General features: G+C 37.6%; 10 protein-coding genes across 18 annotated transcripts; 6 read left to right on the top strand and 4 right to left on the bottom strand.

The window, feature by feature from the left end:
• Positions 1-3,415: 3,415 nt before the first annotated feature.
• On the top strand, positions 3,416-4,768 carry LOC116204126 (aspartic proteinase CDR1). The gene has a single exon (XM_031536205.1). The coding sequence runs from the start codon at positions 3,416-3,418 to the stop codon at positions 4,766-4,768; it is 1,353 nt and encodes a 450-aa protein (XP_031392065.1).
• A 12,303-nt stretch (positions 4,769-17,071) lies between these two features.
• On the top strand, positions 17,072-20,798 carry LOC116205962 (SH3 domain-containing protein 1). 2 transcript variants are annotated; one of them, XM_031538675.1, is made up of 10 exons: positions 17,072-17,444; positions 18,158-18,271; positions 18,400-18,469; positions 18,548-18,696; positions 18,767-18,868; positions 18,948-19,148; positions 19,329-19,391; positions 19,549-19,704; positions 19,901-19,975; positions 20,447-20,798. In XM_031538675.1, exons 1-10 carry the CDS (start codon positions 17,385-17,387, stop codon positions 20,588-20,590), a joined length of 1,134 nt encoding a protein of 377 aa, XP_031394535.1. In that variant the 5' UTR covers positions 17,072-17,384; the 3' UTR covers positions 20,591-20,798. The 2 variants fall into 2 exon arrangements, with proteins under 2 accessions (XP_031394535.1, XP_031394536.1); XM_031538676.1 differs by lacking the exon at positions 18,948-19,148 and having other exon boundaries at positions 17,076-17,444.
• Positions 20,799-22,067: 1,269 nt separating this feature from the next.
• On the top strand, positions 22,068-27,756 carry LOC116205961. Of its 3 annotated transcripts, none has more exons than XM_031538674.1 (9): positions 22,068-22,620; positions 22,829-23,025; positions 23,178-23,426; positions 23,694-23,828; positions 24,003-24,185; positions 24,356-24,517; positions 25,037-25,199; positions 25,489-26,835; positions 27,415-27,754. In XM_031538674.1, the coding sequence occupies exons 1-8, from the start codon at positions 22,251-22,253 to the stop codon at positions 25,530-25,532; spliced, it is 1,503 nt and encodes a 500-aa protein (XP_031394534.1). In that variant the 5' UTR covers positions 22,068-22,250; the 3' UTR covers positions 25,533-26,835; positions 27,415-27,754. The 3 variants fall into 3 exon arrangements, with proteins under 3 accessions (XP_031394534.1, XP_031394533.1, XP_031394532.1); XM_031538673.1 differs by adding an exon at positions 27,019-27,154 and having other exon boundaries at positions 22,070-22,620; positions 25,037-26,835; positions 27,415-27,756; XM_031538672.1 differs by having other exon boundaries at positions 22,070-22,620; positions 25,037-26,835.
• Positions 27,757-28,642: 886 nt separating this feature from the next.
• LOC116205963 (trihelix transcription factor GT-3b-like) lies at positions 28,643-30,289 on the bottom strand. The gene is made up of 2 exons (XM_031538677.1): positions 29,840-30,289; positions 28,643-29,609 (listed from the first exon to the last, which is right to left on the bottom strand). Exons 1-2 carry the CDS (start codon positions 30,146-30,148, stop codon positions 29,016-29,018), a joined length of 903 nt encoding a protein of 300 aa, XP_031394537.1. The 5' UTR covers positions 30,149-30,289; the 3' UTR covers positions 28,643-29,015.
• Positions 30,290-43,605: 13,316 nt separating this feature from the next.
• On the bottom strand, positions 43,606-50,241 carry LOC116202210 (F-box/kelch-repeat protein SKIP25). 2 transcript variants are annotated; one of them, XM_031533657.1, is made up of 5 exons: positions 48,648-50,241; positions 45,224-45,399; positions 44,846-44,961; positions 44,051-44,091; positions 43,606-43,883 (listed from the first exon to the last, which is right to left on the bottom strand). In XM_031533657.1, the coding sequence occupies exon 1, from the start codon at positions 50,084-50,086 to the stop codon at positions 48,872-48,874; it is 1,215 nt and encodes a 404-aa protein (XP_031389517.1). In that variant the 5' UTR covers positions 50,087-50,241; the 3' UTR covers positions 43,606-43,883; positions 44,051-44,091; positions 44,846-44,961; positions 45,224-45,399; positions 48,648-48,871. The 2 variants fall into 2 exon arrangements, with proteins under 2 accessions (XP_031389517.1, XP_031389516.1); XM_031533656.1 differs by having other exon boundaries at positions 45,235-45,399.
• A 33,244-nt stretch (positions 50,242-83,485) lies between these two features.
• LOC116204892 (mediator of RNA polymerase II transcription subunit 34) lies at positions 83,486-92,933 on the top strand. 3 transcript variants are annotated; one of them, XM_031537247.1, is made up of 20 exons: positions 83,486-83,777; positions 84,304-84,524; positions 84,981-85,127; positions 85,226-85,441; positions 86,275-86,379; positions 86,495-86,599; positions 86,685-86,807; positions 87,432-87,520; positions 87,917-87,953; positions 88,027-88,060; positions 88,154-88,157; positions 88,279-88,351; positions 88,430-88,495; positions 90,219-90,285; positions 90,369-90,422; positions 90,790-90,897; positions 91,405-91,469; positions 91,567-91,645; positions 91,753-91,973; positions 92,346-92,933. In XM_031537247.1, exons 1-20 carry the CDS (start codon positions 83,714-83,716, stop codon positions 92,547-92,549), a joined length of 2,082 nt encoding a protein of 693 aa, XP_031393107.1. In that variant the 5' UTR covers positions 83,486-83,713; the 3' UTR covers positions 92,550-92,933. The 3 variants fall into 3 exon arrangements, with proteins under 3 accessions (XP_031393107.1, XP_031393108.1, XP_031393106.1); XM_031537248.1 differs by having other exon boundaries at positions 83,487-83,777; positions 84,309-84,524; positions 88,154-88,206; positions 88,274-88,351; XM_031537246.1 differs by having other exon boundaries at positions 83,487-83,777; positions 88,154-88,206; positions 88,274-88,351.
• Positions 92,934-96,858: 3,925 nt separating this feature from the next.
• On the top strand, positions 96,859-100,701 carry LOC116205233 (protein MOS2). Its single transcript, XM_031537761.1, has 2 exons — positions 96,859-98,469; positions 99,764-100,701. The coding sequence occupies exon 1, from the start codon at positions 97,034-97,036 to the stop codon at positions 98,432-98,434; it is 1,401 nt and encodes a 466-aa protein (XP_031393621.1). The 5' UTR covers positions 96,859-97,033; the 3' UTR covers positions 98,435-98,469; positions 99,764-100,701.
• A 511-nt stretch (positions 100,702-101,212) lies between these two features.
• LOC116205232 (alpha-glucosidase 2) lies at positions 101,213-109,579 on the top strand. Of its 3 annotated transcripts, none has more exons than XM_031537758.1 (23): positions 101,213-101,440; positions 101,944-102,235; positions 102,327-102,395; positions 102,752-102,889; positions 103,029-103,146; positions 103,525-103,607; positions 103,738-103,833; positions 104,313-104,481; positions 104,588-104,730; positions 104,828-104,914; positions 105,235-105,420; positions 105,499-105,666; positions 105,985-106,105; positions 106,195-106,264; positions 106,529-106,616; positions 106,717-106,837; positions 107,373-107,566; positions 107,676-107,784; positions 107,870-108,025; positions 108,274-108,376; positions 108,479-108,652; positions 108,953-109,098; positions 109,194-109,579. In XM_031537758.1, exons 1-23 carry the CDS (start codon positions 101,241-101,243, stop codon positions 109,385-109,387), a joined length of 3,225 nt encoding a protein of 1,074 aa, XP_031393618.1. In that variant the 5' UTR covers positions 101,213-101,240; the 3' UTR covers positions 109,388-109,579. The 3 variants fall into 3 exon arrangements, with proteins under 3 accessions (XP_031393618.1, XP_031393619.1, XP_031393620.1); XM_031537759.1 differs by having other exon boundaries at positions 101,268-101,450; XM_031537760.1 differs by having other exon boundaries at positions 101,298-101,450; positions 101,941-102,235.
• A 403-nt stretch (positions 109,580-109,982) lies between these two features.
• Positions 109,983-112,309, bottom strand: LOC116205234 (ubiquinol oxidase 2, mitochondrial-like). Its single transcript, XM_031537762.1, has 4 exons — positions 111,853-112,309; positions 111,112-111,240; positions 110,334-110,822; positions 109,983-110,211 (listed from the first exon to the last, which is right to left on the bottom strand). The coding sequence occupies exons 1-4, from the start codon at positions 112,216-112,218 to the stop codon at positions 110,152-110,154; spliced, it is 1,044 nt and encodes a 347-aa protein (XP_031393622.1). The 5' UTR covers positions 112,219-112,309; the 3' UTR covers positions 109,983-110,151.
• A 4,608-nt stretch (positions 112,310-116,917) lies between these two features.
• On the bottom strand, positions 116,918-119,452 carry LOC116203202 (ubiquinol oxidase 2, mitochondrial-like). Its single transcript, XM_031534866.1, has 4 exons — positions 119,029-119,452; positions 118,295-118,423; positions 117,474-117,962; positions 116,918-117,361 (listed from the first exon to the last, which is right to left on the bottom strand). The coding sequence occupies exons 1-4, from the start codon at positions 119,392-119,394 to the stop codon at positions 117,302-117,304; spliced, it is 1,044 nt and encodes a 347-aa protein (XP_031390726.1). The 5' UTR covers positions 119,395-119,452; the 3' UTR covers positions 116,918-117,301.
• Between the last annotated feature and the right edge of the window lie 2,696 nt (positions 119,453-122,148).

Below are 122,148 nucleotides of genomic sequence, written 5' to 3'. Positions count from 1 at the left end.
TTGATAGTCGACTATTTTGATTGATTGTGTCGTGCAATTTAATCCCTTTATTATCAGCCACTGGCTTGAAGGAATGAAGGAACGACACGCAGTTTTGCAACGAAAATATTTATTTCTGATATACTTTTTATTTCTGTTACAATGTAGGCCGGTGAGCCTAGTGCAAAACTATATACTTTGACCATACGTGGTCAATCAAGTTCCTTTTGCTGCGATTATTCAGCAGATAGTATTGAAGCTGCCTGCTGGAGCCAACAAAGGACTTGAGCTTCTAATCTATGGTACAGTTTAAAAGAAATGATGGACACGATGACACTGCTCGAGATTATTAACCTGTCACTATGAAACAACTATACGCTTCGACTCTTGCCTCACAAATTGGTCCATGATCTCGGCGTTTCTCCTGGCTCGCTCCTCCTCCTCCTTAGCCTTCCTCAGCCTCCTCTCCTGTTCTTCCACCGAGAACGTGCTCAGGTCGGTCAGCATCCCATTGTTCTGGCCCCACCCGGGCTCCATGTCCTCCGTGCTCGTATCGCGGGAAGTTCTGGTCCCTGCTCGGGTCCTTCTACCCTTCTTCTTCGACGGGAACGCGAAACAACAGGGGATCATGTGAAGAGGATGGGATTCAAAGAGAGGAATGACTCGTTAGGGAGTGGATTGGTTGGGCAAGAAAAGGTGAAGGAGAAGTTCGTTTTGGACTTATGAAGATGAGGGACCCATTCACACGTAATGGATACCCCCAAACCAATGGGATTCCACGGCTTTGTGCTAGTAGGTGGAAAGTTCACGTCAAGGCTTGAGAACGCTTCTAGTTAAATTTAAATTTCTAGCCAAAATCAGACAAGTCGAAATGTACAGAGAGTGGTTAAGGGGAGCAGTAACTTCCGTAGAATTTTGATTTTCTAAGAAGATTTACATAATATTTTTCAATTTTGATGCAATACTTATTTTTTTCCTTTAATTCGGAAAATTTATTTTCTTCATATTCGCCCACCAAGAAACTCGCCCCCTCGATGCAAATTCTAATTTGTCAAATGACTGCTCCCTCTGCCCTTCCTGGAAAATTTCTTCCCTCCTTCCTTCCGATTAGAGGCGATCAAACCATAGCGTCCGGCCCAATTAAACTTCCAGGCTTGGGCCCGTCAGATTAGTCTGTGAACAGAGGCAAGGTAGTCCCAAATCCCGCTCGCTGGTAAGAGTTAAACCTAGAACCACTTGGTTTTTAGTCGAGGCATATATTACTGTATTACGTCCTCTTTCTTTATTGATTTTATTTTATGAAGAATTATGGGATCTATACTGTCCCGACCAGAGCAAACTCTACGTCCTCTTTCTTTATTGAACCCAGGTTGGAATTCATTAGCATCTTCATATGAGAAAATTTAATGACAGATTACATAATTGCCGCCAATATTTTCCATTCTTTGGAATACGTTGCAAGCTTCTTGTTGGTACTTCATGCCGGTAGGCATCCATTGGGATATCAACGATAGAGCTGATGGGTTGCTGGCTAATAAGAAACATTATACATGATGTACTTACCCATTTGGATTGGGTCATCCGCAGTCTAAAATGGTTATACAGCATTTTTTTTTTTTGGCCTGCTTTTACCGCATCATTTTTTATTCTGTAATTATCATTTTACATGCCGCGCAACGTGCAGGTGTTTTGGATTAATCGAGGGAAGTAGAATTGATATGATTTGCTGAGACAAGTTGAATGACCTGACGAAATATGGTCTTCATATAGATGATAAATAATGAGATGGACTACGTTGGGGAAAAAAAATGTATGGGATCATAGGTCCATAACTGGTCCTTATTATCGGTTCCATTTTGACATATCCAAGACAATAATCGGCAATATAAGAAAGAAAAAAATAATTGGTTTTATGTTAGATTCAGATTTTACCACAATAATTTCGGCTTTTAGGTAGAGATAAGTCAAAGTCTGTACAAGTCCAATGACAATTTAATAAGGTATTACAATGCCATGCCCCCACATCGAGAGTAGTCAAAAGTGCGGTCATGTTAGTTCCCCTCACTTAAGCACGGAAGAAGAAGCTCGGTTATAAAACTTGATAAGGTATTTGAAAATCATCACGCATATTAGTTTTCTTAGTCTATCGATATGCTAGTGGCATTTCAGCTATTTTATTGAGATTGTTACTGCATGATGTTCTGGCCAGGGAGGTGACGCAGCGTACACGCGAGTAATCTATCACAGACCCGTTAATTCTGCAGAATACCGGAACTACGACCTTCAATCCCTATTGATTTTTCGAATTCCTAAGAAATTGGCATCCAACTTGAACAAATTCGAGAATTGGACAAAGAGAGTAAAAGCTTCAATTTTTATTGATAATCCAAAAACAACTCCCTTAACCTTAGGGTTTTACAATGCTTAAATAGAATTAAAAATGCCTAAATTGCACGAAAGACATAAAATTTTTCTAAAATTGTAAAAACGCCCAAATAACATAAAAATGCCATTTTGAGGCCCTAAACGATGAAATTCGGCCTAAATCTCATCTTTTCACAGCCAAAAACTATAAATAAAGAACTTTTTCGAAAATTGAAAATTCCCTTTTATAACTTGAACAAGTTTCAAAAGATAGTAAAAGGAGTATACTAATTATTTTCTCTGATTTAATATAAAATAAATTTACTGTAAACAGAACAATAAAAAATACATTACTATGTTTTAGATTGAATGAATTTTAGATACTTGCGTGTGTGTACATAATTTCTGCAAAGGGAATATATAAGTGAAGTAAAAATTTCTGAAGATTATTGAATAAAAGACGTAAAATATGTTATCAAATTAAACATATAATAAATCTTCTAAAAACAGAAAATTAAAAATAAAAATAAATTACAGCATCCATTTTTTCTATTCTAAATTTTTCCTCCATTTTAACCCAACTCACTGTCTTTGATATTAGACATTTTATTCATGAATATACCGGATTAAGCCCTCATGCCCATTAGACTTCTAAGTTGACTGGCCTCAATAAATACAAATTTATCCCATTTTGACGTTACAAAACATTAGAGAAGAATATAAGAATCCTAAATGTTGCATTTATGTCAACTTTCCATAATATTCTCCATGCAATTCACCAACTGCCATGCGGAGTTGGATTTCTTCTTAGCCACATTTACACTCGCACATCTGTGAATGTAGCACCTTACCTCTTTTCATACGTAATGGATTTAATCAAATACTCTTAGGAGAAAATTTAAAAAGAATTATCAAATTTAGTAATTTGATAAAATATGAACAAAAAAAGGAAAATATTTTCACCTTCCCCAGAGTCCAGACAATATAAATACTGCCCGTCTATTTGCTTTTCTCAAATTAAATTAGTTAAATTTTACCAGAAATTAACCTGCTTCTCTTCGCCTTTGTGAAAATGGCCGAATTTCCATACTGTCTGATCTTATCCTCGTGCCTTGCTTGGTTCGTTTTTCTCGTGGCAATTGAATTGTCTCTAGCCGAATCCACTGGTTATGGTTTCATGATCGATCTGATCCACCGTGACTCGCCGAAATCGCCCTCCTACAATCCTTCTGCGAGGCTCGTTGATCGCCACCTCCATGCGTTACGCCGTTCACTTTCCCGTATCAAACACTTAAGGAGGAGAACAAATCGTCCCAGCTGGAGATCTTCCAAGAAAGACGTGCAGTCGGAACTCTCGCCTGCAGGCGGGGAGTACTATATGGAGATAGCGCTCGGGACACCTCCTCTCCCGACCCTGGGGATTGCAGACACTGGAAGCGACCTCACCTGGACCCAGTGCAAGCCCTGCCGCCCGTGTTACCCGCAGGATCCTCCCATCTTCGACCCAAAAAGGTCTTTGACATACAACCTCGTACCATGCCGATCAGACGCTTGCCATATGCTGGGTAACAACGGGTTTTGCAGTCAGGAACGAACGTGCCAGTACAATTATGGCTATGGAGACGGGTCCGTCAGCAAAGGCGATCTCGCGACTGAAAGCATAACCCTGGGGTTGAACTCAAGCCTTCCGGTCACGGTTCCTGGTGTACCTGTTGGGTGCGGGCACAATAATACCGGGATATTCGACTCTAAGGGCTCCGGGATTATCGGTCTAGGAGGGGGTCCCCTTTCTCTAATCTCCCATATGGATCACTTAATCCAAGGCAAGTTCTCCTATTGCCTCGTGCCATTCACGACCCCGAACGCCACCAGCAAGATCAACTTTGGCGAATGTGCTATCCTCTCGGGCGAGGGCGTCGCCTCAACCCCTCTCATCAGGAAGTCGCCTGGCACTTTCTACTACATAACCCTAGAGTCCATCAGCCTCGGGACGAAAAATTTGCCTCCCAAGATCAGTAATGCTAAGGATTTATCGTCCTTGGCCAATGAGGTTGGGAACATGATCGTCGACTCCGGCACGACTTACAACTTCATACCAACAGAACTCTATAAGCCATTCGAGTCAGCTCTTTTGAAGGTTATTCAAACTCCACAAGTCCAAGTCCCGGAGATGGGGCTTTGTTTCAACACCACAACGGATCTAGCTGCCCCACCTGTGATACTCCAGCTGACCGGTGCAAATCTGCTGCTCAAGTCGGCTAACATTTTCACTCGATTGTCAGACGATGCAGTGTGCCTCACGATCTTTCCTACTCGCGATGTGCCCATTCTTGGTAACTTTGGACAGGCGGATTTCGAGGTTGGATTTGATCTTGAGAAGAGGACGGTCTCGTTCAAGCCTACAGATTGCACCGGCTCCAGTTGATCGTTACAGTAATCAAGTTGTACCTTCGTTTGTTGGTGGAAAATTAATTTAGTAGTAGCTACACACGTCAATATGGTCATTAAATTAATTCACATCGCATTATTTTATTTTTTTGGTCAAATGACATCGCATTATTTGAAGGTTTTTTTTTCAATTCTCTGGGCTTATTTTCATTTCTGGGAAAATTATACATTTATCTCGCTACCTTTAAGCGTTTTTCTGTTTTAGCCCATCTTTTTATTCGTTTTCATCCAGCGACACTTAATTTTCTAATTTAGTCACTTTCCTTTATTTTTGTTCGTTTTTGTCATGTACCTTTGGTTGTTGTTCTGTTTCCATTCTTTAATCAAATTTTCGATTAGGAACAAGGCAAGTTTTGGTCCCAACTTTTGTACCTTTTCTTATTGTATCCTAATTCTCTCTTGTATTTTCCAATCTTGTCCTCGGTCTTAATTTTTTTTTATTAGTCTTATTGTGTTATGTAATATGACATTTTTTACAATAAAAAATATTTTTTAAAAAATAAAATTTTAAAAATTGGAGGAAGACCATAGAGAGAGAAAGTGGGCAATGGAGTGCAAATGCCTGTCACCAACGTGCAAATGTCGCACTAGGTGGTGGTCGAAGGTGTTGAGTTGTACTGCCTCTTCTCTCCAACTCCAGTATATTTGTTTTAAGTTTTCATTGTTTCATTTTAATTTTAAAGAGAGAGGGACATGACGAAAGGTTGCCATGACCTTGTCTGCTCGATGGCATCTTCAAATTGGACCTCGGTCGCCCCTCTTTCCTTCTATAGCTTCCATTATCTTTTTTTTTTCTCCTTTAAAAAATCAGCAATTTGCTTTTCTGAGAATTTTTTTTACTTTAGTGAATTTAAATGTGTGGCCTCACACTCAATTTCTAATCTCGTTATAGATTTTTTTTTCCCTAATTACAAGAGAGCTTATGAGCCTAGCTAGTACAATGAGATATAAATCTTAATAGCTAGTCTCATTATTGAGATTTTTTCATACTTATTTACTTGTCATTTTCCTGTTGGTATGATCACAATTGAACCTAGATTTAACCCTCTAAGCATTGTGCACTTTGCAAGTTTTTTGCCGCAAAGATCAATAATGTATCTCTTGAAACTGATGAATGAAAAGTATGTAATCTAATTTTATGGCAGGTGATAATTGTAATGTCCATGTTAACTCTTGCTACAATCATATGGATTTTTTTTATACCTATTAAAGAAAAAAAGACTCTTGCAACAATCATATGGGGATAATTAAGGGGTTATTTGGTTCATAGAGTTTTTCAAAAAATCCCAGAATTTGTCAAGATTTTTCATGCATTTTCGTCAAATTGCCACAATCCCAATTTGTCCTTCCCTTTTTCCTTATCATTCACTCGCTTGCTCCTCGCATGAGTCCCGGCTCCATCGCCGCACTTTGATATAACCATTACTATAACTAGCCATTTCACCCACCAATTGCACAAAAGTATTCTTCGTGGCAAAAACTTATATGATTTATTATGCATAATCTTTAAAAACATTGATTAGTTTATAATTATAGAATTAACTCTTTGATAATCATCAAAATAACGATGAACAAAGAATACTGAATTCATCGCATTAGATTTGCTCCACTAAATACTTTATTTACATAAAAAAACTATATTATTCACTTAAAACTTATTAATTTAATATTTTATAAATAAGATTAGTAAAACCACGTGAATAAAATTATTTTAATCAAAATTAAAGTAATTAACGAATAACTTTTAGTTTTTGAAAAAACTCTTAATTTTCAATATCGAAATTGTAAAAATTATTTGCATTTATATCCTTTATACAATAATAAATTACTCATAGAACTTAAATGTTTTAACTTTAACTAAATTTAATAAAAAGAGAGACTAGATTTATTCTTTCCATATAATGAACTTTTAAATAAATAAATTCTTTTAGCATCATCTTTAATTCTAAGTATATTTAATATTAGCATAGAACTTGCAATAGTTTTTGAATATTTCAGACCCCTTATAATTTCAATTATATAAGTAATTACTTGTGTGGAAAATTTTAGAAAAATATTTCCATATCCTTTTTAAACTTAAAGACCCTATTACAGTTTCAAGAATATAATAAAGCATTTGTAAAATTGAAAATTGGAAAAGAAAATACTTTTAATTAATCTAATTCCAAAAAATATATTTATTATTAAATTGTATGAATTCTTATATCAATGCACTTGTATTATTTTTCATTTTTAACTGTATTTAATATTTGCATAGGAACTTTAAAAGTTCCTTAGATGTTCTAATAAACATAATTTTACTTTTTCAATCAAGAATCATAAAATGAAAATAATTTTAGTAAATTGGATTAATATAAATATATTATCCCTATAAATCAATTTATTTACTTTTGCATTAATTACTAATGCATTAAATATGGGGGAATTTACCTAAAATGACCAATGATTTACCCGTTTTGTCAAATCTATCATATGTTTTTTTTGTCAAATCTATCACATGGTTTACTTTTTGCATCAAATATATCCCGACGTTATCTTTTCCGTCGACATCTAACGGTCATGCTGACGTGGCGCTCACGTGGCAAGTGTGGCCCGCTATCCCTCCACTTGTCACATCAGCACGACCGTTAGATATTGACGGAAAAGATAACGCCATGATAGATTTGATGCAAAAAGTAAACCATGGGATAAATTTGACCAAAAAAAAAAGAACATAAGATATATTTGACAAAATGAGTAAATCATGGGCCATTTGAGGTAAAAACCCCTTAAATATGGTAAAATAGATTAGTGAAAATTGTGTAAATAGAGAGTTGGGAGTCTTTCTCTCGCTATAATCATCCATCTGTTGGAGCGAAATCCTTATATTTACCTCCCGGCTCATCAGTACATTTCCCCACCTCAAACTCATTCACTATTCCCACCTCCCTCTTGCCTATTTCCTGCCTCTAAGTCACTCCTCTTCTCCTCCCCCAGCCATGGAACTGCAAGGACCCACTGATTTGGACTAACCTTTTTCAGCCATATTCTCGTCCCAATTGTCGATCGCAGCCCGTGCTGAAACTCTGGAGCTTAAAGCCATTAAAGAAGCCATATGAGAAAATACGACCTTGACACTGTTGGTTAAGACACTGGGATTCAAACCACCGCCCTTTCTACAAGTCATCCCCTATCTCTACAAGCCGTGGCACCTGAAGTAACCCTTCTCGATTTTTCCGGACTCATACCACAAGGATACGCTTAAGTGCTTCTTCGGCGATTTCCTACTATCTCGTATCGACCGAAAAAGTTGGAGCCTACTCTCATGGAGGTGCGCACTCGATGCTTGCCCATTGGGACATAAATCTCACAATTGAAGAAGTGGCTTTCGGCTTCATTAATTTCTGGATTCAAATCCGAGGTATCACCCCGAACTCGTCTCTCTATGGAACATCAAGAGTGCAACGGGGAAAAGTTCTTGAAGTTGACCAAAAGGACTCCTCACTTCCTAGACGGTACATGGTCCCTTGTGCTCGAGTCAAGATTGATTGCTGCTGACAAGCCACTTTGCCTCAGTCTTTTTCCTAGAAAGAAGCAACAACTCAAGATCTTGGGTCAACTTCAAATTTGAGAACCTCGCCACATTCGGCTATGATTGTGGACGACTTCCGCAAGATCCCTAAACCAGTACTACACTGTTGAGGAGTTTGATGACGGCGAGATACCTGATGAAAACCAAATGGCCAGGGAGGCAAGCCTAATCATGCCCCCCTTCGATGCCATGAGTCTCTTCGCTTGGAACTGTCGCGGTCTTGGAGGAGAACCGACAATTTGCGCCCCTTGACTTCTCCTGCAAATGAATAAACCAGGAATGCTCTTTCTCTCAGAAACTAAATCAGGTACTAGCAGATGTAAAGAGGCTGCTCATAGATGCAATTTCGATAGCCTTTACTGTGTGGAGCAGTTAGTGGACTATGTCTCATGTGGAATTCCGAACTTTCAGTAACTATCATAAAACATTCTCCTTATTACATTCATGCTAAGATTCAATACTCGGTTTTGCCTATCTCATAGTTGTTAACTTTTGTTTACGGCCCTCCATACAATTTTCTTGAAGAATGTCTTTTGGAATGAACTAAAAGATATGGCCGAGTCGATAAATTGTCCAATGGATGCTAATGGGTGACTTCAATGAAATTAGTTGTTCAGCTGATAAGAGAGGGGGTTGGAACATTGCTTCCTCCTCTAGGTCCTTGCTGGACAATTTCATGAGTTTCTCTGGTTGCATTGATTTTTGCCGGTAACCCTTTCACTTGGCGTAACAAAAGACTGGGGTAAGCTCATATCAAACAATGTTTAGATAGGACCATTGCAAATGGTGATTGGAGGCTCGATTATCCAAAGGCTGGGGTGCTTCATCTTTCATCGATTCAATCTGACCATAGGCCTATAGCCTTCTCAAACTTTGGATGGAATCTCCAAATACTCCTCCTAGGCCTTTTTGCTTCGAAGAAGCTTGGACTCGTGATTGTTCTAGTTTTGAGATTGTTAAGGATTGGCATGTTTCTTTTAGAGGTTCGAAGGCATTCCCACTTTCTGGTGAGAACAACAAAATTAAAAAAAGGAACTTTATTCCTTGAATAAAAATTGCTTTGGTATGTGTGACCTTGGAATTGTAAAAACACTAGAGAAATTAAAGGAGATCCATAGCCAAGATGAGACTGAAGAGAATAGAATAGAGGAGCAAATGCTAGAAAAAGAGCTTGATGAACTGCTAGTTAGGAAAGATTTGATATGGAGGCGAAAGTCCCGTGAATTATGGCTTAAGGATGGGGACCGCAATACTAGATTCTTCCACCTATCTACGATCATCAAACGCAGAATTGATCGCATCCATGCCATTAAAGTTGATAATAATGAGTTGATTCAAGACCTGATTGAAATTGGCGATTATTTTATTCTAAAATTTGAAGAGCTCTTTACGTACTCTAATCCTGCTTTCTCTATAGATTTGGAAGGTTTAGTTAGCTCGATTATTTCACACGATGAAAATCAGAGACTCATTGCGATTCCACATTAGAACAAATCCCACATGCTTTGCATTTTATTCCTAATCTTAAAGCCTAGGTATAGGCAGTCTTCCCGCACTCTTTTACAAAACTCATGTTTCAATTGTCAAGCCTCTATTGTCCAAAACTTTTTCATTCGGGTTTTCATCTAAAAGAGTGGAATAATACCTTTATCACTCTCATCCCAAAAAAGTGAGGAGCTTCAAATTTTAAAGACTTTCGTCGTATCAGCCTTTGCAACGTTGCCTATAAAGTCATCTCCAAAATTATTGTTGAGCGTCTTAAACCTTTTCTCCATATACTTGTCTCTCCAAATCAAACTGCTCTTATTGAAGGAAGATGGATTAACGAAATGGCCTCTTTGCCATGAAATTCTTCATTCTATGAAAAACTCTAGGGCTAGAAGAGAGTAGTCTGTATGAAAATCGATTTCATGAAAGCTTTTGATAAATTGGAATGGAAATTTATCATTCAAATCTGAAGAAATTTTGGATTCCATTCTAACTTTATATCTTGGATAGAACAATGTATTTCCACGACCTCCCTTTCGGTTCTCATCAATGGCTCCACTCATGGTCATTTCAAACCAAGTAGAGGTCTTAGACAAGGTGATCCCATATCACCATTTTTTTTGTCATCTCCATGGAAATCTTATTTAGGCTTCTTTACAGGTCTGAGGAGGAATCACAATATCCGAGGCATTCAGATCAGCAAAGGAGGTCCAACCATATCCCATCTCATGTTCGTCGATGATCTGCTCATTATGTCCCATGCAACCGACCAGGAGGTTGAACACAAAGAATATCCTAGCCAAATTTTGCTCTTGGTTTGGTCAAGAGATAAATCGTTCAAAATCCCGGGTCTTCTTCTCCAAGAACTTACAAGCCCCAAGGCGACACTCTATCAAGCATACCCTTGGAATGAGGAAGCCCAAGCCTGATGCTCAATATTTGGGTAACCCCCTCTTCATTCGGAAAAAAGAAAAAAAAAGATGAAGATAATCTTTTCAATTTCTTATTGATAAAATTAAAGGCAAATTGGTCTCTTGGAAATCAAAAAAATCCCTCATGGGCTGGTAGGGCTACCTTACTAAACTCAGTCATCACCAGTACCGGTATCTACTCCATGTCTCTCTTTAATCTATACAGACTCAACCAAATCGCGAAACATTTTTGTGGGGCGATAAGGAAGACTCTAGCAAATATTTTTCCCCCCATCAGCTGGGAAGTTATTTGCCATCCTAAATCTGTTGGGGCTTAGGCCTTCGGAGAGCAGAGGATGTGAACAAAGCCATGCTTTCCAAAACAGTTTGAGCTCTCAATTCCACTAAAAACAACCTTGCTATGAGCGCCTTGAAAGCCAAATACGGTAACTTCTTCTCCCCCTCTCGAAGATCCTCTACTAGTGCCTCCCTTGTATGGAAAGATCTGCAATGGTGTCAAGACACCCTCCAGGTAGGTGATTGTTATTCCATTGGAAACAGGGATAATATTTCTGTTTAGAAGGATCCATGGCTACCAGGTATGTCGAATTTTAAACCTTCCCCTGCATTTGACAGCCATATTGACCACGATATTAAGGTACGGTATCTCATGCTTTTCCATCCTAAACGATGGAAAATTCCTCTACTTAGAAACCTTTCTAATGATATTAGTGTGAGCCATCTCTTGAATCTACATTTTTCTATGAATGATTGTACCGATCAAATTATTTGGACCCCGAACTCTTCGTGGGAACTTTTTGTTAAGTCATTTTATTTGCTGGATTAATCACATAGATTTGCTAGTAATCCTTGGATCAAATGGAAGCTTGTACGGGGTCTGAAAATTCATGAACGTTTGAAAATCCATTTGTTAGAGATTGGCAAGTGAATGTCTCCCCTGATTTGCTTCGAGAGGGAACTCTTCCCCATTTGTCTTACTGGATTTGATAATTTTATACATCTTTCTAGTGATTATATATTTTATCGGGTGGCGTGGAGGGAATCAACGTGGAACTTATAGCTAATGTATTCCCGTCTAGTTCACGACTTGATATTGTGTCCTTTATTGCTCAGCCCCATTCCCAGCTTCTTAAAAACAACATTGACCAGCTTTCCTTTACCACTTATGGGTTTATTGTGCTTTACACATTATGGAACCTAAGGAATGAATGTTGCTTTGCAAGGGCCAGGGCAGATCTTACTCGGATGCTCCAACGCGTTAAATAATCATTTGCCGAGCAAAGGGGTTTATATGCTAGATAGACGCACCCACGAACCAACAACTCAGACCCCATTGGAATTCCTCAAAGCATACCCCAGCCCCCTTCCGCTTCTCTACCTCATGTCCAAGAACAAACAGATCACCGGTACTTGGATTGGTACAAAATCAACACCGACGCTGCTTGGAGAGGGCGCATGCCTACATTGCAGGAGTGGGCAGAATTCATACTGAAGACATCCTCTATTCATGGTGTTCTCCCATCTTTGCGGAATCTCCCCTCCAAGCTTAAGCGCATGCTATCCTTTTAGCTATCTCCATGGCTCTCGAAGTAGGCTGGTCGAAAGTATGGATCAAAAGCGATGCTCTCCTTTTAGTTCAAGCTTTAGCTGATCCCCGGAATGTACCGTGGGAAATTAGAAACATCGTAGTAGACATTATGATTCATTTTCTCTTTTATCGGAATGGCGTTGTACATGGGTCTCTTGACTGTCATGCCCATGATCTTAGAAAATACGGCTTTCGATCAAATTTTGCCTCTTTATATGTGTTTGAGGGCATACTCGTGTAACAATGCCGATATTTGTAACAATGCTGATATTAATAAACTGATCTTATTCATCCAAAAAAAAGAGTTGAGGGCTTGACACGTGGTGGCTAGCACCATATTGTCAAATCGAAAGTTTGTACATTTTTAGGTTAAGGAAAAAAGTTTGTGCTAGAATTGTTAAAATATAAAAAAATTATGCCTTTTGTGTTATTAACTCTTAAATTTATTTTTTTCGTTTAGCTAGTATATATTATATATAGATTTATGCTAAAAACAAATTGATGCATTTCTTATTTATAGATATGAATGTGATTCAACTAAGAACTAAACTCTCACTTTATAAGGCAACAAATTACACTATAAAGATTATTGTGATTATTAAATAGGGATATTATTGTAAAAGTGCATTCATTTCACCTCAATTTATTTTACATACCCGAGTTACAATATCACATTACCTTTTAGGAGGCGTTTGGTATGGGTTATCCAAGGAGAATTGCTAGCAATCGTTGATTAAATTACCTGAACCTACTGCATTACCTTGTTTGGTGACAACATTCAGGTGGCAATCCATCTTGTAGGGGTAATCCACATTGACTAGGGGGTTGTGCTATGTGGATTGCCTCCAAGATGGCCATCACAACAAAATAAAATTACAAAAATGCCCTCGTCTTCTTTCCCTCAGCCCTCTTCCAAAAATCCTAGCCGACTCCTCTGCCGCCGCCACCGCGTCCTCCGCCGCCTCCACCGTGGCCTTCGATCGAAGTACGATGGAGAAGGTGACGGTGGGAGGAGACGCCAAGGAGGAACAGAGGTAATGGTGTTGGGCGACAGAGGTGACAGTCAAAGGCCTCGACACCTCGATCGAAGCACAGAGGCCTCGATCCGAGGCTTCTGTGCTTTGTAGAAGCTTGAGAGGTGGGATGACTATGGAGGTCGCCATCATCTCGTCTTGTTCTCCAACCGTGAGCTCTCTTTTTTTTATAATATTTATATGCTCTTTTAAAAAATTAGGATTTTTAATGTTGATATTTTGAAAATATTTTTCCAAGGTAATTTGGACTTTGTAAGCTACATATCTAGCAATGTCAATTCGATATTTTTTTTCCTGCACCAAACACATCAATGTGGATAACCGGTTATCTATCTAGTGGTAATCCATCTTATGATAATGTACATTACCACTTGAAAGATTACAAACAATGCACCAAACCCCTTCTTACATTCCTAGGAATGGAATATATTTTTCCAAAAGCAACCTTTCATATTCTAACCTATATTAGAGCTAGTATTTTAATCCTACCGGAAAAAAAGAGTATTTTAAGAAATATGTAAATTTTCCCGTAATTTTTTCGGTAAATAAATTTTCTCGTTATTCATAATACATCAATATTTCATATTCTATATATAGTAATTTAAAGTACTTTTACGGGAGATTCTCATTCTTTTTATGAAAAGTTTCCACATAAATTTTTTTTCATCCACAACTCGTGGTTAAGCGTCTTTTTATGTCGCATGCATTGAGGAATTTAAATTTTCTAATATTTTTAGGTAAAATATGTTTATACTTTTTATTCATTCAGTCTCTTCCTTTGATAACTCTTTCTAATTTCCAACAATGAATTTTAAATTTTCTAAATTTTTTTTCCAAAGAATTTAAAATGAATGTATGTATCATTAACGCAGACTCCCACGAGCGAGAGCCCTTTTTAGGATCTACGATAGTCTTTCACATAGGCTTTTCAAGCATTTTCATTGACTAATTGTTTGAGTCTCTATTATTTAATATGGACATGAACTTTCACAATTATATCATTCATTTTAGTTTTGCATTTTTCCATAACAATTAATTTAATCAAACCTCCAAAGAACTCCAGTTATCTTCTCATTGTGGTTCCAGGAAAAAAGAAAAATATTTCTTATAAGAAATAGGAGCACCTAAAATTCTTGGGAAAATTAAATTAAGATAACAACTTAAAATTATTGATTGTAAATACAATATGCAGACGCTTGAACCAAACCCCACATGAAATATTATTCACCCATTTCTTACGCCGGGTGAAGAATGGATCAAAGATGAGCCGTTCGTTCAGCTGGACGCAAATTGGACTGAGGTCCAAGAAATCAGGACGGCCCAAAAGGGCAAACAAGGCCCAACTAGTAGGAGACAGCAGCCCGGCCTGAGACGAGAGGGACCATGCTCGTGGGCCTGGATGGCGCTTGGTTAATTACCTGTAATCGTGTAACCCAGTAATCCACATTAACACAAGATAAATTACATTTTAAATTATCAGGAATATGACATTACCGTGTTTAGAATATAAAATCAATATTATTGGTAATCTAATTTGTAAAGTTTGACTTCACATAAAGAAAGGGCAAATTTGAAATTTAAGAATGCCACTTAGTGGTAATCTACATAGATTCCCCCAAAGTAGCAATCTGATTGACACGGCAATCCGAATTACCAATATTTGTATCCAAACCAAACAAGTGAATGTGTAGGTTCAGAATATTTAAAAGTCGCATTCCTCTGGATATACATATACATGTATATATATTCTTGATGAGGATATGGCCTAAAATTTGAGTCATGAAGAGGTTAGCCAAGACGTATTGTCCGCTTTGGACTCGGTCCACACAATTTTGCCCTTAAGAGGTGCCTTCTGAGAGAAAAGGGTGTATCTTGCTCTTATAAAAATGCCAAGACCCTAGTCTCTCTCCAATGTGATATTGAAGTTCTTCATCACAACCCCAAGAGAGATGAGGGGTTTGAAAAGTTGAGCAACATGGTTACGTTCCCATAGATGGAGCCACTAATTTGGATATGGCCTAATATCCTTACTATGGAGAGCTCGCCAAAAGTATTGTCCGCTTTGGACAACTTGCACGGTTTTGCCTTTAAAAGGCGTCTAGTGGGAGAAGGAATGTATCTTGCTCTTATTATAAGAACAAGACCCTTGTATCTGTCAAATGTGAATTTAGGTTCCTCATCAATATTCATACCAAACGCCACCTATGAAGAAATCGGAGGCAATCTAATGGGACATCATCATTTCCTTGCTCATAGCTACGTGTTTGATTTCACAAACCGATTTTAACTAATGTGATTCATTGGTAAATTAATTTTGATTCTATGTTAACCAATTAACCAATAATGTGGAACCATATCCATTTGGTTAGTTTGATTCTTGTTCGAGCAGTGGAAGTGACAAATTAGTGGGTAGTTACTAATATTAAATTTACTATCATACCCTCAATTTAATGATTCTCATTAAGTAAAGAATATGTAGTACGGATAATTTTAGAAATAAAAAATAGACGAAATGAGATTCGGGCTTTATAATATTAGAGATTAGAGATATATTATTCTCTAGGATATTTTGTGAAAACCGATAAAATATTAGTTTATAATTCATTAAAGGACCCTTCGACAAATCAATGTAATTTAAACTTCAATATTATTTACTTTTCCCGCATGTACTCCCGTTCGAGAGCTTGGATTACATCCTCGCCCATCTAATATTGATTTTCCGATGGACGAACTTTCGAGTAACGTTTCAAGTTAAGAAAAGGAATCTTCAAAATAAAGTTCGGTAATTACATCTTTGATTTGAAATTATTAATGAGACTGAGCAATGCTACTGAACTGAAACGAAACACATGACACTAGAGATAGAGGAGTGATGGGAACAGCGTAACAGGAAAAATATAGACTGCAAAATCCGATCCAATTTATCGTAATAAATTAGTTAAAATGTTGATTAATTGTATTCTGAAAAACAAAAAAAAAATCATTGACTTATTAAATTATTTATCGAGCCATGAAAAAGGTAATTGAATGTTACTCATTTATTTTAAAAGAGCAATAATTAATCATACTGTTTATTCATTGTATGATCAGTTTTTTCGCTTTCAAGTATTTTGATTTGGTATTATATAGTCAAAGGGAAAAGATATATCCTCCGAAAATTTTCGGTGGAGCTGCCTAACCCACTATGTATGAAATTGCCACAAACATTCTCCAAAATTACGAAAGTGCTATACATGAGATATTTATATTACGTTTGATTTGTAAATAATATTTTAAAATTAAATTTTAATTTAAAAAAAAGTGATATAAATAATTATGTGTGAGACTCATTCTTTAATTTTGTATAAATTATATAATTTTAATTTTAAAAAAGAGCAATATAAATAAAATTCACCCTTTAACTTTGAATTATTTTATTTGAGTATAATTTTATTTTATTATAAATAAAATAATATTTTAAAATCTCATTTTGAATTCAAACAGTCCATTAGCTTTAACAGCACTCACTTTCAAATGACTGATGAGTGGAATATTTAGTTGGAACTCGGAAACAAATAAATACGCTTTTTCCCCGAAATTCTGCCGACTTTCCTCTCCCGTCCTTTCCTCTGTCTGTCTTCTGTCGGTTTTCACTTTTTCATCACTCTCTCTGTCTTTCTCTCACTCTGAGCTGAAACCCTTAAATGGTAAAAGCAGGAAAATTCTTTCTGGTCATGGACGCAGGCCCAGGCCGGCCAGCTTTTAACATATGCCTCTCTCTCTCTCTCTCTCTCTCTCTGTTCTGTCCTCATCTATCTTCTTCTTCTGTTACCTGTAAAGGTGAACCGAAAGGGAAGAAGCAGAAGAAGCATCTTCTCCTTCTGTTGGCGTCGCCGTCGCTTTCTCACCTGATTCCGATCTCTGATAATTGCTAGTCCCTTGCTCTACTCCCCGTGCGGCAGCTCTGGAGTTGGGGTCCCGTGGCTGCTTCGGTTCCCGATATGGAGGCGATCAAGAAGCAAGCCACCAAGCTCAGGGAGCAGGTCGCTAAGCAGCAGCAGGTGCGAATTTTTCTTCTTTTTTTGTTTTTATCAATCCTCCCTCGCTTCGATCCACTGTTGTTAACTGACAAAGTCTCGGCCGAAGAGCAGGCTCAATTTCCAATTTTAGAGAGGATTGTTTGAGTGAATTGGCTTTTATTTACGGAGTCGATCTCGATCAGTTGATGTTTGGAGGAGAGTCCCTGCAAAATGCTACTGCTGTGGCCTGGCCGAATCGTGCCTCGGAAGTGAATTACAGAGTCTGTGCTTGTTTGCGCAGTGATGAGCTGAGCATAGGATGGATTCTGTAATTATTGTCGGGAAGGGATCGTATTCTGATGACACGAGGCTCTGTCTGTGCTAACTTTTGAGTTGCTTGAAGATTTTCCCTGTATGCTGTTGATTTTTGCTTCGAGATTTGCTGTACGAAAGTTTTCTTCTTCGGCATTAGCGAAAATCATCCCTGCTACCTTTGAATCGTATAAAGTATCATTCATAATCGGGGATATAGTTTCTGCACCGACCCATTGTTATGGCTATCTTATGCTGATTGATCATCAATTCCAGTTGGGGGAATAAATGAGCAAATTATTCAGGAAAAGGGAAGGGCACTTGTTTTCTGCATTGTGCTTGAATGTGGAATGACATTTAACTACAGAGTGTATCGGGTAAACTCTTTAGTCGGAATTGGATTGGATCCCTTAGTGTGTTAACTAGTGGCTTTCATTTGACAGGCAGTACTTAAACAGTTGGGACACTTTAGTGGTGAAGCTTTTATGGTGGATGAAGCTGAGCTGCAATGTTACCGCCAGCTTCAAAGTCTGTACGAGTCTACCCGAGCGGCAAAGGTCTAGTTATCAAGTGCTTTACATGCCATATTTTTTTTATCTGCTCATACGGTGTGTTTATTGGATGAAGAACTCTTTAATCACAAATGTTTTAGGAACAAAGTCTTAAATAATGTTATGGTGCACAGCATCTTCAAAGGAATATCGTCCGCAATGTCGAAGCTTTCATATCATTAACCTCAAAGCAAATGGAAATAGGTGAATCCTGATACTTCTGCTTTTTGTGATTGCTTTCTTCGGAATTCTGATGGGGATATCTTGCTTCATGTCTTTTAGTAAGAAAGCTAGCCGACAATTGCTGCAAATACGGGGTTGAGAATCAAAATACCGGTTCCGCTCTTGCAAAAGCCGCGCTCCAGTTTGGCAGCTCACATAATTCTATGGAAGATGAGAGGGAAATCCTGCTTGGGATCCTCCATGATCAGGTAATTCTTGGGTTATATTAGACAATTTGCTGCAGGGTCCTTTATCATCTTATGTATTTAACTCCTTTAGGTTTCAGAGCCACTAAAGACAATGATAAATGGAGCTCCTTTGGAGGATGCTCGTCATTTGACTCGGCGTTATGACAAACTCCGGCAGGAGGTGGAAGCACAGGTACTCTTTGATATGATGCCCTGATAATAGAGCAGTTAGAATAAATGGTTGCAGATGGATGCTTTTATTATCTTATCAGGCGGCTGAAGTTATGAGGCGGCAATCAAAATCCAGGGATTCTGCTCTCTCTTCAGAAAGTGCTATGAAGCTTAAAAACGCCGAAGGTAGACTAGCTGAGCTTAAATCAGCTATGATGGCACTTGGTAGAGAGGCGACAGATGCCATGTTGTCTGTTGAAGATCAACAGCAGAAAATAACTTTCCAGCATATTTTTAAAATGGTATCATTGCTGTGTTAGTCTTTGAATCTCAACTTTCATGCACGGTTCCATTGTTCCATTTGACTCAGGTGGTGCATCTGCAATGCATAAGCTAGATATAACTTAGGGACGGTTTATTTTTGTTTCACTTGAATGCAGTCATTGACAAGTTAATGGATGCTGAAAGATATTATGTGACAGGTGGACGCCGAAAGGTCTTATCATCAAAGCATTCTTGGCATTCTAGAGAAGCTATATACTGAGGTCTGTGATAGTTTATCCTGTTTTCTATTGTCAAAATTATAAAATATAATAATTAAGTGAAAACCTTGCCGAGGGAGTCCAATGATTCCTTTTAGAAATGCGATTTCTATTGTAGAGTTATGCTAAGTATAATTTTGCCTTTTCTGTACTGAGATAGATGATGCTGGAGAAGCAACTAAGTGAACCTTCTTCACCAACTTCCATGACAACACAGACGGATGCGGATGCTCGCTCAGTACCAGGCGATTCAAAATTCGGTGACTCTGATTATCATGAGGAAAGTGATCAGCATGACACATACTACATCGCGCAAGTAAGACATTAGCTCTCTAAAAATTTTGTTCATTTGGTTTTTGAGATGAACTAATCTCGTATAATGAAGACAAACAGATTCCCCGCCCCCTCTTCATTTACAACCTCAGTACATGTTTGTTCCAAAGATTTCTTTTTTGTTGCTGCAATTTTTTCTTTCTTTCTGATAGATACCAACTTGGCCAATTCTTTTGCAGGTTATTCATCCATTTGATGCTCAAGCAGATGGGGAGCTAAGTCTCTCCGTCGGCGATTACGTAATTGTTTGCCAGGTGCATCACTGCAAATTATTGGAATGCCTATTTCAGGACTAATTTTTCTCTGCAATGCATTGGCATTTCTTCTTCTTGAAAACGAAGTAGATTGAGCATGCTATTTCACCGTAGCATTTATTTTAGACCGTTGACAAAGTAAATTTACTGCGTTTTCCACAACCGAATTGAGTCATTGATTGTCAGGGTAAAAAAGACAAAGGGCTAAGCTAAATGGTGCCCAGGAAAAGTGTCAAACTTAAAGTGGTGCCCATCTCATGTGTTATCTCAGGGTCATTTTTATGCTACCCCAGAAAAGATAGCGCGAATACAAAATCTTTATAGTCCCTTTTTGTCCTTAAAATTTTACATCTTTGCTAACATTTCGTTTACTATGATATACAGATTCTGCATTGCCGCGAGTGTTGAGTCCGTTCTGTTGTATCTTCTGTCCGGTGTTTCTAATCGATTTAGTTCGGATTCTGACAACAGGTGGCCCCAACTGGATGGTCGGAAGGCGAATGCAATGGAAAAGCTGGGTGGTTTCCTTCTGCTTATATTGAACGTCAGCAGAAAGCACCAGCGAGCAAGGTACTCGAGAACCCCTCACTCTCCGATCACAGTGATGCTTTGTGAATATCAAAAGGAATTGCCCGAGTCCTTTATCCTAAAACGTTGTCAGATATTTAGTGTAAAAACTTTTGCTCCACTCTCCCTCGGATATGTATGTATCTTTTGCTTCCAATTTTTGGTGCAATAAATGTGTTCGTGTAATCTCTAAAGAATAAACAAAAATAAACATCTGATTTGTCAGATTCAATAGTAAATCACCCAATGTGCAGTATTTCGGTATGTTTAAATGCATAGCAGTAGAAAGTTGGAACCATGCCAGATTTCGCCTTTAAATTTGTTTGTAGACACAGTGGAAGTGTTGTCATCCAACATAACATTCTTTGAAGAGCAAACGATGAAATGAACTGGCAGTAGTAAGCGCTCTTATTCCCCGCAAACCTTACCGGAGATTTCACTGGATCACATAAAGGTTCCAGTTTGTGTTAATTCTTATACATGAGCGCGATATTGAGGGCGCCAAACCGGGATTCGTAGTGATGGGAAATAATATGTTACTCTTATGCTAGTTCTCAAGCCATTTTAGGACTTATATGCTAGTTCTCAAGCCATTTGGTTGTTTTAAGAAAACTCGCATATTGTTAATCCGACTTTCTTCATAAAATTACTGCTATTTGCCCTTCCTTGACTCGGAGAATCTACGCCCCTAATTTGCCTCTGTAAGGACCTCGCTCCCCTCAATTCTGATCCTGCGTAATTCCTGGATACAGAGTACTAAAATGAGGTTCGAGATTCATTACTAATATTAGAGAAAGAAGTTCAGACAATAAAATCTCGATCATTACTTTTTAGAAAACTATGATAATCTCTCTTCCCATCCCTCCCTTCAAACAAGGAAAAACGCCATGTCTCATTCATTACTTTTTTAGAATCGACAAAGATAAACCCAAAAGTATATTCAGTTATGATGTCATATTATATTACCAGTGTCCGACGCCCGGCGATGCAGCTGGTCGGAAAAAATATTTAATCAATTTTATGGTTTATCATAGTAACTTGTGTAATAATCGATATCGAGTATAATTGAAACTAGTTATAATAAAATTCCTATTTGATAATAAATAATCAAAATTTTCAATAAATTATATTAATTAATACAATATAAAAGTTAATATTTCTCCATGTTAATCTTCATATGAATTTTTAATAATTCTAATTTGAACATCATGATTGTAATATAATATGTCTTAAGTGATCGCTAATTTTAAGTGTGTCAAATTTACTTGATTTGATACTCATTAAAAGCATTTCTTAATCAACAATCAAGGGATCGAGCAAAAAAAGAAAATGTCAATAGCCAAGCGAGAAGTAGTAGCAATCAACGAGCTGGCGTAATCTTGCATTCGATTGAAAAGTTAGGACATTTCAAATGTAAAAAATAAAAGAGACGACTTAAGTTGGTGATAAATTGAAAAAAGCTTTTTACCAACCTAGGCTTGGTTTTAGGTTATTTGATGCTTCCTCCTCAGGTAAGATCTCGGCTTGCAGTGATCACCTCCGGAGAGAGAGAGAGAGAGAGAGAGAGAGAGAGAGAGAGAGAGAGGGTGTACGAGGATGCTGACTGGTGGGATGAGCTCCTCCCGCTGGCTGACTGAAGTTTGACGTTCAGAGCTCAAACACCATAACTTGCTCTCTCTCCGTCTCTCTCTCTCTCTCTACAGGTTCAATGGCGTCGGCCTCCTCCTCGTACGCCTATCTCTCAGCTCCTCTGCCTCTTCCCTTTCCATCTCCAAAGCCTCACCCCGCCCTCTTCCCTCTCTCCACTCACCTCCGTGGATTCCTCAAACAACGCCGTTCCTCTATTTCTCTCTGCCTCCGCCGCCACCACGCTCCTCCTCATCTCCCCCCGGACCCTCCGGATGACAATCCACTGAATCCGCTCGCCCTCTCCGCCGTATTCTTCTCCCTCGCCCTCGGTTTTGCCTCTTCATCTCTCGTCTCCCGCCGCTCTGTTGCTCTAGCCTCCGATTCTCCCCCCGTCGCCGTACTTCAGCGGGAGCTGGACCAGCCCGAGGAGCCCCTCCGCAACAACCGAGGTCCGTCTCCGACCTTTATTTCGGTTTTTCGTGTTTAATTCTCTTTCTTCCTTCCATTGCTAGTCTTTGATTTATCCGTCTGCCCCTGCGGTTGAGAGCATTAGATGCCGACTGAGCTCGTAAATTCCAGTTGCGAGATTGATGATACTGTTTTCTACCTTGTGCTTCCTCTGAGAAGCTTCTGAGACCTGCCAAAATGCAAATGTAGGTGATGAAATCGGTAGGACTGATAATTATTATCGAAATGAGGAGAAGGGAGAAAAAGTGGAGGAAGGAGAAGAAGCCGAAGAAGAAGACAGAGAGTTGAAAGAGGCATTCGAGAAATGGAAATCAAAGTCGTTCGCGTTGACGGTACCCTTACGAGTTGTTGCTCTTCGGGGCTCTGTTCCTCCTTCCTGGGTTAAGGTCTCTTCGCTGTCCATTGTCTCTGTTCTTCTTCTCTTCAGTTACTTTCAGCTCACATTTTAATTGAAAGCAGAATCTCATGATCCTGACATTGGCGAAGTTTGAAGATTTTGGTTTTTTACATGAATTTCTTTTCTTCCTGGGTTGTGTAGGAGTTTATGCAGTCTCAAGGAAAGAGATCGAGTCTGCAGTTTAAGATGCGCGAGAATCTCGAAGGAATCTTCTCGGATATGTCGGCTGCCTTCACCAAAGGCAGTGTCAAGAGCTTATCTACTGCATCTGCAGATCTTGTTACTGTTGGAGACTCGTGGCTCAGTTTTGCTATCAAGCAGGGCTTGATTGAGCCCATAAATGGGGCGGAAGACCAGGACTGGTTTAAAATCTTGAGCAACAAATGGAAGGTAAAAAGGGCACGACTGCCCTCTTGTTCTATTGAATATCTTTATCTTTCATGGTTCGGGGGGAATAGTTTCTATCATGTAATATTTTCTGACATGGGTAGTTTGCTACTCATAATATGGTAACTTGTTGGGGAAATTTATATTGAAATGTTACTTTTATATTGCTGGGTTGGTGTAACCATCATTTGAACTGGGCCAATTCATCTTTTTGTTGTTCTAATGATTAACACTGGTAAGTGACTTCTATTTCCACTGAAAAGTTCTCAGGTATATTTACGCAGGAATTCTGAGGGGGACATAGATCCTGATGGTAAAATATGGGCAGCGCCTTATAGATGGGGTACCATGGTTATCGCATACAAGAAAAGTAAATTCAAGGAGCTTCATTTGGACCCAATTGAGGTGAGTTCATCTTTGGTATGCTATTCTCGTTGAAGATTTCCATAATGTAATAGCCATTAACTGCGGTCACTCCTATATAGACTGTAAATTTACATTGTAGCTATTTACTTTTCACCAAAAAAAAGAGCCTTGTTTAGAGGATTCAAGGATTCAATCATTTATAGTTGATTGCAGGATTGGGCAGATTTGTGGCGACCTGAGCTTTCTGGGAGAATTGCCATGGTCAATTGCCCCAGAGAGGTTGTCGGTGCTGTTTTGAAGCACATGGGGGCGTCGTACAATACAAAAAACATCGACTCAGAAGTAGTTGGTGGAAAGGATGTTGTTGAGCAAAACATGGCAATGTTAGCAGAACAGGTATAGAAGCTGGGTGAATTTAATAATCGGAAAATACAGGGAGCAGTATGACTTTTTCTTGTAATCAATAAACATAGGATCCTTTAGCTAATAAGATTATGTAGTACAGCGATGCGTATGAAGGTTAGAGCTTGTTCTGTAATTTTGACCAATCCTTTTTATTTTCACAGGTTCGACTATTTGATAGCTCCAATTATTTGAAAGCATTTGGAGTAGGAGATGTGTGGGTGGCTGTTGGATGGAGCAGCGATGTTCTTCCTGCTGTTAAGCGCTTGAGAAATGTTGCCATGGTTGTTCCCAAATCTGGATCGAGCTTATGGGCAGATCTCTGGGTATGTATTTACTTATCTTTTTCTCAAACTTGCTTTTGTTTCTTAATGAAATTTACATAGTTTAAAGCTAGCTGTCATGTAAATTGTGTGTTCCTGACTTCTCAATCTGCCTCCATTGAATATCAATTTACCGACTGAGCAAATTTTCTCCCAAAACTCTAAAATGAGTTGCCATTGTATGAGTTGCCCTGTAGATCACGTTGTAGATCAGATTTCACGGGGTAATGAAATTACTTGTTTAACCATATCCATTTTCCAGTGGAAAGATGGCTAAAGTATTGGTCTGTTCAACCATCTGTCTGGTTTCTGCATTATTCCAATATTCAATCTTTTGTCGATCTACCCTTAACTGTTTCCAAATGCCATTTTGCTAGCCCAACACTTTCTTACTTAAAATGACTAAAATTCTTTCCTTTACTTGTTCAGCGAGCTGGTTTGCTAAAACAATGTGCAGGAGGTATTTCGTACTTCGAGCGTTTCCATGACATTCCCTTATTATGTTGTATTCTTTTTCTATAGGCAATTCCTGCAGCTTCCAGGTTGAACACAACAAAGATCGGGGGCAGAGTCAGAGGCCCATCTCCTCTAATCCATCAATGGATTGAGTTCTGCATGCAAACTGCGAGAGCACTGCCTTTCACTCACAGCGTGATCCCGGGTGCCCTTCCTTCTTCAGTTGAAGGTACGGCCGTTCAAGCAACACAAGATTTCACTGGGGGAAAGAAGCCGAAGCTTGATACAAATCTTATCAGCGGTGTGCCTCCCCCAGAGATTCTTGCTAGATGCGAGTTTTTGGAACCATTACCTGAAGCCTCATTGGCCGATTATAACTGGCTGATCCTTAATTTGAAGAGACCAAATCAGGGTCTTATCCAGAATTTGCAGCGCATAATCTTGAGAGCCAAGCAAACACTTCATCTCAAGCGGCAGGAAAAGGTTAGCTCGCAATAAACTGCCTTCTTTTGCTGCAGTGTGCCAGTCAAGACCAGGTCTGAAGTTGTGCTGTCCCCAGTGACATGGGTTGAATGGGAAGATGGGTACTTCAGAGCTATGTGCGCAATAGATTGACATCCAATGGCAAGGAATGAGTTGACATATTTATGGTCTCCCTCATAGTTTTCTGTTGTAAAAAGTTTATTTGGAAGGTCTGGTCTTAGTAAATGCTCATCCTATTGGCTCTTATCACATCAGGGTGTATGAATTTGTTTTCATGTACGCCGTAAGCTCTCCGAGCACAGCTGATGGTTTCATCGTAAGCCTTCTTCACAATTCTTCACAAGGGAGCTGATAAGAACACTTTCTTTTGAGGTTTGCTTGATGCAGTGCCGAAGAGGTGCCTTACTATTTTTTAGGCCTGTCTCAGACTCCTCGTGGTTTCTGGTTCAGTCTGCGGATTTCCAGTGGTAAACTTTCATCGGGTGCATCGAGGGTGGCTTGTGCAGATGAGCTGAGCTGGTCGAAGGCCCTTGCAATCTTGGATTTCAGCGAAGGCAATGGCGGCTATGGTGGTGCTCGGAGGCTGCAGAGAGGCACCTTAAGGATGAACTATCCCGGGCCGCCTGGTGTTTGAAGTAAATCCAATCACGAAAAAAGAAACTATCTAGTAATTCACAATACGAAGCTCAAAGATATTTGGAGTGGCTCCCTTAAATATGAAAAGGTTAACTGTATAAAAGCACCTTAAGGACTCCCAGGCGGCCAGTCTAGTGCTTGAAGTAAATCCAAGACTCCTAGGGACCCCCTCGGGACGCTCGATTGATCCGTCAATTAAATTCGATCTAATAAGCTAAGTTCTGGAAGGGAATGCGACGTAATAATGGTGATCAAGACGGATTTAGCAGCTTGAAACTCGAGAAAACGACCTTCGTTAACAGGATTGCGAGCTTAATCATTTAGGCCGTACACAGTACAGATTTAATCTTCAACTTGTAAATCAGCCATTTTATGATACGTCGACAGAAGAAACATAAGTCGGCCAATTTATCGAGCAAAAATTTCAGAATATGTAACATAAAAACGTTATAACACTAGTGCACGAGATTAGGGGGCATGATATTATTACGGTTCATGGTATTAGGAACGGAATCAAACCAAGCCTGACGGGCGGTAGAAACCAATAACCCCTCCATCTCGTCCATAAAAAATTTCTCTCTCTAGCTGTTGCTCTTTGCTCACCAGCGACTAGAGAGAGAGAGATGACGAGGGGGAAGCAGAAGATCGAGGCTCAGAAAAGAAACGCCGAGAGGAATCAGAAGCCTAAGGCGTCTCAGCTCGAGGCTCGGGCTGTTGGTCTCAAAGTCATCTGCCCCATCTGCAAGGTCCTCCCCCTCTCTTTCTCATGTATATCCTCTGCCGTCTTGTGAATCGAACGGATGCTGATCGCTTGAAACTTCTGATAATCACTCATTTGAAACTCCGCCATTGATTTGTGCCCTGTATTTATGATTTCCCAGAATGCCTGCAATGTGTCAATTTGTTGAATTTCTCCTTCCTTGCTATAGGTTTGGTGGTTACTGTTCTTGGGTTTGGAGCAGCAAAATAGAATATAAACAAGAAGCAAAATTCGAGACTTTTGATATGCTTAGCTTAAGTTCAGTACCTGCAAGGTGAGGCTTAGTGATGATGAAGATGCCTAACGTAAGTGATTCGCGATCGAGTATTGGTTAGGACCTTGTTGCTGTTATTTCTCCATTTTCCCATAGCAACATTTTTTCTCCGTACATTCCTTGGTGACGGAATTATCATGTGAGTGGGAGGAAGCATTTCTCTCTTCTCACAGCTCTCTGTGGTCTTATAGCTAGATCTGCTAATGTGCTTCATTCTCGATATTGTATAAGCTACGGTTTATGAGATCGTGGACTATATCCAAGCTATTCTTTACTCGCTTTATTTTTCAGGTTCAACTGGCAAATCATAACCAGCTTGTGGATCATTATGGCTCGAAACATCCAAAGGAAAAGCCGCCTAGCGAGTCGGGTTGACTGCACCTTCATTCAGTAGAAAGATCCGAGGATAAGAGAAGGGGAGACGCCTCCCCCTATCGTGCTTTTTTAGTACTAAATCATATGATTGTTACATGAACAGAAACTTCCAAGCTAATGTTGTTTGCTGTTTCTGTTGGATCTCTGAACTGTGTTGGCCATGTAATGTCTGTTGCATCTTGTATCTAAGTTAAACTCGTTGTTGCAGAGGCTGCCTTATTCCTGGAAATCGAATAAAATGGTGAGTTTCAAGGAATACATAGCTGTTCTGTCAGGAAACTCTGGGCTAACATTTAGTTTGCTCTAGCCTTCAGGTACTGCTGTTTTAGGATCCAATTGCTGGCTGATAAAGCATCTTTAATCCTGTCCGATTTGCTGTGCTCCTCTGAGGCTTTCAACTTCTGTGTTTGCTAGGCCTCATTAGCATCTTGAAGTGAATAGGCTCTCATGCCTTTTGTGAATGAATGCTACCGTCTCAGATGCTAGCTTGAGTGGTTTTGGTCGCTTCCTACTGTCTGGACAAAGTCTAACGTTTACTGCACAGCTCATGTCTGTCCTGATTAGGTTGTATCTCGGAGATGAAGTTGACACTGGACCACCACCACTGTCCCACTTAGTCATATCCGGGTTTGTTTGGACATGACCCCTATTGCCATGTGAACCTCATTAGGGAGAGGAAATCCCGTAACTTTTCAATTAAACACAATACCCACCCTTCATTGATTTGGATCCTTCCAAAAGTCTTTACTTTCCTATGCTGGATACCTAATCTTGACCTTATCATCTCTTTACACTCGATCAACGCTCACCCCAGGAGGCACCAGAGACATTGTATTGACTTGTGATTCAACTTTGTGACATGAACAGATAGGTTTGGAGCTTCTCATTGCAAGATGTCGCCGGGCAGCCTCTGTTTGATTTGTAATGAAACGGGATTAGTCTGTTGAATCTGAATCAGGGAAGCTCCGAACACAGTTAAAGGTTCTTTCCTTACCATGCATGATATGCATAACGCAAAAAGGATACCATTTGCGCATGCATACCTCACAACTTACTCGGTTTGAAAGCATATCGGTGATCTTGCAGAACTCAGTTTTTTCTATCCCAGCTCAAAGAGAAGAATGACTGCTTACACAGTGAATCATTAGAAATAGTTGTCTCGATAATCACAGCTTGCTGAGAACTATACGATTAATCTCCCAAAAATTACAATATTCTCGAATTTAATCGATACATGTGTAGCAGAAACCATGAAAGACACTGAAGAACAGTATACCGGTATAAATACAACAAATCAAAAGCCTTTCCTTTACAGCAAATATGAACTAATCAAAGAAGAAGTATTCCTCTGTATATTTTTCTTCACCCCACATATCCTTTCTTTCTCAATGCTTACAGTATAAAATTGCTTTGACGATCCAGCAGCAGCAACAACCAGCAGACCCGCTACATTCAGAAGCATCTCATATGCTACAACAAGAACGGGATCGGGAACGAGTGGCCTTCCGCCTCGAAGGTTATTGTTCGTGTATAAGTTTATTCAGGAGGGTAGTTAGCAGTGCATCCCGCCTCTCAGCTCGGCTCTCTTCTCTCGATCTCCTCTGCTCCTCCCTCTCCCTCCAGGCCTGCTCGACCATCAGCCTCTCCCTCTCGAGCTTCTCCATTGTCTGTCTCCATTCCTGCTCAAACAAGAGCCGCTCTTGTGCCCGCCTCTCCATCATCTCCCTCATCTGCATCTCCATCTTCTGTTGCTGCTCAAAAAATTCTTTGAGCAGCTCGCATATGTCACCCCCACTAGCACTACGTTGTGCTCCACTTTGCGACTTACCGGGCTTGTCAATTGCCGGTTTCTCAGCCTTCCTCTTCCTAGAACTGTCCCTTACGGGCCTCTCCTCATCAGTTTCTTCCTCATCATCGTCTTCATCTTCCGAGGGCTCATCGGACGACCTATCCCCGCTCACTTTCTTGGATTTCTTCTTGGCATGAGCTGAAGCCCTCTCGGATTCGAGACGTAGCCTCTGCATGTTCTTTGCCCTCTCGGAGAACAACGCATGCAGCTCCTCAAAGAAAGGGCATTGCCTGCTGTTTTCCGGGTCAGAAGTTTCACTGCCCTGTTTCAAATACGATCTCGTCACATCAATCTAGTTAATGCAGCTGATTCGAGAAAATAACTTCAAAAATTCAACAAAAAACAACCCTTTCAGTAGAGAACAACCCAATCATCGATGAATTCAGTTATCGCAATCAGGCAATGGACATATCAGCATCTCCATCTCAATGTCGTCCATCTTCTCGATGAGTTTTAACGGGGAAAATTTGAATCAGAGAAGAAAGAGATGACCTTATAGCGATTGAGGAGATTCTTCCACTTGCATTTGCACTGATCGGGCGTCCTCCGGTAGCCTCTCTCCCTCATACGAGCGCTCACTACCTCCCACAGCGTCTTGTTCCGCTTCGCCACCGTGAAGTCCCTCTCCAGCTCCGCCCTTATCCTGATGAACTCTCTCGTCTCCTCTTGGCTCCACTGCGGCTGAGTCGTTGTCTGCTGATGCTGCTGCTGCTGCTGCTCAGGCGCCGCCAGCGTGTACTGCAGCGGCGACGCCATCATGCTTATTTGGCTCAGGGAATCGCTGTCGTCCCCCCCGAACATCGCCGGAAAATGATACCGCGGCGTCGCCGTCGTGGTGTACCGGGAAGAGTGAGAGTTTCAGTTTAGGGTTTTCAGACAACGGGAGCGTCCCACTTTTCGTCGAGGCCAAGCAAAGGGCAGAAGGACTGGAAGTGGAAGAAGGAAAAGTTCTAGTGAATTTATAGTTATGCCCCTAATATTTTATGTATCTTCCCTGTTAATTGATCATTATATTATTTAGATTTATTAAATCATCATAAAATTAGTTTTGAATTTCATAAATTCAAAAATAAAAAATAAAAAATAAAATAGATAAGGCATTATTCAAACATTTTATGAAACATTATAGCCCGTATTTTTTTTTCAAAAAGTAAATGTTAGGTGAAAAGTAATGAAATATTTTAATCTGGATTCATTTGTTACTTTTTACTTAGAATATATAAAATGCATCTTCAATGTTCTTCTTCTTACTCAGAGCACCAATCCCAGACCCCCTCACCACCTACCGATCGGAGAAGGGACCGACAAGGACGAGTTGGAGGCTGTTGTGTTGTAGTTTGCAGAATCCTTTTTCGAATTTCTTCCTTTTTCCTCGTCAAATATGACGATTCTCGGCTCAAATCAATTTTGATTTATCGTTTTTTTCTCTTTAGCTTCGAGATCGTATCTATAATTCTTGAAATTATTATGATGTTCCCAAGCATGATTATTACATTGATTTCTGCCTGACCTGTGGTGATCAAGTGCTGATCTTGATGTGCTTTGCGGCTTGAACTTTATAATTTATCAATATTTGTGGTTGGGTGGGGATTTAGAGCCGTTTCCTCGGGGGAAGTGGAGAGGAAGAAAAGTAAATATGCTTTTTTTTTTCAAGCATATTTCTTTTTACCCAATTCACCAAAAAAATATGTTTTTTCAAAATGGAAATTTGGAACAACCTGCTGACGTGGCACTGACACGTCAATATTTAATGGTGCCATGTCGAGGGATGGATTGCGACGAGATCTAAGGGAGGCAATAACTCCCCCTAAATTATCTATCTCTTATACGGTGTGTTTGGATTGAGAAAAAAAGTCCAACTCAACTCAACTTATTTCATAAAAGGACAAAATATGATTGAAATAAGCTCTAATGGTGGGCCCATACCAGTGTAATTCCTTCCAAGGAACCATTTTTCTTGTGTTGACCATGATCATGCTTTTTTCAATTTTTTTATTTGTTTTTTCAAAAGGCCACGGCAAACATAATTGCAGTGGCCTTTGAGGGATATTTTTTTTTTGTTTTTTTTTCCTTGCCTTTTTACCGGTGAAGGTGCCGCAACAATATTTTTCTATATTGTTCACTTTATTTTATAGCAAAATTTTCATATTTATCCCCCTAATTTCACTAATTATTTGACTACTTACTCTCTCGAAGATTTCGCCCCCTCTCACTCGAAATCCTAATTCATCTCTAGCCATATCAAATTCGAAGGAAAAATGTAGCAATATAATAGATATGAGATTCAAATGCAACTTCGTAAATGTACAATGTAAAAGGACGAAAGTTATCATAATTTTGAAATAAAACTAAAAAACTATGATCTTAAAGTTAAAGAGAAAAATCGTAATAGATTTAAGATAAAAGTTAAAGTTCATGATTTAAGGTTAAAAAAAACTGGCTATAGATTTAAAATAAAAGTAAAAGTTTGTACAATTACACATACCATATATCTTGCTAAACAGCAGTATTGAATGATGAAAAATATGACGTGATATTCGTCTCTCATGTTGTCGTCTTTCAATTTTTATTGGTTTTCAATTTCCCAGAAATTGAATTTCGAGTTGTATTTATAATTTGAAAAATGAAAAAATGGTAATTAGTGGGGAGGATTGAGGTGGATTTTATGGTTCAACAAATCAGACTTATTGTCCCAGCGAAGACTGGCATATATTCAATGCACATTTGACAAAATATATGAACCGGACCCATTTTGATTTTTTACTATGTTTGTTTGAGAAACGTTCAATTTTTTCATATGTTTTGGTTGGGCATTGATGACTTTGCCAAGTTCTTGATCATTTTGAATCATGATACTGTTCACTTCCCAACTACTCGATCATGCGAACTTTCAGATTGCTATCTACTTTTTTTTTTGGGCCCCCGTTTTCTTTTAATTTTCAACAATTTTCTTTTTTAAAAAATGAATGCATTAAAAAATGCGTGTACAGTGAAAAATTCTATGATATGTATACTTAAAATGCAGGTACAGTAAATGCATATAATACCCACGTCTCCGCTTAATATCCAAAAAGTTTCAAATTCAATACTCATTTTCAGATTACCCGTGCCCTTTATTAGCTATTATGATTTTTATTTCATCGTATTAGACTCATTGGCCTCCTTTGTAATTAGAAAAAAATGCACTTATATTAAATATGTATATTTACTTGAAAATTTTCAAATATTTGCTCCAAATTCAAATAAATTACATTTCAAGTACAAATAACTTACTTGTTTGTACCATGCATATATCTTCAATTTACTTGTTTGTACCATGCATATATCTTCAACCCCATGTATTGTAAATCAACCCATGTACAGGTAGTCTGCAAATTCAAGTACGAACTCACAATAAAAATAAAAATAAAAAACTTACACATCCAATGCTCAGATTGCTAAAGCTCTAGCAACAATTATCGGTTGAAAGGAGAACTTTCATTTAACTTTCGCTTTCCAAAAGAACCTATACTAAAATAAGTATAACTAGTCTTTTTCTACTCGTACGTTGCACGAGTTTTTTTTTTATACATCTCTACGTATGTTCTCATCATAATTATTTTAAGACACCAATCTTCATATTAAAAGTATTTTCAATTAGCAATTGTAATTTTTGAATAGTAATCTTCAATTTTTTTTGCTAAAAATTAGAGTAAGTTAATCATTATAATACTGAGGTCAAATAAGTTTTTATAATAAGAATATTTAAGTTAATTTTTAATATAGATTAGTCACTTACATTAATAAAGTTTAGTAATTAGAATAAAAATTTATTTGTCCTCTTTCTAAGATAGTAGTTTTTCACTTTTAATTTTACGTATTTTTATTTTATTTATGAGATTAAACTCATAGTGATATGTTACGAAATTTGCTTTTATAGGATTACAATTGTTTTAGAAATCAATATATGATCAGTTAAATTTTTTCATGGTGTTTATATTACTTGTGTTGTATACGTTTGTTTTAGCATATTTATATAACATTTTTATGATAATTTTTCTTATTCATTCTTAAAAGAATAAAATATTTTAAATGATTAATTTTAAGTTTTACACAAAAATCGATTAATAAAATTAGGTTAATTTTGAATGATTCAATAAATATGCAACTAAGTCTCTCAATTAGTGTGCAATTTTATATTTATTTAATCATTTGTATATTAGATAAATCTCCTATAAATATATATGTATGCACAAACTCAATTACACATTTTTAAATATAAAATTTTATGACATATTTATTTTCAAATATTTAATTTTTATTTTTATGTAATCATAAATTTATATATTAAAATGATTTTAATCTTGTCATAGAAATTAGTTTAATAGTTTTATCTTTTTAAAAAACAAAATTGATAATTTTGTTTCATTAAGATGGATCATTTATTATAACACGAGTCAATTTTACGTATATAAAATATGGATTAATGATGGTCACATAATAATTAAGAACATAATTACAATTGTATTTAAATGAGTACCTAAACTATCTATATTTATCTATTATGTAATTTAGAGTCTTCTGTGAGCTCTCCATTCAATTGATGACAAGCTTCCGTTCATAACCCTTAGGTCCTAAGCGATTGACTCTTTGCATCCCCTATGCATTGATATATGCCTAGATTTTTTCACATCTAATGTTTTTGTTAAATTTCCACAATGTATTTATATATTAGATATTTTTTAGGATATTATTTATTTCAAAATTTTGTTATTTTAAAATTTGTAAATACTATAATATCAACATAAAATAAAAACCGTAAAAAGTCTACCTAACATGCAGGTTAGATGACTAGTTATACCCTATTTTGTTTGCCCACTCTCCCTTCTCTTAGCATTCTCTCCTCCCCTCTCTCTCCCCTCTTTAACTTCCATCCATCCAATGTTCACCTCGAATGTGGTCAATTTTACGTTTTACTCACCTAATTTTGAATTATATTTAACACGTATAGCGCAGGTCCAAAATCAAGTTACCTATAAAGAGAGACATCCTCATGTGAATTACCAAGACTACTCCGAAATATTTTGCAAACAAATCGATTATAGGCAAAGGTCCATCGATATGTAAGTAAAGATAAAAGTTAAAATTAAAAGAAAAATCCATGCACTAACACGTGTATGTTAACTGTCCATTTTCCAAAAAAAAAAAAGCCTATATTTATACCCAAAGGAAAAGCCTATTTCCCCACTAAAAGGCAATCTATGCGGTTGTTCCCCCCTTCCCCCAAGTAGGGAATTAATGAAGTCATTCAATTAATGAATTAGTCGATCCACCAAATAGTTTTCTACAAATTTATATTTACTCGATTCTATGCCTAATTTGGTGGATAACCACATGTGAATTAGTCGTACAAATTAATGACTTAATTTCTAATTTTCTTTTACCATTCAGAATAGACTAGACAAATACTTACTTTACATGCAGGTTTTACATGAATTAGAGTTGCTAATAAATAAATTTGAATTGATAGAATAAGTTTAAGCAAAAGAAAATACTAAATAAGTTTAGTCTAGATTATTTTTTGAGTGAAACGGGGGAGGAGCCCAAATACTAGTCTAGATTATGTTAAATGTTGAAAATTAATTAATTAATAAATTTGATTAAAAAACACCCCAAAAAAAAAGAAGATGTTTGTGATCAGGCAGTAGGGAGAAAGAGAATGGGATATAGGAAGAGAGGAGAAAGTAGAAATGTGGCAGTGAGAAAATAAGGTAGTTAATAATATTTACAATTATAAGTCTAATTTAATTGTTACTATTAATCAGAAATATTCTGTTAAGGATATTTTGAAAAACTCAATGTTACAACACTATATTCCTTTTCAGTATAATAATAACATATGGACGAGCTCATCTCGACGTCTAATCTGTTTTCTTAGGAAGCAATAGGAAAACAAAAGGAAAAAAGAAAAAGAAAAAGGAAAGGGGGTAAAATACCAAGACCTCCCTTGAGATTGGAAAAATGGCACCAACCTCCAATTGTTTAAAAAGTATGCACTTAACCTCATCGATATATTTAACCAAATCTTTTTCTTTTTGGAAAAAAATAACAATTTAAGTCATAATTTTTCGTTTTCATTTTTTTCTTTCTAAAGGCTATACAATTATTCGTTTAGGTTAACACAGCCCCAGACAATATCGGTAAAGAACACCAGAGACTTTCACCTTGCCCAGGCCATCTTTCTCTTCAAGGGGAGAGGGGAATAGAGTAAAGAAGTTGGTAAAGGTTCATATCCAGCCATCACCACTCATAATGAGGTCGCTGACAGTCTTATGGGCCGTTTGGATTCCGAATTAAAGTTACTTTGATTTTGATTTTGATTTTGATTGTAGAAAAGGATAAATGAGATGTGATTATAAATTTGACTTGGGAAACGTGTGTTTTTGTTATATAGTGTGTTGAGTTAAAGTTAAAGTTAAAATTTTTGAATTGGAAAATGTGTATTTTTGTTGTGTAGTATGTTGAGTTAAAATTAAAGTTAAAGTTAAAATCAGTTAACTCTTAATCCAAACGGGGCCTTAGAAGCCAATGACTACCTTGTTTGGGGACTGATCGTCAACTGCGGGCCAATGTTGTCCATTCTCTCCCCCTGTGTGCCCCCTCTAGGAGATAAAAGGAAAAGGGAGTGTTGATGGCCCATCATCAGCCACCACCAGCTCTAGAAACATTGCCGAGGCTGTTCTTCTCACTCTTTTAGCATTTTTTAAAAAATATTTTTATTAGATTTTTCAATTTTTATTTCTCATAAATATTTTATAAATGTAAGAAAGGCCTTATACAAAAATTTTATGAGAAGTCCAGACTTTAAGAAGAATGAAACTAAAAAATTATGATATGAATTGTTATTTTTACAAAAAATAAAATAAAAATGGTGAAGCCTCTCAACTGGAATTAAATGCATATTTTTCAAACAAATGAGGCTAAATGCCATTTCCTTAAACTTTAAAAAGGTATTTGGTATGTGGTAATTTTAAACTACTTGAGGCTATCGGACTATCATATTTACGGAAATTATTCAATCACGTGGCTGGACCTCCAGCTCTATTTTGTCTTTTCTGAGCGTGTCATACTCATGTTGTACTCCAGTTTATTTATGTCATACTTAGAAAAACAGACTCTTCAGACAGTCAACAATATATGCATACTGTCCACTGCATCACGTCATTTTGTATGCAATATAGCCAGCAGTACGCACATGTAGTTGACTATCTGAAGATTATATTTTTTGAAGTACGATACAAATGAATTAGAGTGGGACACGCTCTAAAAACACAAAATACATCACTGTGCGTTACTTTTACAGATTATTTTTCTCTCCTCTTTATATGATTGGCGCCTGCAGGTAGCTCAAGCATGTCGCTCACCGGTTTATCTATTTTCCTCCCGAATAGCAGCTGAAGATACAACAATGATGTGATGGTTACCTGGAAAATTACTAAGATTAAATGTAATGACAGTTGTCTGACATGCACATAAACATTTTTTTTCCCCAAAAAACATTAAAGTACATGACAGATCTGAGAAAAAATAAATGAAAAATCAATGTTTTTTCTATGATGCGACCGAGAGGAAGAAGAAGAAAGGAATAATCGAGGAGGTTGGGCCTTTCCTTGGGCTGAAAGAAAGGGAAGGGTGTGGGTTGGGCCTTGAGTTGGAAAAATGATTTCGGCTTCAATTCGATTTCTATAGAGGCAGAATTGAAATGGGAGCAAACTTTTTATTTATTCTTTTTTTTTTCTCCAGAGTACACTACTTTATATATGGAACTTTAATGGGTCACGACTAATTCGAATTCGAGTCAAATCACCCATTCAAGAGTAAAAATTTCTCACAATCGTGAATTTTTTCATTCAAAAAACTCAAATTTAGAACCATATTTAGAAAAATAGGCGTCGTATCGCCTGAATCAGCCATCTTAATTATAACTTTTATAATTTTAAACTGAAGATCAAACACAAACAAGAAAACTTTTAAATCGGTTTAATTCTCGGTCGGGTTTAGTGTAAACCAATCAATGGACTCGCCTTAGCCTCTACGTGCAACTTTCAAGTCATTACGCTGGTTCAAAAATCTGAATTTCAACCACGAGGTTGTTTATTATTTTCAAATTAGATCATTAATTAAACATCACTTCAATTACGGTTAGTAAATTTAAAAAGTCATATATTGACTGATATGTGAGTTTCATATTTCTTCAACAAAAATTGAAAAATTGCTATAATTACAAACATTCCATATTATCCACAAATTGCAATGACATATTCTATTGGTCATGTTTAGAAACATCATATTCTTTAGTTAATGCAAAGCAGAAAGCACGGGTTTTATTAAAATTAGAAAGAAGAACAATTAAGAACTGTTGACTGTCTGACCGTCCTAGGAAGTCAAAGGCGGGGAGGCACAGAAATGAATACTATTTTTCCGATAGGAAGGCTCGTAAGCTTAATAGTGAAACCGAAAAGTGAAAACACAAAAAGGGAAACGACCGATTAGTATCGGATTTTCTCTTGGTTTCAGCAGAATGTAAAAGCCATTGTACAAAATCTATCTCTCGTCTTGTCACTGCTTTGATCCTTGTGTGTTATGTATATATAGTTTTCGGCAACTATGATGAACTTGTGACGGCATGAATTTTAAGTGCTTGTTTTGTTTTTGTTTTTTTTTGTTTTTTTATAAGTAAACATGAATTATATGTGGCTGTGCCTGTCCGTGTACCGTCTCTGCTTTTGTTTGTCTTAGGTGAGACGACATGGATTTTAAAAATGAAAAAGTCGGCCATTAATAGCAAGACGACGCAGATGTTATGTTTTTCCGGGGAGCAAGGCATGCTTTACGTTATTATATTATTATGCAGCTCTATTTTTTTTTTTCATAGATGACAAAAACGGGTACAAGAAAAAAATGTCCAAGAAGATACATTATAAAGCTACAAAAAATAGCAAATTCACTAAGGTGACCACAAAAGGATGTATAAGAGACTAAAACATATCAAATAGTCACGGATACAATTATAGAGGTCACTATGCAGCTCTATTGTTAATAATTAGATTACATTTACATTTTATTCTGACCAAGGTTAATAGTTGATATTTAATCTAGAGGATTTTACTGCTCTGCTTTAAGTCGGGCTGAACATACTATTGTTATTGTATCAGAAAATCACTTCTGTTGACATAAATAATTGGTTATCAATTTTAAATAGGGACCATAAAACCGTGAAATAATATCTCCCGACTTCTTAATTTATCTCCTAAAGCCTAAATCCGAGGTGTTCTATGCCGGCCCTTTCTAATTCTATGAAATTAAGTTATCATAAAAAGTAAAACTTTAATAAATAAAAGTAAGGATACTAGAAAATATAATTTTAAAAGAACATAAAATTACTTTTTTTATACTCGAACTCAATACTTGTAATGAATCTCGATACCGTTAACAATTAAATAAATATGAAATGCACTATAAATAAGAGAATTAGCAATAAAATTGTCACTAGACTATTCAAAATTCATATGATGCATTAGGATCACTATTCAAAACTATTAATTATTATTGAAAATTATTAATCTTAATAAGCATAATTTTTAAAAATTTGAAAACCTTACTATATGAAAATTGATCTGTATGCTGTAGGGATTAAAATACTAGTAAAAGTATAAATAAATTAAATGTTGAAATATCGACTCAATAATCAAAATCTCTTAAGATGTCAGCAATAGCATGCCCCTACATTCTTATCGGGACAGTTGGCTGCATTTATTAGACACTATTGAATTTACACACGCGTTACACTTGAAAACTTCTTTAATAAGATTAAAATACATAATACTTGAAATCAAGAAAACTCTTAATGGATACAAGAATTAATGGGTCACAAGATGTTCATGAGTTCAAAATCAAGAAAACTCTTTTAAAATAGAAATATATAAATTATAAGTAAATTAATAATATCTCATTTTAAATGGATTTAAGACACTTTCTAGTCAGAAATCTAGTATTACCTTAATTTATAAGTAAATAACATAATAAATAGTTAATAATATGTATGAGGGTTGATGATAAAAAAAAAAAGCAAAAATTTGCCCTTTCTATTATTTCTAGCACGAATTTTTTAAATTGCATGAAAAATTACAAATTATAAGTTTCGTATCACGTTTAGCATGCTATCACTTTTCTATCAATTTTAACGGATTTTTATAACATGACACTAATATTGCCGACTTGGCACATGAAAATTTGCCAAGTGGACCCGTGGGTATTTAAATATTAAATTTAAAATAAAAATGATCAAAAGTAACTAATAATATTCACAAAAAATATTTCATTTAAATCAATAAAAAATAAATAATATTAATTTCAATGGAAACATATATATGTATATATATTGGTAATAGTATTTACATATATGCAACATAAAAAAAGTATATACAAAATTAGCATACTAATGATGAATCACTACATCTAAGTATATGCGCATCAGTTTTTGTACAATTTTACAAAACTATCCCCATTATTTTTCACTCCGTTGAAGAAAAGTAAAACTGAATGTAAGAACAAAATTATAAAATTGCTCAAATTTTAAACTCATATATCTTATTTCGCTCCGTCATCAATTGACACATGGTCATCTTCTACTTGACTTTTTAATTATTTCTCTTTAACTTCCACTTTGTCTCTATCTCAACCTAAGTTATTTTTCTTTCCTTTCACTAAAAAATGAATTTTTTCAATTTTCATCACAATTTTATTTTTATTTTTTTTAATAATAGCTCAATTATATAGAATTGCAAATGGTATATAATTTTCACAAAAAAATGGTATATAAAGATGAAAATACAGAAGTAACATTTTAAACTATGTTTTTCTTTCACACTGTGCATAGTGCAGGTGCATAATTTAATGTATGAATAATAAAAATTTGATAAGTACGATTAAAATATTAGAAAATATCTAAAAAATGAAATTAATGCAACTAAAAATAATTTATTTCCAGAAAATATTTTCAATTGATATATTTTTCTGATTTGATCATTCATTTCAATAGAATATCCCAAAGAAAAAATAGAGAAAAATTTAAAATTTCAATCAAATTTTACAAGATAATTAATAGAATTGTTATTTCCAGGAATAGCCTTGTAATGACACCCATAACTCGAAAATTCAGAAAAACTAGACCCAAATCAATAAAAAAATTTGAAATTAAAGACCTTAAGGGTCGGGTTTAAGTTTTAAAGAAAGAAAATTGGAAGGAAGTTGATCGGACCCGATTTTATGTATATATAAATTTATTTTGGTAATTCATATTATATATCATAATTAATACTTGATAAACAAAATAAAATAAAAAGCAAACAATACATTTTTTCTCTATTCTAAGGCATAAGAGTAAATTTAATTTTAGTTGCAAACTGATAAGTTGTATTTGATAATCGATATTAGATTTTCTTTGGAAGCAACTTATCTCTCCATTGTTACCCACATACCCTTAGGAAACAAAAATGTACCTAAAGCTTGTGAAAGAAGGACATTGATAGCATGAGGGATCTAAGCTTGTGCAACATTATTAGCAGGTGGTGGTGGCAGGCACTACAATGACAATGGATAAAGCGGTAGCTGATGTATGTGAACAAAAGAAAAAGAAGAGACTAAGAATAGAAAGAAAAATAAACTTGAGATAAGGAAAAAAAATAATGATATGGTATCTTTTTTCTTTGAAACTCCTTTTCTCTTTCTTTCTTTTTTATTTTCCTAAATGTGTACTTTTATATCCATAGAGTCCCATAAAAAAATTGTTTAAGACTTTGAAAACAAATTACAGTTGGTATAATGTCTTAAATAATTTTTTAAATAAATTAATATAAATTTTGAAAAATTCATCGAAAAATTGTTTGAATTTTTCGTCAATACAAAATGTAAATAGAAAATGGGAGAGAAGAACTGTGAGCATTGAATGGAAGTTATTTCATATTTGATACGTTCATTAGAGTGAATAATTATGAAAAAGAACATGCTGGGTAGTTTTTATAGTGAAAAAGTATGAAATGATGCATTGAAATCGAATGGTCATGAGAAAAAATAGGTACAAGTTGGTTTTTGAAACTTGAAAAAAATAAAAAAGATTATGGTAGAAGAAAGAGAATGCAGGAATTTTTTTTCCAACGATTAGCAAAGTCAAATAATAAGATTAATTAAAAACCAAGAGAGAAAATAGAAAAGATACAAATGTAAATAGGAAAGAGGAGAGAGGAACCATGAGAGTTGAATCAAGAAGTTATTTCATGCTTGAGCATTTGTTAGAGTAAATAATTATGAGAAAGAACATGATAAGTAGTTTTTATAGTGAAGAAATATGAAATTGTGCCTTGAAATTGAAAGGCCGTGAGAAAGAATACACATAAGTTATTTTTTTTATTAAAACAAATGAAAAAATGCCATGCTATTGAAAAGATGTGATGTTTAGCAGCATTCGTATTATTTGACTAAAGGGTGGATAGTAATGTTATTAATTTACCAAGAGCAAAAAGAAAAAAAAGTTGGAGAAACACTTTGGAAATGGTCGTACTTTAGAAGAGATGTACAAAGTTTAACTTGACTGAGGCAATATATTATAAAACATGTGAAATAATGAATGTTGAGAATGAGCGATGAATAGAAAGTCAAAAGTGTTGTAAAAAGTCATACTAATAGAGCACACAAAAAATGTGAGAGTAAAATGTATGAAAAAAAATTAGAAATTCACGAAGGATACCAGTATTTTTTGAAATTAAAATTTAGGAAACAAGAACTTTTGAAAATCACCATGTGATTCATAGTGATGAGACAAAAATTGTAAGAATATGTTAGAACAACAAACGATGAAAACAAATATATGGTGTAATGAAATTTTGAAACCGTAAATCGTTATGAAATAATAATAGAACAAATATACATGTGATGAATGGCTAACTCGATTGAGAGAGATACAAGGTAATAAAACATCGAAAATGAGCAATGAATAGAAATAGTCGGTAAATATACGCTGAAAATGTGTGAGCAAAAGTCACGAGTCGAAAATGTTCAAAGAAAAGTCACGAGGATATATAGGTATTTTTGACATATTAAAAATTAAAAAAACTTATCATACTTTTATAAGAAGTATAGATTATCACATAAAGTTGTGTGACCTTATCAATCAAACCATATCCGTTCATTTTTGGTTTTCTCTTTTGCTATATATATATGTATGTATATGAGCATTGCAAAATGTGCCGAATTCGGAGGAATGAATCTGCCGATTCCACTCACTGTGGCACTATGGTAATTGTACAAAAGTTAGGGCAATTTATTGAGGTGAGACAGTAGAACTATTTCAACATATCACATTTCCGAGGAATAATCATTTTTGTATATATATATATATATATATATATATATAGGTTAATTGCACCGGTGGTCCAAAATATTTTTTGGTAACTTGTTGGTACAAAAAGTTTCAAAACCGTTTCAATATAGTACATTCCGTCAATTGCCCCTGACGCCATTAATATTTTACTGACGTAGCGCGTTTTATGTGTTACTTTTGTTATGTGAAACCAATCATAGTCCGCCATGTCATTAAAAATAAAATAAAATTTGAAAATGTCCAATAAAAATATAAAAATAAAAAGTAAAAATTTAGAAAAAAATATAAAAAAATTATTTTAAAAACTTTTAAAAATTGAAAAAACTTTTTAAAATAATATTAAACTTTTAAATATTAAATATTAAATATTAAATATTAAATATTAAATTAAAAATAATTTTTATTATTTAAAATTTAAAATTAAAGAATAATGTAAATATTAAATTATTTTTAAAAACATTTAAAAATAATAAAAATAATTTTAAAAATGATTTTTTTTTATTTTTTTTTAAATTTTAAATTTTTTTGTATTATTTTTTATATTTTTATTGGACTTTTTCAAATATTATTTTCTCTTAAATGACGTGGCGTACTGTGATTGGTTCCACATAACAAAAGTGACACATAGGACGAGTCACGTCAGCAAAATGTTAACGGCGTCAGGGGCAATTGACGGAATGTACTACATTGAAACGGTTTTGAAACTTTTTGTACCAACAAGTTATTAAAAAAACATTTTGGACCTACTTGAAACATTCATGAAACCTTTTGGACCACCAGTGCAATTTACCCATATATATATATATATAGATCATCTAATTCAAGGCAAAAGTCCTAAAAGAGATGAAAAATTACATTTACAGATATATATATATATATATATAAAGCAAATTACAATGTCACATGGCAATATAGGATCTACTTCTTCGTCTTTCAGCGTCAAATGAAGACTACGAATGCTTAACACGAGAGACGAAACGTCTTGCCGATGTTCATGTATGTTTGTCATACCATGGATAATTTGACATGCTAATAAAACTTGGAAGGGAAACTTAACTAGAACTAATGTAAATCCGTCTTTATCAAAACTAGGACAAAGCCCGCGTTTTGCTGCGGGACCTGAAAAGCAGAATCGAAAAGCACAATCAAGGAGAAGCAATTTCGATCCTAAAATATAAGAATAGCAAATGGCAATTCATATATATATATATATTTGGGATAAATAGTGAAACTGTCACAGAACTACTGTAGCAATTAAGACAAACTATATAAAGGGTGACATTTACCTTCTGTCTCAATGAACTTGCCTCTCTCAAAGTTGCAAGATCTGAAACATTTATGGAGTCAGAATTGCTAACATGTTCAGTCTAAAAGCTGAGATAATACAAAAATGTTGAGTGCCTCACGATAGATCCAATTCAGAATAGAGGTATTGTTTAGATATGTTGTCCCACATCGAAAAATTGAGAAAGAAACCACAAGCTTATATGAGACTTGGGTCCAGTAACCTATTAGCTTAAGCTTTTGTGTTGCAGATGGGCTCGAGTCCGTGTAGGCCCAAGTGGGTATTTTTACATGGTATCAGAGCGGGTTATACTTTCGCGCGCTCATGTGGGCTCACACCACGCCAGATTCGATTTCGAGGTAGCCAAGAGTGCGCCTCATGTTAATCAGGCTCAAGAGTGGTCCAGTCCAGTTTCGAGATAGCTAAAGTGCACCTCTAGTTAGGCCCGAGTGTGGAGCTCGAGGCTAGTTTGGTATTTGTCCCCCCTTACCCGAGCACGGAAGAGAATGCCCAGCTCGGATCAGTTGTTAAGGGCGGGTGTTTAAGGCACGTGGCACGTGTTGGACCACACGTTGCCACGTGAGGGTGGGTGTTGAGATATGTTGTCCCACATCGAAAAATTGAGAAAGAAACCACAAGCTTATATGAGACTTGGGTCCAGTAACCTATTAGCTTAAGCTTTTGGGCTGCAGATGGGCTCGAATCCGTGTAGGCCCAAGTGGGTATTTTTACAGGTATCAAATGTAACAAGAATCTCTTTCTCCCAATCATCTCATGATAAAGAAGATCTGCATACCTCTTTTTCTGAGTTTCCATTGCTTCAAGGGCATCTTTCTTCAGTTCCTCCAGTTGGGCTTTGTTAGTTCTAGCTAGTTGCTCTACATACTTTGGAAGATCTTCCGAATTGCAAGCCTAACAAATACACAGAAGAATAGCAGTTGAAAAACTGTCTTCCTGCTGAAAGATGAGAGACCAACTAAACCAATAAAACTTTAGCTAGAAGCATCGAGCCTATTCCCATAGCAAAGTATGATAATGCCTAAACTCATATGGACCTAATCAACATATAATGGCTCAGCAGCAGAATATGCATCACAAATATTGATTAGTACTTTATTTTGAAAAGAACACTTTCAAGAAGTGAAACTGCAAAAACAACTTGAGAAAATCTAACATGTTGACAACCATTCCGTAATTTTGCTTGTGAGGGCAAAGAGAAGGTCGGCTGCGAGGAGGCAAAGAGATTGGAGTTGCTCCCACTCCGCCAATGGAGATCACCGTAGTGGTCGGACCTTCCCGACAATGTCTTACGTGGGGGAGCTGAACGGAACGGAGATGGGACAGAGCGTTCTGGACAAGAGCAGATTGAAAGGCGTGAGGATTAAGAGAAATTGGGGGGAAAAAGTTCCCAAAAAAAAAAAGAGAGTACAATGGTGTGACCAGACAAAAGGGAAATAAGGGCCACCGCCAACCAACTAAGCAAACTGCCATTAATAATACTAGTTAAAGTTTTAAATGTAAGAAGGAAAAATGAAATTTATGCAAGTGGGAAAAATGTCAGTACTCATAACTTGGAGTCAGAATGAAACCTGTAATTGTTTCTTTATTAATTAATAATGATAATGATAATAATAATAATAATAATAATAATAATAATGGAGGAATTTGTATTGAAAATTTCATGTAGATCACCCCGTGTTCCTTCGGCTTTTAAAAGGGTAGCCCCGACATAAAAGGGGCAACAAATTATCGCACATTCGTCTTTTAAAAAGCTTTTGACAATACATCTTTATCCTGACCGAGTAATAAAAAAAGAAAAGAAAAAGTGATTTATGAGAAAAAGGTGAAAGGGTGGCAGTCATAAGGCATTTTAAATAATAAAAAAAGCTGCAATTGGCATCCACTTGTTCGTCTTTCTTTACCTCTACCATACTATTGTAGCAATAAAGCATATACATATGTAACCGTATGTGTTTCAGAAAAAAGAGAGTAACTACATACGAGTATATATAGGAAATATATTATATTATATTATATTATATTCATGCATATATCCTTTTAAGTTTCTATTTAACAATTCACAATAGCTTTCGATGGTGGTGGGAAATCATTTTTTTTTTCTGAATATTTAAGAGAAGAGATATTACAACATTTAGAAGATATATTTGTCGTATTATATATACATATATTGCATAATATTATGGGGTAAAGTGATTATAAATCGTGATTGACCGAGCAACTTAAAACCTCTAATGCTCAAGTCTCAATCCTTAAATCCTATAATTCTTCCACACGACAACGGTATCATTTATTAGTAGCAACGGATGCAATATTTGTGGCATACAAAACAATGCTCGGCCGTTAAGGAAAAAATGAGAGCATCGCCTAGATATGTATAATGAAAAGCACCTAGAAATGGTAGTTTGCGTGGCCCATCATTTTGTCTAACAGCTAACGATCCCTCTCCCCCGACTTCTAGCCACTAGTCAATGATTGCAACGGAGAGCTAAAATCGATTGACAGTATTTATTCTATGGATGCAGCATCAATATGTTTGCGTGAAGTGAAGAGAAATATGCAATATTATTTCTTCGAAATGTAATGTCCATTATTATTAATTTTTTTCTTTTTTTTCTGAATCCATTATTTTATTAATTAAAAAGGAGAAAAACAAGCGCCATTTTGAAAGGCGCCATAAAATCTGGACGTGATCAAAAAAGCTAAAATTTGTCTGGATCCTGACATTTAATGAGTCCCCGCTAGCCTTATCGGTTGGATGCATCCAAACCAAAGCCCACCACCACAGAAATTTCCCCCACAGAATTATTCCACACAACAGCACAGCCTCGACATTTCTATTCATACCGCGTTCGTGGACCCGAACAAGACAGCTAACTCTGCTGTCGCACGACACGGCTTTAAGTCGCATTATACCGAAAATATCCATCTCATGTCGTATTCTCCTGTTCGAACCACAACCGTATTCTACATGCGGTAGACCGTCAAGCTTAATTGATCTATTAATTGTTTATTTTTCGAAGAAGTTAATATTGACAAGTTCGATAGGATTAATTGGAATAAGGGTTACTTTAATTTAATCCAGATAAGGCAGATGTACATTCAATATTAAAATAAGGGAAAAGTACCGTTTCCTCCCCCCCCCCCAACAAAACTATGGGCTCGGGGCACTTTTGCCTCCCGAGCACATTCCTCAACTAAGATGGAAGGAAAATATCCCCCCGACCGTTACTTCCCCGGTTAATGTTGACGGAAATTGCATGTGCAACGCACATGACAATAATAAAATAATAAAAAATGAAATTTAATTGTAGAAAAAAGATTCTTCTTTTTCGCAGCCGCTCCGGCTCCTCTCCGACCACTCTACTCTTAGCCTCCGACGACCTTCTCTTCCCCTCCGACCTCTCCAGGGCAGCGGTCGCCGGCATGCCACTACTGCCGGCAATCTAGGAGAGAGAGAGTGGGAACATGAGAGAGATAATTCTGTGAGATGGGGGGGGGGGGGGGGGAGGAGGGAGAGAGAGAGAGAGAAGAGCATCAATGGCGTTTGCGGCAGCATCTCTCTCTCTATCTCTTTTTTTTCTCAGGCAATACTTGGAGCTTTTCACTTCTGAGGCAGAGTGGAGTTCTTGTTAATGAATGGTGGTGAATATAATAGTGCGTTTGATTTCAGAGTTAAAGTAACTTTGATTTGGATTGTGAAAAATGATAAATGATTATGTAGTGTGTTGAGTTAAAGTTAAAAGTTAAAATTTTTTATTTGGAAAATGTGTATTTTTGTTGTGTAATGTGTTGAGTTAAAGTTAAATTTAAAATTTTTGTAATTTTAACTGCGAATTCAAACGGAGCTATAGATTTCTTTGATTTTGTAACAATGTTTTTCCCTTTTCCTCTCGAGGAGGAAATTTTATCCTGTCAAATTTTCCCAATTTTCCAATTTTGGATTGTAATTTTCTTTTGTTGTCCAGAGTAGGGATATGATCGTTTCTTTACTGTAAAAATTCCCGATTGCGAGTGAAAGGTATCATGGGAAGTTGATTGGTCTTGAGATTTTTTGCTTGATTGGTTTTCCACAAGGACTGCCGGTGAGGTCTGAGCAGCCACCATGCCGGTGAGGTCTATAGCAACCCCCTGCCCCTACGTTGCTTGATTGATTTTTACGGGCGGTGGTGGTTCACCGGCCACCGCTGCCCTGGAGTGGTCGGAGGGGAAGAGAAGGTCGTCGGAGAGGAACCGGAGTGGCTGCTAAAATGAAGAAAGATGGCTTTTTTGTTCCCTTCTTTCTACAATTCAATTTCGTTTTTTAATTTTTTTTTATTGTCTTATGCGTTGCACATACAATTGCGTCAATATTAAATCCTAGTTGATGGGCCAAATGTGCCAAGAAATAAATAAATCTTTGCTCTGTACATTGCATGTAACTGTGATCGTCTCTCAAATTGAATGCGTAAAGTAAACACTAAACGACAAAAATTCACTTTCGGCTGCTTAACTAAAAGCTAATCATATAAAAAAATGCCCGAAAACTTGTGAATAAAAAAAATTTATAAAAAAGAAAAGAGTGTATAATCAGATCTCACCCTTGCTGCTGGAATCAATGGAACTCCCCGAATGAATTGAAAAATCTTCAATTGACCCACCCCGGAGCTATAGCTGATTCCGAATTTCGCAGTCCATTGATAACTCAAATTGCATTAAGATTGCATCCATGTCGGCCATCGTGTTCTCTATATTGGAATATATGTATTTGATTGCTCGTAATATTGGCTTCTGATCGCTTGATGGATCGATGAGAAATCATGTATCAGAGGTATGCGTCATCCTGCTGGCTCATCCTCGGCATGATGTGGACCGACACCGCTCGCGACCCCTTGGGGGTCTCCACTACCCAGGTCCTGGGCGGAGATGCTGCAGCGTCTACCACGACGATCTGGCAGCCGGCGTCACCACTGAGTGCGCACACGCGCCCACCCGCAGCAGCTATCTGCTGGGCACCCTTGAGTTCGGCGGATACGATCACATCATCCCACTCATCCCTCTCTGGGTCGTACCTCCGGAGTGACCCGTTAGCCTCATCCACCGCGTAGAGCTCAGCCTCGTCCATCGCGGCCGCTGGGCCCTTCCACCCGCCGATCATCCCCTTGGGCATCTCCTCCCATATGTCCTCCGCCACGTCGTAAACGATTCCTTCCCTGACAGCTCCCCCCTTCACGTTGACCATACAGAGCTTCCCCCTCCATCCGACGGCCTCTATCGCATCTCGGCTGAACCTTATGTCCTTCAACTCCCTCAGTTTCTGCCATTTCCAGGCGTGACCGGCCGAGCTGCGGAGGTCGTTCCCGTTGAGATCCCATTTCTCAAAGGACCTCGCGACGTCGGCGCTGAACTGGGATCCGACGCCGCTCCCAACGTAGACGGCACCACGGAAGACACCTGCGGTGCACCACCGGCGGGGGGAGGAGAGCGGCGGGCCGGCGGACCAGGCTCTGGTGGTGGGGTTGAACACGAGGGGGCAGGGGATGGCTGGGAAGAAGTTGTTGGCGGTGGCAGCGAGAAGGACGAGGTTGCCAGAGACCGCGACGGACTGGATCGGGAAGATCCGGGAGAGGAAGGAGCGGTGACGGAGGAGGATGCTGAGAGGCTGATCGGGAAGCGGCGGGGGGAGGGGCAGCCACCGTGAGGAGACCGGGTCGAAGGTCGCGAACTCGATCCTGCTGAGGCTGCTGCTATGGTCGGGCGCCGGCGAGGAGGGTTCGTCCAACTGGGAGAGGAGGGCATAGAGGGAGAGGAAGGGGGGGAAGGAGGAGGAGTAGATGAGGCGGCGCCAGGAGCGGCAGACGGAGTAGAGAGAGGCGGGATGGACTCTTGAGAGGCAGAGATGGGCAATGTGGTCGGGGAGGCCGGGGAGGAGGGACGGCTGAGGGTTGCGGTCGTTGTGGACTAGTTTTCGGCGTTTGGCGAGAGAGGCGGTGGCGGAGGAGGAGGAATCGGTGTTGGTGGGAGAGGTAGCGTTGGCCATAACATAGGCGGAGGGAGCGGCTGTTTGTTTGGGTGTGTATTCAGTCAGGATTGGGAATTACGGGCTTGTGGGGGGAGGGGAGAGAGCTATTGGAAGGTAGCCATATAAGTGGGAAACTCTCCCACTTGTTCATTACCTTCACGATTCCATTATTAGTTATTATACTCTCTCTCTTATTCCCCACTCTTTATTGGGAGCCTTTTCAATTTTATGATTTTTTTTTATAAAGGAGACTAACTGAATATAATAAAATAAAAATTTTAATTACTGATAAATGAGTATCGGTAGTCCAATAATAAGTATAAAACTTGAAATCTCTGAAATATCAACGAAAACGTGCACTAGTATACTGCATCCTCTTTTTAAAATCTCTATCTATTTTCACTTAATAAACATGAAAATGTCTACTATGCAATCAACAAAATTAGTTTGAATAGACTCTTTTTTATGCGTACCTAAAAAAATACTTTTTTTTCTTATGTGTTGGTTTGAATAGATTTATAGAACAAAAAACCAATTCGAAATTGTGAATTGTACTACACTAAATCATGTTATTTCGTTTTGAAAATAGAGTTAAATTTAACTTGATTTAATTTTCTTTATTTTTTCCTCAATTCAATAAAAACGTTACTTTTTTTATCTTTTTTTTCAATTTAATAATAAATTCTCTCACGTATTTTTTCTTATTTATTATTATAATTATTTTTTAATACTAAATTCTCCTTACTATTTATTATTTTTCCCTCAATTCAACAATCCAATCATTACTTTTTTTATCTTATTCTTCAATTTTAATAATAAAAATTCTCAACTATTTTTGTTTTCATTTCGTGAAATTAAATTAAACCAAATTGTACTTCGTTACCAAACGCAAAGTAAACCATTAAAATTATAAGTAAGAACTAAAATTAAGTGAACTTATTAAAAAATGTGTTCTTTTAATTTAGATTTTTGTAGTTTACTTCAAAATGTGTGTATGTGCAATTTACATAATCCGTTAGTAATATAATAAAAAAGAAAGTAACTTACTACAAATGAAATAACATTAATTGTATGGTGCAACAAGTTTAAAGTGATTGCACAGTAAACCTTCCCAATAAACATATGAAATCACTTCTCAAACATCATCAATGACGCATATGCAAATCTTATATAAAGAAAAAGAAAGAACCCGTCTTAAGAGAAATAATCGACAAGGAAGTTGAGAAGTAAGATGGGTAGGCTCAAGTAGAGTTTAAGACTTGAATTGTATTAGAACGGTTTAGAGATTACATGCCTTAAAGAAACAACCAAGTTTTTTTTTTGTACTTTAATATTCAACAATATTGACTATAATATTTCAAAACTTTCTTAATGTTGATAAAGGATCATTTAGTAAATATTAACTGTCACGCCTTAGTTTGCCCATATTCTATACAAACGATTACGTCCCTCAATCTCCTTTCATAAGTTAATTCGACTAATTCCTATTCACACGCATTTAATGCGAGAGAAGTCATATCCGCATGACACGAAGTCATGCTAGGAGAACCATTATTCTAAATCTAAAAGATGATTTTGACATCGTACAAAGTGCAAAAAGTGTTCTTTTCTTCAAAGGTAAGATGAAAATGATGACACATTCATAAATTATTATATGAAGCCGTTGATGCCAAGCAATTGCAAAGAAGTAACAAATGGGTCAACCTGAACCACTTCTCTTTTTTTTTTCCCAGTTAATGCGTACTTTTAAAAATTATAATAAATACTCATCTGTTCACCCTATTTTTCTCTTTTTTATAATCAAATTTTTTGGCCAACATCAGATCACCGAATTTATCTTGATGATATATGTCATTGCCACATGGCGGCCATGCACTTCATGTAGCACTTGCATGATGAAATACATATGTGCTGTTTTGTGAGCTTCCATAGAACTAATCGGACGGCCATATTGACTTTAAATTTTTAATTTTTAACTTTTAAATCCGGAATAGTCATTAGTCAATACTCTCTCACGGCTAGGTATTAAATTACGAATATCCTTTTTTCTTTTTTCAATAAAATACGAAGAATATCTGATTTAAATTAAATTTTTGTATTTTTTTAATCAAAGGAGGACAAGTTTCCTCTTTCCTCAATCTCGGGGCTTTATTCTATTTTAGCCAATTTCTTAATTTCTAATTATATTATCGATACTTCATCATCGATCTTTTCTCTTTATAGCAATTGCAACTGCAGAAAAAAATCATCTCGACTTGTCTCAATATTAGGGCTAGCTAGTGCAGAGCACTCGCAATTAATTTGATTCGAGATGATGGCAATGGGAGATAGGGTTAGGTGGACCTGTGCATAATATTGGGATCATGATGTAATGGTAAGTCCTTTGTGATGTTTGTTTCTCTCTTCGGGGAGAGATTGGTAAGCAGAAATCGACAATTCGATCCGGTACTTCCATGCATAGAAGGGAATTCTTGTACTGATTATCTTATAAAGTTTACAATATCTGACGATGCCGCCGAACATCGATCATCATGTGTTCATCTTCACCAGTTGGACCAGACTTGAAAAGCACACTTTACAAGTCTGGTCCAACTGGTGAAGATATATGATATGAGCGTGTCTTTTAGGAAGAAAATTAGCAGCATGCCATGGCATGGATATTATTAAAGTTAAGATTACGGGGGTGGGAAGCATGACGATGGTTTTATTATATACTAGATAACGGATCCACACGTATATGCGGGCTAGATTTTTGGGCCAAACAATTTTTTTTGTTTTGTTATTTTTAAATATGCCAATATATAATCTGTCAATATCATGAATTGAGAAATGCTTGTAAATGAGAAACGTTATAAATGAAGAGAAACCTTTATTATCTTTATTTATTATTTTTATTTAGAGAGTTTGCATTTTATTTCGAATGAGCTCTTTTTACAGCATACTCAACTTTAGTTTTTACAATTCGATATCGATAGAACAAAAGTGACGCGTGATTTGTAGTTCTAATTTCTCTACAATATTCATCCAATTCGTGTCCCAATGTCGATCTCCAAAGAGTGAGCACTTACGAATGAGCGGTAATTATTCTTTTGCATCATTCAATATCATGTGTCTGATATTTCCTCGACAACGTATGATTGGACCTCTTTTTGTCACGAAGTGACCGTAATGGTAGAAATTTTCTTACCTGCGACGATCATCATTTAAAAATAGTGCTATGGAATAATTGTAAAAGGCTAGCGTTTCCTTGGATGTTGTGGACTTAAGTAGTAATTGGAGTTCTTTCTTTCGGTCTTTATGGAAGAATATATAGGTCGATGCCAACCAGCATGCATGCATATAGGTTTCCAACTTCACGGAGGGCATGCAAAAGTTATTGCCCATAATTATCTAACGTGGCTAGTTCGACTTTTAGGTTGAACAGGTTCGATTGTCGGAGCACATTGTGATCGTTTGATAGTCTTGAGAAAAGCTTTCCATTGTCGGTGAAAGAAATTTTGTTAGGGTATGAAAATATTGAATCATAATATTTGCAGTATATAAGGAAATGCATGACTAACACAAGTGACAAGAGATGACTTTATTCTATTTCAAAAATTTAACTAGTGAAATAATTACTTTAATATATAATTTGTGTCATACCTTCCCAGTTAGATGTCCGGATAATGTTAGGAAGGATGGTTTTTGGTATGTTTGGTTAGGTACTTTTTAGGTAGATTTTGGTTAGGTACTTTATAGAACAGAAAATGCATCAAAGCGATTTTTCGTGTTAGTCTTAAATATTTGAGCCGACTAAAATGGTGAGATAGGAGTGTTCCGTCACCAGAGATGGCAATAACTGCTTTAACTCATACCCGGATTTCATTGGATCTCTACAAAATTGCATATAATACTAAAGCTTCAGTCCGCTACTCAAAAACCATAATTTAGCGGCGCAAATATTCCGCCTCTAATTCGCAGCTAATCCCCGCAAAATTTAAAAAAAGAAAAAAAAGAGAGACCTTTTTTCTCGCCCTGCCGGTGGCCGTTTCCCTCGAGGTCCCTGCCTCCCGCCTCTGCCTCGCCTCCCTCCCGTCCCCCATGCTGTGCTGATCAGTGATTCCCTACTAGTGAGACTCGACCTGGCCTGCTGGTGCTAACTTCCCCATCCTCGCGCTAGTGGCCGCCCCTTACCTTATCTCCCTCCCAACGCCCTCCTCCCTTGCCTATCTCAACTGATCTGCTTGGGTATAACTATATATGTATATAATATGTGTATTTTTATTTTGCTTTTAAGTTACATTAATTTATGCATAATTTCAAACACAAATATTGAACAGTTTATTAAACAAATTAAATTTATAATGTTGATGGTTCGTTGATCGCGTTTGAGAGTGTTCTGCCTCTTGTTTGATTACACATGACTGAGATACGCTCGAGTTTCAATATACTTTAAATGCACATCGATTATTGATTTTTCATTATCCTTTCTAGATTAGTCGCTTTTACTTAATAAATAATTATGGAAAAGGAGGATGAGCTTTGGGGAATATTTGTAGCCTCCCCATTATGCATTTGGTTATTCCTTAGTAATAAAGACATTATCTTAATAAATCTTTGAATTTAATTTTTCCTATTAATTTAAAAATATAAGCATTCAAATTATATATGTTGGTAATTTATTCTTTGTAGATTAATATTCCTCCACATCGCTTGTGATGTACGATATGACTCATCCTAATAGGTAGGGTCTTATGAGAACCTCCACAGATGGGGTTAAAGAATTTATTAAACATGTTGAGCAGTTTACTGCGGAAACAGGATAAGAAAAATCTCATGCCCATGTATAAAGTGCCAATTTAGAGGACGTTTCTTGATTGCTTAAGAAGTTCACATTCATCTGTATACGAACGGTTTCAAGCCGAATTATTGGTACTGAACTAATCATGGAGAGAGAGATCCTAATGCCGGGGAGTCATCTTTAGATGCATTCATACCAGATCCTTTAGCATTGGAGGACTTTAGGTATAGGGACATGGTAAATAATGCGATTGGACATGATTATGGGCATGACACACGTGTTGAAGGTTCAAATTCGGAGGCAATGAAATTTTACAACCTTCTGGATAATTATTAGAAGCGTATGTGGGTTGGCCAAAAGCGGCATTCTGCCTTTTCAATTGCCGCCATATATATGAGCGTGAATTATGACTTTAATATCCCGCGGGTTGGCATTGATTGCCTTCTCGGCATACTTTCAAGCGAGATCGTCTCGAAGATCTACAATGTCCTGAGGAATTTCTACGAGGTGAAGCAGTTATTGTCATCTCTTTGTCTGAGCTCAGTAAAAATCGATTGTTGTCCAAAGGGTTGCATGTTGTACTACAATGGTGATTCTGATTTAACATGTTGTAAATTCTGCGAGGAATCCAAATACAAGAAAGGGTACGACAAGTACGGTAATTCGAAGTTAGTGCACGGAAAAAAATGCACTACATGCCTTTGATTCCGAGAATGAAGAGGTTGTACGTTTCATTGAGGACTGCGTCCAAAATGAGATGACACTACGAGGATCGTCGACCAGCAAATGTTATGTGCCATCCGTATGATGGAAAAGCTTGGAAGGGCTTCGACGGAGTGCACGAGGATTTTGCGCGTGAGCCTCGTAATGTTCGACTCGGATTGTGCGCAAGCGGTTTGCTCCTTTTACCAGAGGGAAGGAGTCGTACTATTGTAGGCCTATTATTGTAACTATGTACAACCTACCCTCGGAGATGTGTATGATGACGAAATTTATGATGTTGACATATATCATCCTTAGGCCCAAAAATTCAAAGTCTATGATAGATATTTACTTACAACCATTGATCGATGAGCTCATGGAAATCTGGAGCGTCGCAGTGCTCACTTATGATGTTTTGACAAAGCAAAACTTCATCATGAAGGGGCTTTGATTTGGACCATAAAAGATTTTCCGACTTATGGGATGTTGTTTGGTTGGACTATCCAAGGGAATTTAGCGTGCCCTCGCTGCATGAGTTATAGCAAGGCGTTCTTCCTCAAGAATGGTCATAAGTGCAGTTGGTTTGACTGCAACAGGATGTTCTTACTGCTAGTTTCACGGGGCGCAACGGAAACGAAAAAGGAACAGAAATTCAAAATTTCCTACCCGTGAAACTAATTCCAAGACCTACTAGAAGAATAAGAGTAAATAAAAGCGTACCTGGAATATTTAAAATTGTCGACCAAGCGTCCCACGCGTGACGCCTCTACCGGTGTCCACACCGACTTTGTCGACGAGTCTTCGAGATCGGCGGTGCTAGCGACCAACACTCGAAAGAAACACCGATGCAACACCCGAAATTTTTAAGACTAATGGACCTAATTTGAGTTGAACAATTCAACCCAAATTATATATATTTTATATGCACACATATATGCACGTACATATATATATTAGCATATATATATATAATATGTGTGCGTTTTTATATATAAGCATATATATATATATAAAAGTAATCTGCCCCTTTTTTTTTATAAGCAACAGGGGAAGGAAGAAAACCAATTCTAGCCAATGTGGGACAAGGAAAATCAAGGCTCCAAGTGACATGTGTCCAAGTAAATGTCATTAAACCATTGGCCCATGTGTCACCGCATTAATCGTGCATCAATTTAGTCCATTTAATCTAATAAATCGGGTCTAATTAATCGACAAATTTAATCTCATTAAATATCCGATTAATTAGTCACATCCTAAATCATCTAATCTCTATTAGACGATTTTATTTGTTTCAAAATATCTCGTCAATTTAGTCGTAGTGTGTGACCCTGTAGGTTCCCAATTACGTTGATAGTAATATCAAAATCTCTATTTCAATATTACAAACAGTGAGCGGCATCTAGCAATGCATCACCGTTACTCAAGTAATCGGAAAGTCAATTTCTCGACGAACCTCGTGACCTATATTACCGTGTAATATAATCCATTGTCCCCTATATCTCTATTGAGCCCAAGGCATGGTCGATGACATCCTTGTATGGCTCAATATTTCTCTTTCTTGGTTTACCGGTTAAGTCTATCAGAACAAATGAGCTCGATATCGTTATATCGACTCATTTGGGTATGCATACACTTTTAGACTTAACCACCAAGTGGCCGTGAGATATCGCTCCCGTTTCGTAGGAGGGACAAATTCTATTTTGATCACTCACATTCCTCTCCATGCTCTGTGGTATACCCAATAACTGTCTTTATAACCATCCTGTTACAGTGGCGTTTGACAGTATCAAAGTATATGACATTACATGTAGGAATCTATGGTGACCTCAAGTCAAAGGACCATTACACTATAGTCACTTTGAGATATGCTAATGACAGTCACGTAACAACCCATGTAGCAATCTCATGGTGGGTCATTCCAATACACATTACTCTTAATGTATACATGTGGTGTGATTTGATATCTCCATATCCATGACCTATGAGACTTGGTCATCAATCAACACTCACACTAGTCTAACCGTATTATCGTTGTCCTAATTAACGATAATACTTTGACTATGGACATTTAGGAATAATGTTCATTAATTATAGGATCTCACAATCAAGTCACACTTGATGCCTATTGAACCTACTATTCCAAGGACATTATTGTGTAAAATCATATTTAGCGCAATCTACACAATAACAGATATGCCTCGTAATATAATGAAATAGATATCATATTACAGAACTGATTATAGATTGTCTCTAGGGCATACACCAATTCCCAACAATCTCCCACTTGCACTAGAGCCAATCTGGCATCTGTCTAATGCCAATAGATCTAGTGTGAGCCTCGTGCTTGCGCTGCACAAGAGGCTTCGTAAGTGGATCTGCGAGATTCTCATCTGTTGGTATTCTGCATATCTTCACATCTCCTTTGTCGATGATCTCGCGAATGAGATGGAAGCGTCTGAGTATATGTTTGGATCGCTGGTGAGACCTGGGTTCCTTAGCTTGCGCAATGGCTCCATTGTTGTCACAATAGAGATCCACTGGGTCTGCGATGCTAGGAACCACAACAAGTTCTGTCACGAACTTCTTGATCCAAACGGCCTCTTTTGCAGCGTTAGAGGCAGCAATATACTCGGCCTCTGTGGTAGAATCGGCTACTGTCTCCTGTTTGGAACTCTTCCAACTCACAGCACCTCCATTCAGGCAAAACACATACCCTGACTGCGATCTACTGTCGTCCTTATCGGTCTGGAAGCTAGCATCGGTGTAACCTCTTACAACGAGCTCTTCTTCGCTTCCATATACCAAAAACATCTCCTTAGTCCTTCGTAAGTACTTAAGGATGTTCTTTACTGCAATCCAGTGTCTTTCACCTGGATCTGATTGGTATCGACTCGTCATACTCAAAGCATACGAGACATCTGATCGAGTGCATAACATAGCATACATGATGGATCCAATAGCTGACGCATATGGAATCCTATTCATGCGGTCCCTCTCTTCTCGAGTAGAAGGACACTGAGCCTTCGAAAGGCTTATGCCATGTAACATAGGCAGCGACCCTTTCTTAGAATCCTGCATGCTAAATCGCCGAAGCACTTTATCTATGTATGCACTCTGACTTAAGCCAAGCAGTCTCCTGGATCTATCTCTATAGATCCTGATACCTAGCACGTAGGTAGCTTCGCCTAAGTCCTTCATAGAGAAACACCTTCCCAACCAAGTCTTCACAGACTGTAAGGAAGGAATGTCATTCCCGATCAGAAGTATGTCATCTACATATAAAACCAGGAAGATTACTATGCTCCCACTAACCTTCTTGTAAACACAGGGTTCATCTTCATTCTTGATGAAGCCAAACTCTTTGATTGCATCATCAAAACGAAGATTCCAGCTCCTAGAAGCTTGCTTCAGCCCATAAATAGACCGTTGTAGCTTACAAACTTTTCTGGCACTATGTGGATCGACAAAACCCTCAGGTTGCGTCATATACACATCCTCGAGGAGATTCCCGTTCAGGAAAGCAGTTTTGACATCCATTTGCCAGATCTCATAATCATAATAAGCTGCAATTGCAAGCAAGATCCTGATGGATTTAAGCATAGCTACCGGGGAAAAGGTTTCGTCATAGTCAACACCATGAACTTGTCTAAAACCTTTTGCCACAAGTCGGCCCTTAAAGGTAATCACATTACCGTCCATGTCAATCTTCTTCTTGAAGACCCACTTACACCCAATGGGTTTTGCCCCTTCAGGTGGATCAACCAAAGTCCATACTTGGTTAGTGTACATGGACTCCATCTCAGATCTCATGGCCACCAGCCATTTCTCAGAGTCAGAGCCTATTACGGCTTCCGCATAGGTTGTAGGCTCATCATTATCTATGAGCAATACGTCATTGTCTTGAGTCACGAGAAATCCATATCTCTCGGGCTCATGACGTATCCTACTAGACCTACGAGGCTCCTGTGTCACCTGTGTAGAAGATTGTGCCACAACAACTTGTGATACTTGTTCTGCAACATTGCCCGTCGATTGGTCAATGTCATTTTGTGGTAGAACTTCCCCAAGTTCTAATTTCCTCCCACTAGTTCCTTTGAAGAGAAACTCTTTCTCAAGGAATACCGCAGTTCGAGCGACAAACACTTTGCCCTCGATGGGATTATAGAAATAGTATCCTCGAGTTTCCTTAGGATACCCCACAAAGTAACATTTGTCCGATTTAGGGCCAAGCTTATCCGAAGATAATCTCTTCACATAAGCTTCGCAACCCCATATCTTTAGAAAAGACATCTTGGGACGCTTCCCATACCACATCTCATATGGTGTCCTTTCAACTGATTTCGACGGAGCATTGTTTAATATGAGAGCAGCTGTCTGTAGAGCATATCCCCAGAAGGAGTCAGGTAAGTTTGCATGACTCATCAAAATCGAACCATATCTAATAAAGTTCGATTCCTCCTCTCAGCTACACCATTCCATTGTGGTGTTCCAGGTGGAGTCAGTTGAGATAAAATCCCACACTGTTTAAGATAGTCAGCGAACTCATAGCTCAAATATTCACCTCCTCGATCTGATCGAAGAACTTTAATGCTCTTACCCAACTGATTCTCCACTTCATTCTTAAATTCTTTAAACTTTTCAAAGGATTCAGATTTGTGTTTCATCAAAAACACATATCCAAATCTACTGAAATCATCAGTAAATGTAATAAAGTAGAGATACCCACCTCTAGCAAGCTTGTTCACTGGTCCACATACATCGGTATGTATGAGAGCCAAAAGATCACTAGCTCGCTCACCTTTTCCGGTAAAAGGGGCCTTAGTCATTTTCCCCATTAAGCAAGGTTCGCATGTCTCGATCGATTCTAAATCAAACGAGTCCAGTAATCCATCCTTATGGAGTCTAGAGATGCGATTCTCGCTAATATGGCCTAAACGACAATGCCAGAGGTAAGTCGGGTTCGAATCATTAGATTTGAGCCGTTTGGTTTCCACATTATAAATAGGCGTATCTAGATCAAGAACATACAGACCATTACTTAAATGTGCACTGCCATAATATACATCATTCATGTACATAGAACAACACTTGTTCTTTATAGTGAAACAAAATCCCTTCTTGTCCAAACAAGAAACAGATATTATGTTTCTACTAATAGCAGGTACATAATAACAGTCGTTAAGATCTAATACAAGCCCAGTAGGTAAAACTAGGTGATAAGTCCCTACAGTTAATGTAGCAACTCTTGCTCCATTTCCAACTCGTAGGTCCACCTCGCCCTTTGTCAACGATCTACTGTCCTTTAGGTCCTGCATATTTCCACAAATATGAGCACCACATCCGGTATCTAATACCCAAGATGTAGAAGTAGTAGATACATTAATCTCTATAACATGGATACCTGAAGTGGAAGTCTCACTTCCCTTCTTCTTCTTCAACTCTTCCAGGTATATCTTACAATTCCGCTTCCAATGTCCAGTGTTGCCACAATGGAAGCAGTAATCATTCTTCGCCACCTTGGCTTTAGGCTTCAACGCACCCAAGTCAAAATTGGATGCACCTTTAGCCTTCTTGCCTTTGCTCTTGCTCTTGCCCTTTCTTTTGGTCCCTTGGACCATTAGAACGGACGTCCCCTTGCTGATATCATGCTCAGCTGTTCTCAACATGCTAAGCAGTTCAGGCAATGGTTTATTGTAGTCATTCATATTATAGCTCATAATGAACTGACTATAACTGCTGGGCAGCGACTGTAGGACTAAATCTGTGGCCAACTCTTGACCAAGAGGAAATCCCAGTCTTCCCAGAGTCTCAACGTACCCAATCATCTTGAGTACATGAAGACCCACCGGGCTACCCTCAGTCAACCTTGCTTGAAAAAGTGCTTTAGAGATCTCGAATCTCTCATGTCGGGCCTGCTCTTGATAGAGCTGCCTGAGATGCACGATCATATCGTACGCCTTCATGTTCTCGTGTTGCTTCTGAAGCTCCGAGTCCATGGTGACTAACATGAGACATCCGACGTTTACGGCATCATCATGATGCTTACTATAAGCATCTTTCTCAGCTTGGGGGGCATCGTCAGGCGGTGGCGCAAGAAGAGGTTGCTCTAAGACATATAGCTTCTTTTCTTGGGTGAGAACAATTCTCAAGTTTCGATACCAACCAAGGAAATTATTCCCTGACAGTTTGTCCTTATCAAGGACGGATCGCAAACAGAAAGTACTAGAAGTGCTCCCTGCCATGGTAACTACCATAGAAATATACAAAATAAGTATTATGACACAACAATATTTAATGAGGACTTTATAAATATTGCTCCCACTATTTATATCAAATCAATGACCCTCAACATTGATTCAGAGAATATCATTCTCATAGTAGCTCAAGATCCATATCTCACCAAGCTCTGAGTCAGCGAGGGCTGATTCACCCAGAACTGGCTATTTAGGTAGGGAACTCACTTTCCCAATTGCATCACATGCAACTCTTGATTAGTTGAGTGAATAACTCCTTATTCAAATCTATCTTATAGATCGATACCCAACTACATGCCTCTGAACTCCTAATCCTATTAGGCTTGCTCAGTTAAGTCCGACCCACTGGTAAACACAACGTCTTACTAGGATAGATAAGGGCATCCTGCGAAGGCAAGGTCTACACACTCATCGATCTTGGTCTTGACGAGCGTTACACGGTGGAAGGATATGGACTTAATATTTTGAGGGATTTGATTAACATTTAATCGATCTCACTATACACTATTATGTAACTATTACATAATAGTCCATACGTATAACTATTATACTAACACAACTAGGACATAGTCCATGTCTAACAGTCATGCACCGCAAATATCAAACATAATCATACCAGTACCAAGCATAAAATCATATTTTATGCTATTATCTACTCAGATTCTAACTAGCTAGTCTCTGATACCAATTGCTAGTTTCACGGGGCGCAACGGAAACGAAAAAGGAACAGAAATTCAAAATTTCCTACCCGTGAAACTAATTCCAAGACCTACTAGAAGAATAAGAGTAAATAAAAGCGTACCTGGAATATTTAAAATTGTCGACCAAGCGTCCCACGCGTGACGCCTCTACCGGTGTCCACACCGACTTTGTCGACGAGTCTTCGAGATCGGCGGTGCTAGCGACCAACACTCGAAAGAAACACCGATGCAACACCCGAAATTTTTAAGACTAATGGACCTAATTTGAGTTGAACAATTCAACCCAAATTATATATATTTTATATGCACACATATATGCACGTACATATATATATTAGCATATATATATATAATATGTGTGCGTTTTTATATATAAGCATATATATATATATATAAAAGTAATCTGCCCCTTTTTTTTTATAAGTAACAGGGGAAGGAAGAAAACCAATTCTAGCCGATGTGGGACAAGGAAAATCAAGGCTCCAAGTGACATGTGTCCAAGTAAATGTCATTAAACCATTGGCCCATGTGTCACCGCATTAATCGTGCATCAATTTAGTCCATTTAATCTAATAAATCGGGTCTAATTAATCGACAAATTTAATCTCATTAAATATCCGATTAATTAGTCACATCCTAAATCATCTAATCTCTATTAGACGATTTTATTTGTTTCAAAATATCTCGTCAATTTAGTCGTAGTGTGTGACCCTGTAGGTTCCCAATTACGTTGATAGTAATATCAAAATCTCTATTTCAATATTACAAACAGTGAGCGGCATCTAGCAATGCATCACCGTTACTCAAGTAATCGGAAAGTCAATTTCTCGACGAACCTCGTGACCTATATTACCGTGTAATATAATCCATTGTCCCCTATATCTCTATTGAGCCCAAGGCATGGTCGATGACATCCTTGTATGGCTCAATATTTCTCTTTCTTGGTTTACCGGTTAAGTCTATCAGAACAAATGAGCTCGATATCGTTATATCGACTCATTTGGGTATGCATACACTTTTAGACTTAACCACCAAGTGGCCGTGAGATATCGCTCCCGTTTCGTAGGAGGGACAAATTCTATTTTGATCACTCACATTCCTCTCCATGCTCTGTGATATACCCAATAACTGTCTTTATAACCATCCTGTTACAGTGGCGTTTGACAGTATCAAAGTATATGACATTACATGTAGGAATCTATGGTGACCTCAAGTCAAATGACCATTACACTATAGTCACTTTGAGATATGCTAATGACAGTCACGTAACAACCCATGTAGCAATCTCATGGTGGGTCATTCCAATACACATTACTCTTAATGTATACATGTGGTGTGATTTGATATCTCCATATCCATGACCTATGAGACTTGGTCATCAATCAACACTCACACTAGTCTAACCGTATTATCGTTGTCCTAATTAACGATAATACTTTGACTATGGACATTTAGGAATAATGTTCATTAATTATAGGATCTCACAATCAAGTCACACTTGATGCCTATTGAACCTACTATTCCAATGACATTATTGTGTAAAATCATATTTAGCGCAATTTACACAATAACAGATATGCCTCGTAATATAATGAAATAGATATCATATTACAGAACTGATTATAGATTGTCTCTAGGGCATACACCAATTCCCAACACTTACCTGAAATCCATGGATACAGGAGGAACGTCTTAAACTTCTAAAAAGGGAAGGACGAGCAAGACCCACCGTCTCCTAAGCTCAGTGGTGTAGAAATCTTGTACTGGCTTACCCACAATGTGAAGAAAGTGACCGAAGACGGGGCACCGATCGAACCTACTGGTTACGAGGAAATAACAATTTCAAAAATGCAGTTTATTTTAGGAGTTGCCTTACTAGAAAAATCTTCTCATTCGACACAATTTAGATTCCATGCATATTGAAAAAAATGTGTTTGACAATATCTTCAACACCATCATAGACATCAAGGATAAGACGAAAGACAACCTTGTGGCCTAATTGAATATGCAGGAAATCTATAGACACCCTGAACTAAAATTGGTACAAACACCGGAAGGACAAACCATGGAATCGAAGGCCCAATACGTGTTGTTATTAAATCAACGAAGAACCATATGTGAATGGGTGATGAACCTCCGGATGCCTGATTGATATTTCGTCAAACTTGGCTAAATCAGTGGACGTTAACCATTGCACTTTCCAATGATGGAAGAGCCACGACTGTCATGTGTTCATGGAATAGCTGCTACCTATCACCTTCGGAGAATTGCCAAATGACATTTGGAAGCCTTTGGCCGAACTTAGCAAGTTCTTTCGAGATTTGCGTTCAACGACTTTAAGACACAAAGACTTGGACTTTATGGAGTAGAACTTCCCCACTATTCTATGCCAATTAGATAGAATCCCTATTCCAACCCCCCTCCCGCCTTGTTCGACTGTATGGAACACTTGCTAGTGCATTTGATCGATGAGGCACGGTATGAGGGGCCCGTACAATACATATAGATGTATCCCTTCGAGAGCTAATCCTATCTAAAAGCATTCTTCATCTTTCATTGATGATTTTGATCAGCTGGATCTACAGAGGGTAATGATCTTGCTTACATCTATCTTGGGAAACTAAAATGGACCGTGAAACAGAAATCTCAGGTTGAAGGTTCAATATGCGTGGCTTATTTAACCCAAGAGAAAACTAATTTCTGCTCATATTACTTTGAAGACCATGTTGAAACATATACAACACAATGCCCCGCAACGATGATGGAAGTCCTTCAACTAGTGCGTCGTCATTGTAAAATGTCTTCAACCAACCTGGTCGAGCTTCCAGGTATCTCGGTGAGGAATATTTGAAAGATGCAAACTGGAAAGGCGCACAATATACCGTGCTAATAAATTGCCCTGAAGCCAAGCCCTTCATTGAGTAAGAACATATACAGAATTATTCGTGTCACATTGAGTGAGTTTAACATTTGATGATCATGGCTAATCACTTGCATGTTGGTATTGAAAATGCAGCTAATTAGTCAATAGTGCGAATGTTGCTCTGAATCAAAATGTCTTTCCCGAGTGCTTCAAGATATTCGTAAGTACAACTAACTATAATCCCAATGTTATATGCACAGTTATGGGCATCGCGACTTACGATAAGCTTGTACTTGAAGGTACATAATCCTAATAATGGGATTAAGGATCAAGTGTTATTGGATCTAGCTTGGGGCTCTACTTTATGCGTAAGAAAATATACCAAGTACTTCTTGAATGGATACAAGTTCTAGATAGATGCGTACAGCCGGGAAAACACGACGTACAACAGTGGTATATGGGTTATAGGGGATTGTGGTGATGGTGTTAAGATTGATTATTACGGCATCCTAAACGAGATCATAGAATTAGACTATGTTGGACTACCAAGCAAGACGGTCATCCTTTTCCGAGGCCAGTGGTTTAACTTGACATAATCTGGTAAAGATGGTGACACTGGCATTGGTGAGTTAATGCACGGTGCCAGGATGGGGGATGACGATCCATTCATTATCCCCAAGCAAGTAAGACAAGTTTATTGTGTGCCATACCCAACTCGAGATAGAAATAGATCCCAATAGCGAGTTGTTATTAAAAATTTAAAATGAAACCGAAGTGGCAAAATAGAAGTTCCCAAGGCGTTGGAGGTCTCTTATCAAAATGAAGACCATCCCCACGTTCGTCTAATAACCAAAGATGATCGTGAATCTGCATTGATAGGTAGGAATAATCATGCTGAGTATTTTTGGTCTGATCAGGAGAGTGAAGATAGGATGTGCGGGCACGATGATGATGATGATGGTGGTGGTGACCTTGATGACCAATGAACGCATTTTCGGACAAAGAGAAATATCGTTATTGATTTACCTTTTGCTTAAATTTAATTGGTAATTTAAAAGTTGGTTTATTATTTTTTAATTTTATACAATATAATATTATATGCAAGTTGTTATTATTTGTGATTAATTTATTCCGTCAATTTGTTACAATGCAGATGTCTGACAAGGTGAAGAAGAAGGGCATAGCTAGAGCTACGTCAGGGTCCCGCTAGAAGGAATCCTAATGCAAGTACCGGAGCGGGATAATATGGCTAGACATATCTGGCATCCAACGGGACTTGCAGTCACAGCCGGAGCGTTAGAGACAGGTAGATACACCACTTGGCAGTTCGATTCAACACACTGAGGCGGACCCATGGTTACCGAGATTGTACACCCGCTACACGGTGCCCCCTGATTCCATCCCACGTCAAGGAGGACATTATCAAACGCCGTATGATGACCTGCTACATCATTACACGTTTTACTCACTGGGCCAATTTACTCAACAACCAGAGGCACTCATGCAGCAATATTCACCGCAGGGACTTACGCATACTGAACGGGGGGGAGATAGTGGTATCGTGAGTTAGGGAGTGCCTGCATTAGCGGCCCAGCAATGGGTTGATGAGCCTGGGTTGTATAATGAGAAATATTATCTCACACCCCACGGCGATGATGGGTATGCATTTGTTATTATATTTATGTGTCTGTTTAATGTGCAAGCTTATTATATACGTTTGCTATTGTAAGAGAGATTAACTAATATTTGATTTCATTTGTGGCAGGTTTATTCTTAGTCATGACGGAACGACCAGAGTTGTGACTGTTATTAAAAATTCTTTAGACAATGCTTAGGTCGATCCCAATGTGGTCCTTCATAGATGGCATCTTGTTCCTCACCAAGCAAAGGAACTAATGTTTCAAGAGTGGAAGGTGATAGTGATCACTTTCAATACTTATATCGTATGATTTTATTGAGAAGTATCTTCATTAATTTTCGACTACTAAAAAAAGCAGAAATTGTGTCATTGGAATCCGATTTACGAGAAACATATGTGGACCAACTTCAATAAAAAGGGGAGTAAGCGGTTATCGAGTATGTTCCACAAGCACCGGCCAGCGGATTGATTAGATTGGGGAGGCTCATATGGCGGTGCTGTAGCAGCATTGGCAAGAAAACTCTCATCAGGAAATTTCAAAGGTAGCTAAAGCAAATCGAAATTCCAATGCTACAGTATTCGTCCATTACGGAGGATCGCAGTCTGTTGTTACAAAAGCATATCGACAAGTAAGCCACGGCGTGTGTCTTGTATCAGTGAAATGTGTTTATTAAAAAAATGGATTGTGCTTGAGTTAGTCCGTATACACAAGAAAATATGGTAAGTTATAATTAAGAATAATTGAAAGGACTTATTTATTTTAATTAAGCTTGATTAATATAAATTTTTTATTTTCGAATGTTATCAACTTATGTACATCTTATTATGTTTTTTTGTTTGTTTCCATTCTTTAACAGGAGAAGTACACTCAGACTTCTCAGTCTCAGGGCTCCGACGACCTTTAGTCGAAGGTTCAGGCAAAGATTTGGGTGGATGCGATCGGTAGAAGTAAGAACGGCCGTGTACATAGGATGAATTTCTTGAGCACCAACAGCTCTTCATCCAATTCTTTCGAATGTAGACTATCTGGCATGGTGGGGACAACCGATCCACGCAGTGATGACATCACGGAGTCGCTAGGCATCGTGCACTCCCGATTGGATAATTACGATTCATGGATGCAATATATCGAAGAGGCCTTGCATAAGCTAATGGGAGTACCCATTCCTTCGGACCTCGCTTGGGGGAAGCAGCATCACATTGACCATAGCTAGGGCCCGATACACGAAGAGGATGATGATGGTGATGACGATGAGTAAGTCGGGTCCGACTATGTTGACTTATTATCCTTGTTTGGTATGTACTCAGTCCCTTTAACATTACGTGGACTCATTAATTAATTATGGCATGTAATGGATTATTTTGTTTATGCATAGTCCCGTTGACTAATGGTCTTATCATCCTTGTTTGATATGTTAAACGATTGTTGTCTTAGAGACGAATTTTTTTCCGTCATTAATCCGCCGCTAATCCGTTGCTACACTTGTTTAGTGACGGATATAGCAGTAGCCAATAGACATGCCCCTCGCTAAATCATGGTTTTTGGTAGTAATCGTTAGGCAGAGGTGGAATCAAATATACATATAACATTGAAAATTGGCGCAACTCTATTTTTCCTTGAAATCTAACCTTCGATGTGTAGAAGCATTTAAGTTGTACCTTCAAATTGATTAGACCAGTATTTTTGTGTATGATTTTTTTTCTTTTTTCTTTGAATGTGCATGATTATGGTAGAATCTTTGTATTTTTCGTGGCGTCGGTTTCGAGAAGTGAGGTGGTACTATCACACTTCACCATTTGTCAAATTCTTATAATTGGCGGTCATGCAAAAAGTCACGCGAGGAGAACTCTCTTTTATCTTATGTGGCGTCGATATGTAAGTCGTTTCGATTTTTAATATTTTCTATAGATGCGGTTTCTTTAGTAAATTACTCGATTGATGGAAGGCAGAAAATTGGACTGATTTGTCTTTCAGCCTTCTAGGCATATAAAGGAAATGGCGTATTTGTCCGATTTTCGTTTGACACATTTGCAACTGCTCCATTAGGAGTGTGGCCTATGTGTTTGGTTTTACATGTGTTGTCTAATGCAACCATATCTATACCGTCGTATGGCGTTGGACGAGACCAATTACTATGTTAAATAAAGAAATACACACACACACACACACACATATATATATATATTGCTAAACAATAAAGAAAGACATATAAATTGCAGCGAATGCACGGGTCACTTAGAAAAATATAGGCTCCAAAATCATAGATGTGATATTGGATATGATGGCATGATGAACCGTCATTGTAAATTACTGTCACGATCTTCTAAGATATGTATCAATTGTGTTGTCAAACGGTTGATCCTTAACTTAATCAAAACTGACGTCTATTAATTTATGGTGGAGTTTGTTTGATCTAATTAGTGCGGCCATCTGGATTTTCTTATATGAATTCCAATCGAGAAAAATTCGAGTGGTCTTCTTTTTTTTTTTTTTGAAGAATTATAGCTACTAGATTTCCTATCTCAAAGCGATGGAACATGATCGAGAAAATTTCATGGGTAATGAATTTTCAATATTATCGTGATGTAGCACTAGCATTATCAGATAAGATATGATAATTATTTTTATACTATGTGAATGACTTTAAATAATAATAATGATAATAATGTTAGAATTGATATGGTGACCAAACGATTCGACTTTATGGGTAAAAACTCAAATTGAAATTATCGTAAAGTTATATTAAAGAATACTCCATATTTAATCACATGTATGTTTGTTTAGTCTTATTTACCTATTTTGCGGACTTATAAGGAACTCGCATAAATCGTAAAAATTAATCTGATGTTAAATATATAGGACCACGAATAATAAAATAGCTCCAATAATGAACTAAAAACAACCACAAAATCCAAATAAAATGAAGGAGTTAGCCATAAAGATGATTAACATATGTGAGAAGTTACTAAAAAAAGCTTGTATCCACTAATCCAAAATTAATACAATAGGCATCAATAGTCTAATTTGTCAAATCTTTATAAATAAAATCAAACATAATTACGTTAAAATAGGCTAACGAAAAAAAATACGTCAGAATACGATGTATAATTATATAGAAAGGAGGAATCGTACTTATATTTTAATATCAGAATCCCCTTTCATAAATGTGTAAGTGAAATGTGGTCTCTCCCCTTTTGCCTATAGCACAACAGCGTGACAAGATATTTGAGTGTGTGTGTGTGTGTGTAATATTGATCCATAGAAAAGCAAAGTTAGAAACATAAATTCTTAGATTTCAATAAGTAGATAGAGCACAAAATATTAATGTTTGATTTTATTTGCTCTAGCAATTGAAGCCATACTTTTTCGGAAAGAGACATATAAAATATAGTGACACGTAAAAGAATTGGATTTGAGTGTATTGATACTTCAAATTCAAAACTTTTTAATAGGTAAATTCCACGAACATCGATGTAGTTTCATTATAGGATAGTGATATTCTCTATTTTTAAAATTGGACAATAACACCTCTTGTTTAAGGATGTTAATACCCTCTGTAAGTTTGAAAAATGGACACTGAGTTCTTCTCATGTAAAGGTTATAAAGTCTTTCAAACTTTACAATGAGTGTTAGTGTCTAATAAAAAACTTATAGGGGTGTCAGCGTCCTTAAATATGGAGTATCATTGTTCTATTTATAAAATAGGGGATATCACTCCTTATATCGAAATTAAAGGGTGGCATTCGTGGAATTTACCGAAGAAAAATTATCTTTCTTATCTCTTAAGAAAGAGAACATAAGTATATAGCTTTTGCAAAGGGGAATTATGCAACTAAAATTTAAGCATTCTAGTAAATCATAAAAAATATACAAGGATTCCATGAAATCATAGACATATGAGCGAGAGCATGAGACATCATATTCACCCTACCTATATGCAATGTTTTTGAGATGATGCCTATGGTCTTAATTAATAAGAATGTCTTCATCATGCATATAGAGATATGGAATTATGAATGAAATAAAATAGGGAAAGATATAACGGGATGATTGGTTCATCGGAATCGGGAATTTGCAATCCAGTGCCATTCCCAAACCCATGTTTGGTTGAACAAGTGGAGTTAGAATTCAAATTCTGACTCCGTCCCGATTTTGTACGGACGCGGTGTAGCAAATCCCCCAATTTGGCAAATTTGCTATGTTGACCCAACAAGAAGAGGGTCTTACTGTTCTCTCTTTCTATTATTACTTATGCAATTTGCCACTCGCCCCCAAGGCAAGGCGAACCTAAGGTGAGCCCCTTGGCCCATCAGTGAGGCTCGGCCGAGGGATGCTACCGAGCTTAGTACTGTGACCCTCCTGACGGCCATATCTCACGTTGCCGGCGAGGGATCTTGCTTTAAAGACGCTAGATTTCTCTTTCGATTTTTAATTACTTATCCTTTTAATTATTCTTATTCTCTGACTTTGCTTGGGAAAAAATTTATCGTATTCTTTTTCTTCGACCATAATCCTTTTATTTTTTTCAAGTTTCAAAAACTAACTTATACCTATTCTTTCTCATGACCTTTCGAATTCAATACAACCCTTTCATACTTTTTAATATAAAAACTACCTACCATGTTTTTTTTCTCATAATTATTCTTTCTGACGAACGTATCAAATATGAAATAACTTATTTATTCAACGGTCATGGTTCCTCTATCGTGTTTCCTATTTATATTTGTATAGATGGATTTTCAAATTTTATATTAAGGATTTTTTAAAATAATTTTATAGATTGATATTTTCTGATGAGTTAATGTCATATATCTTGTAATTAAAAAAAATTATATTTTTTGATGAATTTTTCTAATTTATATTAATTTATTAAAAAAATTATTTAAGACATGATGCCATCGGTAATTTATTTTCATATTCTCAAAATCTTTATAGGATTATATGGATATAAAAGTACGCATTTGAAAGAAAAAAAAGAAAGAAAGAGAAGAGGAGTTTTAAGAAAAGACATGTCATATTATTAATTTCTTTTTTATTTAATTTTATTTTTTTATCTCAAGTTTTTTCTCCTCTCCCTATTCTTATCTCTTCTTTTTCTTTTTTCCATATACATCAGCTACTGTTTTATCCATTGCTACTGCAGTGTGTGCCGCCACCACCTGCTAACGATGTTGCACAAACTTAAAGTCCTCATGCTATCAATATCCTCTTCTACGAGCTCTTGGTACATTTTCGTTCTTACTCCTTAAGGGTACAAGTGTCAAAACGGAGAGATAAATTTCTTCCAATGTAAATCTAATATTGATTATCAATACAACTTATTTGTTTGCAACTGAAATTAAATTTACAGTTGTGCTTTAGGTGGGATCTAATATGTATTGTTTATTTTTTTATTTTATTTGTTAAGTATTAATTATAGTATATAATATGAATTACTAAAATAAATTTATACATTCATAAAATCGGGTACGATCAACTTCCTTTCAATTTTCTTTTTTTAAAACTTAAATCCAACCCTTAAGGTCTTGAATTTTCAAAAATTTTCAATAGATTTAGGTCGGATTTTTCTAAATTTTTAGATATGGGTGTCATTGTTGTACTATTTGTGAAAATAATATTTCTATTAATTATTTCGTAAACTTTTATTAAAAATTTAAACTCATTTCTCCATTTTTTTCTTTAGGATATTCTATTGAAACAAAAGATCAAGTTAGAAAAATATATCAACTGGAAAAAATTTCTTGAAATAAATTATTTTAACTTGCATTAATTTCATTTAAAAAAATCATTTCCAATATTTTAACCATTCTTACCAAAGTTTTATTATTCATACACTAGATTTTGCACAAGTGCTACGCTCAGTGTGAAAAAACTAGACGTTATAAGAAACTCATAATTTGTAATTTTTTCAATTAAAAAAATTAGTGCTAGAAATAAACCAATTTTTTGTTTTTTTTTTGGATCATCAACCCTCATAGATATTATTAACTATTTTTATTTTATTTATTTATAAATTAAAGTAAGAGCAAATATCTGGCTAAAAATGGTCATAAATCGATTCAAAAGGTAATACTATTAATTTACTTATAATTTATATATTTCTTTTTTTAAAAGAGTTTTCTTATATAGTATGTCGTTCGATCTTATCAAAGAAGGTTTCACTTGCAACAAGTGTAAATTCACTAGTATATGGGTATATATATATATATATATATATCATTTCTCTGAAAATATTGCGCAAGAAATAGAAATGCTATTCCTGCAAATGCATATTAAGTGTCCTTTGACACTTGTTGAACATAAACATGTTGCTTCATCCGAAGCACACATTCATTGATTGGATTTGGATGATAAGATTGTTAATTTAACCAATAGAGCGAGCCTAAGGTGGATTATGATGTATAACTTTATAGGAAGCATCCATCATCAAGCGACAAAAGTCCATTTGCAATTGGTAATCTTACCTAGCTTTTACAAAATTAGCCATTCAACAAACCCTCATAGAAGTAGTCTACATCAATAAAGGCTTTTAACTTTTAGGAGAAAAATTGCTAACCCAGACAAGAGATAACGCCACCTTCACTGTCTTACCTTATTAAACTAATGATTTTCTTCGTCGTGGATTAGGTTTACAGGGTCAAGTCCAACGTTCCCTTCAAAAGGTACACGTTTTCTCCTAATCCTCCTTTTCTATGACTTGTTATATGTATCATATATTATTATCTTAGGGTTTGTTGTTTGTGTTTGTGGTCTTTCACTTTTAAGTGAATTTTCGGGCGTCACGATTTGAATTACAAGGATTCCACTGAGTGCACAAGATTGGCTACGATCCAATCCTGATAAGAAATCATTTCCCCGATCTTCTTCTGTTGTTGCATCTTCATGATTGACCAGTGTCGAAAATATCCAGCAGTTAGGACAAGGGGTCCCCTCACGAAACCGTGGAATTCCCCAAAACACATGTACGCCTGACCTTGAGATTATTCATCAGAGTATATTCAAAGGAATTGCTATATATTGTCATGGAGAAGAGAGGATTCTTTAGGAAAGTCGGCAAATATGGCTTTCGTTCATGTGGTGGAAAAGACAGATTCCTTTGTAGTTTATATGTGGTGGGAAAAGACAGTCGAGAAAATTTCGCACTTGTCTATGGCCCTTTTTGTCAGTCAAGGTCTCCCAATATGTCAATCTTATGACCCAAGCAATTGCTCAATGTTTGTTCTATTTTATATATCAACTTGGGCAATCATAAAGCTGTCTTTGAATATCGAAAGTCATGGTTAGCTCTTTGGATTTTTGTACTTTTTCCATGTACTCTTTTTGTTTTTAATGGGATCAGTTCTTTTATTGGCCAAAGAACTTCCTAATCTTTCGAAACTATTAGATTAATTAATAGGGTAGATCGGAATCGAAAGAAATGGAATGAAATATATATTTCATTCTTTCCTCCATTTCTTTCTTTAGCATCTCTTTTTACGAGTTGAAAATATTTTCTCAAACTTGATGGAATGATAATTTCTTCAAAATACTTAAAATAATTCTCATTTCATCATTTCAACTGGCTTTTTATTCAAGTATAATATATTTTCTTTTCATATATCTAAATATATATATATATATATAAATTGAAACATTAATAAATAAGTTCACCTCTTTTAATTACATTCATTCATATTTTCAGTTCAACTAGAAAAAGATCATTTTTCTCTCAATAAAATCTTATTTTAAATTATATAACACATTCCATTCCGGCATATTAAATGTGACTTCACGTATTTAATGGAGCAAAACAATACCGGCCATTGCAGATTATATTTGCATAATGATCAAGGCACCTTGCACTTAAGTTATAGCTTCATTCATCAGCAGGTGGGTTCAAGTGAACCACATACGCCAAGCCTGGCACAATTGGAAATATTATTTTTCAGGAACTTTCAATAAGTTCTGAACAAAACATCTACATATTTCAGCAAAATCAAGTTAAAATAGATGATTATATTCTCTGAGGTGGACTGAGAATGTGTGGCGCCACATTCAATATAAAAAAGAACTCTATTTCATCCTAGATAATGGGAGTCAATACGCAAAATCTTCCACATTATGAAGTAAAGATGTTCAGATTGAGAAAGTTGTGTTACAGCTAACCAACGAATCCGTGTGGTTCGGTAAACTTATATTATCTCAATTGATGGATCGCCATATGGGGCAGTTTTTTTTTTTTTTTCATTTTTCTCTTTTGTGATTCTGATGATATCCCCAAATGTGTGGAGAACAAGAGAGGGGCCCGTATATGGACTAGTCAAGATTTGGCCATTTAACTGAAAAAAAACTTCAAGATTCTCCTTCTCACGCTTCGGAGGGAACTCCACAGCCAAGGAAAAGACCGTTGTCTTCTCATAGTTATGGGCATAGGGACGACGTGGCATGAGTTACAACCACACAGCACATAGAACTTCGTCGTTTCTTGATGCATTTACATTGTTCTTAACTCGAAAAATTAAGAAGATTTGAATTCAATTTTTATTGGTGAGATCAGTACAAATTTATTTTTCTTCTCGATCTATTCCTACCCATGGGATTTCTTTGGAAATGAAAATATAAATATACTTACTAGGTGTGGTTGAAGAAAATCGTCGGTGAGTAAGAGTTTATCAGCAGTATAACTCGGTTTTCATGTTTTGGAGATGTTTGTGCCTGATGAGGTTTAGTCTCAATTAATAGAAAGGACGTTCCATGATTTTGAGAGAAGATACTCGGGAAATGACAAAAGTTGGGTTCTACTAGAGATAGAGATGGATTTCCATGTTGAGGAAAGAGTGGTTCCAAAGGATAACCTTTTCGCCCCGAAAGCTTCATCAAATGAAAAGAAACAGGCAGATTTAGGATTTAGAAGGGAGCCTGAGGATTTGAAGGGGACGAATACAAAAGAGACATATATAAAGTATTTTCATTAAAATTTGAAAAATAACATATGCAGACCGTTAAAGGAATAAATATAAAGATATTCTTTTTGGATCAACGGAATCAAATATAAAGAATTTCATCTAAAATTAAAAAACAGTAATAAATTTTTTTAATATTAAAATTTCAGGGTCGATTGCCCACTTTAGCCTCTCTCGGTCTATCCTAACATGAAATGAGAAGGTGAAAAGGAAACTTCCTTCAGCGTCAAGAAACGAGGAGTGAAGGATTGTGATAGCTCTTTATTTTTTTTTAATTAAAGAGAGTCTTAATACACTTCTAACAAAAAATAATACGAGAGAAATTAAAAATAAATAGAAAAATATATTACGATAATTAATTAATCTTAATCTATCATATTACACTCTTTTATTTCATAACTTTATATTTTGATCTCCTGAGAATTCCCTTGTAGGGAAAATTTTCAATCAAACCACTGGAGCTAATGTTATTTTGTTTTTTTCTTGACGTGTCGTAATCCAGTTCATTTATGTCGTACTTCAATATATAAACTCTTTAGAAAATCGATTGCATATATGTACTGTTGGCTGCTTTGTATACAAAAGGACATGATGCAACTGACAGTACGCACATGCGATTAACTGTTTGAAGAGTTTTTTTTTCGGAGTACGATACAAATGAACTAGAGTGCAACACGAGTATGACATGTGAAAAAATAAAATAGCACTGGAGATCGGGTGGCTCCTATGAAAATCTCCCTTGTCTCCATTGTAAATATTATCTGCCAGCCTTAGTTTAGCCCCCTGTATCTTTCATGTCCCATGGTTGGCAATCCATGTATTGTCCTCATTTCACCAAATATATATATATATATAATCCATATTTCACACACACTTGATCATTACAATAGAACAGTAGTGATGCTAATTGGCGCATGCCCCAATTCGAACTTTTCGAAATTGCGAAAACAAAATAATTGTAAGATCAATTGGGGCCAATGGCTGGAATTCCTTAATAATTGATGTGGTATTGAAGGTGTACTTGGGAGATATAAGTCTCTTATCCCTCAGCCTAGTATATCGTGCATCCAATGATCCAAATTTCATATTACTTACTCCTTTTTCCATGTCAAAAATTAATTGTTTTTGTTTTTTTTGTTTCAAAATTTCGTCCTCTTTCTAAATTAGCTTCTGGACGATGACAATGACGGGGTAAAAAGACGGTAAAAAGACGGTGGGGGGGGGGGGGGGGGGGGGGGGGGGGGGGGGGGTAGATGGTGTCAGTGTCAGACCTTGTCACCAAGCCTTTGCAGTGTAAACCATTGAGACGAAGACACGCGTAATGGCTTGGCCCAACTGCAAAAAAAAGCAGTTCCGTCGTTTTCCATAAATAAAGATTTTGAAAACCACGTGTTGCAGGAATGGTAAGCAAAATCTACAACGAAGATAACGCATTAATCGTGTCGAAGAAGGCGCATTAATTAAGTGAAACTTTTATGTCTATTCTCCTTCTTTCATTCTAGTTTCATTTATAATTAGAAAAAAAAAATATTATTTTTATTTTAGTTGAGAAAAAGGATTAGTCCAGACCCAACATGTGACGCCAGATGGGATGAAAGTCCGATCCTTTATTTAGTTACACGGGTTAGTAATTATTGTCATTTAGCATCCTTTGAAAGTCAAAGCATTGTTTTCTGGGACCGGACCGAGCCGACCAATCAATCAAACTGGTTCGATATCAAAACTTTTCACCAACCCAATTCAGTTATGTAATTGGTATTGACTATGGCTTGGACCCATTTCCCTAGCTACTAGCTCCCATATGCCCCTCGTGCCCTTAAATAATTTTCACTCTTTTCGCAAAAAGAGATTAACGGCGTGTTTGATTTTTAAAAAAATATTAACTCTATTCAACTCAATTTTATTTATTTTTAATTTAATATATAAATTATTATTTTTTTTAACAATTCAATTTAATTTTTAATATTAAATTATCTCAACTATTCATTATTTTTTTTCACAATTCAACAACATAATCATTAATTTCTCTAAACTATTTATTACTTTTTTATATTTTTTCTCATAATTCAATAATACAATCATTATAAATCAATTAAAACTAAAACTCAACTCAACTCAATTAAAAAACCAAACACATTCTAATAAGTCCAAGAAAATTTGTCATATCATTTAGTAGTCTCTTTTCCAAAAAAAATTATAGTGCAATAATTATACGGTGCAATTATTTTTCGAACTGTTGAATGATTATTTATTTATGCATTAACAGTTACAATTTGACTGTAAAAGAATGGTCGCATCTGAGTATAATTGCATCGTGAACCTTCTTCCCCTTTTATGATGGCCCACATTATGAATATCTGAATATGGCGAAGAGTAGTCCTGAAGCAGCCGATAGCTTCAAGTTTTGACCTTTGGTAGGAGAGAGGATAGTGTGGACATTATCATGTGATGTGAATTTCTTCATGGCGGCTTCCATTTATTGAAATTTCATGCCCTGGCTGGTTGTTTGAAGCTCGAACCTGTTTGTAACGAGTATATCTATCATGGGAAATATTATACGGTGATAGAACGTCACCAGGACTTTTATTCAAATACGTCTCGCTTACTTAGCACTTTGAAGATTCTGACGATATTACGCAAGTATGCTATGCATTTGAATAAAAAGTGTCCCACCTTATTATGAAATGTAATACGTCAGGTAATATACTGTCACCATGCATATAAAAAAAAAACATATATCATATAGCATCCTAAATATTATTATTTGATCAACTAAAGTCAGATAATTATTGCTCTTTAATTACATTAAGCAAATGAAAAGTTATGGTACGAGCTAGCATATAAATCTAGGAGCCTAGACATTAATTGAATAAGATCGTAACCCTTTAAATACTGCACAACATAAACGTGCATTTAACATGATTGCTCTAATGCTAAATATAGCTCAATAAGACCAGCCATAAGCATAACTGATGAAGATAAACCAGGCCATGAACCGCTCCTAAAGTTAATAAATTTTATATTGGAGATTCTACGGTAGTTGCCTAGCAAATACAACCACTATAGTTGTTTTATTCTTAATCGTCGGATTCCTCGATATAACATTAGCACCGTACAAGTGTCATTTTTTTTTTTTACTTTAAGATTCACCTATGATATTTTGAGTATATATAAGTTCGACAACGTATCTTCTCGTCGACGTTCGATCACGCCCGTGAACGAGCCAAATCCGCTCGATATTAAACCAAACCGAATTACACTGATTCTACCGAATTCAATATAAATAAATTAATTATATTAACTAATTGCAGTCTGTTGGATTCACAGGCGCATTTGCTTTTGTGCTCGCGGTCCTATGGTTCGTTTTGTTTGGGTTGGCTCTTATGTTGCATTACTGCTGTGGATGGAGATTGAACATCAAACACAGAGATGATCACCATTCTCGGGGATACACCTCATAATGCTCATAGTCTTCACATGTGCTGCCTCGCAATGACCTTTTACTTTCTACTTATTTACATTTTTTTGTTTGCAGTTCTCTTCTTTGTTGTTACTTTAATTTAGAATAATTTTATTTGTTTATGCAGGATCATGTGCATTCTTGTATCTGTTGGACAGGATTATTTTCATGGGGAGTCGTCCATACCCTGAAGTATGGTCTGACCATTCGGACTTTCCAATCCAAGCCCTGCGCAACGTGACCGAGTATTTGTCTGTTGCAAAGAACATCACGGCTCTGATTTTTCTTCCTTCTAATGTTATGAAGGACATCGACAAGTTGAATGTGGACCTCGAAGAGCACCATGGAGGAGGAGGAAGAGGAGCGGCCAGTGATGATGCATGCCGAATTTCTGCAACCTGTGAGGGGGAGAGTTGGGGAAGAGTCGGGCTCGGAGTTGGAAGCATAGCCGGGAAGAGCGGGCGGTGATGATTGTCATTCAATTGAGATTTCTTGTTCGATTGGAGAAGAAGGATAGGAGAGGTGGAACACGATGACAAGACTTTGAATAGTTTTGTTTTATTCTTTATTCTTTTTTAAGTAATTAAATCATTTTTAATTTGATTGAACCAGTGTAATTCAGTTGATTTAATATCAAACTAGGTTCGGCTCGTATGCGAGACTGAACATTGATGAGAAGATACATAGCGGAATTATAGATAGTCAAAATATCGTAGGTGAATTTTAAAGTAAAAATAAATATTGTACGATCATGATCTTATGTCGGAGTATTCGACGGTCAAGAATAAAATAATCATTGTGATTGTTTTTACTTGTCAACCGTAATAGCATTACCCAACTTTATATATAGTTAAAAACCAACTCCAAAGTTCCAAGTTGTCTTGTTAGATTAAGAGTGCCCTTGAGCTTAATTACTCATAGGCCTAATTGCACAGGATAAAATTTTGGCACCAATATGTTTAAATTGATAAATCGGATTGCATATATTATTATATTGTACTAAAGGATGGTTTTAACTTTTAACTATAATATCCTATTTTTCAAGCTTAAAAATTATAAAATCAATCAAAGAGGGAATATCGTAACGACTCTCGTCTTCACTTGATTCCAGGGTCGATATTTGTTGTGGGATTACCCATCCCCATTCATTAGTTATTAGAATTTCAATTTTATTGTGTTAAACTTATTGATTTCCTCCCTTGACATCAAAAAATAATTATAAAATCGCGTTTTTGTCATCATATTAAGAATCATTCCATATTATATTTTTTGGGTGTGCACTTCGGTATTTATAAGTCCAATGGATTCTGATTAATTTAGTTTGAGTCGAGTTCGGCCTACTAAAGGTCTCTTCTAGCATGAATTTTCCTTATTCATAGAATTAAATATAAGATTTTATTTAAGAAGAATAAACGTTGAATCACTTGAATCAACTCATGTTGGTCATGACTTCATATTTTCGATCCAGCGGCCCCTTTATATCTTCATTCGCGCCTTTCTAGTTCTAATAATAAATAAATCCATGTAAAAGACCAGCTGCTTCCAGCAAGTTGAGTCCTGGGAGTCGGGGTCCATTTTGGGCAAAAGTCAATTTGGGAATTGGCAAGTGAAGCAGCTTTTCGTAATAAATGTGAACAGAATTTATTACACTGTTATTTAATTAAATAAATAAATTGATGTTAATAGATTTCGTAATTCACGTGTCCATAATAGATGTTGCCCTACGGGTCTCTCGAGAGCCATATATAGGGGACACATTTTCTTCTGATCTCTGCGTGTCCAATTATTGAGCTCTAGCCCTAGCTTTGGGGATGACAAGATGGACGGTGGCTTCATTCAATGCTCTAAAACGCCGAGGAGTGAAGTGATCCTTACCCGAGAAAGAGGGGTGGTATACTCGCCGTTAAAACCCAAAAATTAGGTCTCGATCACGAGCAATCCACGTGCAATTTGCTAATGGCGCACCGACGATCACGAGCCATGAACACTTGCACAAGAGAGCTCAAATCAGTTTGAGTCTTATGCATAACGGAAAGTACATGAGACACCATAAATTCAATAATTGATAGCATGTACGTCATATATATATATAGAGAGCTAAAAATTTTTTAATTGTTTGAACAATAGATGTTTTTGCATATCCAACTATAGAAATGAATAACTTTTAAAATTTTTCATGGCAAATCCGAAAAAACAAATTACAAATGTCTGGAAAAGCTCTATTGCTATTTCCCGAGAGATTACATTATCGATTTGGTAGATATCAATATCTTGCCTCAATCTCTAGAAGTCAATAATATAGGAGAGATACCCAATCTAACTTCATATCCAAGCAAGCTGCTTATCTGTTGACCCGAGAGGGCGAGCCACATTGTACTGAACCCTGTTGAGCTTGCGATGGGCTTCATGGGCCTGAGCGAGTTAATTTCAAAATCCGATCCCTAACACTTGCACATGCTTTCGTTTAGAAATTAAGAAGTTTTAGGTTTAAATCTCGTCATAGGAGTACATATGCTCCTTTATTTATCGTTTCGTTTTCATGAATTAGTTTCATGAACGTCATTTGTGATCGAAAAAAATTGATTGCTATCTTTCACAAAGTTGTGCACGAGAGGATGATATGCCCGAGCATTCCAGGCACTTGACTGTTTGGGCTCGGTAGTCTATGCAGACTAAATATTCAATGAATAGTACTCATCAACTATGAATGCGTAAAAATCAATCAAGATGCATGTAAGCGGGAACCTATGAGGCCATTGTAGGGCCATTTTTTCATTTTTAAGTATCTTGATTGGATGTTACATATACATCAAAATGGATGAGTAATATTCACCAAATATTTGCTCCACTACACATTAGAGAATAGTTTGTCATTGATGGCGGTCGGGCAACCATGTCTCTTGCTAAGAGTTCACGTTAGCCATATCCGTGGGCTGGGCCTGGGCGGGCTGGGCTCTGTGGATGAGAAAGACTATGCGAAGGAGACAGCAATTGGAATTAGAGATTAAAATAAAAGATGGCACACCATAAAATATACCGATAATGAGAGTTTAAGTACGACGATTATGTGGTCCCAGAGCCGCGGCATGGTTCATATACGATAGTTCAATAAGCAATTGAGTTCATCGCTACTTATCGAAAAAGCAGTCGACTAAATTGCGGTTTCAATTGGCAATGGCCGAGACGAAAATATGATATTTGGGCTTAGCCTAAATTGCAACGGTTTTGGGCCGGCGGCCCCTCATTTGATGGCGAGCCCCATTCCGGTTCGGGGCCTCAGCTGCTCTCCCGGGGGCAGATTTTGTACTTTACAACCTAAAGTTTCTGTGTTTGTTCAGTTTCACTCTTCAAACGTTTCATGGTGCCAACTGGTGTCAAGTAGAGGTGGGCACGGGACGGTTCGATATGGTTTTTGGCATAAACTGTAACCATCCCGAATTTTCGGTTCAAGAATTTCAGAAATTGTAACCATATCAGAATGAAAATACCGTCCCGAAATATAACAAATTTTTCGATTCGATTAACCGAACCGTACCGATATTCAAAAAATAAAATAAAAATCTAAAATCAAGAACAAACAGACTCCAAACTACTCACCAACAATTCAACACATTACATAGACAAAAAATGTGGATTAGCCGACTAGGGATTTAGATTATATTGTTTGACATTTTTTGATTAATTATAATATAATTTTTTATATATAAAATATAAAGACGAGAATGCAAAAGTGAAATGAGAATCGTTGAACTGGGATTAGGGACTCAAAACACGAAGATTCCATTTACTTTTATATTATATTAACATTAATAATAATAATATAAATTTAATAATATATATGTTCAAGACAGAACGGTTAATATCGATTTTTAATTTTAAAAATCGTAACCATCGCGTAACCAGTTTTCCCTTCAAATTTCTGAACTGAATTATTTCCGAAACCGATTAATTCAGTTTTTTCCGGTTGGATTCAGAACGATTTCGCGGGACGGTTCGGTTTTCGGGAATTTTTGCACAGCCCTCAGTATAGAAGAATTGCTATGGGGGGGGGGGGGGGGGCAAATTGCTTAGAGATAACACATTAGGGTGTAAAGTCAAAGAAGACAAAAGTTCAGTTTCCCGTCCGTCCGCCTCCTCCGTCTCTCTTTCTCCGAGCCTCGCGGGAAGCAGAAGTTAATCGTAATCGACTGAATATGGAGAGGGCGGTGCGATGTAGTGTGGAGGTCGTTTAGGGTTTTCGTCCTTGAATTTGCTCCGACATCATTGATTCGGTTCTGGACTGGGCTAGTGTTGCGAAGGAAAGATGGAAGCTAGCGATGTGTTGGAGGAGCTGTTAACAGTGGAAGTTGAACTTCAGGACGTCCAAGGTTCTGCTGATTCGTCTTTCTAATCCATCACTGTTGGGGACCATTTTCTGCGAATGTTGGACTGAGAAGTCATTTTTTTTTTGCCCCTCCAATTTGTTCCTTCTTTACGAGTAGTTCCAGCTCTTCAGCTGATATTTCCATTGAAAGCTTTCCTCAGGACCCTTTGATTTGGCAAATCTTCTGATTCCTCAAAATTGAATGGAACTGCTGATGTTGCTCCCACTGCGTTCGAGCTCGAATGTGTTCTGTTGTATCATATTCTTTCTTTTCTTTTTTTTGTGTTTTGTTTCAGTTGAAAATCATGAAACTTTCATTTCTATCCCAACAAAGAAAGCAAAAAAAAGCAGAAATTTGGAATAGTCTTCGGGATCAAAGTGCACCATGATCATGAACTGCAGTTTTGTTACGGAGCAATGATCATTGATCATTAAAATGACTGGCGTACAAATTGTATAGTTAATAAAGCGAAAAAAAAAATGAAAATTTAGGTGGAACATGCTTGGTAAATCTTAAATCATTTTTGCAGACCAGATAAAGCATTTGCTCGATCGTCAAGAGAAGCTATATGAGAGACAGTCAGAGCTTAAAGCTATCTTGGAAGCATGTGAAGCACCGAGTGGCTCGACTCAGGATGGCCCTTCAACTTCCGTGGAGGACTGGTCCGGTTCATTTGAATGGGATGCTCTAGCTGATGATGTTAGATTCAACATTTTTGGGATTTCAGAATATCGTGCCAATCAGCGGGAGGTGAGCGATTCAAGTGTCTGGAAAGGGAAAAAAGAAAAAAGGAGGGCTTTGTGCTTCTTTTGCTGCTTGTTTTCTGCATTCTCCATTCTTCTTGCAATTCTCTGTCGGTTTAATGTGCAACCGGATGATATAACACGCTTACTTGGGTGCTTGTTTTGGCTGTTGAATATATGCTTTCACTAATTATTAGGGGATATTCAACTGAATGTTTTGGACTTAACCAATATATTCTTTATGAAAACCAGCATCTATCTGCTATCTGGGTTATGATTTCTAAACTCGCGAGCTGTAACATTGGGTCTAGTAAATTCTGTATATACACAGGTATTGTTTTCTATTAAAGGAAAATATTCACTGAGAATGCATAATTCTTAAAATAACTTACAATTCATGAAAACTTAAATTATATATATGGCAACAGCAATATTCAGAATAGCTGTTTATTTTCTTTTGAAGATTGTAAATGCCGTTATGAGTGGAAGAGACGTCCTGGTAATTATGGCTGCAGGAGGTGGCAAAAGCCTCTGTTACCAGCTTCCAGCTGTTCTTCGCGATGGAGTTGCCCTTGTTGTCAGTCCTTTACTTTCGTTGATTCAGGATCAGGTAGATGCCCTAAGTTAGATTTTAGTATGGATAATATACTATTTTAAAATTTATTGGTTGGAGAGACAACTTAAAGTTTCTCAAACACTCTTGCTCAGGTAATGGGTTTGGCTGCTTTGGGCATTCCAGCATTTATGTTGACATCAACAACTGGCAAAGAGGATGAAAAGTTTATATACAGGGCTCTGGAAAAGGGAGAAGGTGAGCTTAAGATTTTATATGTGACTCCAGAAAAGATATCCAAGAGCAAACGATTCATGTCCAAGCTTGAGAAATGCCATCATGCTGGGCGTCTCTCCCTAATAGCAATTGATGTAAGTTGTTTCAAGCATTTCAATTGGCAATTGGTACGAAAAGTGCACAATATTTATTGCTATTGTTTCTATAATATGAAATACTGAAGTTTGTTAGTTAAACTTAGCGGTGATGCCTCCATTTTTTTCGTGTTCTTTTTTGGAGCTGTAATGCCTCTGGAGGGCATGTAAACAATTTAAAAGCATCAAGATATGAACTTGTTTGTCTTACTTTTAGTACGGGAAAGGGTCTAAAAGTGGGATTAACGTTGAAATGAATTTTGAAATTTTGGGATTGGCATTGAAATGAACCTGTAAGTTCATAATCTCCGCCAAATAGCAGCCTTAACAAAATTGGGCCGTTTGGATTCAGAGTTAAAGTTACTTTGATTTTGATTTTGATTTTGATTGTGGAAAATGACAAATGAGATATGATTATAAATTTGACTTGGGAAATGTGTGTTTTTGTTGTATAGTGTGTTGAGTTAAAGTTAAAGTTAAAATTTTTAAATTGGGAAATGTGTATTTTTGTTGTGTAGTGTGTTGAGTTAAAGTTAAAGTTAAAGTTAAAGTTAAAGTTAAAGTTAAAGTTAAAATCAGGATTCTTTGAATCCAAACGGGGCGTTAGAATCTGAATGGATCAGAGATCCTCTTTTCAGAGCTCGGACATTTCGTTTATTTGGTTATATGATTTATTGTGCTGTCTGTCTTCATATCTACGAAACTTGATTACTTTCAAACTTATGAACAGTGTCTTTTAGGCAATCTTGCTCTTATGTTGGTGCTTTTGTAGTATCTTTTGCAATATATTTCACAGTTTAGGAAAATTCAAATCTGTTTTCATGTTGCTCCAGGAGGCACATTGTTGCAGCCAGTGGGGTCACGATTTTCGTCCGGACTACAAAAACCTGGGTATCCTGAAGACTCAGTTCCCAAAAGTACCTGTGGTTGCTTTAACTGTACGTCTTTTTGTTTCTACCACCTTCACTAAGAAAAGAAAGGATAGTCTCACAGTTTTTCCAAATTTGGACTTGTTTGGCGACTTGCAACGCTAATTTGCTGTCTATTGTCCAGGCAACTGCTACTCACAAAGTCCAACTTGATCTAATGGAAATGCTGCAGATTCCTAAATGCGTTAAATTTGTCAGCACTGTTAATCGGCCGAACCTCTTTTACATGGTTGTATTCTAATTTGTTATGCTAAAATTCTTGAAGATATAAATTTATAAAGTAAGAAGCTTATGTTGTAACGCATTTTCTGCAGGTAAGAGAAAAATCTTCGGTTGCGAAGGTGGTTGTAGATGAAATTGCTGAGTTTATAAGAGAATCTTATCCAAATAACGAATCTGGGATTGTGTATTGTTTCTCTCGGAGGGAATGTGAACAGGTCTACCTCCTTCCAATTTCTTCATTGTAGTAATATAATTTACCCTTGTTAGCGTATTATACCTCATAGATCCTGCTCCTCGCATATGGTTAAATCATAATGCTATATACTCAGTTAAAAAATGAAACATATAGTGCTTACTGTTTGATTAGTAATTTCACAGGAGAAGGGAAAGAGTTATCATTTAGTTTAACGACTGAGTTTATAAGTTTGTATTATTCAGCAGACTCGGCACTTTTATGCCGTATCCTAATGTTGGCACATCTTAACATCACTCCCTTACCATGCAACTTAATGAAGTAGTTTCTGTGGTCATGGTTGTAGTTCATATCCACATGAAAGCATGGCATTAAAAAGCATTGGTTGAAATCCGTAGATAAAATTAAGTATAAGTAGCAATGGATGGCTAATTCCAGTTCATCTGTTTAATCAATACTAAATTTATGCGCTATCCCTGATTATACCTGTTCCTCATTGTGTTGGTTATTTCATATTATTGGACTTCTGCTGATTAAGTGTCAGAGATTGATGTTTTGGTTCTGGTCACTTAGGCTCACTATTGATTCTTTTATCTGATTGGTTACATGTGGTTCCTAAATACTTGCATGATATTGTAATGATCAGGTTGCGAAAGAATTACGTGACAGAGGAGTTTCAGCAGATTATTATCATGCAGATATGGATGTACATGCTCGGGAGAAAGTACATATGCGGTAAACTTGTCTTTTCATGTGATATTGTTGGTGAACCTTAGGCTACTGTTCTTTGAGAATGGATCTCCAGAGGTGTACTTTATTTTCTTGGGTATCATAATTTGTATTTACTTTCGCCGGCTGACGTTGCCAGTTTGCTGGTTCCGGTGATTCCACTCTGGGTGGTTGTTCAACGTTTCTATCAATTTTGTCTGCATCCATCTTACCTATTTCTTTGGGCGAGTGATGCAGTTGGCAAATCTTTTTTAACACAGATTGCTGCATCCATTACTTTTGTATTTCATTGTGGCAAGTCACGTGAATCAGTAATATCTTTAGAACCATGGACGTCTCGATGTTGAATATATGCTGGTTAGGTTATCTATAACCCTCTGATTCAATTATCTTGTCTCACAGATGGAGCAATAGTAAGTTGCAAGTCATTGTTGGCACGGTATGTAACTTAATGAGATTCAATTTCCAGATTGTGTCAGTTATTTTTCTCACTAAATATATTTCTGCTTTAGGTGGCATTTGGTATGGGGATTAACAAACCAGATGGTTAGTAATGGAAACTCATTGATTCTGTTTTTCAAGCTGTTGCATATATTCTATACACCTGAATTGCAATTTAATATTCATTTATGCTTGTAGTCAGGTTTGTCATCCATCATAGTCTGAGTAAATCAATGGAGACATATTACCAGGTTTTCACCTTTCCCTGCTAGAAGTTTGACTTCTCAATGCATCTTCTTATGACTTCGGTTGCTGTAGGAAAGTGGTCGGGCTGGACGAGATGGGCTTCCATCAGAATGTCTGCTCTACTTCAGAGCTGCTGATGGTCCAAGACAGGTATAGGTTTCACAATTTTTCTCAAGTTCCTATTCTGTCATATCACTGTGCAGTCATAATTGTGGCTCCTATTCTCAGAGTTCAATGGTCTTTTACGAAAACTCAGGATTGCAAAACCTGTATGACATAGTAAGGTATTGTCAGGTATGGCCTCTACTAAACTATTGGAGAACTTACATATCTTTTGAGCTCTGAATCTCTGAACCATTGTTATATCAAAAGAATTTTTCGCTGTCATCCTTCACAGTAGATTATACGAAGATTTAGCAAGTCAATGGGATTGAATATTTTAACTAGGCATACCAGCCAAATAGTGAGGCACAGTGTGCTACGCACGGGTGTATACCAATATTTTTATTTTCACTAATTAACAACAATATAAATCATCATTTGCCAGAACTCAAAAGGGAAGAATGAACAAAACTTATGGACACCTACAAAAGTAGAAAAGTGTTGGCGTCAAGGAGCTGAAATTATATGGATGAGGTGACATAAAGTTTGTTAAATTTACATCTATATAAGTTTATTAAATGAGAGTAAAATACCTAATTTCTTCATTGTTGGCCCTAAGATGCTCCTTCTGTAGACTTGTCATATCCAGTGGTGCTTCCCAATTCCTTAGTAGAACTTCTGCCAATTTGTGGTCCTCAAGCTTAAATATTAAATGTCCATTCTCTTCAAGAAATATAATTGTCTCGTCTCTTGCCCAAAAGAAATCCAATTCTCTTCATGCAATTCAATCTTTGGATTGCACTAATTAAACTCACAAACTTTCTCCTCAAGCACAGGTCAGAGGTTAGGATTTTACTTTCCCTCGTGTATATATAGATACATATATATATATATATATATATATGGAGAGAGAGAGAGAGAGAGAGTAGAAGTCGGTAAGAAAAATCATGTTGCTGTCATCCCTCCTTCCCTCTTTTCTTCCCTGCAATTCTATCTTTCAGCTCTGTGCAAGAAATACATCTATGTCTTTCTTTAAAATATAATAGGAAGAATATATTAATTCAATTGAAATAAAATAGCCAGATACATAATCTAAATAAATTCAATCCATTCAATTAGTTCTCTTGTTGCATCATAAGGTCTTTTGTGTTTATCTTCTATTTGATCCAACCTTCTCCTTTTCTGAACTGATTGGAGAAACTTGATTTGACCAATTTTAGATCCACCTGAATTTCATTATCGAAATAAACACCAAAATATAACAAATATGAAAATTAGAAAAGGAAAGTCAAACTTTCACATGTTCTTGCCTGTGGAGATATTAATGCAGCTAAACATCCAAGCACAACAGGCATTTCTACCTCCCACTGGTTACTCTCTGTTACTGCTCACAGCCTCTCTCCTCTTGATTTACACAGCCATATGTTATAGACTTAACAAAGGGATAAAAAAAATGGATGGAAAACACAAACCTATCAAACCGCTGGTGAGGCAATGAGGAGAAGATAAAACACAACATAGCACTTAGGAATTAATGATGGAGGTGATCTCTTTTTTTTCTTCTTTTTGGCAGCCTTCGTCACCCTCTTATTTATGAGACGTTTATCTGCAAGAATATTAAATTTGTGAAAATGGCAAAAAAAATCACTTCTTTCAGGAGTATGCAAAGTAATGCATACTCTCCTCCATGTAGCTCAATGTGAATGCATGGGACACCCAAACTATGTAATTTATACATGAATTTCAAGATATTAATCTAATCTCAACATATTTGAAGCAATAGTATATGGTATATAGCGAGTCTTGTTAAAATATTTTCACTGATAGCTCTGTAGAAACTATATTCCCCTAAACCTCCTATGTCTGCATATTTTATATCTACAATAAATTGGTTTTCCGTTTGTTTTTTTGACAGTCTAAAAGACAATGTCGCCGAGGTGCCTTTTTCAGGCATTTTGCTGAGGCATTACAAGACTGCAATGGTAATACTTATTTCAACCATAGACATATATATGTGATATCAATTATTGGGGAGTAGTTCTTATCATTGTGTTACATGTCTCAGGAATGTGTGACAACTGTGCATTCTCTAATGAGGTCAAAGAAATTGATGTTTCCGGTACGTGACATTACATTGATCAATTTGTAGTTATAATTGTTGTCCTATTGCTTTAACTGTAGAATATTTTTGTTCAATACTATATTATTCACTTGGAGTTTGATAAAAATGATATACTAAATTAAACCAAGTATATTTTTCAACTAAATTTATTATCTTATTCCCATCTGCATATTAGTCGTCTCTGCCTTTTTATGCTTGGGGAATATACATGATCCTTCTGAAGTACTATATTAAGTGCAATCCAGAAAACTTAGTCTAACATTATTTGAAAATGGTTTTGGGCTATGTAAAGTTTTTATAAAGTATTAATTGGTGCTAGGTCAGATCATTAGGGTTCAACTTGCTAACATGGCTTTCTTTTCAGAACATGCAAAACTTGTGGTTTCTTTGCTGCAAGAAGTGCGAGAGAATGATCAGAGGTTGACAATGTTGCAGCTGGTAGACAAGATGAAGACAATGCAGAAGGAACTAGGTGGTCTTTTGAGACTGAATTATGGCTGTCTATTTACTTAAAAAATTGAACTAATAATATGTCCACATGTTAATACTGCGAACCATTTGAGTATGTGAACTTTCTGATTCCCAAGTTTAATTTTCATTCATAATTTCACTTCATAAAGTTATGTTTTGATAAATATTTACCTTAAGTTCAGGTTCTAAGCAACTGGAGGACTGGAGGAATCTATTCTTTTCAATTTGCAGTTGCTCAGCACTTGGACACTTAGATATTCGTAGCATGTTTGCACTTGTGATCTCTATTTTCGAGTTTCAAGTTTCAACTTTTGAAATTGTTAGCATGAGTTAGCTTTAGCATCTGAGTTTAAATCTTAAACTTCTGAACAAAGTAGAAGATTCTGTGTTTTGAGCGTGTGGTACCACATAGGTTTACCAATGCATCTGTCAGCCTATTTATTTTAAATGCAATTCTTTCTGACTCCATTTCCTTTGTTTCTATTTTCTTGTCTGCTGCATAAATTAGGTGCTGACCTTAAAAAGGAGGAACTAGAACAACTTGTTCTAAATCTTATATTGGACCGTGTTTTGGTAATTACCTTGTGCTATCTAATATAAATTGGCATGTCTTTTCTTAAGAATAATTGGCTCTGCTGTACCTGAGATCTACAATCTGTACGTGATGTAGAAAGAAGAATTTCAGCATACAGCTTACTCCACTAATGCATACGTGACGGTAGGACCTTTGGCGAGACAAGTTCTGCAAGGTAATGATGCGACCTTATGAATCTGTTTGTAATGTTTCTGTCCAATTGTATTGATGCGTTAGCAGGCAATGACTATATTTTCAATCTCTTCTTTTTTAAAACTACAGGAAAGAGGGCAGTTAAACTTGAGATTCTGAGCAAGCAGAAGAATGTTGTCGGAAATAACAAATCAGCTAAGCGCAGTCTTACAACATCTGGTTTGGAGTTCAAACTTGATGAGCTACGAAAGGAACTCTCTTCGATTGATGGGGGAATATTTCCTCATTCTGTCTTGTCAACTCAGCAGATCAGCATGATTAGTGCAAAGAGACCCAGTTCACTTGAAGAGGCAAGTTTTGCAATTTATTGTCAGATGAGGGACCTATTGTTTCCTTGAACTTTTAGGCTCTGTTGGGTTCTGGAGAACAATCTCAGATTTCTATTTTTCTTGTGGGAAGATTTATTCATGTTCTTTTTCCTTTTTGTCACTATTATCCAGAAGACAATTTGGTTTTCGAGATTGCATTGAATAACACTCTAAAGTGCAATATCCGGCAGTCAAGGAAAAATGAAAGATTGTTCTACAACCAAACAGACCCCAAAGTTTGTTAAATTTGCGTTCATGAGAAAACCATGAAACGAATCTGATCGACTTAATTTATTCCGTATTCTGTTGATTGCTTTGCTTCAATTTATGCTTGATGATTTCTCATCTTTGCAGCTGGAGAGCATAATTGGCAAGGTGAAGACACAGAGATACGGAAGCAAGATTCTTGAAGAAGTTGAGAAGTATGCCAACTCAGATCCCCAGGACATTAATCTGCCGAATCAAAATGAAGGCACTGAGAATAAGGCATCGAAGAGACAGAAAACCAAAAGGGCTACTGTAATTATAGAGAGCAGCAGTGATGATGAAGCAGGCTGAAGATCCTCTTCCATTCCAAAATCATTTTTCTGATGGCAAATAAGCCCGTGCCAGTTCCATGTGCTTGACAAAGGAGAATCATGATCTAGTCTTTCTCCTTAGTTTGCACTTTGTCAATGCTAGCCCGATGTCGGGTTGGCTGGGGGCCTCTTTTTGGGCGGGTATTTTGGTGGTCAGGCCCTATCATTTTTCTTTGTATCATTTCCCAGAAAGCTAAACTGGGTGGATATGTAAAAGCTATTCTAGACGAGTCGTTCATGAAAGGAGACATTTTGCTCGGATTATATGCAAAGAAATGCCCCAAGGAAACATTTTTGCTTGTTGATGTCGGGTTATCTGATCCTTGGGTCTTCAATAGATTAAAATCCAAGATACAGTGAGCAAGTTCTCAGTTTCTGTTCAAGTTGTCCTGTAAGTTCCAGACTAAATATTGACAGGAGTCCCACAATCCTATTCCTTTCGCCCAATTTCTAACCGCCGGCGGGGCCCATTGCTTATGCCGCTCCCTCGCTGATGGGTCTGTCTCCTCTCCTCAGAATCGAAAACTATAAATGAAGCAATGAACTATTTGCAGGCAGGCTCTGCCCACATTGATCCAGACGAGGTTGAACGAAATAGTAGACCGGGATCACTGGCAATAGCCCATAGCTGTTACAGGCAGCCTGCAAAGCGATTCTAACCCACAGCGTCAGGTGGTATCAAAGCGGGGGGTTTGCCCAAGACTGACCTATGGCAGACAAGTTGGGTCACCTTCGTTCAAACGCCGAAGAGCGGAGGAAACCTCACGACAAGCTTTGGATCAAAGAGTCGGGCGAATGGAGCAGCGTCTCAATGAGATCATATTTCAATTTGGGGCCCTCGACCTGTGTGGAAACCAGAGCGATGCAAAAGGCAAAATGGCCGAAGAGGATGGTTCTCCGAGAACCACATGTCCTTCATATGAAGACAGAGGATGGGATACAATCAGATCAGCAACTTTCATGGAAGCAGAGCACATCTATGGGAGCCAAAGAAATACCATCCAAAAGGAATCTCAATTTTTTTTTACAGAAGCATGGATGTTGAGGAGTTATTGGAGTGGGTTGATTTCATGGACAACCTCTTCGACTACTACGACATCCCCAATAATAGAAGTCGAGTCGATAGAGTCATTTATCGCTTAAGAGACAAAGCTTCTATTTGGTGGGAAAGGGTGCTGAGAGAGGATCTTCAAGATGGCATGGATCCGATATTCACATGGAGGCGTATAAAGGGAATGCTGAAGGTCAAATTCCCCCTATTGGAATATGAGCAACATGTACTTGAATGTCAAAACGGTTTTGCAAACATTAGCCCGTCTCTTGAAAGTGAAAAGACAAGACCGGTTGATATTTTGATTACGGACGCCGTGGTAGAAGAGGAAAAGGTGCAGATCAAAGAAGAATTTTCCAAAGATGTTAAACCGGGAGAGAAAAGAAGTTATGGAGTCCCAAGGAAAAGCCAAAGGTAGAGCCACAAAATATTCATGTTTTGATTATGAATGATTTATCATTTGAAGAGAATGTCTCGAAGGGACCAGATTCAACCTCACCCCAAACGGAAGAATTTGCTTTTGAAAATTCACAGACTCCATCAACAAAAGAGATGGTTGTCAGTATGATACGACCAGAGATTTCGTGCAGTGAGAGGATGTCAGGAACATAATGGATTTTCTAGTGGAAGTTGTCACTTGGGGTACCATGCTTGATCTCTAAGGAGTTGTGTCCATTTTATGGATTGTGGAACGTAGACATTGGGGATGATTCGAAGATAGCCAAGACTCCACATCGATTGTCGCTAAATTAACTCATCTTGCAGGACCGTTGCATCCTGAACGGGGTGATCAGTTCGAACACAGAAAGCTTCGCATCACGAGTCGTTATCTTTAGAGATTCCAAGCTCGAGGTTGAGCTTTTTTCCAAGGGGGGGAGATTGACGCGGAGGGTTGGCGGTTTTATGCGTTAATAACGGTTGGTGGCTGATTATCTCTATGGGAAGTAAAATTCGGGATCATGATAGGGGCAGTTTCTAGGTCCAGCTACTTTGAGTTTCCAAGCCTCAAGTAAATGTTTTTTTGTCATTAGGTGTGGTAGTCAATAATGTGGAGTCTATGGGGAAGTCCATATATATGAGTGTACTTGGAATGAGAATTAAGAATGAATGAATTAATATTTTCAGCTCTCGTTCATTTATTTCACGATCACTTTTCGTGTTCAGTTCGGGTTCATCCCTTTCTGAGCCTAAATGTGTTTTAAGGAGCGCAAATTGATCATAACCCGCACTTTTCTTGTTCAGTTCGAGTTTATCCCTTCCCAAGCCTAAACGTGTTTTAGGCGGGCAAATTGATCCTAACCTGCAACTTAACAAAAGATGAAAATATTAATTTATTCATCCTTAATTGTCATTCCAAGTACACCCATATATATGGACTTTCCCAAAGACTCCCACATTATTGACTACCACACCTAACAACAAGAAAACATTAACCAGATGCTTCTAAAAGCACATGGACCTAGAAATTGCCTCTATCATAATTCCTAATTTTATTTACCATGGAGATAATCAATCACTAACCTTTATTAATGAATAAGACCACCAACCCTCATTAATGCTTCTTGACTTCTTGCCCTTCTTTAATCGGCCACCATCAATTGGTCCTATGGGCTGGGCCTCCACGAATAAATTTGGGCTCGGTCTTCTTCTTCTTCTCGAGCTTCACTCGATCAACTTTCTCCATGTAGGTAGCTGCGGAGGCCTCCGTGTCAGGTGCTCAGAGGAATATGAAGGAGGATGTTAAGTTTGGCCAGTTCAAGAGATTAACTGGTAAGGAGGGTCTGGAATTTAAGCTTTGACATAGACATGGTACTACCGCGAGAGGAGGGAACTCGATAGGGGACCGAGGTGACGGGAGTGGCAAAATGGGGTAAAATGATGAGTAGCAAATGATGACAATCTTACTGCATCCATTAATATAGTACCACTAAAGGTCTAGTATAGTTCACAGAAGTCGATATCTCCAAATTTAAGCGAGGAGCACATTTCTAGCAAATGTTTTGACACAAATGTAAAAGGAATTTGCACTTGGGACTTTGGGGTTACCAAACTATAGGAGTAAGCTTCGAATCACTAGGCCATCACTTTTGATGGTGGCTTAAGAGCCATATTAGGTTGAGAATGATTGGCCATAGATCACTACATATTTCAAATGTCTTATCATACTATATTATACCAATATGCCCATATAAAAAATATATTCCTCAGTATATTCTACTTCTATCATTATCATTAACTTTTGATGGGGGTTACGACGTTAATTTTTTTTTCATTTTTAGTACTCAATCTTTAACTTTTTAATCATTTTGATCCTAAATCTTTTTCTTTTATCATTCATATCCTCAACCTTTCATTTTGTTTCATTTTAGTCCTATAACGAAAAATCAAAAGTGGAGGGGGTCGGGGCCGCCAATCGGTGACTCCAAACCCTCCACAAAGGGCGTCGACACCCACATAAGACGTCGGCAACCTCGGTGGAGCGGCGACCCCGATCCTCTCCCCTTTCGATTTTTCGTTATAGGACTAAAATGAAACAAAATGAAAAGTTGAGTATATGAATGATAAAAGAAAAAGATTTAGGACTAAAATTATTAAAATATTAAAGATTGATGATTGAAAATGAAAAAAAATTAACGCCGTAATCCCCTATATCTAACAGAGCAAATCACATGGAGCTAATTATTCCAAATAAAAGAACATGGTACAATTTATCCCGACCTCAAACCACAATAGATTTTTATATTTTTCCCTTAAATATATATCGCGGCGTTTGGTTTGTAACGGTGTAATTGGTTTTAGAGTTAAGTGAAGTTGAGTTTTGATTTTAATTGAGTTGTAATGATTATTTTGTTGAATTATGAAAAAAAGTGTGAAAAAGTAATGAATAGTTGAGAGAATTTAATATTAAAAATTGAATTGATTATAATGGAGGTGCATGTGGATTTACGTATGAGCCCCACTTTTTTGACTTTGAAAAGTTAATTTTTATTGTGTAGTGAGTAGAGTTAAAGTTAAAGTTAAATGATTGCGAAACCAAACGGAGTATAAGTAAAATTTTAAAACTAGATTTTGATTTTGAAAAAGAGTTGTATAAATGGTTATGTATAGAGCCTATCTTTTGACTTTATATGTGTTATTTTGTTTTGTTGTAAGTAAAATTAAATTAAACTTAAAATCTTACTTTGAAACCGTTGGGCAAAATTTTCTTAGTATAAGTGAGGACGAGGCATCTTGAACGATGGTTGGTGAGACAAATGTTCTCGGAAAAGATTAGTGGGTAATTTTCCCTTATTTCTACATCTTTCCTCTTTGCAGTTTGGTCTACTCAGAATTCGGAAATCAACCCAAGGAGGACCATCGTCTTCTCCACATCTCTGTTGCCTGCAAATCCTGCTTTCTCCCAGCCACCGACGATGCAGTTCACTCTGAACCCCTCCAAGAAGCCCTCAAAGCCTCCCGCCAAGCCCGTCTCCAGAACATTCGGTTTTGGCGGCGGCGAGGATGGCCACGGCGAGCCGGCGCCCTCCAAACCTACATATGTCACCGAATTCGATCCCTCCAAGGACCCAACCGACGCCAAACCCCAGGTCTCGATCATCCCCCCGAAGCCCAACGAATGGCGCCCCCACAAGAAGATGAAGAACCTCGACCTTCCGCTGCAGGCGGAACCCACCGTCGACCTCAACAAGTTCGAATCCCAGCCAAGAACCCTGGACGACGAGGCCAACGCCTCGTCCGTTTCCTATGGTCTCACCCTGAGGAAGGGTGGCAGCGACGGCAATAGCAGTAACGGGCAGCCTGCCAATGAAAGGATCGAGCCCGAACAGCCGAGAAAGTTTGCGTCTTTGGAGGTGCAGAGATTGAATGAGGACCTGGAAGGTCTTGGGGATGACCCTGGCTTTGAGGACATGCCCGTGGAGGGATATGGGGCGGCATTGCTTGCAGGGTACGGCTGGCAGGAGGGCAGAGGCATTGGGAGGAACTCTAAGGAGGATGTCAAGGTTAGGCAGTATGAGAGAGGAGTTGGTAAGGAAGGTCTAGGGTTTCAGCCCGATAAGATACAGCTCCGAGACGAGGCCAAGGAACGTGGTAGGGGGCGAAACCAGCGGAGAGATGAAGGGAGGTCTTCGGTAAAGAGGGATACAGGGGTTTCCGTGGGGAAGGAGATCAGGATTGTTGGGGGGAGTGAAGATAGTATTGTGGGTTTAAAGGGAGAGGTTTTAGATGTTGTACGTGGAGGTGAGGCGGTTGTTTTGAGGCTTTCGCAGAGTGGAGAGGAGGTTAGAGTTAGGGCAGAGGATGTTGCCGAATTGGGTTCTAGAGAGGAGGAGAAGTGTTTGAAGAAGCTGAAGGAAATGAAAATTAGGAATGATAGCAATGGTGGAAGTAGGAAAAGAAGAAGTAAAGAGGTAAAGAGAGCTAGCAGTGATGGAAGTGGTAATAATGTCAGGTGGTTGACGAATCACATTAGGGTGAGAGTAATCAGCAAGGATTTGAAAGGAGGGAGGCTTTACAGGAAGAAGGGGAAGGTATTGGATGTCGTCGGACCCATGAGTTGCGATCTCTTGATGGATGAGACCAGGGAACTTATTCAGGGTGTTGATCAAGTGCTTCTCGAGACTGCTCTTCCCAAGCGAGGGGGGCCTGTTTTGGTGTTGTCGGGCCGTTACAAGGGTGTTCATGGGAGCCTTGTGGAAAGGGATTTGGATCGAGAAACTGGTATTGTTCGCGACGCTGATACTCATGAGCTGTTCAATGTGCGGCTTGAGCAGATTGCTGAGTATGTGGAAGATCCCAGTTTAGTTGGATATTGAGTGAGTTGATGTGTTGCAGTGTGAAGCAGTCAAAGGTATTCATATCTGACTGTTTCTGATTCGGTTGTAACTGCTTCTTACTGTTAATGGATCAGTTTCTATTGATGTTCGGAAATGCTTTCAGTTTTGTTTCTGTTCATATATATAGATGCTTAAGGAGTCAGATGATTGTGGCCGAAATAATTTTTCTCCTTTTGCATTTCTGAATTGCAGTATGACTGTATTTAGATGATTTGACTTTGCCCCTTTAGTCTTGTTTCTTTTGATTTGCTGCAAATTTTAGCTATGTTTGCTAGGAATAGTTAGAAGTCAGTTCCTGTATGGATATATCTTGGATTGTGAGTTTGGAGATTCCACCTTGTTTGATGGAAGCTGTGGAACTATGTTGCAATGGTGGCTGAAAAATGCAGTACCTAATAATGCGAAGAAGTCCATTCCGAAATTCTGCAACTTTTGGACTTAGTGATGCATTATTCAAGGAATTACCAAACATTTTGTAAGATGAATGGTTAACCTTGAAAAGGAATGATTAATGTATCGCACTAGAGAAGAGACTCATTTGTAGAGAAAGAAGAAATGTAGGCAAGTCTGTGACTGCACTCTAGAAAAGAATCTGCTTCTAGTTAGTTCTGAGGGATTCAAATGCTTGTTCTTAAGGTTTCGTTGTACGTTTTGGGAAGGAATAGTGATGGGTTAGAGTATTTTGCTGGAGTGTATTAGCAAGTAGGTGCAAATTTAAAGCTTTGGAAGGTCCTTGTCCACATTCCAGTTTTAAAATTCTGGAGGCAAGTTAACGGTATTCTCTAAGGAGTATTAAGATAATGGGGTTCAAAGATCAAGAGAAGATTTTGTTCCTCATGCCATTTCCATTATGGCGGCTTTTCTGTTTACTATATTGCTCAATGTACGAAGAGTATCTTATCAGTGAGGTTCATATTATCGCTAAGCCCAGACTATGAGTATAGATACCAAAATGCTGCATTTATGTTGCCGTGTTTCCGTTATTATGCTTGACCGCAGAACTTCCGTGTCTACTTTACTGCCGGGGAAAATGGTTTTGCTTGCTGCTCTTGTCTAGTGTTGTGGTCGGATCCTGGATACAGGCATAGACTTCAGATTTTGCAGCCTCAATGGTAACCTATGCATGTGGTGGACTTTGTTTCCCTAATGCAGGCTCTTTTCATTAGGAAGATGTAACTGAGAGTAGCACAAATTTGGTTGAAGCCTGAGTTGCTGCTTTCCTAATGGTGTCTGTGTATATTCGTTCTGTCGACTTGCCCATTCTTCTGTTATCCTATAGCTGCTGATAATTGCAACTCTCCCCTACAGGAATGAGCCACCCTTCGTGTAACAGGAGCGTGTGGATCTACTTGGTGAATGCCAAACAGAGAGCGATGTGGCTCAAATTACAAAAGGCAGTATTATTGGAGAACACTGCCAAAAGTAAATGCTGCATATGAGATAGGCTTGGGTGGTTATGTTTGACATGTTTGATGATATTACAGTTGGAGCAGTGATAGGTTTTTAGAGCATCAGCAGAAGTCGATGAGATCTTAAGGGATAGGTCATGATCATGAAAGAAGACATGTTGCCTTTTAGCTGTGCTAGAAAAACCTAGGCAATCTGAGGGAGTATCTTCAACCCCGGCCAATCAGTGCGACGAGAATTTTTTTAAAATGCAGAGTGCAACATCCCCTGAAACTCCCCATTTTAACTGACTACCCGGCTGAACTGATCTGGTGTATATCTCATGTGGATGAGAAAATTTGTTGTGTTCACAGAGCCTGTTGAAAGTTAACATCCTGTTTCTACAAACCCTAAATTTTGACGTTATGGGACGATTGGTTCAATCTTCATCTACTTTGCATCATGGTCATAATGCAGTCTATGGATTTCCCAATTACTCTGGCGTTCATCATGGGCAGCAACCATCAAGTGAAACTGCAGGTAGACCATGTCTGGTTCTGTCCTTGACCGAGGGAGGAGCATCGACCGTTGCTGGTGGCAACGCCTTCGATGGAGGATTCGGTTTGTTTTCTTTTTATTCTTAATGAATGATTAAATTGAACAGCTCTTGGAAAATTAGATGAGGGCTATTTTAGAAGTTGGCTCGAAATTCCCAGTCTGTTCCACTATACCTGATAAGGTTTCCGAGTTAATTTATGCATACCAAATGCAACAAAAGTGTATGAACTCTCTGCCGGTGTGAGGTTGGTCTAAGTCTCACATTTGGGAATCAAGTTCTATCAAATTCTGGTCCTGACTCTTCCCACTATGCATTACCTCGTACGAGGAAATATTTTGCGCATATATAACTTAGATAAAGGAGGAGAGATTAAACTGAGTTAAAATCGCGATTGCGGAAGTGCTTCCCAATGGACGAATTTGATTCATTAGGTGGGAAATGAAGTCATTTGCATTGCCTAAATAACCAGAACTTTCGAGCTGAGCGAATGGAGAGACCGAGCAACGACCATTCTTACGACCGAGAACTCGAAGGATCTCAGAGCACCGTACATTTTATCATTTTATCACGACAAGCAAAGTTGATAGGAGACGACAAGTGGATGACAGCGACAGCACAATCACTACGTGTCATCCCCAGGTCGGCACCCAATGACTGCGTCACTGCACATTCACCTGCTTCGCGAAGAAGAGAAAGAGACGGTTGATTCCTCCATCGCGCGTGAAGTTACAAATCCCCACTTCGTTTTCATGGCAAATTTATTTATTTTTACTTTTCAAAATCATTAATAATTAATTCGTGGTACAGAACAAGGTAAAAAGGCGTCACTCTCGGACACGAATGGAGGAGGTGCTAGTGTTTGGTGGCGGCAGCAGTAGCATCAGCAGCCATATTCCCGTACGTCGTTTATGCTGCAGCTACCTTGTTCAGAATCACGGGCCTTCTCCTTATCTGCTCAGCAAGAACCCACTTAGATTCTTCAAAGGGTCCCTTCTCCCTGCATCTGCATCGACAAGAGCATCGTGCTCTTCTCTGTTCAGGTTAACTTTTGTAAGTTTCCTTCTTTCGTTTCATGGTATCATTAGCATTTCTCTTGTTTACATGTTGATCTTTTAGCTTAAAGGGCACTTTTTTGGTAAGGTGATTGTTCCGACATGATCTCTCTATGTTCACGTCATGCTAAACGGCTCATTGAGTGGTGAGCAATGACATTCTGATCGGTTTTTCTGAATGAAAGAACAAAGTTTCTGGGTCATCCATGTTTGTTTCATACTTCAACGGACAATTTTGGATTAGGAATTGCGTATGTTACAGACGTGAAATATATTGTGGACATCTTTTGATCTGGTAATTGTATTTGTAGCCAGTCTTCATTGCTTGGCTGTTTGTATCTATGTAATTGTATTGGCTCGACATCTCAGTTGCCCTCTTCTTGGTTTCATGCGCATTCTCTCTTCATTGACTTACCATACTTCTTTTTGTTTTGGAGCTGAAGAAAGGGTGAATGATGAATTTGATTCTAGTACTTAATTGTATCTAGCAGGAGCAGGAGACGCACAGAGAAGCTGCTGGGTGGACCATTATTCAAACCTAAAATGACTATTCAGGAAGGGGCTGTGACCACAGAAGCTAAATCTGGGAACATGATTTACGAGTCAATTTTGGAGGAAGGAATTTTCAGGTTCGATTGTTCTTCAAACGATAGGGCTGCTGTATTTCCCAGTCTTTCCTTCACAAACACGAAGGAGAGGGACACACCAATCACGACCCACAAGGCCCCTTCTTTTATCCCAGCTTTTGTGTGTCTCTTGGGGCAGCAAATTGTCAAACTTGAGGTTAGTCGATTCTCTAGTCTCCAAGTTTATGCGCTGCCATCCATAATCTCACCCAAAGATCATATTCGTTGAAAGTTCACCTTTTGTATAGCTACCTGCTGGAACAAGCTTCTATGGGACAGGAGAAGTTAGTGGTCAGCTCGAGCGTACGGGGAAAAGAGTAAGCTTCTCCAACCTGATCCCATCTGATGCTGTTACAGAACTTCTCCAATATCTGGTTTTCAATTTACTAAAAATGGAAAACAGGGATCCAGTTTTCCTCTGCATTTTTACAAGGTGAAAAAATTAGGGAAGAATCATGCGTTCAATTGCATGGGCCTATAAGACCTTTTATATACTGCCATACTACACATTTTTAGCTTGTTTTCTTTGTTTTCGACACAAGAACCGTGGAAAGAGGGAAATCTGAGAACGATTTTTCCAGAACCACAAAAAGCTGATAATTTGAAAATTAAGTGTAACTCCCATTATCTTCTTTTAACTGCTCAGATAATTCTCCAATTTCATTTTGTTCAGGTATTTACGTGGAATACAGATGCCTGGGGTTATGGTCCCGGAACCACATCATTGTACCAGTCCCATCCCTGGGTGCTTGCTGTTCTCCCAACTGGGGAGTCACTGGGAGTTCTTGCTGACACGACCCGACGTTGTGAGGTGTGTTACCTTTAATCTTCTTCTCTGGTTGAATATAGAATATGGGTTCTTTGAATCTTGATCAATTTTACATGCGGAATCTTGCTGGGCCTACAGTTTACATCTTTCAGCTTGCTTAGTGAAGTCTTGTTGTTAACAGATTGATCTCAGAAATGAATCAGGGATACAGATCACTGGCCCATCCCCATTTCCAGTAATCACATTTGGACCATTCACATCACCTGTTGAAGTTATGAGATCCTTATCTCGTGCCATTGGTATCTTACTCTCCATTGTTGGATCTCTCTCTTTTATGCAAATGTGGACTTCTGGTTACCATTTATGTTATACGTACAAATTTACTGGTTAGTCTAACCATTGTCATTGCTTGAATCTAAAGATCTTATGTTCTTTTCAAGTATACTTTGTACCTTTTCTTTTTGGTGAGGCCTACTTGTTCTCTGCATTCTTGCCATGTCTTCTTTGAAAGATTGCTCGTATATTAGGAGAATCAGATCTACCACTCTTGATTTCTGAAGTGCATATTAACAGATGCAGTAATTGATTCGTTAAGTAGGATTGTTATTTAGGTTACATTACAAAGTACAACTGCCCTCTGAACTTCCTATTACTGAAAAGCCTTCCTTTAATGTTAGGAACTGTATTTATGCCTCCAAAGTGGTCCTTGGGTTACCACCAATGCCGCTGGAGCTACGCTTCTGATGAAAGAGTTCTCGAGGTTCACTTTTTCTATTCTCTTCCAACAGCAAAATACTATGCTGTCAAATGCTGCACTTACGGTATAGCATTTGCACTTACGGTAAGTAATTATTAGAATTTACTGATCCGAGGGACACATATGTTTGCAGGTTGCAAGAATATTTAGAGAAAAGGACATACCTTGTGACGTGATATGGATGGATATAGACTACATGGACAGTTTCCGTTGCTTCACTTTTGACAAGGCAAGTATGTTTAGTTCAAATTTATGTGTAATTTATTCCGACAATTCCTTTTAATATTCAATCTTGGGCTGACAATCGCCCTTCAACCCCAAGGACCCAAGTTGGTGTAGGCTTCTTAACTAAGCTCATGTGGATGGCCACCATGCCACCTTTAGAAGGGGCCACAAACAGCCCACTAGCCTATGGATCTAGGAAAATGTATACGGTCCATTTGGGTGGCCGTACTGTCGTCGAGTGAGATGCAGGGGAGTGCAACATGAGATGTGCAGCCACCCATGGTCCACACCTTTAAGGCTTTAACCAGTTGAGCAAGCCATAGTTTTTACACGACATTTTCTTGTTTAGTAGAAAGATCAGAAATCTTCCTGTCTATCTAGTCCTCACATTCATTGCAATGAAAGGTACTAGTTTTGTCTGCTTGGCATGGGGAGACCAGTTTTCTCATGACCTAGAAAATAATTGACCGTCATTCTCTTCAGGAGCGCTTCGCAGATCCAAAGTCGTTAGTGAAGAGTCTCCATCAGATTGGTTTTAAAGCCATTTGGATGCTCGACCCGGGTATAAAGCGTGAAGAAGGGTACTTTGTCTATGACAGTGGATCTAAAAATGATGTCTGGATTCTCAAAGAAGATGGAAACCCGTTCATTGGTATGTTATCATTTCTTGCTAATGCGTTGCTTAACAATTTTCTAGATATCTTTCTTGTTCTTGCCTTTTGGATTTGATGCGCTAAAGCTCTAGAGTCTATTATCAGGAGAGGTGTGGCCAGGGCCTTGTGTTTTCCCTGACTATACACAGTCAAAAACTCGTTACTGGTGGGCTCATCTCGTGAAAGATTTCGTTTCCAATGGAGTTGATGGTATATGGAATGATATGAATGAACCGGCTGTTTTTAAGGTAAAGAGCAATACTTTCTCATCTGATGTTACTTTTTGTTCTCAATATGTATAAAAAAACTGCCATATCTCTCTTTCTGTCTTTTTTTTTTCTCCAGTCCGTAACCAAGACAATGCCCGAGAGCAATATCCATAGGGGAGATATTGAACTGGGTGGTCTCCAGAATCACTCGCACTACCACAATGTATATATTTCTCAACCTTGTTGTCATGCACTTCACTTTCTTTTGGGTTCATCCTATTTGATACAATACAAGGGTTACTCATTTAGGGAGAGAGAATTGTTGCTTGCTTTTTGCTTAGTACAGCTACCCAATGGGACTTCCAAGAAATGGGACATAATGTACCGGAATGAACGAGTCTTGAAATTATCAGTAGTGATTGCTCAGTGGACTGCATCATTAGATTTTAATAGCCCTCTCTAATATTCCATCATATATAGCAGTTATGTATACATCTTAATTACTGTGAACTTTGAATGTCAATTCTAATCGAAACCCATCAGGCATATGGAACTCTGATGGCAAGATCAACATATGAAGGCATGAAATTAGCGAATGAGAACAAGCGACCATTCGTTCTCACGCGAGCTGGATTTATTGGGAGTCAGAGGTATGCTGCCACTTGGACAGGAGATAACCTTTCCAATTGGGAGCACCTCCACATGAGCATCTCTATGGTACTCCAATTGGTAAGTAAAATCTTTGACTGCCTACGGTTGCATTTCTAGTGGGACTTTTGGTTGAACCTTTTGATCATTTCTTTTCAGGGGCTCAGTGGTCAACCACTTGCAGGACCTGATATCGGTGGGTTTGCAGGGAACGCCACTCCGAAGTTATTTGGGAGGTGGATGGGAGTTGGTGCAATGTTCCCATTTGCCCGTGGGCATTCTGAAACTGACACTATTGATCATGAGCCTTGGTCTTTTGGGGAAGAGGTTGTTTCTTTATTTATTTGTTTATTTATATGGATGTTTTGAAATATTAGCTTCAAGGGACTCGTGAAGCCAATGCTAAGCTCATGAGAATTATTAGTTCAGGCCTCTTTAAACAGCTCATCTGGCTCCGCACTATATTAGATGATGGCAAGGGCTTAACGCTGAGCTTTCTTTAATTAATTTTTCCTCCCTTTTGGCCTCAGTTTGGTTTTTAGTGTTTAATGCATGAATATTTAGTTTGATTTGCTTGAGTTTTAGAACTGAATACTCGTGTCTGTTTCCTTTCCCCCCCCCCCTCCCTCTCTTCCTTCCAAGTAGTGTGAGGAAGTTTGTCGCCTGGCATTGAAGCGTCGGTATCGCCTTCTTCCCCACATTTACACTCTTTTTTATATTGCTCATACAACGGGGACTCCAATTGCAAGCCCTACTTTCTTTGCTGGTGGGTTGCACAATATCTAAGTTTCCTTTTCCTCAGGTTTATGTCATATATACTTCTTATTCAAAGGATACATAAAATTTCTCATGCAGATCCAAAAGATCCAAAACTAAGGACACTAGAAAATTCATTTCTCTTGGGCCCGCTCCTGATTAATGCAAGGTTCTCTATCTCCTCCTCTGTGTGTGTGTGTGTGTGTGTGTGTGTGTGTGTATCTTTGTCTCCGTCTCTCTATCTCTTTCTCAACCCCTCCAGTGTTAATAGAAGAAAACCTCACACCCCAAGTTCTTATTAATTTTGTAACTTGTGGCAAAATTTCTTTCGGGCAACTCGATTCTAGTTTTCTGGATTTTTTTTTTGCTGGGTCATTAGCTTTTCCCTAACAAGATTCTGCCCTCTCCTTAACTTCCTTTCTTCCTTGTTCAGCTCGTCACCCGATCAGGGTTCAGACAACTTGCAACCCATACTGCCCAAGGGCATATGGCAGAAATTTGACTTTGAAGATTCACATCCGGTATAACAATATAAACTTAGCCTAATAATACTTCCCACAATACTCGCTCGCTAAACTATGAACAATGTTCTAACTTGCAAATTCCATCAATGATATGTAGGATTTGCCCACTTTGTATCTGCAAGGTGGATCGATCATCCCCTTGGCCCCTGTACATCAGCATACTGGTGAAGCAAATCCCAATGATGACTTAACCCTCCTTGTGGCTTTGGATGAAGAGGGTTAGTATGTTTCTCTCGCAACGAAATATTCTTCCATCTTGCAACCTATTCATAGAAATATACTTTTGTCTTCTATTCTAGTCTTGATTCTCTTTCCTTCACTGTGGTTTGTGTATGTCTTCTGGTTCCCCTAACTATAGGATAAAAGATCAAAGAGTATAATAGGAACGTAAAGGCTAGTGACTGTATTTTGCGAGACTGAGCCAGACATCAGAGCGATCTTGGAATGTAGGAGGTCTATTTGGATATATCAAATAATAAAAGAAATCTTATACTTAATAAAGTTACGCACGAGGAGACCAACCTCAAGCAAGGAGTTGTCAGTGCGTATAGGACAGACATGAATCAGCATAACTCCATATTTTGATTTGCAGATGGTGTTTTGCTGGGAACTGGCAGCTAGAAACCCAGTTCTTGGCTGGTTGGCCTAGCCCAGTTTTTTAAGTTCTGCATACGGCTATCGGGCTCAGGTTCCTGCTTATGGCCATTTTAATTGATAGCATGTCAAATTAGAGTTTCCTATTTCTCCTGGCAGGGAAAGCGAAAGGTGTTCTCTTTGAAGATGATGGAGATGGGTATGAATTTACTAAGGGTAGATACCTCTATACTCACTATGCTGCCAAATGTGAATCTTCGCTGGTTAGTGTAAGTGTGTCTAAAGAAGAAGGCTCGTGGAAGAGGCCAAAACGACGTTTGCATGCGAAATTGTTGCTTGGTGGAGGTGCAATGGTAGTCCATTTTCCTTTGTCAAGTCCTTGTTTTTAAGCTATACGCATTTCTTGAGCAAAATTTTGACAGTCCTTTGCCTTTGATGTATTGGTGATCTATGTGTTCACAGGTTGATGCATGGGGAATGGATGGTGACGTTGTTCAAATTACTGTGCCTTCAAAAGATGAAGTTATGGAACTGGTGTCTGAAAGTGAGAAGAAATATAAAGCTCGATTAGGTAATAATAATATCATGTTGTCCATTCATCTCAATAGCTAATTTGAATTGATTCCTTTTCATGTGCTGATACTGTTGATGGGCAGAGAGTTGCAAGCACATCCCTGATGTGGAGGATGTTTCGAGTCATAAGGGCTTCGAACTTTCAAAGACTCCAGTTGAACTGAAAAGCGGTGAATGGGCTCTAAAAGTAGTGCCTTGGATCGGAGGGAGGATCTTGTCCATGGAGCACCTCCCTTCTGGTAACTCGACCCTGTTCTAATTAACTGCAATGAGGAAAAGAAAGTCGTTTCTTTTATTTATTTATTTATCACTGGTAAAATGTGAGAATATTAGTTAGATACTTGTTCAGTGCATAGATCGCCGATGAATTACTCCATACCTTTATGAAAAAAGAAGAAAAGGTTGGTCCAATTAATTCCAGAGCTTCTATGGGAAAATGGTCTCAAGATTAAGACCTTCTTTCTGGTTTCCGCTGTCAATTCCTCAGGATCTCAGTGGCTGCATAGCAGAATTGATATCAATGGATACGAAGAATATAGTGGTAGAGAGTATAGGTCTGCTGGGTGCACTGAGGAGTATGCAGTTATCGAGTGAGTTTCTGAACTTTGATACTCAGCATAGAGTGTTGGAGATGCGATAATTGTATTCAATCGTCATTTCCCATCTAATGAGTACTTGGTTCCTACTTGTAGGAGAGACCTTGAGCATGCTGGTGAGGAGGAATCCCTCATTTTAGAAGGAGATATCGGTGGTGGGTTGGCCATTCAGCGGCAGATATCAATCCCAAAGGACAATCCTAAGGTCTTTCGAATTGACTCTAGTATTATAGCCCGCAAAGTCGGTGCTGGGTCAGGTGGCTTTTCAAGGTAAGTGCATAAAATTCTGAGTCTTAGTCATGGGGGGAAAAAAACCAAAGAAAGAAAAGCTCAATTCATCAAGGCATGTCAGTATGAGCAGTCTGCATAGGGTTAATCTACGGTTTAGATGGAGGACTGATATTGCATTTTTCTGTATGTTGCGGGTTCAATTCCAGCATGATCACATAGAAAAAAAATAGTAGACACTTCAATTTAGATTATTAATTTGAATTGTCAGTTTGTGCATAAGAATGCGATAAAATTACCTCTCAGGGCTTCAAGTTATGTCACATGTGCATGTTTTTGTAGGCTGGTCTGTCTAAGAGCACACCCGATGTTCACCCTCTTGCACCCAACAGAATCATTCATCTCTTTCACCACGGTCAATGGCTCAAAGCATGAAATTTGGCCCGACTCTGGGGAGCAGACCTTTGAAGGAGATCTCATGCCAAATGGTAAACTATGTTTCCGATCTTCCTACATTGTGTCAATGAACGCACTCTTGGTAGGAAGAGTCAAATAACTGTTTTCAATGGATTCTCAATCTCAGGAAAATGGACGCTCTGTGACAAATGTCTTGGCATAGGATTAGTTAGCCGGTTCAGCACGAATGAGGTATTCAAGTGCATGATTCACTGGGGTACGGGGACAGTTAACTTAGAGCTGTGGTCCGAAGAGAGACCTGTCTCGAAGGAGTCGCCTCTTAGGATCTCCCATGAGTACGAGGTAATAAGCATCCCATGATTTAATCTGCTGATTTTCAAGTAGATGAAAGCATAAAAGGGATAAAATAAGCTACTAAAACATGGCTTCTCAAGTGGCATCATCCACAGCTCCGTAGTTTGTTGCAAATGTACTTGTAATACTATGAATATGTACTAAGAATAATGCCCTAATAAGAGCTTCTCTCCGAGATTTCCGTTGTGAATTTTCTTACTCTCTGCATTTCCCCGATTGCTTACCCGGTAAAAAAGGGTTATATGTATATCGAGTGATGATCAGCATGGACAGAGGCAATTTCCAGTACCACCAGCATGAGTGGTCTAGTGGTTAAGCTTCAAGCGCTTTACTTGAACATCACGAGTTCGAATCACGTAGATCTCAGCTCGCCACTATGTGGGTGTATTATGGGATGGCGGTGGCCGACCCATAATGCTTGATCCAGTGTGCCTCGACTTAATTCACTAGTGTGCTGGTGGGGCTACGGTGACCAAGTTGGGCTAAGTCTCAGCGAGCTATGGCGAAAGGAACATTCCGTGGCGGTTAGGTTCTCTTAGTTGGGGCAGCCACAGCGGGCTAATAACCCGACCTAGCCTTTTATTCAGTGAAAAAGAGGCAATTTCCAGTTACCACAGATAGTAGTTATTAAAAATGATATCGGAAAACATAGTAATCATCAATGGGAGTTACTCGTTACTTAGAAAGGTATAGATGTTTCTCAATTGAACACATTCAGATGTTTCCCTAGACAAAATGACGACTCCCTAGTGTCGAAGGGGTCTCTTCTGTCAGTGATACCCGATAGGAGCAGGAGCTTCCTTCAGCTCACGACCCTGACAGCGTATGTCCTGCAACGTTTCATCATGAGAGAAGCCAATCAGGAACAATCCCCAAAAATAGAACATCTAAATTCGACCACTGGAAGATCCTTCAGAACTTATAGAGAATCTTTTTGGATGAGAAAGCTTACCGATGCAAAGTGGTTCACGTCACGGTGGTGGGCCTCATCGGCCCTCACCACCATTACGACATCCCTAAGGGTGGAACCCGGGGGCAGGCGCCAGTAATCAATAGCAATTGCAGGGGCAGGGACGTTCTCAATGTTGCCATTGTCCAGCTCCTTGAGGAACTCGGTATAAGAGTGGATAGCCTCCTCCTCCAGGTACCCGACCACACGGTGCGCAAACTTGGGAGAGACCATGTACCCAAGGAAGTAGGCATTGAAGAAGACGCCCTGCACTGCAAACACAAGGGCCCGCTCATACCACCGGGGATTGGAGACCTCCATAAAGGTCATGAGGTGCATGCGCTCGTTCTCGGCCTCCTCAAGCAGGGCCTTGATCCATCCTCCGCTGTGCTCAAACCTGCGCAGGGATTTGCAGTGCAGCAGCATTCCACCTACCATCCCAGGCACCGCAGCCACTGTCTCGAGCATCATTGCTCGGCAACCATATCTTCTCTGTTACATGGAGAGGATTGTTATGCATGTTTCCTTGGGTTATTCTGATACCAAGAAACTTGACAAATTTCTGCGAAAAAATCCTGTTTCACCATCCGATATTTTCCTATTCGATCATATCATAAATACACTAGTGAAAAATGACCAGCATACCTGGGTAGGATCAACTAACTTTTAAATTGATTGTTAAAAGCAGAGAATCTCTTTAACATTTTATGATGATTATTACCATTGAACTGGTCAAATAATTAAAAATATCCACGTTATATGTCGAAACAAAACAGGTTACCTGAAAGAAAATATCGGTTGGGTATCTCATGGCTTTGACAGTCCAAAATGCCAGCCTGTCCAAGAAGGTCAAGGGGGCATGGTGTTTCTTCAGATCTATCGACAGGTCCGCTTCGTACGTCTCCCATGGCTTTGGTTCATCCACACCCACCAAAACCAAGACATTCATCAGTTGCACAGAACATATAAGATTGACACAAAAAGTCCCATGCATATATGTAATATGATGTTCATGTAAAGGATTCTATTAACAGAGTTATGTTCTTGCAAATCATCACTGTTACGACGTAAAGGATACATCTTACAAGCAACATATATGTTAATGTTCGAGTATGAAACTCAAGCAAAATGCATATACCAAAGCTCAGTTGATGAATGAATACTCTTGTATGTCGAAAATCCTAGCCTGCCTTCCTCATCAGATCTATTGCCTAATCAAAACGACAAAATCTCAAAGTTTCACCATACCATCTGATATTATACAACCCCTTTCATGAGAAAACCGAAGCCGAGGTGAAATTCGGGGCGAAAACTAACATTTCACCAAAAAAGTGAACAATTTTCTTTCTGTTAGACAAAGATAATCGCGTGGCTGCATCCTTCAGCCACCCCTCGGCCTCCTTGTAACAATAATTAAGCCTGAAGAATTTCATACAAAAAAAAATTCAGATCAAAATAATTCACGCAATATGACATATTAAGTCTAGGGAGAGAGATGGGAGGAAAGAAATTAGCCCAATACCCTGAAACAGTGCCACTTCCATTCGGTTCCATCTTCTTTGGCGACCTTGGCGGGAGATACGCCCCAATAGCTCACGATCCCTTTCTCTTCACCGCCTGCTCCAGCCGATCCAGCTCCGCTAGCCGCCTTCTCATCACATCTGTGCGGCTGCTCAGCCCTGTCGCCGAGAGCAAGCGTGCTCCCATTCCTCAGTCCGATCGGAGGAGCCCTAACCCATGAAACCGTCACCGTGCGAGCAGGACCAGCCAACAGCCACGGCGTCTTGAGCGGAGCAGCCCCGCTCGAAACGCCGCGCAGGGCAGCTGTGGTGAAGAGGCGCTGCCCCGCCGCGGCCAGCTTGCCACCGTTGCGGCCGATCATCATCATCTTCGTCCGACGCGAGAATGTGGGAGGGGTTTATGAGGATGTGTCTCGGAGAGGTTTTAGAAGACTTTTTTGGTTATGTCACGAAGACTGCATGAGGGTTGTAGGCAGGTTTTTATAGCGACGGCTTGTGGGTCCCACACTCCAATTTTATACTGTTAGCCGTCTGCGGGCAATTTAATTTTTTTTTTTATACGGTTAGCCGTCTACGGTCAGATCTTGTATTAATCAGTTAATCATTGACCATAATATACCCAAATCTTTAATCCGAGCATTCTTTCTATGAACGGCGCATATCTTTCACAGTTGTTTCGGTGTTCTACGGCCATACAATAACTTTTCAAATTTGCGTATATATGAGTTGGTCTGAGTTGGCGGGTGATGACATGGACGAGACACGTGTGCATTTAGTATGGTGTTGGACAGCTTTGCCTTGCCCAACGATCCTTGGGGAGAAAGAAAGGCTTTCAAATAAAGGTAGCACGAACCTTCCAATTCCAAAGAAATGCCCTCTTTCCTCTTTTGACTAGCTAATTATGACTAGGCGGTTCCACATAATTTTTCTTGGGGAGCAAGAATGACATGCGGTGGCTATTATAGCAAAGAGTATTTTATTTATGTATGTATAATGCTAATTAATATATATATATATATATATATCAATAAAGTTGCGTAGAAGTTCAGATTTGATCTAAGATCATTGAATTTGCTTGTAACGTTGACAATTTTCTAATGTCTGCTTACGTTTTTGCTTTTTTTTTTTTCCCTGTTAGACGGTGAGATGTTATAAACTAATGATTTAAAGGAGGCGGGTCTCATTTTGCCCTGCTACCTAAGCTACAGTTGAGTTATAAGTATCAGCCAGAGACGATCACGAAAGCTATGACAATATTAGAACCTTCCACGTCCACGATGCCACGCGTAAGATGGGTGGATCGAGCTAGAAACTCTTTGACAACTTTACCTTATTGTATGCCCTTGTTATTGATTCTTTCCCTACATACTATTGCGAGCTATGCCTGGCGCATCGTGATCTCATATTACCAAATTGCCAAAAATAATATTGACTGTACGTATAACATTACACCACGATATAATACAAGTGGATGAAGATCTAATATCCCTATTATTGTTTCTAGTAACTTTCCTATATAAAGTTTTCTTATTTATCAAAAGAAAAAAAAAACTTCCCAACATAAAATACAAGCAACTTATGAGTCTAATCTAATAAAATAAAAATTCTAATGGTGAATAGTTAAAGAAGCACGAATAGTCTCACAACGAGTAACGAACTTGGAATCTCCTGATTACCGAGCGTCACCGTTGCAAAATATACTCCTTGATTACATCATAGAATTTCAGATTTTCAACACATATCCACCAAAAAAGATTAACTTAATTAATAAGCACTTATTTCATAAAATAACAACACTTGATTTTAAGTAAAAACGAACACCACCTTAGTCCCTTTAATTATGTAAGATAAGGTTACCTGCAATATCAATGGCTGCATGATTTTTTTTTACAAAAGATCCGTCGTCTGAGTATGGTTAACATCGATGGAATGCAGTAGGCTTCGAAGTCAAACTTGGCTTTCAAGTAACTTTCAAGTAACTCGGTGATTGTGGCTGAACGAGTTGTGCTCATTGTAGATTTTCTCATGGTATCACAGCATAAGTTCAAACACCACACAGTGTTTATTTTTCATTTAATATATGGCGATAATCTCAAAATTCTCAGCAAATTGTCGTTTTATAAATAATTTAAGAACTAATTTATGATAATCCATGGGTTTCATGGAAATTTTGGCGCTATTATAAAGTCAGAATTGGATTTTCAAAATTTTTGTGAATATTTTATAGGATTTTTACACTACATATTCCACGATTTCATCTTTTTTTTTAAATCTATCCTATACTTTTAAAAATTTTAAAAATATCCCATGTCTTACAATTTTTTCAAATATATCTCGGCATTATAATTTTTCGTTAATGAAAAATAAATAGGCTTTAAATTTATCCCATGATTTTAATTTTTTTCTCAAATTTATCATATGATTTTAGTTTTTTTCCTCAAATCTATCACATAGTTTTAATTTTTTTCTCAAATCTATTCCAAGTAAAGAGCCACAATGGCTAGACCTTTAAATATTGACGCAAGATATAATGGTGGGATAGATTTGGAAAAAAATGTAAATCATGCAATATTTTTTATAATTTTAAAAGCATATGATAGATTTGAAGTAGTGATGAAACCACATGATATATAGCGTAATTTGCCCCATTTTATAAGATCAAAAATGTAAAGGTGATAGTAAAGGAATATTACTTTATCTTATAATTGGAATATGAAAACCTTATAATATATGACATATTTACCTTAGAATTTTTTTTTATATAAATATATGGTTGAAATATTATAAATTTTTTTTTCAGTATGAACCTGATATTTGGAAAGCTCAATTGTGCTCCGACTAATCTAGTCGAGCCGAGTCGGCCTACTAAGGGGATAAAATTCTTTCGGCATAGATTTTCTACATTCACAATACTTAAATTCGAAACCTTACTTAAAGACAACAAGTGTCGAATTGCTTGAAATAATCCACGTTGGTTGAACTATTATAAATTGATATTAAAAGTTATTGCAAATGGGAGGAGGCCATCTCTACCCAAAACCAAGGAACATGGGCAGAAGCCTCCCAAGAAAATCTACCATATCATGTTGCTCTGAGAATATATATACACTTATAATTAAATTGGCCCAACTAAGCATCATTATCAGTACAGCAATGCTTTTTGCATAATTCAGCATGGAATCCGTGCATTGCGTAGAATAGTACGAAATGCATTTATTAAAAATTTAAAAAGTTTAAAAAATAATTATTTGAAATGGAAAACTTGAAACATATATATCATTAGAAAAAAAATTATTTATTTTATTATTTTTTCATAGAAAAGTAATCATTAGAAAAATAATCCGTATTGATTACTTTATTTTTTTCATATACTAGCAAGCATCACTAAAGTTATTTTATTAAAATTGAAATTTAAGAATACTATATTATTGTCTTTTCATTAAAGAAAGGAATACAATATGAAAGGAAATGATATTATTTTTCTTCATTAATTAAAAAATAAAAGTAAACAAGGAGAATTTTGTACCTCTTTATCAGGAAGATTCGCATCTATGCTAACATTTAAATCGAAATTTAAGAATATTACATTATTTTATGTTCATTAAATAAATGATAGCAATATGTAAGGCAAGAAAATGATGTTATTTTTCTTCAATAAGCAAAGAAAATTTTTTAGCTGTTCATAAAATATACAAATTTTCAGACATGATAAAAAAATAAAAAGGTAAATTAATATATTTATAGATTGCTGCATTTATCAGTTTAAAAAGCCAAAAAGAAAGTATAAGTAAAGAACTTATTCTCACGATAATGAAGTCTAAAATCTATGTGGATAGACTCCAACTGAGGAATGTGATTGACTAGGAGGACCAACTAGTAAGGTCGACTCAACTAATTAGTCCTCATTTCACGATATCGAAAAGATCCATTCGAGAGCTATTGTTTGTCTTGCGCATGTTTCTCATGATTTTGTCCTAAAAAGGAGGCATCTTGATGATGGGAAAGGTCTCGCCCTCATGAGGATGCCAAGAACCCGTTCCTATTGGATGTGGGAAAATCCACGGGTTATAAAAGAGGTTTTTATGGGTCATGTTTGCATTTTCTTTCGTTTTCCTTGTCCACATCACACGCCTTATGATATAGAATTTTCTGATATTGAGATTAGACACTGCCTGTAAATGTTGCGTCCAATTTATAATATGGTGATAGATTTTGTTAATGTATCTCATAAGATATTATATAAATATTACATTATATCTTATTATATAATATATTAAAATTTAAAATTAAAAGTTTGATAGCTAAAGTGGTTGTAGCGCAGCCGGCACAAGTCCACACCCGACAACCAAGATGTTGCAGGTTTGATACTCAGTGGAAGTACAAGTACTCATTTTTTAACTATTAGAGTTTCTATTTCATTGTATTAGATACATTGGCCTCTCTTGTCATGGAAAAATAAATAAATAAATTGAAAACCAAAATTAAAAAAATCTTTCAAAAATAGTATGAAAATATTTTATAGATGATCATATTAATTTATTCAATTTACTTATAATTAAAGTTTAAAAGTTCGTAATTAGAAAATAATATTTTAAAATTTCTGTAAGTAAAAGAAAAAATTATAAATTCATCAGTAAAAACTCAAAAGTTCAAAAAAATTATCCTAAAATGACCGGCCATTCTCAGTCTATTAGGGTCGACCCGCCTCAGCTTAGATAATCCATTGGAGGTCGGCATCTAAGGATCTTCATACACTCATGTACATAAAATGCTTAAAATTTAAATAATATCAATCCTTATGTTAATACACAGCTTTTCTAAAATGATTCAATTGCCACAATTCCAAAGATAAAAATTTAAAAATAAAATGTATCCTTCAATTGAATATTGTATCTAATAAATTAATTTTTAAAATAAACTTTCATGGTCTCATTAAAATTTTCTCATTTAATGATTTTCACATGATAGGCCTTCAAAACTGAGTATTAATGAAAAAATAAATATATCACGCCATATTTAATACAATCTATTCTAGTTAGCTTAAAATTATATAAATACATACCAATGTGGGTTAGTCCAAGTGGTTAAGTAATTCTTCTTTTTAAGTAAGGTCTTCGATTCGAATATTGTAAATGAAGAAAATTAATGATTGGGAGAGCTTATTCCTCAATAACCTGACCTAACTCGAATCTAGATTAATCAAAAGCTGTTGGGCTTTCCTTCCTAGCTAGGTTGTACAATTACCACAAGCAACTCTATTGGATTCGATTGCTGTTGATGAAATTTGTGATCGTGAACTTTGGAACAGTATTTACATTTACGATGTTATAGGAAAGGGAGTTATTCATTTACTTAGTAAGGTATATATGTTTCCCAATTGAAGACAATCGATATTTCCATTACACATAACACCGACTGGCTGACTCTCTGGTGTCAAACACGTCTCGTCTCTCAGTGATACCCGATAGGAGCAGGAGCTACCTTAAGTACGCGACCCTGATAGTGTATGTCCTGCGCAGTTCATCAGAACAAAAGCCACTCAGAAACAGTCCACAAAGTCTATATTCGACCGCGGAAAAATCCTTCACTATATGCGAAGAATCCTTTCAGTGAGAAAGCTTACCGATGCAAAGTGGTTCACGTCACGGTGGTGGGCCTCATCGGCCCTCACCACCATGACGACATCCCTGAGGGTGGAACCAGGGGGCAGGCGCCAGTAATCAATAGCAATTGCAGGGGCAGGGACGTTCTCGATGTTGCCATTGTCAATCTCCTTGAGGAACTCAGTGTAAGAGTGGATGGCCTCCTCCTCTAGGTACCCGACCACACAGTGCGCAAACTTGGGGGAGATCATGTACCCGAGGAAGTAGGCATTGAAGAAGACGCCCTGCACTGCAAACACGAGGGCCCGTTCATACCACCGGGGCTTGGAGACCTCCATGAAGCTCATGAGGTGCATGCGCTCGTTCTCGGCCTCCTCCAGCAGGGCCTTGATCCATCCTCCGCTGTGCCCGAACCTGTGCAGGGACTTGCAGTGCAGCAGCATCCCACCTACCATCCCGGGCACCGCAGCCACTGTCTCGAGCATCATTGCTCGGCAACCATACCTTCTCTGATGCATGTATGGAGAGGATAATCATACGTTCTCAAAGCTATACAAATGCTAAGAAACTCGTAAAATTTCAGCAAAAATCCTATATTTCCCATTCGATCATATCATAGATACATTAGCAACATCACCAACCATATATATGTATGATCAACTAAATTTTAAACGGATTGTTAATGTACCGAATTTCTTGGCGCTACACATCCCAAAACTATTGTTCACCACATTTAATCAGATCAAACAGAATCTCTGTAACAATAAACGATGACGACTACCTTTGAACTAGTCAAATAAATCAAAATATCCACCTCATATGTCAAAACAAAACTGGTTACCTGAAAGAAAATGTCAGTCGGGTATCTTATGGCTTTGACAGTCCAATAGGCCAGCTTGTCCAAGAAGGTCAAGGGGGCATGGTGTTTCTTCAGATCAATCGACGGGTCCGCTTTGTATGTTTCCCATGGCTTCAATTCACACATCCACAAACACCCACCAAAACAAAGCATTCATCAGCCTCACAGACCATCTCACATTGACACAAAAAGTCCAATATGCCAGGGATATAAAGATGAATCTAACATTATTCTAGCCGATCATCGGACTGTTATGATGTAAAGGATAGACATACGAGCAATATACATGAGTTACTTGATGATGTTCGCGGACGTGTTTGAAACTCAAGTGAAATGCATACCCCAAAATCTCAATTAATGAAAGGCTCTTGCATGTCGACAGTGCCTTCTTCAGATAAATCTATGCCTAATCAAATCGAAAAAATCTCAAAGTTTCACCGTACCATCTGATATTATACAAATACCCACTTTTATGAGAAAACCGGAGTCTTCGGGGCGAAAACAAACTTTTCGCCAAAAAAATTTCTTTCTTCTTGCAAAGATAATCACACGGCTGCATCCTCCACAGCCCCCCCTCGGCCTCCCTCTAACCATAATTAATCCTGAAGCATTTCATACAAACAAAATTCAGATCAAAATAAATTCACACGATTTAACAGATAAAGAGAGAGAGAGAGAGAGAGAGAGAGAGAGAACCAATGAAGTTAGCTCAATACCCTGAAACTGTTCCATTTCCATTCGGTTCCATCTTCCTTGGTGACCTTAACCGGCGATATGCCCCAATAGCTCACGATCCCTTTCTCTTCACCGCCTGCTCCAGCCAATCCAGCTTCTTCCGCCACCTTCTCATCAGGTCTGTGCGGATGGTTGGCCCGGTCCACGAGAGCAAGCGTGCTCTCATTCCTCAGCCTGTTCGCAGGAGCCCTAGCCCACGAAACCGTCATTGTGCTGCGAACAAGTCCAGCCAACAGCTGCGAATTCAGCTGAGCAGCCCGGCTCGAAACGCCACGGAGGGCCGCTGTGGTGAAGAGGCGCTGGCCTGCCACGGCCAGCCTGCCACAGTTGCGGCCGATCATCATCATCTTCGTCCGACGCTAGAATGTGGGAGGGTTTATGAGGATGTGTCTCAAAGACGTTTCAGAAGACCTTATGGTTATATCACGAAGGGTTTTAGGCGGGTTTTTATAGCGGCGGCTTGTGGGCCCCACGGTCCAATTTCATACTGTTTGGCGGTGCGGCTTTGATTCTGTACGGAACCTATTGTCTCAACTGACTTGTCGTTGACCACGGATACGTTCAATCGTACACGAAACCTCATAAAGTTATGTTTAATTTTAGAGTTCAAAAGTTGAATTTTGATTTTAATTAATTTATAATAATTATATTGTTGAATTATGATAAAAAAAGTATGAAAAAGTAATTTATAGTTAAGAAAAAATAATGATTGTGTTGTTGAATTGTGAAAAAAGTAATGAATAATCGAGAAAATTTAATATTAAAAATTGAATTGAATTGTTAAAAAAATTGAAGAAAAAGGAAAAAATAATAATTGTATTGTTGAATTGAAGATAAATGAAGTAGAGTTAAAAAAATTTTAGAAACCAAACGGGATATGCCCAGTGCAAATCTATCCTGAGTATTTAACGAAATTGTTTTGATGCTTACTGTATTATTTGTGTTCTACAATCATACGATAACTGTTCAGATTTATGTATGAGTTGGCTGGTGATGACATGGATGAGACACGAGCGCACTTGGCATGGTATTGGACAGCTTGCTTGATTTCCTCCAATTAGACAGGGTGATTAGGGATGACAAAGGTGTTGGCTAAAAACCATATATGAAGATAATCGCATTATTTTGTGCACCATATAACCATATCAAGTGATTATGGTACAGATATAGTTTTTATTTTCAAAAATCACAGTGGTACGGCGCGGATATAGTTTTAATAAAAAAAAAGTTGTGAATAAAAATCGCACCGCAACCTTTATGTTTCTGAACATGTAAATTAAACTAATATTTCAACCCATTTTCCAAATCCAATCTTAGTCTCGCTTGATTTCTTAATCAATTTAATAAAAACTAATGAATTATAGAGACATAATGCTAATTTATGGATAATTTTTATTAATGATTTTATTTATTTCTTTAATTGTTATGTTTTTCTTAATTTTTTTAAACTTATTTTAGCGGTCCGGTGCGGTACGGATAACCATGAATTTTTAAGGGTGCAGATATGGATTTTGATTTTCAAAATCGCAGCAGATGTGATGCGAATACGGTGTACGATTTTAGATCACGGTAGATCACGGTGCGGTTACAAATCTTATGATATCCGTACAATATCTGCACAGTTCCCATTCCTAAGAGCAATACTTGGGAAGAAAGAAAAGGGCACTGCCGTAATTTTTGCTGCGCCGCCCAAATCCTAGGAGTTCCGTTTTGACCAAAATGTCCTCTTTTCTCTTCTGACTCGCCAGGACAAGACTCAACTCCATTACGCATAAATATTGCAATTTGGACAGTAGTAGCCCGAGGAAAGAGGAAAGGGTTATCTATGATGCTATAATATTGTTGAGAAATTATCCCGTGAAAAACTAAAAGAAAAATCCATAAGCATTTTAGAGATTGAGTACCCAAAAGCTGATATGAATCCATGTAAAATTACACTAGGTATAGGTTATTGAATCATTTTCAATTCAAAAGTTCGAACCAGTAAGTTAAGGTACTTAATTTTTTATAAGTCCGTGGATTTCTTTTATTTTTTTCTTGTGGGATAGTCCCTCAATACTCGCCCTCACGTGACATCGTATGATATTTCTTACCCTTATACCTACGCGTGCCATGTGGATATTTAAATACCCGCTCTCAACAACTTACTTCAAGTTAGGCTCTCATCTCTTCCAAACTCAGATTGGAATTACCTCGAGGTGGACTTCCTTTTTCACACTCAGGCGACAGGGGTCAAACCAATTACAAGTAGGGCTTCCACTTTCGGACTCGGAATTTCATTGGTCACAAGTTCCACACTCGGGCTAGGTGTGTTGTGAGTCTCCACATGAGCCCTCGAAAGCCTAACCAGCTTTAATTCCATGTAAAATTCCACTAGTTCTATAAGTTATTGAGTTCATGTCCAACCCAAAAGCTTGAGCTAGTACATTATGGTACCTATTGAATTTCTATTTGATATCACAACTTATTAGCTTGAACTTATAAGTGGATATGACCCTAAACCTTATATAAACTTATAGATATTCCTAAATTTTTTCCATATAGGATTAATACTCTCAATACCGGCCCTCACGTACAACGTGTGGTCCATTTTTACTGACACGTTGTCACGTGCCCTTAAATACCAGCTCTCAATAACAGACATCGACGTGCCCTTAAATATTCGCTAACAACTGATCTCGAGTCAGGTTCATCTTTAGTGCTTGAGCGATGGGGACTTACATGAGGCGCACTCTTGGCTGTACTCGAACATATTTGGCCTGGCATGCCGTAGGTGCGCCCGCTCGTGGCCCTCATACGCGTAACATGCGTTCTGATATCATATTGAATTTTCATTGGGTTTATACGGGTTGGACCCATACCCACTTAAAAGATCAAACTTATAAGTAGTGGTACCTAAGTCTCATATAAACTTATGGATATTTATGCATTTTTTCATGTGGGATTAGTACTCTCAACAATATCCAATCTCTTAAAAGCCATGAATTTCTCTTTAATTTTACCATGTGGGATAATCTTTCTACAAATATCATAGATTGCGGTGTATTAATAAAGCGTTGGAAGGTTCGGATAGGTATACGATGGTGTAATTGTAGACGATT

This window comes from Punica granatum, chromosome 4 (genome assembly GCF_007655135.1).
Source record: "Punica granatum isolate Tunisia-2019 chromosome 4, ASM765513v2, whole genome shotgun sequence".
In the NCBI taxonomy this organism is placed as follows: domain Eukaryota; kingdom Viridiplantae; phylum Streptophyta; class Magnoliopsida; order Myrtales; family Lythraceae; genus Punica; species Punica granatum.
The sequence above is the reverse complement of the archived record's forward strand: the minus strand, read 5'-3'. Positions and strand labels throughout refer to the sequence as shown.

Bases quoted from the DNA above. Each gene is read 5' to 3' on its own strand.
- LOC116202210 (XM_031533657.1), bottom strand. From the start codon at position 50,086: ATGGCCAACGCTACCTCTCCCACCAACACCGATTCCTCCTCCTCCGCC.
- LOC116204892 (XM_031537246.1), top strand. From the start codon at position 83,714: ATGGAAGCTAGCGATGTGTTGGAGGAGCTGTTAACAGTGGAAGTTGAA. The intron at 87,521-87,916 runs GTAAACTTGTCT...CTTGTCTCACAG, and splicing joins CGGGAGAAAGTACATATGCG to ATGGAGCAATAGTAAGTTGC. The intron at 90,423-90,789 runs GTACGTGACATT...CTTTCTTTTCAG, and splicing joins CAAAGAAATTGATGTTTCCG to AACATGCAAAACTTGTGGTT.
- LOC116205961 (XM_031538673.1), top strand. From the start codon at position 22,251: ATGGCGTCGGCCTCCTCCTCGTACGCCTATCTCTCAGCTCCTCTGCCT. The intron at 23,829-24,002 runs GTGAGTTCATCT...AGTTGATTGCAG, and splicing joins TTCATTTGGACCCAATTGAG to GATTGGGCAGATTTGTGGCG. The intron at 24,518-25,036 runs GTATGTATTTAC...CTTTTTCTATAG, and splicing joins GCTTATGGGCAGATCTCTGG to GCAATTCCTGCAGCTTCCAG.
- LOC116205963 (XM_031538677.1), bottom strand. From the start codon at position 30,148: ATGTTCGGGGGGGACGACAGCGATTCCCTGAGCCAAATAAGCATGATG. The intron at 29,610-29,839 runs GTCATCTCTTTC...TATTTGAAACAG, and splicing joins ATCTCCTCAATCGCTATAAG to GGCAGTGAAACTTCTGACCC.
- LOC116203202 (XM_031534866.1), bottom strand. From the start codon at position 119,394: ATGATGATGATCGGCCGCAACTGTGGCAGGCTGGCCGTGGCAGGCCAG. The intron at 118,424-119,028 runs GTATTGAGCTAA...TGTGAATTGAAG, and splicing joins GGAAATGGAACAGTTTCAGG to CCATGGGAAACATACAAAGC. The intron at 117,362-117,473 runs GTAAGCTTTCTC...TGAACTGCGCAG, and splicing joins ACGTGAACCACTTTGCATCG to GACATACACTATCAGGGTCG.
- LOC116205232 (XM_031537758.1), top strand. From the start codon at position 101,241: ATGGAGGAGGTGCTAGTGTTTGGTGGCGGCAGCAGTAGCATCAGCAGC. The intron at 103,608-103,737 runs GTTCACTTTTTC...ATATGTTTGCAG, and splicing joins CTGATGAAAGAGTTCTCGAG to GTTGCAAGAATATTTAGAGA. The intron at 105,667-105,984 runs GTTGTTTCTTTA...CCTTCCAAGTAG, and splicing joins CTTGGTCTTTTGGGGAAGAG to TGTGAGGAAGTTTGTCGCCT.
- LOC116205233 (XM_031537761.1), top strand. From the start codon at position 97,034: ATGCAGTTCACTCTGAACCCCTCCAAGAAGCCCTCAAAGCCTCCCGCC.
- LOC116205234 (XM_031537762.1), bottom strand. From the start codon at position 112,218: ATGATGATGATCGGCCGCAACGGTGGCAAGCTGGCCGCGGCGGGGCAG. The intron at 111,241-111,852 runs GTATTGGGCTAA...GATGAACCAAAG, and splicing joins GGAAGTGGCACTGTTTCAGG to CCATGGGAGACGTACGAAGC. The intron at 110,212-110,333 runs GTAAGCTTTCTC...GAAACGTTGCAG, and splicing joins ACGTGAACCACTTTGCATCG to GACATACGCTGTCAGGGTCG.
- LOC116204126 (XM_031536205.1), top strand. From the start codon at position 3,416: ATGGCCGAATTTCCATACTGTCTGATCTTATCCTCGTGCCTTGCTTGG.
- LOC116205962 (XM_031538675.1), top strand. From the start codon at position 17,385: ATGGAGGCGATCAAGAAGCAAGCCACCAAGCTCAGGGAGCAGGTCGCT. The intron at 19,149-19,328 runs GTATCATTGCTG...ATTATGTGACAG, and splicing joins TCCAGCATATTTTTAAAATG to GTGGACGCCGAAAGGTCTTA. The intron at 19,705-19,900 runs GTAAGACATTAG...ATTCTTTTGCAG, and splicing joins ACACATACTACATCGCGCAA to GTTATTCATCCATTTGATGC.